Source organism: Tauraco erythrolophus, chromosome 9 (assembly GCF_009769465.1).
Source record: "Tauraco erythrolophus isolate bTauEry1 chromosome 9, bTauEry1.pri, whole genome shotgun sequence".
Classification (NCBI taxonomy): Eukaryota; Metazoa; Chordata; class Aves; order Musophagiformes; family Musophagidae; genus Tauraco; species Tauraco erythrolophus.
In genome coordinates, this window is record NC_141473.1 from 23,581,574 (window position 1) to 23,700,581 (window position 119,008).

The 119,008-nt window shown below is 39.4% G+C and overlaps 3 protein-coding genes across 6 annotated transcripts; 2 read left to right on the forward strand and 1 right to left on the reverse strand.

The window, feature by feature from the left end:
- The first annotated feature begins 33,877 nt into the window (after positions 1-33,877).
- EIF3F (eukaryotic translation initiation factor 3 subunit F) lies at positions 33,878-40,253 on the forward strand. The gene is made up of 8 exons (XM_086616336.1): positions 33,878-34,166; positions 34,264-34,334; positions 34,605-34,684; positions 35,804-35,941; positions 37,345-37,436; positions 37,630-37,766; positions 37,903-38,016; positions 38,770-40,253. Exons 1-8 carry the CDS (start codon positions 33,878-33,880, stop codon positions 38,845-38,847), a joined length of 999 nt encoding a protein of 332 aa, XP_086472462.1. The 3' UTR covers positions 38,848-40,253.
- A 6,054-nt stretch (positions 40,254-46,307) lies between these two features.
- On the forward strand, positions 46,308-60,574 carry ANXA7 (annexin A7). The gene is made up of 13 exons (XM_086616473.1): positions 46,308-46,361; positions 49,766-49,823; positions 51,596-51,812; positions 52,125-52,235; positions 53,359-53,402; positions 53,776-53,878; positions 54,166-54,260; positions 55,003-55,116; positions 56,338-56,508; positions 58,054-58,224; positions 58,333-58,408; positions 59,586-59,698; positions 60,222-60,574. The coding sequence occupies exons 2-13, from the start codon at positions 49,767-49,769 to the stop codon at positions 60,342-60,344; spliced, it is 1,395 nt and encodes a 464-aa protein (XP_086472599.1). The 5' UTR covers positions 46,308-46,361; position 49,766; the 3' UTR covers positions 60,345-60,574.
- Positions 60,575-65,475: 4,901 nt separating this feature from the next.
- PPP3CB (protein phosphatase 3 catalytic subunit beta) lies at positions 65,476-107,689 on the reverse strand. Of its 4 annotated transcripts, XM_086616470.1 has the most exons (15): positions 107,620-107,689; positions 95,036-95,236; positions 92,756-92,880; positions 89,482-89,593; positions 88,463-88,608; positions 83,071-83,210; positions 82,896-82,973; positions 82,691-82,785; positions 80,907-81,032; positions 78,790-78,867; positions 77,257-77,283; positions 74,178-74,262; positions 73,219-73,316; positions 67,650-67,679; positions 65,476-65,969 (listed from the first exon to the last, which is right to left on the reverse strand). In XM_086616470.1, the coding sequence occupies exons 1-15, from the start codon at positions 107,687-107,689 to the stop codon at positions 65,791-65,793; spliced, it is 1,590 nt and encodes a 529-aa protein (XP_086472596.1). In that variant the 3' UTR covers positions 65,476-65,790. The 4 variants fall into 4 exon arrangements, with proteins under 4 accessions (XP_086472596.1, XP_086472594.1, XP_086472595.1 ...); XM_086616468.1 differs by lacking the exon at positions 77,257-77,283; XM_086616469.1 differs by lacking the exons at positions 67,650-67,679; positions 77,257-77,283.
- Between the last annotated feature and the right edge of the window lie 11,319 nt (positions 107,690-119,008).

The window sequence follows — 119,008 nt, forward strand, 5'->3', positions numbered from 1 at the left end:
GTTATTCCTACCTCCCCCTGTCCTCCAGCCCCTTCTTTATTTTGGCACGCAGCCCAAGACTGTATGCACTAGTCATGTTTTTATAATGCTCTAGTCTCAGTTTCCAGTAAGAGGTAAGAACAGCCAAAATGCCCTTATAAATAGGTAAAATCTAAACAACAGTCCCAAAAGAAGAACAGATTGAAAATGGCAGCAAGAGATCTTACAACTTGTAAAAATGCTGAAAATGGAGGAATCAAACTTAGTTTGACTGAGGAATCAGGGTGCACCAGACAGTACAGTTTCAAATATGATTCTGCATTGATTAATAGCAATGAGTCCAGCTATGTATCATATTTTGGTCAAGCACAAAGCAGTGAGCACTTACAAATACGTGTTAAACAGCAGAATAAAGATTAAAGAGGGATTCAGTTAGCTATTACTACACAGAGAACTCCTCAATCCATGGATGCCTCACCCAGATGTCCAGGTATCCCAAGGCTTAAAGCGTAAGCAAACCAATAGGTCAACAATGTAGGCTTTTCTATTAATCTAATAGGGGCTTTAAAAGCTATCTGGATTAGCCAGGCCTGGCTGTCTAGTCATCATTTAAAGATTTTACTGTCCCTTTTCTTGCCAAGTCTCAGATTTCTCCAGGACAAAACTGCTGAAAATAACAACTTTGAACAAAGTTATGGCTAAGGATGTTTGTTGCTTGACTTCAAGCCCACTTAAAGAGTGGATCAAAACTTTCAGTTGAACAAGGATTTGACATTCTCTATTGCGGTAAGTCACTTCAAAGTCATTTTAGTTTTATATCCTAGCAGCTCAATGAGATCGCTATTTCAAGTGATGTTAGCACAAGAAGTACTGGACTAACAGCTCTCAAGACAAAAGACCCGGCTACAGACACCACACACCACAGCAAAGTATAGAGTAGCCTTTCATCCCCCTAACCATGATCCAGCTGGTGGATCATGAATTTGATATAAATGCAGACTTCAACTTCAGCAACATGTCTCTCTGCATACTATAATGGCAGTCTCTCTCAAAAGCTGTCTAATTTGCAGATGCACTGAGCTGAACAAACCCAGGGGTGAGAGCAATGAGAATACACCAAGATTTAAAACACTGTCCTAGAAACAGAAGGTCCATATTCTGCCATCAACCATTTGAATCAGCTAATTGTTACTGCATAGAGGGTCACTCTAGATCAGATTTAGGAGCCGAGTTGTGGAAGCTGGTGAATTCAGCTCCCTATAGCTTTTAAACAGTGAACAGTATATATAGGAGTATAACTGCTAGGTACATGTACATTCTTGAAGTTGGCCTGTGACTGCCAAAGCCATTTGGATGCAAATACTAAATACATAATTGCAGCCTATTATTCCCCATGTAATACCTGCAACATCAGGACTTGGAGTGATCACTTGTATGGAGTGATCCCTAGCAGCTAGAACAACCAGAGCAGCTGCAGAGTTAACCATAGACAACCCATTTCCAATGTTAATGGAAGTTTGGAGGACAAAAAAAGAAATCACATCACATAGCTATTGTTACAGCTAATATGACATATAAAGGCTTGAAGCTAACAAAATGTCATGGGCTGCGTTCTTCAGCAAGTGTCAGCTCCAATTTCAGAATAAGTCTCTATGGCAACTGAATTGTTAATCCACGTGGTTTGTATTCCAATTCATGCTACAGTTCACATTTGACAAACCTCATACGCTACCAATTTATGTCTAATTGATTCCTTGTTTGGGGATATAAAGTGTCATTTGCTGGGTTGCAGAGATTACATAGGGGTTTGTATTTTCACACACTGCTTCTTTTAATTTCGAAGATGAAAACTCAAATATTTTAAACAGAACTTTAGTAATACATTAAAATACAATTTAAAAGAAGCAAACAGGTTCAGTATTTGTGATACTGAGTGCCTAGAGCGTCCCTGCTGTTACTTTCCCTGCTCGTTTCTTCTTGTGTAGGCATCAGTGGACAGGACATGCCTGCACCTCACAACAACCTGCTGAAGCTCCAGCTAACTGCCACCAATGCCACGAGTTATAGTAGCATGTGACAGAGAATGGAACAGCAAAGGATGCACAGAGCTCACCGAGGCCTGGTTCCATACCAAGGTCAGTCACTAGCGGTTGTTCTAGTACGAGCATGTTTCTTTAAAAACAAAAGGTGCCACATCTCTTTTAAGGGATGTTTTACAGCAAATATACTCCCTTTAAGGAATTATGGTTATTTCTCCCCATTCAAATGTCTTTACTGCTTCCAACTGTGAATTATTTTAAAATATTAAAGCTCATCAGTTATAACATTCCAAAATATTGTAATCAATTTCATAAGACTGCTTAAATTAAAAGTGAAGTTAATTGGAAGCTGAATCTTGAAAAAACAATATTTAGCAGTTTTGAATACTTAACAGTCTTAAAATTAGAACTTGTCCCATTTTTCCAATAATTAGTATTTGTAGCATAATTATAGTTTGTCTGTCATTTTAGTAATCCTTAAAAAGCTTTGCTGCACATAGAGAGTCCTTATACAATGTACAAGAATGTTTCTAACCAGTGGAAAACATTCAAAAATCCCTTGAGCTACAGAGTTTAAGAGACTTCCCATGGGTGTGGGGGTAATGAGGCGATGAAGACAACACACGCACATCATTTCCAGATACTGAAAGCCTGCAAAATGAAGTATAATGTGAGATTGTCGGAGTGCAGATCCTTGAAGAGACTGCACGAAGAAAAACCCTGTGTAAATAAGGACTGGAGCTCTAAAGTTAGGCCTCAGGGGCAGAATGCCCTTGAAGTTAAGGATAAGAAAACTATGCAGCATGATAAGGGAGTAGTGTTTGCTTAGAGCAGAGCTTCGCTAGGCGGGTACCTGTTTGAAATAAGCTGTTAAATATGACAAGCATATGTATCATCCAATAATGGTGTAGAAAAGGTGTGGTCTTAGGATTATTGGCAAATACTGCCTATATAAGCAATAAGAACTGCGCAATAAACGAGACTTCCTGCAGCTAACTCATATTGAGTCGTCTCAGTACTTCTCCAAATCCCTTCTCCGCATTATGGCGCCCGAACAGGGACGGGAAAAAATGAGCTGGACTCATCGTTTCACTCGGGACATTTATTACTTGTTTTGAACGAGTGTTATTTTAGCGGAGAAGGGACGGCGACCTCAGGCGGCCCATCGGGGAAAGCCGGGCGGATCTACCCAGGCGGCCTATACAGGAAAGCCGACGATCCGCAGGATCCATTAAGGCGGCCCATCGGGGAAAGCCGTGCAGATCTACATACAGGCGGCCTATAGGGGAAAGCCGGAAGATCTGTAGGATCCACTGTCGCGGTAAGACGATGGAACGGGACGTTGCATTGTCGTTGTTGGGAAGCTTCTTAGAGAAGCGTGGATTAAAACTTGGAAAAAGATATTGGCCCCCCCTGATTGCAGGGGGGTATGCAAAAGATATTATCGGGAAACATGAAGAATTAGGAACCAAAGGAAAGAAGAAGTAAGCGACTGAAGAAAAAAAAAAAAAATAATAAGCGACAACTACCTCAACAGGAGGAGGTAAGCGACTGGGAACAATGGGAAGCATGGCTTTAACAGAACATAAGTCTGTAGTTAAAGTGCTGACAAAGTGCTAGAGAAACCAGCACTATTAACAGTTCTGACTTGATAAAACTCCCGGTACTCCTGGTTTGGGTATCAGCCCATGTACCGGAGGCAAGCTCTTCAAATATATACATGACAAGGACTTGGGACACTATAGACGTTAAACTTTGGCGTGCAGCCACCTGTGGGGATGCTGCTGGCCTGGAAAAGTCATCATCGAATCTTTTGATCCAGGGCCCCGAACGAAAGAGAGACTTATTTCTTTTCCCCTCTTCCAACGAAGTCGGTACACCGGCACCCCCGCGCCGCACCGCCCACCGCGCCCGGCGGCGCCCCGGGAACGCCGCTGCTGCTGCCGGCCGGGGCCGCGGGCGGCGTTTGCCTCGGCGCTGCCGCCCGTGCGCGGAGCGAGCCGCGGCTGGACGGGACGGAGACGCGCGGCGGGCCCCGCTGCGCCGGTTCGTTCGCAGCTGATGGTCCCTCGGCGGGAGGGGGCGGCGGCGGTTACGGAGCGCGAGCGGCCGGAGCTGCGACAACAACAACAACAACGACAACAAGGGGGGGCCGGCACAGGGCTGCTGGGTCGTCATCGCCACCCTGCCCCCCCGCCCGGCTGAGGCGAGGGAGGGCTGCCCCCCCCCCCCCCCCCCCCGCCCCCCCCCCCCCCCCCCCCCCCCCCCCCCGCCGCTGCTGCCCCCCACCTGCCGGCCGCGCCTGGCGAGCGGCCGCTTGGCCCCGCCCCCCCGCCCGGCTGAGGCCCGGGGCCCAGGTTATACCGAGAGACAGCGCATCGTAACTTGGATCATCTCGATCGGCATTGCGGGAAATAACTAATCCTTTTCTGTTCCAGCAATTTGAACAGTTAATATCAGTGTTGCAAAACCGTAAACGTGCATATTCCATTGTACATCTGCGAGCGCACACCACGCTGCCAGGGCCTATAGCAGAAGGGAACAGGCGAGCTGAGCCTCTCACGAGTGCAGCTCTGGTACCAAACTCGTTAATACAGGCAAAATCTTGCAGGACTTCTGCCATCAGGATGCTGACGCTATTAGGTGACAATTTGGTTTAACACAACAATAAGCCCGCTCAATCGTACAATTCTGTACTAGCTGTTAAAATATGATCATGCCACCAGTGAATGGTGTTAATCTTCGTGGTTTACGCTCGCAGGAAGGCATACACTTCTTATCAGACATATGTATTTTTGTCATCATAAAGTATTGAGCATGTTGCTGGTATTTCTTACAATCCTACTGGGCAACCGATCATAGAACACGCACATGGTACTTTGGAGAATATGCTTTTGAAACAAGAAAGAGGAATGATGGGGAAATCTCCCAATGAAACAATAGCTAAGGTGTTATAGGTGTTAAATCTCTTAAATCGAGAGCTAAACATTTTGGGATGAATAAAATGTCACTCATGTCAAAATTAGGCACAGGCAGGGTTACAGCAAGTGGCTTTCCAACAGCTGACTGAATTGGCTAAGAGAGCATTAAGACGTGTCCCTGATTTTGGGGACAGGGGAGGCTTCCTCTGCTTCCATTCGGCAGGGAGCACAGGAACCTTATGAGCATTTCTTTGATCAGCTACAAATGGCAGTTCAGAGATAAACAGAAAATCCGGCTACTGCAGATGTGTTGGTATTCCAGTTAGCCATTCAAAATGCTAACACAGACTGTCAACAAGCTCTTGATCTTATCAGAAATCGGGCAAAAACGATTGCAGATTTAGTAAAGGCGTGTCACAATGTGGGCTTGAAACACTATAAAGCAAAATTTTGGGAACCAGCTAAAATCATTGCAGCTTCAATATTTGCACCAGGAGTTGGAGTGGCACAGGTGTTAACTATACTGAATAAGTTGGGCTGTTGGCTTGCAAAACAAACTAATGCTACAGCTTCTGCTTTATCAATGCTCTTAATTGACAGGATGGTTAAAATCTTTAGTAAAGCAGGCATTATATTGCTAGTAGTTCTTCTATGCATAGTAATAATCACCCCCGCCTATTGTCACGCTCCCAGCGAATGGTACAGAGTACGGTTCATCAAGTAATGGTCATAGAAAAACAAAAAAGGGGAATTGTGGCATCATACACACAGCTACAGTTGGGGTTTGACCTTGATGATTTAAGCCTGTGCTCCTTTCTGAAGTTGGGAAACACCGATAACGAGGGTGAGAAAGAGAAGGGAGTGTGAACAGCTGGCACAGGGAGTGTGAGAAGTTGACATGGGGAGTTTGGGAAGTTGATATAGAGTGTATGAGAAAATGATGTTTAGTTTAGCAAGTAAAAAATAGCTCCTTTTTAGGCATAGCCAATAGTAAAGTTAAAATAGGTGCGTGCACTATTGTTTGTAATCAATCACAGCTGGGTAAGGGGCGCGTGGACACATCGTGGCTAGAGTAATAATCTATAAAAGCTGCCTGTATAACAACAATAAAGGCCACTCTGCTATCACAAAAGAATTTTGGACACAGACAGTCACAGCTGCACAGCCTCCTTTAACAGTAATCATTAATGGGAAGGCTTTTCTGGCCTAGTTGACACAGGAGCTGATGTATCTATAATGAAAAATCCTGACTGGCCGCCCTCTCGGCCTCTGATACAAGCCCTGGCAGCTGTGATCGGAGTAGGTGGAACACAGATCCCACAGCAGAGTGCACAGACCTTGTTAGTAATAGGCCCAGGTAACAAACAAGCTATTTTGAAACCATATGTTTTTGATGTCCCATATACATTATGAGGTCGGGTTTTGTTGAATCACTGGAATGTGAGGCTAACCTCAAATTTTTAGCACGTCACTGATGTCCAGCCCTGACTCAAGCTGGCAAGCCGGTCTGGGTCGATCAGTGGCCATTAAAAAGCGAGCGGCTGGAGTGAGCTCAAAAATTAGTCAACGAACAGCTCAAATTAGGACATATAATTCCCTCCACTAGCCCATAGAATACTCCTATATTTGTTATTCCAAAGAAATCAGGAAAATGGAGATTTATGTTAAAAGATTTAAGAGCTATTATGCAATCATTTCACCAATGGATGCATTACAACCGGGTGTATCAAATCCTACTATGATTCCAGAATGTTAGCATTTGATGGTGATTGATTTAAAAGATTGGGTTATTTCACCTTTTTACTTTTTATTTATTTACACCCTAACGATTGTCCTAGATTTGCCTTTTCAGTTCCAGTGCTTAACAATGAACGACCCACGCAACAATATCATTGAATTGTACTGCTTCAAGGAATGATGAATAATCCTACAGTTTGTCAATTGGTGGTAGGTGATGCTCTCTGTCAGGTCAGACAGCAGATCAGGCTCAGCAGATTGCAGGTGCCTGCCCTGACCGTCAACATATTGTGCCTTCAAATACTCCAGCAGGAGTAAATCCAACAGGTTTATGTGCCAATGAATTATGGCAATCTGATATTACTTATATTCCATCGTTTAATCGATCTAAATATGTGCATGTAACTGTTGAGATGTTCTCTGCCTTTGTTGTTGCTACTGCTCACACTGAAGAAAACCATGGGAGTACCAAAGAAAATCGGGACAGACAGTGATCCAGTATGGTGCCTTTTTACAGGATTGGGGAGTGACGCACACTACCAGTATCCCTCATTCACCTATGGGACAAGTGGTTATTGAATGAATTCATTTAACATTAAAACAAATAGCAAAAAAAAAAAAAAAAAAAAAAAAAAAAAAAAAAAAAAAAAAAAAAAAAAAAAAAAAAAAAAAGGGGCAGTCTTCCGTATATTTCCCCACAAGAGTTAAATTTATTAGGATCAAAATTTGTAGGTAGTGCCAGCAACAACCACGTTACACAAACGTGTTGTTTTAATCTAAGTGACCATGGTGAGTCCATCCACGAACAATTGCAATGGTTTGGAGAGCATTCGGGGAGAATTGTGGTAGAGGATTGTATATTGATATGTAAACTGTTTTCATGTTTTCTTATTGTTTGGTATATTACGTGTGTGAAAGTTGCTTGTATATATGCTTTGTGTCTTTTCTCCGATCGGAAGGTGTATGGATTCCACCTGTAGCTACTGGAAGGAAAAGCATTAACTGGTATCGAATTAATGACAAAGAATTACAAACTAGACTTAGTTGTGAGCACGTAACTTTGAAAAGAGAAGCTAGGAGGATTGTTATTGAACAACATGTTGCGATTTGCAAAATCCGCTGTTGGCCAGCAGAGCACATACTGGGCAGCCTTGTTGCACGCACTGGCCATGCATGCGGCAACGCTGTGTCAGTGCCTTTGTCATAGACTCTGCTGAGGGTGTAAAAGAGATGGCTCAGAGCGGAGCTGAGGGAGGCTGCAGAGCACACTGTGTGGATAAACAGGGGACGCCCTGAAGGTGCCGTGCCTGCCTCTCTTCTCTGCGATGACCCTGCCGACTGACACCCTCCTGCTCAGTGGAATCTTGGATATAGCGGGAATAGTAAAGCCCTCAGAAAGGGAAGTAGTGTGCTAGAAACTGCTTTTGCAAGGCTGTACCAAAACAATATGCTAGTAACTGGGGTGACAGTCTCATGCACGGGGTTTTCTTCGTGCAAGAAAAGAAAGGGGGATTTGTCGGAGTGCAGATCCTTGAAGAGACTGCACGAAGAAAAACCCTGTGTAAATAAGGACTGGAGCTCTAAAGTTAGGCCTCAGGGGCAGAATGCCCTTGAAGTTAAGGATAAGAAAACTATGCAGCATGATAAGGGAGTAGTGTTTGCTTAGAGCAGAGCTTCGCTAGGCGGGTACCTGTTTGAAATAAGCTGTTAAATATGACAAGCATATGTATCATCCAATAATGGTGTAGAAAAGGTGTGGTCTTAGGATTATTGGCAAATACTGCCTATATAAGCAATAAGAACTGCGCAATAAACGAGACTTCCTGCAGCTAACTCATATTGAGTCGTCTCAGTACTTCTCCAAATCCCTTCTCCGCATGAGATCATAGTCAAGTGCCTTCAGAAAGGCTCCGTCATTCAGAAGTTATTTGGGATGTTAAGCATTTGGTACTTCCATACATCCAAGACTTCTATATAGCCTGCTTCTCTGAACATCCTCAAAGTTTGACTCAGCTCAGCTCATTTTGGAGGAAGTAATTTCTATCACTTAACCCTGAAGCTTTTCCTGAGGCCACTTATTGTCAGCATCGCACCAATACTTATCAGTATTACATCCCTCAGAGGTAAAGTTTTCCTCTGTGATAGCCTCTAGACCCAGACAAGGATTTCCAGAAGGCCTCTACCTAGAAATTCTTGCCCAGTCAGATGAGTTATTGCAAAACCACGCCTCCAACAAGTCCTACTCTGGGCATACTATCAGTTGAAAGATTTGAGACACATCAGTGTCTACCTGCTGTACACATACTCATTAAAGAGCCTTTTCTGAAGTTTGTACACAGCATGCCATTTCTTTGTCTGGGTCACAAGTACAAAACATGTCATTACCCTGACCTGTAATTTCAACAAAAAAGCCTCAAATACATCCATGATTTATTACCCTCACACAATTTCTGCTATTTTAAGTGTAGTGTTCAGACAACATAGGAGTAGTGCTTGAACCTAGTATAGTTAGTTTTGTCAAGATCAAACATAGGCTTTCTGAGGTGGAAATCCACACTTAGAAGAGTGTTCAATAACTGTATTTCTTAGTGTTTTCCACAGAGTTCAAACTACTGAAGGCTAAGTCATTCATTTAGCATATGAATAAGAGATATTCCTTAAAATACAGGCCTTTTCATGCAGGCCAGCTTAAAGCTGTGGGGATCCATTGTGAAGTCTGTTCAGAACAGTAGTTAAGTTTCTGGGACAGCTCTGTTTTCATGGAATGGTAACTACATTAACAAATCCAAGGTTCAGTACTTTTGTTCCTTCCTAGTCTGCCATAGCTCTTTCAGTTCAGCCTCTCCAGTTTTCACTACACTATCCTTCCAAAAGCAACATTTCTGTGCTCAGATTTTTGCACGCAGCATCAGTCCTTTAAATACCAAAAACTAAGAACTTAAATCACACTGTAGAAATGGAAAAAATGTTTGGCAGAACTGGAGGGGGAGAGGGGGGCCGGGTGGGAAACAACAGTTATGCAATTTGCAAATCAATTTTGTTATGCCAAACACTAATTTGTTCTTTTACACTGTGCCAGCAAACTTAGCAAGACAATGCTTCACCACCTGATCAATTGCATTAGAAAAATAATGGCACTGATCATTCATTTAAAATGGACAGTAGATTACTTAGTCTTGGTATAATTTTGGATGTTTAATTAACGACAAATATTTTCAGCTGATATTCTCCCTCCTCTCCCCCTCAATTTCCTTCTCCACATACAACTACCCATTGAAGACAAGTATTTGATCCTTGAATGAATAAGAAAACAGGCAGTTTAGGGCTTTGTAGAGTCTCTCCTCATCTGTGAAAAATACTTGAGAGCCTAATAACAGTGGAAATCACTAAAATGAAGGTCTTCTCTGTTATAGGGGAGCCAGGCAATTTTATGCTCACCAGCAAGCCAGAATTCATGCTGCATGACAAATTTGGAGGTATCCTTTCTGAGAATGACAGGAGATTTTGAGTATCAGTAACTAGCTGTAGTAAGTGTTCTCGGTAGTCCCAGCTACTTTTTCCCCTTCTGAAAAGGGAAAGGTGGGGTATGAAAAATCCACAAATGCTATGAGTTTTTCTAATAGAATTCAACAGATTTCTGGAAAGTGTTAAATAGGAAGAAAACAAACTTGCAGGATCCTTGTAGCTCATAAGCAGAGTCACTACTCTACCTCAGTTTCCTTAAATTGCAGTACATCAATAATGTTATGTATTATGTTATGTAGGGTGTGACATAAAAAAGCCCTACAAAGAACACAGCACCCTCCCAAATTTCAGACTATGCTAAGCAAGCACAGATATCAGTAAGGCAACGCAATTCAGCATTCAATGCTCATCCTTTATTTCTGTTTCCTTCTCATTCTTTTCCAGCTGCCCTCTTGGAATAAGGTTGATGACAGGAAGCTTACTTCTATAATGTCTTTCACTCACATCGTGAACTTGGGCAACTCAAGATCTTTCTTAACTTGTGCCACTACCAACTACCCTAGATAACATTCTCCTTTGCATTGGGCATGCAGAAGGGCAGTCCAGACACACACTGCTACCAGTCTGGTTTCCAGCTCCTTTCAATCAGTACATGTAGATCACTGAAATAGTCTTCCAGGAAGACCCTAAAAAAAATCTGTTGATGACTTACTCAATGTGCAAACCCAGGATTTGCTGTGATACATCCTGAAGTCTTCTGTAAAGGCCTTTCTCCATTCAATTCCATAAAGAAAGCTCCCTCCAACACACACACTACTTCCTCCAAAATAAAAATCAGCTCACAAGAAACTGGAGTGTCTTAAAAATCCATGAAGAGCAGACATTTCTAGATTTCTCCATTTACATCTGGTAGGAATCCAGCGCACAGATTTTTTTTTTTTTTGACAAGCAGGTGAGTGCCCTTGCCATGATTTAATACTAACTACCAGCCATCAAGAGAAAGGATTTTTTTTTTTATCAGGCATAGTCTCCAGCCATGGGTCAAAACTCCCATTATGCAGTGGTTAATGGACAGTAGATTTACAAGAACATTAGGCTGTGAACTATGTATTCAGATTGGCATTTATGTCATGCTGCTCCCCACAACTGTGGGGCAAAAAAGACAGAGACAAGGACTAAACACATGCAGGAAATAGACAGAAATAGACTGAACTTGGCTAACAGGAGAGTTCTCTTATCTGTTGTCCTCTGATTTCTTCTACTGACAACAAAGCTTTCCTTGTTTTCTGAAAGTCATCCTGTACAAATCCTTTGAGCTAAAACGTAGTGGATGCTTTTAAAAGGCGAGTACAAAATGAAACCCATCTTCTTTTTGCTTGTATGTTACCTCATAGAAGTAGTCTGTGCACAGATCTTCCCTGTGGTAGGAAGCATCAAACTGTTGCCGATCTGGGTACATTGTTACCTTTTCTGCAAATGCAGCCTGCAAAACCTTATAACCTTCACCAGGAACAGAGAGATTGCCACCAAGTGGATCTCTGGCCCCACTGACTGTCAGTTATTTGAACAAATTTAACTCCTGGTCCTACTGTAAGCCAGTGTACCAAAATGCCATTCCATAATTATCAAATGTGCAAGATGTTCCCCATTGCCACTGCGTTGCATGTTTTAATCTTAACTGAGAAGGGAAAAAGAATTATTACAGAGTTGGGGAGTGTAAAGTAATCAGTTATATTTAGCATTTCCACAGTCATAGCTAGATAGGTTTAAGGCAAATAATGATAAAAATAAAACCTGAATACCTGTGGAAAGAAAAATGAAATGGTGATTGGGGAGGAAAGAAAAGGACAATTTATCAACTTAGCAATAAACTTCAGAACTCTAAAAAATGAAAATACTTTTAAAAGCATTCTTTCCAAGTCATTTTAATTTACAAGAGAATGACACCACTTCTTATGTGGAAAGAATCAGGAGTTGCATCTCAAGACAACTTAAAGCTGGATCCTTTAAATCTGAACACTTGCTAGGAATGGATTCACATCTCAGAGAGCTCTTGAGTTGAAACCTACTGGCTTATGCCTATTTTGGAAACTGCACTGCCAAAAGAGAAAGGTCAACCTCAAATACCACAAACTGCTTTACAGTATTGCATAATATGACCTCTCACTTGCCCATCACAAACCATCCCCTCTATCTTCCAGGTGACCTATATTTACTGATCAAATATTCAAGTAGTTTTGACAAATTCAGGACTCATGACTTAAACTGAACTTTACTGGTACTCACCCTAAGGGAAGATTAAACAAGAAATGAAGGGAAAGACTAGATACTAAGTTTATAGCCTTGTGTCTTCTACAGTACACTTATTTAGTAGTTTTCCATTCTATGGCTGTTGCTTTGATTTCCTGAAGAACTTTGTACTCAGCAGTACACACCTAGCTGTACAGTTCCTGTTAGCATGCCCAACCAGCTCTGCAGCAACTACTGGTATTTATACTGAAGATATTCCACATCCCACCAAAACCGACTCAGACCTCCTTCGGACAGGTATCATGAAAGAAAACACTTTCTCTCCAGGCAGTTGCTTTAGCACACAGGCAATTGCCCAGAAACTCATCTTTGGGGACACACAGGGGTCCAGTATAGAATCACTCATGTATATTCTCATTGTATAATATTCTACTAACATCAGATTATTTTCCAAAAATTATACTGAACAGATTCTTAGAAGAACTCCTGCCAACAAATTCTGAACCAGTAGACACAGGGAACCTACATGACAAATTTGCCCTTTTGATCATATGTTAAACTCAAAGAGGATTCAAAATTCCAAAGTAGTCTCCAACTTTGAAACGTAATTTGATCCAAAAGACACATATCCAAGCTTCCCAAGGGCTATGCAGTATAAAAGCTGTGGTTTTTTTCAGCTGGAGATAGCATTGAGCTACTTAAATTTCATCGGTTATCTTTTAGATAAATATATAATGCTAGATATATGCAAGGTCAAACCAGAACTATATATTCCATGTAATATTAATTTATTTTTTGGAAACCTGATAATTTATGCCAGTAGAAATTGCATTTCCAGAACAGTGCACTTGAGCTAGGTCAGATAGGCTCTTGTTTTTTGCTGGTGGGATGGTTTTTTTTTTTTCACTTGCTAATGCAAGAATATTCAATGAAGAAACACACAATACAGAAAACACACTTCCCACCTTTCAAAATAAGATTGGCTGCAAAAAAACCCAGCCCAAAACACCATAATAGTATTTAGCTGATGTCAACAATAGCAAGAAATAGTGCTTTGCTTTACACCAAGAGCTTATTTAGGATATGGTCCTTGCACGTGCTGACTCTGACCATGCTGCTTGGCTTGGACAACGAGCAGTGGCCAAGACTTAAGATCACTTTAATGGTGAGGGCATTGGTATGCTTAAAGGTCACAAGGGTCTTCTGAGCCTTATGAACTGAAAAGTCACTATCCTAAAGAGCTTATAATTTTATATATGATGGGAAGAATAAAGTATTTGTCACGTTTTATAGATAGGAAATAAAAACACACAGTTACAACACAATCACAAGAAGTTAGCGGTTAGGTCTAAATATTTAAATCAACACAATTATTCAAATTATTTTGCCAGACCCTTCCCTTCTCCAGTCTAACAGTACCTGATAACAGAGAAGACTGTCTAGAGAGATGATAAGACAAAGTCAGCAGTTAGGATACTGCAGTTAACTAGTAATAATCATCAGAACCAGCTTCTGTGACCAGGCTTTGAAGGAACGGGAAGACAATTCAACCTAACTTCAAGCTTCCAAACACTTTTTCTTATAAGTGTAAGATTAAGACTGAAGGAAATAAACAGCTCGTTTACAAGTCTGCAGGAAACCCAAGATAATTCTTCACAGAGCTGTAAACAGAATGCTTTCCTGCATACAGAAATGGTTTGACAGGGGCAGAATTTTCTGAGAAGCAGCAAAAATTCTAACAGAGAAGTTAAAAAAAATAGATACACTAAGACCAACTTCACATTTCTTGGCTATGTCAAGGATTCTTGCATACCTCCATCTTGTAGCTTTGTATGTTTCCTTCTTCACAGATTCATCTTCTTGCTGTTAAAAGATTCCCAACAGCCATGGAAACTGGATCTTGCTGTTCATCCAGAATCTGGCACAAGCAAACTTGTTTTCTCACTCTTTTGCTTTTTCCTCAGCACCCAGGTCTCCACTGAAACCAAGAAGAAAGCTTTATCACCAGATATATTCAGACCTTTCACAAACAAATGCCCAGAATGCTTCATTTTGATGTCTTAATACTAGCACTACCACTGCTACCTCCGTTATCTGTTAGACTGGACACGCTTTCTCCAATTCCTGGCTTGCTCCTAGCCCCTAGCTCTCCAGGAAACTCTTTTGTCCCTTCTCCATCCTAAGAAGAGCAATGGCCTACTAGGAAGCAAAATTACAGTATACATTGCAGCGGCTGAATGCACGGACTCCGTAGATGTGATACCAGAAACCTTTATTACAATTTACAAGCAGCTTCTATAGATCGTTTTTCCAGCCACGATGTGTCCACGCGCCCTTTGCTTAGTTATCATTGGTTACAACCAGTAGTGCACGCGCCTGTTTTAGCTTTGCTATTGGCTATGTCTAAAAAAGCATTATTTTCTATCTGCTAAGCTACATGTCAGCTTCTCACACTCCCCATGCCAGCTGCTCACACTGTCTTTTCCTTTTTATCAGCATTCTTCCTCTTTATCGGTGTTTCCCAACTTCATCAAGAACACAGGCTTAAATCACCAAGGTTAAACCCCAACTGTAACTGAGTGTATGATTCCACAATACATCTTCAAATCAATGGCATTGTGCATACAAAGTTGACAGACTGCAACATCCTACCTTCTGCTGTCATAGCTGTATTCTCTGCTATAAATGCCCTCATGTATTGATTTTTATTAGCATCAAATACCATCTCAACAAAACTGAGGCCCACTGAGCTGACTGTTGGTCTCAAACATTTGGTGACGCTTTGAAGTTCTGTCTAAATATTTCTAACAGTGCCTGACATAACCAAAAACAGGCCCCATGAAACGTGGATAAACAGCTTAGCCTTACACACATAAAGCACAACTTCCTAAGTTTCTTCCTATGCTGCAGATTGAACCTCTCAACACCTCTGGCTCATAATTACATTTGCCAGCTCTGGCTTGCCACTGTCTGCTGCAAGTATCCCTTCTGTGGGACCTCAATAGAGCCACACACTATGGTGTTCCACAGTGCTTTGCAGAAGATGTTAGAAGCCATGCCTATTGCCCTCCCTGACGTGTAAGGAAGGCAGCCAGAGTGCATTACATTGGAGGCAAAAAGTTTGGACTCTTTAGGGAGTTGAAAACATCAAGTTCACCTATGGGAAATGCTTTGAATGCCTGTGTGCTCGGGTTGCATAACAGATTGGGGAGTGTGCTCCTGGAATGGATTCCCTCCCTCTGAGTACAGAAGAACCACCCAGAGATGTTTGGATTGAGAGTGGATCTATCAATTATTCAGATGTTCATGGAGCCAGTCCTCAAGCTGCGTCCCTCAGTTTGAAAAGGCAACAGATGACATACAGAGGAACTTGTTATTTCCTATTAGTTTTCATACTTCAGAGATTTTTTTTTATTCCTTTGGGAAAACACCTTCTTGGTGCAGAGTATCTTCCTATCCCTTGCAATGGCCAAGAAGGAATTGCAAGTATGTGTTACTGGAGACAACGGTGCTGGCCTGTAAACCCAAACCAACCAAACATGGTAGTTCCTGTTCACTTGCTTGCTCTGCGTACAGTTGTCAGATGCAAGGAATCCCAACAAAGAAGCACACTTGCCCAAATAAAGTTCTCAAAATGATTATAATACTAAGATATCAACTTTCATCTAGTACAGTCATATGGAGAGATAGCTGGAGAGCTGATATATAATCCTCATTATTTTTTTGCTATGACTAAAAGTGACTTAAATTCCTACCACATGAGGCTATTCAGCCCCATAAAAGAAGGAGAACTCCGTAACTGATCACTGTAGGACAGAAAAAGCACTGAAGTCCATCAGCAAAACCGAAAACAGGAAATGTCAGCTAAAACAGAGGATGCAACAAAAACAATGCTATTTAAAAAAAAAAAAAAAAAAAAGACCAAAACCTCAATATAAGTTCCTCCTACGTAAGAAACAGCTTTTTTTATTCAACACAATGCTACCAGCTGACTTACCCTGATGTTGTATTCACATAACCAGGTGGAGGTATGATAGCTTTTCATGGAAACACACTTGCAATTTTACATAGAGAACACTTGTACACTTTTGACTAAGGCAATGCTCAAGAAACATGTTGAAGAACCTGAGGAATACTTCAGATGACTAAGCCCAGGCCTTCAAAAATCCTTATATTGGAACAGGATATGTCAGAAATATGGTTTTGGAGACTTCCAAATACAACTATTTTTTGTACAAGGGGCGTGTCTTAGATCATAGAATCAACCAAAGCAGTTGAAACTCTGTTGTTTGTTGTACCAAGATCAGTTGTAGAGCACTAAGGACTTCACTACCTTAAAACACATTGTCCTATTCACAACAAAATAGTTAACTTTATGTAGGTATCTTCCACTTAGAGACATAAATTGCATGAAGATAATAAAAAAAAAACGCTTATAGGCACGTTTGTTATTATCTTCTCTTAAATTAGAAAAAAAATGGTTTCATTTGTGTCATAATAGACTTTGTAAGCACACCCTGCCTTGCTATGAACTGCAATAGCAAAGCAACCCTTATATTTGTTTATGCATCAGTATCCTTACCCCCAGCCACACACCAAAAACAGATGGCAGAACAGGATCACAGATCCTCGATACAAGCATGCATCTCAAGTCCGGGGCATTGCTGTATTTAATTCTTCTCTAGTTGCCAGTGTGCTTGTCTGTGCTATATTTCAGTCCAATCTCAGGACCGAGAAACCCAAGCACTTCTTCGAGTAAAAACACATACAGGACAAAGAAAGCACCAGAAGAGCTGGAGTACAGATCTGATTTGAAAAATCTCTGGATCTGGCAGAGGAAAATAAAACACAGCAGCTTTTTGTTACCTTTTGGACAGCACAACACATCCTGTTAAAGTTCTACGTACACACGATACTTCTGTTTCCCCAGTTGCTAGAGGACCACACAGCAGGTAGGACCTCACTGGTAGATCTGGTCAAAAACTAAAAAGAAATTCATTCAAATTCATTCAAGCCCTATCTACTCTGATTTCTAGTCTAGTCTGACTAGTCTAGTAATCTAGTGCACTAACCAGGACTACAAACAGCAAGGGCTTTTAGGCTTCTTTTCCAAGGTAACCTAGAACCTAAAGAACTCAAGGCTAAACACAGACTTTCTGGACTTCCAGTATTCCTTCTCCCAAAGCAGAAGCTCTGGGCTGAAAACCTCAAAGCTTCCTGATTCTAATCAGCTGTTCTTCCTTGCCCAACACTTCATTGTGTAATAAGCAAACAGGTGATTTCTATCAGCAACTGCCATTTCCAAGGGGGTATGTAAAAATTTCTGATTTGCAGATTACTGCAAGCAGTGGTTTTATTCTGAGTCAGGATGAGCTTGAGCTAACGTTTCCTATGAGCCAGAAATACTGCCAGGTAATAATACTCAAGAATAAATACTGCTTGTAATTTGTTTTTGTAGCACAACAGTGAGTGTTTGGGGCATTGCAAATGGCTTCTTAAGAGTAGCACTCAAAAACCTCACAAACACACCAAGGAAGTTAACCTCAGCAATTTAGGTTTTGTTGAAGTATTTGACAATGTCAGAGATGAACAGGAGAGAATGTTACAGTTTCATTCACCTGAAGCCAATACCCCAGTTCTTCAGAGCAATTCACTAAAGCTTTTTTACAGGATAGAAAAAGCCTCTTCCAGCAGATCTCACAAGGTCTGGACCAGTGAGCAAATCAGCTCAGATGTCCCACGAAAGCAGCTCTAGCCAAGCCATACAAACCAAGCAGTTTGCAGTGCAATGATCTTGTTCAAGACATGGCCAAACTGACTCCTAGGAAATACTGGGAAAGAGATTATTCTGGCAGTGCTCTTTCCCAAGATGCACTCTTGGTAGCACAGTGCTGCCACATATTTAGTACACAGTCAGACATCTAGGGAGAGTCAGATGCTCTTAGTCAAGATGAGATTTTCAGTGGAGTTCCCCTGTGTCCTAACTTCCCAAGAGCTTTGCCTGCTACCACCATGCTCATAACATCTCATTACAGTAATATCAGGATAATAATTTACCAAGATTGTGACAAACCCAAGTTAGTGCTTTTGGAACTCCCTTTGTCCAATGAAAGATATTGAAATCAATGTGAGCCAACACCTTCCAAAGGTTATCTCCTGTTCATTATGATTACTTTTTGGTGACTAATGTTGTCTTAGTTTGTTATATACTTCTCAGAAAGCATATGCTGGCTATTTTAAGTGCAAATTACTTTTTTTCTTCTTTTTTTTTTTTTTTTTTTTTCCCCACTATCCTCCACTGTGATCCTGGATTTCAGATGTTAGGAGTTACAGTCACGGAATGAGATTACCTGTTCTTTGCATTCAGCCATGCCAGAGTCTATGCAAAGGAGCATCAGTCATATTGTGTTATTTCTGTGGGCACAGGCTTCGCAGGAACAGTTAAGGCAAAGCTCCTTCTGAATCATGCCTAGGGAAGAAACCCAGTGTCAACGCCAATCTAAATAAATAATGTCACATACACAAACAAACACCAGCTCCTTTGAAATTAGAGATACAGGGTTGGTATCCTTGTCACTTGCTCTCCTCTCCCCCTCAAGCTCTAGAAAATTTTAATTTCATAAGACACCCTGGTATTGATTACACCAGATAGAAGGCCTACTCCAGGCATTCATCAAAGTCAATGAGATAAGAATCTGTCCCAACCTTTACTGCAGCACAACCAGCATTTATTTAGCTTTTCCCTTGAGCACTGATTTTTGGTATTTCTTAACTTGAACAAAGCTATCTAGACTGACTGACTGTTTCCAGAAAAGCAGCAATTAGCTGCTTATATCCTGGTGATATCTGTGATTACAGACTGACTTAAGAACCCAGAATTTCAGTTCCAGTTATGGATCAGGTGTCTTGCACTCCAGGATAGCTGTTTAGCTTGTTTGTTCTCACCTCCTCTCACTGACAAGATCTGGAGAATGACCGTCCTGCTCTGTCGTTGCCTCAAAGTACCACATCCCTTCTTTGCATTAACAGAAAAGACACAAAGAAAGTTATTAACTTTCTCACCAGTTCTGAGAGCAAAGACATCACTATATGATGACAGATAAAGGCCACAACCAGTAAATGGGAAGGAAAGGAGCACTGTGTGGCCAATTAGATCAACCTCAGTCATCACAGGAGGACAGGTTTTCCAGTTCTCAAATCTCACTATCATCTGAAACTTTTTTTTGCAAGCTCAAGTATTAGATGCAGTATGGCAAGTGTGAATGGAAAGCCACAGCAGAGCCTCTTGATCCAAAGAGTTTTTGCTATTCAAGCTAAACAGAGTCCAGTAAGAAAGGACAAGACTAGACTCCTCAGCTATTAAGAACAGAAGAAGGTCTATTGTTGACATAGGAGCACCTCTCCTATGAAGACAGGCTGAGAGAGTTGGGGCTGTTCAGCCTGGAGAAGAAAAGGCTCCGGGGTGATCTTATTGCAGCTTTCCAGTACTTAAATGAGGCCTACAGGAAAGCTGGAGAGGGACTTTTTACAAGGGTGTGTAGTGATAGAACAAGGGGCAATGGATTCAAACTGAAAGAGGGCAGATTTAGATTAGATATAAGGAAGAAATTCTTCACTTTGAGAGTGGTAAGGTACTGGAACAGGTTGCCCAGAGAAGTTACAGATGCCCCATCCCTGGAAGTGTTCAAGGCCAGGTTGGATGAGGCTTTGAGCAACCTAGTGTAGTGGAGGGTGTCCCTGCCCATGGCAGGGGGGTTGGAACTAGATGATCTTTGAGGTCCCTTCCAACCCTAACCATTCTATGATTCTATGACTACAGCAGTTCTCACAGCAAGAAATGGATTAAGCCCCAGAAGCTGAAGTATGGTGGCAGACAGACGAGATAGGTCCTCTAGTTGGCAGAATGCTAGAACAGAAGGGATGCCCACACAGCAAGCCAGAAGCAGAACTAGCTAGCTGCCCTTCCCTTTTCCTGCATAGTCTTTCAACAATTTTAGCCATTCAGTCTAGTGCTTTCTAGGCTAAGCATCTGTTAGAGCTTATTTTGGCTCAGCTTCAGGTCTCAGTCTTGTTCTTGGGAAGGTATTTTGCCAAATGAAATAGCAACCTTTTGGCTCCAGTACTTGTGAGCAGATATTTAAAATACTGTTTTTGTCAAGGACAACTTCTTTTGATGGGCTGCAAAAGAGCCAAATTCAACTTAAGACATTATTACAATCCCTGGAAGCTCTGGTTTGCATTTGATTAAAGGGTAATGGAAACCAAAGATTTCATTTTAATGGAGCAGTCTTAAGCCTTTGCAAAAGTTCTATACAAAACCCAGAAGAACTTCTCCTGTGGTGACATAAACTGGACATACCACTTAAAACGATTAAGTACCATGTTCTCTTTGCATAGCATGAGTCCTGTAATTTCACTTCCTCTGACAAAACGAATGCATCTAGCAACAATTAAGATATACTAACATCAGTACTGTTACGAACCCATGGTCAGAATTATGTCTGAGGAAAGGCTTGCTATTACACAGGCTAATACAATTCTAGCTCCTATGCTGAACAAAGATGATAAAGGCTGAACACTACATTATGTAAGCCCTGGTAAATACTGGACTATGCTACAAGTCACTATCTATGCAGGCAGTCATATTTGCTTTGAGCACCTCAGTTGCAATAAAATATTGACTACAGATTTCAGTTGAAGGAACACTTTTCTAATGCTATTGACATGAAACAACAGCATAGAGAGCTTCCATGGGAAAGCAGACCGAAAAAAATCACACCAAAATAAAATATTTCAAGGCAAAGGATTAAAAAGCGAAACAAGAAGTGTTCCAGCCTAAAAAAAAGCTTCTGCAAAGCTCTGGCTAGTGTACAGTCCCATCACCTTTGGAGAGTTCTGGTACAGGATTCAGTCACTCAATGGTAACATGCACATCAAGGTGAAGCTTTGGTAACTTCTTGTAGCCAACAACCATCAGCAGCTCTGCAGTCTTAACCAACAACTTATATATTTCTGTGAGCCTTTGTATACCTGCAAAAAAGCACAAGGCTCCCACAGAAATTAGAAGTATGTTCCACATACTACCTTTTTCCCCATAGCCCTCGGACTTGCTGTAAATGATAACATGACTGATCATTTGACTACCATCTGTCCAACATCTGCTTTTTAGGGAAACCACCCTGCAAATATAATTAGCTGGCTATAGGCTACCATTATTCATAATGAATACCCTGTTGTATATTGAAGCTCTCACTAATGTTATTCCCTGAAAAAGATTTAGCATACTGACTCAGAGCCTGGGATGTCTGCTGGGGATGTTGTTTGTTCCCATTTGCTTGTCCCTCTGTGAAGTTATACGTCTGCATTACAAACATCATACGGTGATAGCTGCGGTACCCGCGCAAGTGAGCTTGAGTATGGGAAATAATGTAGCTGCCTGAGCACAGAAATTAAGTGGCCCCCCTGAGAAGGGTGTATTAGTCCAGAGAGACTGCTGTACTAACATGGCCGTAGGGCTTCTCATGCCTAAACTATTTTGAGTGCATCTGCATTGCAATGTACTTGCCATGTATTGTTCTAACATATATAACAAATATATGTGTGTTTGTGTTTTAATTGTTATTTTCTCTTGACAATGACGCTATATTGCCATCGGCTTTCACCATCCAAATGTCCTATAACAACCCTCAAAATTGTGAAAGTGGTTTTAAAATCTGAAGCAGTGGGTGAAACGAAAACAGTATTTGCTTTATACAGTATTCCTATAGTCATAATTTTCTTTTGTAACATTGACAATTAAAAACATAATATAAAACCCTAAAAGCTGATATTATCACTTACTTTAGGAATCCAGTAGCTTGTCTGAAAAAAAAAAAGAAACAAAACCCAAAAGACAAAACCAACAATTACTGCACGATGTGCAGAAAAACAATGTGTGTTTGGCACCACAATTCTGGTGGCAATACAGTAGCATGGCACCTTACACAAGAGAAAGAGTTCAGGGCTCAGAACAGCCATGTACAAAACTGCACATGCTTCAACCATTTTAATGCCCAGAGGTTGCTACAAACTACATTTAGGATTCCGCTTCTGTCCCCTAAAGGCATAAGTAAGCTCAGCCAAACCACTGACTATTCCTGGTTTCTGTCTGGACTGCAGACTCTTTAGAGCTATATATCCTTTTGTGTCTGTATAGCTCCATCTAAACAGAAATAATGATCTAGGCTGCCACAAATCCAGATCCCAGACTCAAGAAAGCTACCGAAACTTTTAAGGTACCACAACCCAAATTCTGCTTACAAAGTGAATTCCTTGCAAACTCCCTCTAGACTCATAAACATGGTTCTGTTTCCAATAATGTGTTTCTATTGAACATGTTTTCTGCATTTAAAACCATAATTCTTTGGTAACTTTGGGAATATTTGGAAGATATTAAAAAAAATATATTAAAAAACTCCAGAAAGTAGTTGGGCATCCCTGAAATTGGTTGTTTATATGAGTAAGTCAAAGAACAAATAAAAGGCCAGACTGACCACGGTTATAACTCCCAAGGCTGATTCAAAGAAATTAAAAGCAGGCCAGGAAGCTTAAATCTAAATGTGTTTTCAATTGATCTTTGTTCCTGACTGTGTTTAATGGTCAGCTGTTTGAGAAACCCTTTGGGGTTCTACTAGTTGATTTCAAACTGAGGAACAGCAAACAGTGCCACAGACAGTGAGATGCTTTTCTTTTCAAGAGAGTGAATTTAAACACTGCTGAAAGATTGCAGACTGCCAGTCTCAGAAATGTTTTACAGAAATACAGAGAAGCTTTTTCACTCCCTCTGTTTATCTACAGCACTCATACATCTCCCAGGACAGAATATCCAAGCTTCTGACAAACTAAAACAATTGTCTCCATAATTCTTCTGCAAAGCAAGGTGGTGTTATGATCCATAACTTACTCTGATGCAGAAAGCCTCTAGGCTATATTCAGATAACCGGAATTTCATCCATGCCTCTAAGTTCCATGCTTCCTGCAGGCTAGGTATCTTTGAAGGCCACATCAGTCAATAAAGGACTCAGTGCAGAGACTGAGGTAAAATTTGACTCAGTTCCAGTGGACGTAACGTATGTCTAACCTCTATGACTCTCAGAGCATATGTTTTTAAGTCCAAAGCTCTAGACTTTCATTTTTCTGGAGAGATGCTGTGCTGCTCCCAAAATTAGCCTTTAGCTTCTGTCCTGTTTCTAATCACTTCTTAAAATCTTAAAAATATTTTAAAAAATTTTAAAAATACAGAAACAAAAAAAACCCTTCACCAAAAATTAGATCCTTGATAGAGGTTGTTTTTGATCTTTTGCTACACAGACAAGAGATATTTGAAGCCACAGGGGCAGGCATGCTCAGAATGAGACAGGATGTATTAATGAACTGTAGCACAGTGATTCGAGTGCAGAAGCAAGAACAGAAAAGCAAGCTGCTAGTCCAGCCTCCCTTTCATTCCCAACTACTCAGAATTCAGCTACCCCACTCCTGGCCAGCGCTATCACAAGCTGATGCCACCTCAGTTCTTTGTTTCATGCTGTAATCTTGTTTTCATAGGTTAGGGCTTTGTTCAGATGATTTGCTTTAAGCAGGTAAATTAGATGCTTACATTAGACATCTAGGCTCTGTAGACTCTCCATACAATCAGTACTTAAAGTGACAGTTGCCTTAAGAAGGCAACTAAGAGCACCTGTATTAGACTTCAGCAAGGTGACTGAATTGCCTTCTAGAGGTACTTTTCTTACCATTGGCCACAGAGAGAACATCCAGTGTCCAGGCATAGGCAATTGCCCAAGACAGAAGACAGACTGTGGGACTACTACTACCCATGCTTATGTCCCTTGGCCAGAAGTTTTTAGAGAAGTACCACCCAGTAACTTTTAGGCTACCTAATTTTTAAGCCATCAAATGAGGTATAAGAGGAATGAAAACTGAATAGTACTCTTAAAGCAACATCTACACATTCTTATCTTTTAAAGCCATTGGGAGACTTCTTACTAGGAATTCGAAACAATGTCTTTTTCTCGGTAGGTTTCTCCTATCATTCAAAAATCTTTTCTTTCAGAAATGAAGAGGGATTTGCTTCTCATATTTGCTAAACTGAGATAAGACATAAAAATGCAAAAGGTTGTGACTTCCGCTGCTTTTAAGATTAGATGTACTTACTAAACCCGACCATTCTGTTAGTGGACTCTACAGAATTTCCCAAGGCATATACAGATGAAGTGTAAAATACTGGCACATTCAAAAATGAAGAAATTTATCCTATTGGTAATAAAAAATCCTAACAAAAGGATCTGGGAGAGAAGTTTTACAATACTTTCAGAGAGAAACAAATTCCACTGTAGACTTTGGAAGGCAGAGAATGAAAAAGATTTCTAGACAGAGACAGTGAAGGGAAGATGACTGGGCATGGTGAAGGATATGTCCCATAAATTCTGCCATTGGCAGAAAGTAGCCTTGCTGGCAGCTATGGAAACAAATGCTGGCAGCTATGGAAATGAATGCCATTGGCAGAAGGTAGCCTTGCTGGCAGCTATGGAAACAAATGACTGGGATGATATTTCAGTGATGGATCAGCTCTTATTATTTATTCCAGCGCAAAAAGAGAGATGCAAAGGAATGTCATTCAGAATAGTAAGTGACAAATCCCAAATGTTTGAGAGAATTAGAACAGAAAATCCCCAGAACATCTAAAAACAACTCTGGAAATTCTGAACTTTTCAGGTCAAATAACAATGAGTGAAAGAAATTAGCTGTGAAGTTGTAGCTGCAAACAGAAAATTGACTTTTCAGAAGGAAGCTCACCTGAACAGCCTAATTAATTGTGTTTGTGTACTCCTCTATCTGCCACAATAACTCAATTTGAGCAGAGCTATAAAAGCTTGTGATTTAGCTGGAGTACTGGACAGCTTGGAATCAATTCTCTATTTGTGGAGACCAGTCCAACCAGCTCTATGCACTTCACTCAGCCAATGCTGTACCATGCTTTCTGATGAAGAAAGACAAATTGGCAAACAGAATACAGAGGTGAATGCATATGTCAGCGCTTGGGGTATTTCAAATCTACAGATAGATTGGTTAGGACAGCATTTATCAAAAGCAGATGTTGCAAATACCATAGTACAGTCCAAGCTTTCATGATTAACAGATTTGATACAAAATGCAATCAAATTTTGCTGCTACATCTGAGGTTTCAGCAGCATGAACTCCCCTCAGCTAAACAATTATTTCCATTTATTATTGGAAAACAGTACAGAGAGAGTTACTGTTCTTCTTCTTAGGCTAGTTGAATGCTTTCTCCCTCTCTAAAGTGCACAGTCATTGGGTCAGGAAATGCACTCTTCAGCTTCCTCTCCAAGCTGTTTCCTCAAAGGGTAAGGTCTTTCCTGCCTTTCCTCAGTAGATTGTCTGTGCTTGTCCTATATACAAGCCTAGCCACTACAATATCATTAGTCATATTTTGCAGAAGTCGAAAACTGAGATCTAAATGTTAAATGCCTTCCCGAAGTCTGTGGCACAGATCAGAGGAGAATAATACTATCTAGTTGTTGTCAAACAGTTCACATTGGAAGAGTTAAAACACTACCCAAAGCTTGTCTCTGTCATTACTCCAGTTATATGGATGACTTGCCTTAACATGGCCCAAGATGCCAGTAACTGAAATGCAATGGGACCTCAGGTTTCCCAGGCTCCTACACAGAAACTGTCCCCTAGATTTTATTGCCGTTGTTCCTTTTCAGCTCCCACTTCTGTACATAAATTATTATCTTCTTACTTTCTCCCTCATCGTCCCCTTATTCATCCAACACATCATAATGCAGCTGTCTTATACTGGAAAAAAGGTGCAGAGCTGTGAAGGGACAGACAACACTGTCAGACTCTGGTGATGTAAAATTCATACAGTCCTTGGAGTTAACCAAACAACAACATTTTTGCCATTCTATCTCTCAGCAGGCTTCCCTGCACCATCAGATGAAATACATGTTTTCCAGTCTAATTACTTCACTTCTGCATGCAGATTCCATCTCAAGACATCAAAGCAAGTGTTTTGTGCTGAGTGACATAGCTAACGGCACCAGTCCCAAAGGTCCGTCTAGCTCAATGCTTCTGGGGACATATGCAATTTTGGTCTGGGCTCAAATGTATGGAAAGTGGTGACTTAGACTCATGCTGTAGAGGACACCAAGGATAAGACATGCTCACTCATAAGAGAAGTAAAGCTATAAAGTGATTTTATAAGAAAAAGGGACTGAGAGAAGAGGGTTTTTTTTCCCAACAAATAGCACAGTGATACATTAGCTGTTACTAGTGTTAGAAATTTTTAGTATTTGAATCTGCCTGCACAAGAACGTTCATACTTATCTGCTACCAGTGACGTTTTATTTGGATGTCAGTAGGTATTCAAAGACACAGCACTGTTACAAATGCTTTTAAGTCAAGCGCAGCAGCAGCAAGTTACCAAACAAAGGGACACTGTGTTAAAGGCTGCCTGTCAGAGATTACTTATTCAAGTTATTACACAGAAAGGACTACAGTGCTGCCACACTTCTGCCCCATACTCCCCAGGGAAAAAAAAAAAAAAAAGCCTGGAGTCATATCTAGGTTTTCTTCAGTTCTCACTGCATGGGGTAGACAGGAAGAATGCAATATAATATAATGACATAAGGTTTGATCTCGCAAGGTAGTGCACCTAACTGCTTTGCCAGATCAGTGCAAGCACATTCTATCTTAAAGTACGAGTAGTATTTAAAATGCCTCTCACTTGAAAGCTGACTCTGAACATGATTTGAGTCAAAAGAAGAAAATAATCACAATCAACAGATCGTTAAGAAACAGGATCGCCCTGAGAGGTTGAGAGGTTGTGCTTTTGTCAAAGACCCGAAATATCTTTCATTACCATAGATTTCAGTAAAATTTGGGGTTATACAGCACAATTTAGGATTGCACTGCCATAACATCCGTAAGTAAATCCCTCTGTGACATTCTTACGTGAAATAGCACAGAATGAAGGTAAAATGAATGGATTTCCTCTCATTGATTCTACCTTAATTTTATTAACCGAAGAAACTGGCAAGTCAAAAACATATAATAAATATCGGTGGAAAAAGTACTATGCACAAATTCCCACTTATGCTACTTACTTCAAACCAAGCAGAGTTAAATCACTAACTAATTAGCATTAAGTGATTACAAAGGATGTGGTTTGTATTCATGACTATCTAATTGCTTTAGTATCAGAGGAAAATAAAATTGCATCTCTTAGCAATAATCAGTAAATCAATTAAGCATGAAACTCATGTCAAGGCAAGGATTTCAGACCACGGGAAAGAGGGCTGGAACCAATTACCCGGTCCCCGGCAGCGCCGGTGCGCGGCTCAGCCCGCGCGCGCCTGCCGCCATCTCGCGGGGAGCCGCGCGCCGCAGCCGGCGGGGACCGGGCCGGGATCGGGCCCCGGGCCGGGATCGGGCCCCGCTGCCCAGCCGCGCCAGGGCCACGGCCTTCTGCCGAGAAGGCGTTCGGCGATGCTGGAAAGCCCAGCACAGCAGGCTCTCGGTCCGCAAACGCAGCTGGAAGCACGGAGCCGGGAAGAAACTCCCGCTGCCGGGCCTGGAGGGCCAGCACCGCCAGGTTTTTCACAAAGCACCTGGATGAATTCCTTTTCTTCTAGCTGGCAGGAGAAGCGGTACCTTTTATTGGATCAATTGACCTTGCTGGGAAAAAGAAAGCAGATTGCCTTTCAGGCACATAAACGCTTATTCCAGGTCTGTCTTCCAGGAGCTACCACAAGATCTGTCATTCACTGGCTGTAAATCTCACACGTCCAGCAGTTTCCTGTGTCCCAGACATTCCTAGTTCTACTTAGTTTTTTTTTCTCTCCATATCCCATATATATATTAGTTTTATTTCATCCTTTTATTTCCTTTCTTGCATTTTTTTTTTTTACATTTTCAAAACCAAAACCTGGACAGCAGTACATGTCAGGAAAGATTCTATTTCTCACATCTTTCTATCCGTGTATCTGAAGCATTCATGATGATCCGCACGGTGTAAGTGACTTCTTGTTAAACGCATAAAATGGCAAAAATGCCTCATACACAGTTGGTCCAAAAAGCAGGAGTCTGCTGTAGTAGCGCCGAGCAACATCTCTCTTTATGCAAACGTTTGCAATACGCGCTTGTAAGCTGGGGCATCGCTATTAAATATTTCCGATTTTCCTCAACAAATTGTGGTACGGAAGTTGCATTACGTGGCGACGCCTGCACAGGGATTATGCCTTGTAAGCTTTTCCCTTATCAATTGAGCTGCCTTAGTCCCTGCCATGGGTGTTTGAATATCCTGCGCCCAGTACAAAGAACTAGGTAACAGTGAATCCAGGACTAACTACCTTGTTATGCGCCTTGATTTAATAGTCAAAGAATTAGATGATCTTGACCTGGCCCTGGAAACAGCCAAAACAAACTTTTCCAAAAATAATCTAGCTAAGGGTGTATCCTCACAGTATAAATTTCATAAGGGCTTTTACAAGTTTCGACACTGTTTTCTATGAACAAATGTAATACAGATCTTCATCTTTTATACAGAATATTAGGGCTAGCATTTTCAGTCAAAGTCATCTGGAAAAATAGTGACCACACGATTGTACATACTTGTGTGGAGAGGCCTGGTAGGAGATAACAGAAGACCCTTTGGAACATCCTATCAGCATTTGCAATGAAAGCAGTCAGCCATTGATCTCAACAGTAAACACTGAATTACAGGGGAAAAAAAAAAAAAAAAGGCACCAAAACCCACCACCTCTTCAGTAAAACCCTGTTCCAAGTTATGACTGCTACATTCCCACTGAAGTCTGAGGGGTTAGGGTACTGCGACAACAGAAATCTGCCTTCTAGATCAAAATGCCTTTTACTGGGGCTTTCAAATGCATTCTCTATTTTTTGACAGATCTCTCACTGGTCATCAGAAGAAATGGAACTGGTACATACACGAATTGTGAAGAGCTAAATAAATTGTTTTGAGACATACTATGACAATTTAAAATTTTCAACACTTGTCTGAGCCAGTTAGTTTATACCATTTGGGGTTTGCTAGGGTTTGAGGGTATTTTTTTATTTCCACAGCCATCCTTTGTTCAGTACATTTCTCTATTTTCCCTTCATAAATGAATGTAGAACTCTGAGCATGAAAGGATCTGTTACCCTAAGTACGCCAGCCCGCGTACGTGTCTCTCCGTTAACTTTTCACTGCAAGTTATTATGTGAAGTTACTTTTACTTTAGATTGGAATTCTGTATTTCCACATAGTGATTGAAAAGCACATGACAGTCCCCAATGTGCCATTTTTGAATGTCTGATGATAACTTATATTGCCACTCTAACTTTAGAGAAGGTACATTATTCTATCAGTGTAGGATGTAACTAACAGTACACATCATTGTTTTTCAGTAGTAGTTGGATTTTCACTCTAGCATTACCTCACTAGTCCCATGTGTCAGTGTTATGTCTCTAATAATTAAGGTAGCTCCATAAAACATTATGCAAAAGCAGGGAAGGGCTTGAATTCCTCTTGCTAATATGAAGCTGAATCAGCTGACGCATTACACTGGGAATTGGCTGCTGACAGCAACCGTCTTTCATCTACTGGCAATCCCAAACGCGCAGGAAGCAGATGAGGAGCATCTAAGACATTCCATTAAAACTAAATGAGGGAACTATCACTTTATTTAATAGAAAAAAAAGCACCAAAAATAAACAAAAAAACCCAAACAAACCAAAAACTGAAAGCATTGCCTATGACTACATCATGTAAAGTCTTGGAGAGAAAGTAGAACATATGGATCCTGAAAAACAGAGATAACCAATAGACAAAAAAAAAGTGTTGGTAACTTGACTGTGAAAGAAGGTTAAGTGGGAGCTCTGTGAGCACAACGATGACTGGAGACATAGACTTGAAATTCCAGGCAAGGAAATGGACTTCTGTCCTTTGATCCCAAAATTATTCAGAAAATGAGACCTGATACTCAATTTTTCCTAAATAAACATGATTATATAAAATAAACACTAAGTTCAGTGACTGATCTTTCTCTTGGCAGAAATAACTGAAAGACTCTACTAACTTTTTAGACAGAATGCACAGTAGAAAATTATTCTTATAATAATGAAATAAAAATGTCAGATTCAATCCCATGAAATTACCAGATAAACTTACATCCTGAAATGATGAATCAAATAAATTGTACATATTTTACCTGTAATGCAATGTAAGAAATACTTTTTTTCTTAGAGCAAGAGACTATGTTGCTTCCAGTAATACAAGCACGATGAGAAGATAGCTACCGATAAAGAAATTATACATCATCTGTGAAAATGCAGCTGACATGACAGCAAATGCAATAATACTGACTCAGTCACACGTAAGGACTATAAAGAGAAATCATACAAGAGCAGAGCCAGGAGGTTAATTGTATTCACCACCAAAGTCAGATGCAGGGAAACCAAGTGAGAAAAATTGTAAAATCAGAAGGTCCTGAGTTACCACGCTGATCCATGCTCATGTACAGATGTGTCTTCTCTTTCTTTTCTAGACAGACAGCTTTTACTGTAATGGGGTAGTATCTAAACATAGAATCATAGAATGGTTAGGGTTGGAAGGGACCTCAAAGATCATCTAGTTCCAACCCCCCTGCCATAGGCAGGGACACCCTCCACTACACCAGGTTGCCCAAAGCCTCATCCAACCTGGCCTTGAACACTTCCAGGGATGGGGCATCTGTAACTTCTCTGGGCAATCTGTTCCAGTACCTCACCACCCTCACAGTGAAAAATTTCTTCCTTATATCCAATCTAAATCTGCCCTCTTTCAGTTTAAATCCATTGCCCCTTGTCCTATCTTAATCATCTCCCTAGATGGATGCTAAGTTTTCAAGGTACCATTAATATGTGTCACTGGTAACTATCGTCCGGTAAAAGTAAACTGATAATTTGTGAAACAATATTAATTATGAAGGTTTTTATTTTTATCTAGTCATTCAGCAAGGAAAAACACTTTTGTAGCTTGGACACATCTGCTCCAAGCACTTTCACATGATTGATTTTCTTATCATGACACAAAAAAATTCATACGATCTTCTTATTAAGTGGGCTTTGTGTGAGCCAATCCCTGATCTTTGACTTTGGAGATATAGGCTATCCATTTTCTCACTACAGACACTCAGCATGCCATCCAGCAGCTTGATGTCAACATATTAAAAGGTTATCACAGTTGACAGTTTTGAAGCACAACTGCAGCTCCATATTAAGCTGCCCAATTTTAAAGGTCACAATGTAAAGGCATAATAGGCAGGTCTTAAAGAGCCTTGCTTGCTTCAGCTGAATCTGCAGCTATGTCAATTTAAGCACCGACAGTAGTACGATGCAAACAAAAATGAGATCAGTCACTCTCTAACAACACCTCTGACATTAGACTTCTCCATGACACATCAAAGCTCCAGGAACAGAACCATTTTAAAGCTTTATGCAATTTGACCCAGGCACACCTACAAGAAATGAAGGCTGCATGGTGATAGCCTAAGGATTGGAGATCCAGGTTTTACTGGTACATAGACTAGAAAGTGCTTTTATGAAGAGATAAAATCGGTTCATATTCTCATGCATTAGGTCTCCTTTGTAGGTTTGACAGGTGTTCTCCACTTATGTAAAAGAAGCAAATTGCTAACACATGGGTAGAATGTATTATCTTTTTATTGAGCTGCTCTTTTCATAGTCGGGAGCCTGTCTTCAATAACTGAGTCAAAACTGCTAATCAACTGATGATGCCCTCAGCTAACAAAGCAGAGAAAACTCCAAAAGCTACCAGCCATGATAAAAATCAGTTTTTATGTTAAGATTACTTTAACTGGTAACCCAAATATGGGAAAGAGTGTGTCAGGAGCCCAAAGTGGATCTATAAAAGAGTAAAGATGATTGCACTCCAGGTAGTAACCCCCACTGAACTTTTCTCTCTGCTACCTCTGGGAAACAACTACCCGGAAACGTTCTCAATTGTTCACCTGATCAACAAAAGCAATGCCAGAGAACTGATGCAGTTTTTGACTGGCAGTTTCACTGGACTAAGCATTTTATCAGGAGGCAAGACTTCTGGATCTTTCAGTGTTTATACATGTGTATACATACACATGCAGCTTACTCACAGGAAAAGAACCCCTTGAGAGCAAAAAACCCCAAACATTTAAAAGATTCCTGAAACTATCCCTTAAAGTTTGTCAAACTAATATTAAAAACTGTGATAAAAGGTTTTGAACTAAAGACACTTAGAGGCAAATGTTACTATGGCATACAGCCAAGAAAGGGAAAAAGAAAGCTCCAAAAGAATCTAATCTCCTTACAAGTTATCAAAGGTATAAATGCTTCATTTTACAACCATATCTGCTCCACCCACACAGGTTTGTTGCTTGAGAGTGAACACGAGACATCACAAGTAATAGGTAAATTATATCCAAGAAGTCAATTTGTTGGGTAACTATTAAGCCTTGGACAGAGGTAACGAGCGTTTGCTCTCTACGTGGTACTTGGCAACCACTTAACTCTTCTGTGCGTCGCTGGCAACAAAGATCTGGAAAACACGGCTAACAGCACTTTCCTGCCTCATCGGGCAAATAACGTTAAGGGCTGCCTAACCTTCGCATACAGCACTACCGGATAACCTTCCTCACTGCAGCCCGCTGTGTTTACCACAGCGCCATACAGCTGCAGGGCAGCAGAAGGAGCACTGCTGCCTCTACTTTCGCTGCGGGCAGGCCAAGGCAGCAGCAGCGACCAGCCGCCGCGGCCAGGAGCGCGCCGCCGCCACCACCTCGGCAGCCGCCCTCACCGCGCAGCAACACAGGCCCGAAGCACGACCGGGAACGCGCCAGAGCGAGGCCGCCAGCTGAGGCGGCCCAAGGATGCAGCAACACCCCGGCGCCACTCAGGTGGCCACGGGAAGCTCCGGGACTCCCGGCCCGGCTCAGCCACTGCCAAGCGCCGGCAGCACTCCGCCCTGCACCGGGCCGCCCGGACAACCGCGGGGCGATGCACAAACACAAACCCCGCCTCCTTTTCCACAGCCTGCAGGGTGGCTAGCGGCGCCACAGCCAATAAATGGGCCTTCCCGCCTTGACAGACAGACAGTAAGAGTGGTGCCAGCCAATGAGAGAACAGAGAGGCACAGAGGCGGAGGATGCGAGAACCCAATCGGAAAACTTTCCGGCCCCGAGAGGAACAAGATCAAGTTTCAGTCCCAGACAGTGTGCTCTCTCTCCAATCAGAGCGTTTTCCCTCATCGCTCTCTCCAGATTGGTTAACAGAGGGCAGGCGGGCCTTAGCGTACCCGTTTCCCCAATGGGAAGGTAGCACTGCGTGACAGGCGTTCGGATCTGCCAATTATTGCCGGCGCGGACTCCCCCACCTCTCTCTTGCAAAATGGCGGCGACAGCTCCGGCTCCGGCTCCCGCTCCTCCTGCGGCCACCCCGGCGCAGAGCCCGACGGCGGCGCCCGCCACTCCGGCGGGAAACGCTCCCCCCAGCGCCGCGCCGCCCCAGCCCGCCACTCCGGCGCCGCCGCCGCCGGCCGCGCCGCTGTCGGCCGCGCTCTCAGGCCCCTTCCCCGGCGGCCGCGTGGTGCGGCTGCACCCGGTCGTGCTCGCCTCCATCGTGGACAGCTTCGAGCGGCGCAACGAGGGCGCAGCGCGGGTCATCGGGACGCTGCTGGGTAAGAGCTGCCGTCCCGCGCCCCGCCCGCCGCCAGCCTGGGGGCGAGCAGCCGGCCGCCCCCACGGCGCCCCCCTAACCGCGCTGCCCTCCTGCAGGGACTGTGGACAAGCACTCGGTGGAGGTCACCAACTGCTTCTCCGTCCCTCACAACGAGTCCGAGGATGAGGTACGGAGCGCGGGACCGCACGGCAACCCCCGGCGGCGGGTGGGCGGGTGGAGTGGGCCCGCCTCCCGGAGGACTCCGCGCCCGGTCCCGCCAAGCCCGCCCGGGCTGTGCCGCGGAGCGGGCGCCGGGTGTCGGCGGGGCGGCGACTGCCGAGGGGTGCGACCCCTGCGCTCCCTCGGATGGCTGCGTTAGGGCTTGTGCCTGTGTTGTCCTCCACTAAGGGTTAAGCATCCGTGTAACCAGCTGACATGGTCCTGTCCTGTTTCTCAGGTGGCAGTCGATATGGAATTTGCCAAAAACATGTATGAGTTGCACAAGAAGGTGTCTCCTAGTGAGATCATCTTGGGCTGGTAAGTTCTTCTTCCACAGGAACATGCAAGCAGTTGGGTTGGTCCCTTAGACTACTTAAAATATATAATTCTCCTTGTCACAGGTTGAGAAGCAGAAGCACAAGCACTAATGCTTGTGACAGTAAGATCTGGCAACTCTTGTTATATAGTCAGTTATAAAGGTCCTGCAGTTCCTAATAGGAAGAGACAGCATTGGAGACTGACAGGGTTTGGTTTTGATTGTATCTAGAACAGGTATCACAGAAAAGCGACGAGTTAGAGACTACTTGCACAGATTTGTTAGAACTACTCAGCCACCTGTAATACAACCTGCACCACGGAAGATAACTGCTTAGAAAGAAGGGAGAACACAAAAGAGTGTACTGTAGGCCTTCACAAGTACTGAAGGCCTCTGGAGGAATCGGTCATATCAGCTTGAGCATGCAGAAGTTCTCTGCTGAAAAAAGGTGGAAGTACTTTGTGTGGGATGCCAAGCAAGATCAGTAGGGTGTTACGGGAACAGAGTCAGTGTCTGAGTGTGTGGATAGATAGCATTATTAATCTTTTCATGCCTCTGATGCTACAAAATAGCCTAGTTATGTTCTTGTGAAGCAAACTTCCTCGACAACCTTTTAATGGCACAGCAAAGTGCAGTTCTAATGACAGGAGTTTTCCTCTGTGTGAGAAGCTAATTGCAGTGCAGCTAAAAGAGCTAGATTAACAAGTTCTACCTGGTGCAGAGAGATGTTTGATTTATGGAAGATCTACTTGGTTGGTCCACACTTGTTTGGCGTGCTTTGGCTTACACAGAAATAAAGAGTTGGTCCAGAGCACAGTGACAGATAACTGAATCTTGGGTGTCTGATGTCAACTCTACTGATGCTTTATGGCTGGTACTACAGCACTGGCCCTCTGCATGTTTCAGGCATATGTGGGCTCAGCCTGTGATTCTTAGAATTCTAGGACAGCTGGCCATAAACTACGAATTTCCTAGTTAAAACTCTAGTATTTAGCATGCTTCTGCAGCTCAGTGTTTGGAAATCAGTGTTTTAGGATACAAACCTGTTAAATACCAACAATACCAAACATTGGGCACTTGAATATTGGAAGAATGGCTCCTCAATGTCTGCTCTTTTGAAGGTATGCAACAGGTCATGACATCACTGAACACTCTGTCCTGATCCATGAGTATTACAGCCGGGAAGCGCACAATCCAATCCACCTCACTGTGGACACGAGTCTCCAGAATTCACGAATGAGCATCAAAGCCTACGTCAGGTAGTCGGGGGTGCTGTGTTTCTGGGAGGGGAGATATCTGAATTACTGAGAGAGACCACATCAGGGTGATGAGAAGGGTAGTGGGCTGCAGTGTCTCATTTCGCATAATATTGTGCAGTAGCTAAAACACAGGAATGGGCCAGGGATCATAGAATGAATCATAGAATCATAGAATGGTTAGAGTTGGAAGGCACCTCAAAGATCATCTAGTTGCAACCCCCCTGCCATGGGCAGGGACACCCTCCACTACACCAGGTTGCCCAAAGCCTCATCCAACCTGGCCTTGAACACTTCCAGGGATGGGGCATCTGTAACTTCTCTGGGCAACCTGTTCCACTGCCTCACCACCCTCTGAGTGAAAAATTTCTTCCTTATATCTAATCTAAATCTACCCTCTTTCAGTTTAAAGCCATTGCCCCTTGTCCTGTCACTACACGCCCTTGTAAAATCATGGCTTACTTCCCACTGGAATGTCTTGACCATCGTATGTAAGCTGAAAGACCTAACCTTTCATAAGCTGGTACCTCGTTGGGGTGGGGAGCTGTGGCTTAATTAACTTTAACAGCGTTCTGAACATCTTTGTGACATTCATAGGATTCATATAGCTAGCACTAATGTCACTAACTTCCATCACACTGAATGCCACACTGAATGCCAGCCTGTAGTCACTGGGCTTTATTGCTCAGCAGATTATTTATACAAGCTGGAGGATTAGTGTAGTTGAAACATGACTGAAACAGCATCTTCTTGATCAGTCTTTCTTCCCCTTAACCCCTTCCATTTTTATCAATTAATAACGGAGACTAAATGTTGAGAAATGAGACTATTCCACCGCACTGTTCTTCCCAGTACCGGCTAAAGAGCTCTCCTCTTTAAACGTTTCTTTGTAGAAGTCTACTGCTAAGAAGACTGTGCATCTTCAAAAAGGAAGCTGTTCCGTGACATCTTACTTAAAGCATAAACGAACCTCACATACTTTGAATAATAGAAATAATAAAGGTGTTGAGAGTGCTTTGTACTTCAATTTTTGTCATATTTATGTTTGCTCCTTAAGTGATTTCTCAAAGAGCATGGAGTATTTCAGGATAGAAGAATACCTGCTCTTTAAGCAAAAAGGAACTGTGGGTAAGAAGATAGTACTCGGCTCTTTATGCATTCAGGCTGAAAAACATCTGACTGGCTAGGAATATTCTTGGATGAAAATGAGCAATTAATAGTATGCCAGGACTGATTTCCTGTCCTCAGTTATCCTTGGTCTTAATATTGCTGATTTTGGTGAGAATGAGTAACCTACTCATGTTCACACTTCGGTGCTAAGAGAGATCATTGAGATGGAGATATATATTACTTCCTCCCTTAAATATGTCCGTGCTGAAAACATTTTGTTGTTCTTTTTTTTCTAGTGCCCCAATGGGAGTCCCTGGTAAAACTATGGGAGTGATGTTCACACCTCTAACAGTCAAATATGTTTATTATGATACAGAGCGGATAGGAGGTGAATGTTCTCTTCCTGTTTTGGTTATAACCATTGTGCTACTGTTTAAATGCTTTTTTACCCTGGTAAAATTGCCATTCTACTGGGAATTAGACTGTTGCTGAAGCGGTCATAAAAATCTTCAAAAAGTTAAGGATTTAAGCTGTGTTCTGTGGCAGTCAGTTTTTTATACTGATCCTGCTTTTGCTTTCAGTGGATCTTATCATGAAGACTTGTTTTAGCCCTAATCGAGTGATTGGCTTGTCCAGTGACTTACAGCAGGTGGGGTCAGCATCAGCCAGGATTCAAGATACCCTGACCATGGTGCTCCAGTATGCAGAGGATGTTTTGGTAAGGCCAGCTTTTTATGAGTCAGCAGACAAGTTTGATGTAAGATTGTGCATATTGTTCTTTTTATATATTCTCTTTCTGGGCTGTAAACTTACTAAGTTTTACTCACGTAGAAGTGTATGTTTCTTATGCCTAGTCTGGCAAAGTGGCTGCTGACAACACTGTCGGACGATTCCTGATGGATCTTATTAACCAGGTGCCAAAGATTTCACCAGAGGACTTTGAGACAATGTTGAACAGCAATATCAATGTAAGTTCATCATCTAATTTTTTCAGTGTATTGCCAGCAATTTTGAAAATTTGTCATACAAACACAAATTTGTCTGTGGTCAAAACAATCTATCTTTTCATACTAACATGTTAATAAAAAATACAGCCCTTTCTTGTCAGTAATTTCATGCTTTAAGAGCTAAAGGTAGTAAAGGAGCTCATCATAATAATCTTGCAAGCAACTGCAAATGAGAGAATAAGCTTTAAACACTTGGGAATTATGCAAGAAATCTGAAAGCCAGCACCAATTTTTCCTATTACCAAGCTTAAAGCCATATGGATTTCAAGGATAACTGGTGACTTGCCAGCTTCCTTTGCCTGAGCTGAAGTTCTGTCTCCTTATGTAACACTTAGGACATGAACAAGGTTTTAGTGTGCTACCTTATTTCTGTAACAGATTTTTAGAAAGCAAAAACTAGGTTTCTGAATGTGTTGTTCACTCACAGTCTGTAAGACCAGAACTAATTTTTAATTTTGCTTATACCCTTTGACTTGCCTGGTTAACATGGGTGAACTCAGAGTTAAAATTTCACAAGCAGTGTTTCATATTCAGGGAATACCAAAACCACCTTCCTGCAAGGGAAGCATTCCTCAAGGGTAGGACTTTCAGGACTAACGGTATTTCTAGTAGCTGATTATAAACTGCTTTACAGGTGTTAACAATTCAACTCTGTAATAGGCTACCACCTTTGTTAATATTTCTGATCACTGGTGGCTTTTTTCCCCCTCTCAGGACCTCCTGATGGTAACCTACTTGGCAAACCTCACTCAGTCACAGATTGCGCTCAACGAAAAACTTCTGAGTTTATAAAGAAACTTCTGCCACCCTACACTTCAAAGAGCCTGAAGAATGAGCAGATACACTTTTCTGTGGTGGTGTTACAAATTTCCTTGAACTGTAATTTAATTACCTATATGATTTGGTTTACATCTGTATTTCCATTGCCCTGAAAAATCCCTAACATGGTTTAGGAAATGAGTGGGAACAGCTGCAGTTCAGTTGCGCCCAATATTTTAAAATGGAATACGTGAATCTTTTGTCTCCTGGGTTTATCTACTTGTATAACAAAATACAGGTGTATTGTAAGAATGTGTTTGAAATAAAAGTTCCATTGCAAGGGCAAGAATGGCTTCTGTCCAGAAAAAACTGTTCTCATTTATTGTATAATGAATTCACTTTTGAAAGAAAGAGGGAATAACATGGCATCAGGAAAGAAAACTAGAGCAGATGCAAGTCAACTCACAATTCTGCAAACTTTTTTGCATTTTTTTTCTTCCAACTGTTAAAGCACACTGAAAGTGTGTTTTTTTGTGTTGCGCAAAACATGCTTTTCCATGGGGTGGTGGTGCTGTGTACATGCCCTTCTTCAGCTTGGTACTGACAAGAGTATGAGCAAATTCAGTTTACATTATGGTATGATTTCTGTGCATACCTGAGTCTCTGGGAAAGGAAATCAAGGTCAGTAGCATTAGCCCCTCATAAAGAGGGGGTTCATAAACTCAAACTAGCAACTGAGTTCATGGTTAAAGGGCTTGAAAAGCATTAGTGGCTGAACAAGTGTGGCTACTGGAGTTTCCGTCTTTGCAAAACAAGAAAAGCCAAGGAAAACTTCATGAAGTTTTGAGGTTAAAAGTTGGGTGTCATCAAATAGGAATTTTCTGGCTTATGACCTTGTACTGCAGCGAAAATTATGTGAACAGAAACTTCCCATTTTCTCCCCAAAACCTATTTCATGTTAAATGAATTCTAGCTGTAAACAAGCCAATACCCATCTGAGCTGTAACTTTTTACAGTTTCAGCTAATAACACGACCTTTAGAAGTCTGTTCAGGTGTACTGAAGATGTTTTGCCTAACAGTAAAAGTGTCCCTGTTCTACAACGTAACTGTTTCCACCTCATTACTAATGATGATTTCTGATGCCTCACATCTGTTTTGGTAAATGAATTTGAAATGTTAGAGAATTCTGCAAAGCCAGTGTTCCCCAAAACTATTTTTGTGCGAAGTTGCCAGGTAAATACAAGAGTGGGACTCAGGCTACAAATCTGTAGATCCTGTACTCATTCCAATCTGGAGAATTCCCCCAATGACTCAATGCTAAATTCTAATTGCAAGACAAGGTACATGAAAACTAAAGGTATAGCAAAGATTCTCATCTCTGAAAATATTATTCGTGAGCATTAAATAAGTGTTAAAACTCAGCTCTTGTTAGTCTAAATAAAAATGTTTTGTTTTCCCTTCTCTTATTTAAACTTAATATTCAAAACCTCAGCTGTTTAATTATTTCACAAATTTTCAGGTCAAGGTGGTTTCTAAAGTAAGCCTTGAAATAGGAAAAGAACAAGCAGCAAAGTCTCTCCATTACTACAAAAAAGTTGCAGGAGGGGAAAGTATAATATACTTTCCCTGATCTCTCCTCTGCAGTAAATTCTCACCATTCCCTGTTAGGAAAACTGATAAAATGCAAGAAGATTTGAAGGTGAATAGCTATGCTATTTAATAAGCTGCTGCACACAAAAATGCAAAGTTCTGAAAAGAAAGATCAATTTGTGATCATTGATACAGAAAAGGTATTGTGGAATTTGAGAGTCCTTGCAAGTACCTGAAGACTAATGATGATACATCGTAAGGGACTGAGGTTATGTCTTCCTAGGCAGAAGAGGTATCTGAAGAGGCCACAATCCATAGGTTCAGTTGTAAGCCAGACAGCACAGTGACAAATGCTTGGAAATGGAGTTGGAAACACTTTTAAAAACTCTGTATCTGATCCCATCCATTCTGTCCCATTTTACTGGGTGGCGGCACATTGTGAACCTTTGACTCTGGAATTGTGAATGCCTGACTTCAAATTTCAGTGGCCGCTCTTGCAAACGGCAACATTGCAAACACAAATGTTATGCATCGTTTTGCTTAATTGTAAAAGCCTGGGCTGTATTATTACCTAGGAGGCATTCCTTCTCTGGAGTTTGAAAAATATAGACAGGAATTCCTAAAGGTATTGTATTTTAATTGTTCCACTGTACATAAATCTATCTAAAAACTTTAAGTTCAATAGAAAATCTGGTGGGAAAAGCTTGAGAGTCAAGAAACATCAAGGATTTCAAGCTTTAACTTGCTATTGATTTGTAAACCACAGATTTCTTGGATTTATTAGGAGACTTTTTCCTTTTTGTTTGTTTGTTTAGGATGTGTTGCTCCAAATAACTTTGACAAAGTCAAGCTTTAAATAGTCAGGATAATTCTCTGGGTATGCCTTTGTATACATTATATGTTATATTTAGTCATATTAGTGCCCTCACTAATATAATAAAAAACTTTATCCTCTGTGACATGTTCAGCTTTTTTCTTTTCTTAGATGGATTCTCTGAAGGAGTACAGCTTTACTGGACATTACTGTATTACATGTTTATTTCTGGCAATGTGCGTTTTCCTGGTACGTTTTAGGCTTTAAATACCTTGCTTAAATGGCTGTTACCAGCTCCTAGCACTCAAGTATTTAATTGACCAGATAATGATCTTTTTGGTATCCTGGCTTAGTTGAGCTGATTTTGGGTTTTTACTTCATCATGAAGTTCTTTTCCACAGTATCCATAACAATATTCAGAACAGAGTTTACTGTTACAATTCTCTTGTTCTAAGTACACAGTATACATAGAACTGTTGTACTGTGTACTTAGAAAAGTTGGAGGAACATATAAAATCAGTCCACCTTGCTGCCATGGACCCTTCTCAGGCATGTAATCTCAATCAGCCTCAACAAAGGAACGGAGTTTCAGCAAAGCATCTCTTAGCAGAGACAATGGAACCTTGCGGTTTTTCAGTGAGCATGGTGACCTCTGACAACCTGCAATTTAATCAGCATGCTCGACACTTTGTTCTGACATCTTCCTCTGCTTGTTTGCATCTTTGAGCAAGTGCATGTAAAACCCATAAGCACACGAAAGTACCCTGTGTTACCTAGCGAAATCAATACTTGCAGGATGAACTATCTTTAACAGAAATGTCACCTTAAAACTGCAGGAGGGAGCTGGTAACGGTCCCATATTTTTTAACTGATGACAGTCTCAGCAGTAGGAAGGAGGTGGTGTACCACAATGGAAACTGGAGATACCTGATGGTAATTAGGTTCCCTGTGCTCTGTTGTGCTGCAAGGCCTGCACATGACTTTTAGGTGATTCTTCAAGAGATATTAGTGGATAGGCAGTACACAACAGTCAGATTTCCTATGACTGCTATCAGGTTCTTAGGATCAATGCTGCACAGAACAGTTCTGCTGGAGGTGGTGACTACGATTAGAGTAAGACCTAGAGGGAGTCCTTGCAGACTACTGTGTTACTGTTAGTTAGCTGCTCAAACTAAAAAACAACTGAAATTGATGTTCTAAATTTGTGTGACTGAAGAAAAGGGTTAATACCATGTGTTTCTATGGGTGGGGAAAAAGTTCGTGCTGCTGATTTGGTGTGTTTAACAGACACTTCATTGTTGCCATCTTCTCTAGTTCCCTGGGTCCACTAACTTTACCTTAGGTATCCTGAATCACAAATTCAGTACTTTCCTGTCTTGACCAACCATATCTTAAATTCTATTTTAAATATACCTAAATACAACTCCTTTCTCCTTACTAAAGTTCTTATTTTATGCTCTTCCTGGTATTTGTCCATAATCTGTTACAGGTAGCCATCATACTGTAGCCTTCATTTTACTAAACATATTAAGCTTTATATCCTTTCTTCTGACCTACTGTCTATGCTTTGATCACTTAGCTGCCCACTTTTAACTTAATTTCAGTCTTAAACTTGAGTTGGTAAAGACCATACCCATATCAGCGCACAGATCAATGAATTTAAGAATACATGAATACTTCACTGTTCTAAATTCCGTGTTTGCCTCTTGGTGTCTGTCACGTGGTGTGATGGAGCACCCCAATCTCTTGCCCCTCCTGTCATTTGCAGTTGAACTCCAATTTGCCAGGAAAATTATTAATTCAAATACATGACCTGGCATTATAACACTTTTTAATGAAAAAAAATCCAGATCCGCAATATTTCTGCGTGTTTGGGTTATTCTCAGTATTGGTGACACCTCACGGTTTTGTCAGCAAGTATCATTAGCTTAATCCTAACTTCTGTGCCCTACTCAGTTAAGAAAAAACTTGGAATTGATCCCAGACCAATTTATCAGAATTCTACAAATTCCCTTTTCAACACAGCCTTTGTTCTTTCTTAGAAGTTTTTTATCCTTGCTCATGCTAATTCCTGTCTTCTGAGGTTTAACTAATTATGGGTTCTTGTTAAGCCACCTGTGGACATCCAAGTGGTTTATACTGAATTCCTCATTTGGAATGTACATTGGTCAAACTGACCCAGTATTTCCAGTGACTGATCTTTGATAAACCATGTGCTTGGTTGTATGCCTTGGAAAGTGGAGATAAGACTAATTGTTCTATATTGTTGAGAATAACATACTTTTTATTTTGCTATCTGCAATTTGATAGTTAAAAAAAAATAAAATCCTTGCTGCCAGGATTACAATTTCATTTGCTGATTATTTCCGTGTACTAGGATGAAGGTCACTAAATTTGCCTTGTTGGTTGAGTCGTTTAAGTTTCTTGGCAGAATACTTAGGTCTGCTGCAAAGAGGAAGTCGTGTTTTGGTGTGTGATTTTGTGAACCTGTGGACATATGCCATCTATTAGTAACTAATCTGAAATGCATGGTTTTAATCCTAAAGACTAAAAAATTGATGGTGAAAAACGTTTGACTTTGCTGCTCTTTCAAGTAGTCTAGCAGAACAACCTGCTGTTCTCCTTCTGTGCTTTGAGGAAGGCTGAAGCTTCTATTTTTAGTGTGGTTCCACACAACAGAACTAGAGACCTTGGTGGCAGCTCAGTCCTAAGGTTTGTGTGAAATCTTGATGTTTGGACTACAGTGGGTGGAGCCCTAATATGACTCACTGGGTAGTGACTCTCACTTGAGCAGCTAACCAAACCCACGGCCGGCTCTTCCTGAACTTGCTCTGCTCCCTGTTCACATGGAAGGTTAACTCAACAGCTAATTTTGACTATCTGCATTTTAACTACTGCAGTCACAAGGCAGTGTACAGGAACAGTATTTTCAGTACATAATTTAGACTTGGATCACTGCTGTATCCTGTTGGTTTGTTATACTTTGACCTATGGTTCAAAGCTGACCAGATCTTGTTGCTTACGGCAAACTGTGGGAAAGTTTGGGGTTTTTATTTAACTGTATTGGCTGAAGTGGAACATCAAAAGTAATGCTTCATATTATTTAAGTGGGAAATAATGTTCCAACCAGGATACATAGCAAAGCGAAGCATCAATGCTTTAGTGACCTGTGTCACCAACAATAAAATACTTTGGGAAAAAAAAGTTTTGTTTCAGCTCTATTGATAGCACTCAGTTAGCATGACTCTGTAGTTGAGAGTCAAGTCCCTCCAGACCAGAATTCTGTCCAGTATCATGTCTTAGCAGAAGATGCAAGGATATTACAAAAGAGAGGAGCAAGAGTTTGTCTCCCAGCTTTACTAAAGTTGTATTTTCTAATAGTGAGAAGTTGCCTTGACTCTGCATGGGGTTTTAGAAGCTTTCCTAAATGTTCTCACTCTAGCTATAGTAAGAAGCCAAAGGATTTCCTTAAAGATATGGAGTGAAGTCAGATGACCAGAATGCTTTAAAAAAGTAATTCCAGGTATTCTTGTTAACATATAAGCACGCAACGCATTTAACTTAGATTCTTCAGACATACGCTGTTTTATTAGAATGTTTTCTCGTTTGTGAAAACAGATTGTTCCTCTCCTGAATAGCTCAAATCCAAACAGCCACTAAACAGAAGAGATAGAACTGTGTATTTTAGAAATGTACTTCGTTCCCATGGAAACAGGGATTTTAAATATATACCTGTCCTGAAAGAAAGCTGTTTAACAGAGGTGAAATAGAGTAGAAATACAGTAGGAGTGTCAGCTGAAGAATTCTGTGAGGATTAAGTTCTTAAGGCTGTTTCTGATGTGTTCTGGGCAAACAAGGAGAACAAGCCCTGTTTTGCTGAAGACAGGTCATTTATTAGACTCCTTATGTGGCTTTAGATGCTCTTCATTTGAAGGGGACAAGCATTGTAAATTATTACCCACCTATTTTCTGCTGCCTGCACTTAATGCTGTTTTACAGACAAATAGAGCATTGGCTGTTTCATGTAGAGCTCAAGTGCTGCACCAGGTTACAGGAAAAAATTGTTTGCATTTTAATGGTTTCTGAACTACTAACATGTTTATCATTAAAAAGTAGGCAGTTATTTTGAATAATCTCAAGTAACCAGTGCATAATATCATAGGTGGATCCTTCATAAATTGTATCTTGCTGGTCAGAATCTCTTATGAATAATTAACCACCAGATAAAGGAAGGATAATGTATATGTAGTGCCTGCTCTAAGTATAATCTAAATAAATATTCAATAGACAGAAACAAAACACTAAGCGCGCTTCCTGCAATTATATACAAATGACTAATTAAGCTTTCTTTCTAGAGAAAGGTATGTAGTAGTCAGGACAATCTTACCTTTATGCCCTCTTTGGGCCTAGATCTTGATCTTGAGTAACTCCATGAAATGGAGCAACCCCTCCAGCTCCACTTAGGTCTTTTACATATTTTGCCTGTTACACACTGTTCTGGTGGCCTGCGTGACTTGGCTGACTACCTGCCAGCTACTGAGTGACGACCTTGATCCAAAGACTCATGTTTTTGGACCCAGTCTGTTACTGGGTCTAACAGACCCAGTCTGTTACTGGGTAACAGACTCCATCAAGAGCTATGTGTGTTAGGGCTGAACTCCACTGCAGTAGTGCTGTAGGGAAACTGCAGCGCAGACTTCTCCCTTCCTCTCCTAGGCGGGTGGCTAAGGATTCCGGTGGGATGGCATCACCTGGCACTTCCCATGTCCAGTGCTTTCCCTGACACAGCTCCTCTGGCAAGTCGCATTGCGTTTCTGTGGCACTTGTGTCTTTGAACTTACCTCTCATGTGCTTTGAAGGAGAACTGGGCACACTGCAGCCTTCCTCCAGCAAGACGGGGCAAGCCTGCATAGATAGAAAAGGGGACCCGGGTTAGCGAGCACCACCGGGAGACACCGCCCGCCCGCCTCGGCCCTTCCGGGACGCGGGCGCGGCGCCCCTGCCCGCGGGGAGCGCGGCCCGTGGGCCGGGCCGGGGCGGGCTCGGTGCCGGGGGCGGGGCGGGTGCCGCCTGGCCCCACAGCCTCCATTTTGCGGTGCAGCTGCGGGAAAGAAGCCGGGGGCTCCGCAGGTTTCCGCTCAGGTGAGGCGCGGGGGCGGCAGGCGGCCGTGACTCGCGCGCGCCCATCGCCTCCGGCCCCGGCCCCGCTCCCGTCCTGCCTCCGGCGGGAGCTCGGCCCCCGCCTCGCTGCGCCCCGCGGCACCGGCGCGGTGTGGCCCGGGGCGACCCGAGCGGCTGCCCGGGACGCGGGCACGGCTCCCGGAGCCGCGGCCGCTCACCAGCTCGGGGCTCCGCAGGTGTCCGGCCGAGGGAGGCGCCGGCCCGCCCCAGAGCGCTGCATCGCCCTGGCCGGGGCCCTGCCTTCCCGGTGCGGAGCGGAGCGGGGACGAGGTCCCGGTCGCTTCAGGAGAAGGACAGTCATACCTGCCGCCGCCCGCAGGCGTGCCTCGCCGGAGGGCTCGCCGCGCCCACCCGGGGCTGGCGGCTGCGGGAGCAGGGAGAGACCAGGGCGGTACGCGACGGCGCTTCCCGCCCCAAAACCGAGGGAGAGGGCGGTGGCTCGCCCGGCGGGCAGGGTCGGCTGCGGTCGGGGTGAGGGGCGGTAGTAGCCCTGCCGGGGTCCTTTAAGGGCGTGGTGCTGGCGGGGGCGTCCTCGGCGGGGGGCGCGGGTGTGCGCGGGGCGGGGCGGCGCCTCCTCCGCCCCGGCGTGAGCGGGGCCGGGCCTGGGGGTCCCCCGGGGGCCGGGTCGGGCGGCGGCGGCCGCGGAGGGGCGACCGCTCTGGTTCTCCCTCCTGAGTTCTCGCCCAACGCGGCGAGTTTAGCGCGTCCCCTGATGTCCCTCCGCCAGAGCTACGTCTGCCCTCCAGAAAAAAGAGACCCGTCCCTCGGGCTGGGAGCTCGGCCCGCAGAGCAGGGCCGGCGGGTGCCGGCGGGGTGGCGGCCCGCGCCGCCGCTGACTCGCCCCCGGGCGGGCGGTGGAGCGTCCGGCCCGCGGCGTAGCTCGCCACCGGGCGGGGGAAAGGGAGTGGAAGTCAAAACGCGATGGGCACATCTGTGCCCCTTCTGGTTATAGAAGCGGTTGTGTCGGAGCCTCTGAGGATGCTTATGCCAAGTGAGGCCGTGCGCCGGGGCAGCATCAGGCCAGTGTCTGCTGTGTACTTGATACTGCGCAAGTGACTCAGTTTGTCTCCCGGAAAACATATCTACGTACTGAAAGCTGTTTCAGTAAATATTGCTGTCTGGTCATAGTAAGTTTTGAAGAGACTCCTGTAACTGGTGTCAGAGGCAAGTCTGAAATCCCAGTTTAGCATCATGTTCATCTGGTTACAAAAGACCTGAATTAATTGAAGCAACCGTCCTTCTTTGACCCTGTTATTTCTTTTCTTTTTTTTTTTTTAATAAAAAGAAAAAAAAAAAACAGCTAGATCAAGCAAATGCAAAGAAAACATTTTTATTTTGTTTTTGTAATTCAGAAGAATGACAAATAGGAATCAGGGTCCTGTTGAGAGGGAAATGATTAAATGAAATACAACAATTCCCAGTACCTAGCCCAAAAGAACTTTCATCACAAACTGAATCCTAGAAACTGACACAACAAAAGTAAGGAAAGCGTTAAACAATTTACCGGTGCATTGTAAGTCACAGGTTTACAGGGGTGGTTCATTTGCTAATCAAAAATATGACATAGCCTTGATGGCTTGTTTGCTTGAAAATGAGATGTTGGAAACTCATGCCTTAAAAAGCTTTTTGCCAGAATGTGTTTGCTAGTAAATCAGAGACATAACTGAAAACTTAATTTAATTCTAAACTAAGTATCTGACCAGTAAGTCTAAAACTTAGTATACTTTAAAATGGTTAAAAGATTGTTGAGTCCAATTTATTGTACAAATTAAACTTTTTACAGCTGTTGAAACCACTGAGATGCCATCACCAGCTTTTGATTTTGCATCATGAAAAACATCATAAGAGTACAGTGGAAATGATAACAGTGCACCTCAACGAGTTTTACCAGCTTTATAATCCTGTCTTCTTAACAGTGTACCTTTAGTTGAGTTATGTGAACCTGAAAAGCTGAAGAAGTTTTTGTTTGGTGGGTTGGTTTTTAATATTCAGTTTTGCTGACACAATATTTTCCTGTGAGCGGAAAGAGTGAAACTGAAGTCAGAAGGAAGTGTTGCTGGTCATCTTGTTCCTGAAAGGAGTTACAATTAGTGTTAAAGTCAGAAATACCAAAAGAAACGTGCTGTTGAAAGCCAAATGTAAAGTACATTCAAGCAGCTGTCAGTAGTAAATACTGTACAGGTACTGGTTTAAGGTGTTTCTTCTTAGGGAAATAAACAGCCATTGGCAGTGTTTATGATTAAAGCATAGATTTACAAATACACCTCATGTTGTTCTTCCCCCTTTATTTATTTGGAAATGATGATCCAAGTTTATCAGTGTGAGACTGCATAGCTGTGCTTCCCTGCAGGCTGGTTTTAGCTCTTAATTGAACTAACCTACTCAGAATTTTAATGTTTTCCACATTAAGTCTCAGACGTTTAATTCCATGACCACCTGTTGCCTTAATGGTCCGACGCAGTAAGGATTCTGCATTGAAATCAGTATGTTTTGGCCAATGAATACCTAGAAATGTGAATAATCATGCACCATATTGCATTCATTTGTAGATTTCCCATGTCCTTTGATTTGTGCAGCTAAGATGCGTACTGTCTTAGAAACATGCCGTAACTCCCAGAAATCTGGCTGGTTAGCATTAACATGATTTTTTTCCTGCCATTAAATGTTTCATAACCTGGCTAATGACCTCAAAACTCCCTGCTCAACTGGTTGGCAATGTGGGGGATGATCTCTGTCCCATTCTCTTCCTACTCCCCAAGCCTCTCTGTTAAAAATGGGACTAAAATAAACAGTCACAGGAGGGAAACAGAAATCTTCTGCACAAATGAAGTAATGCTGGGGAGTTATACATGTTTCTATCAAATTCTCATTTTATATGGAATAGATAGGGTACTGCTCTTCTCACAGGAACTACTCCTGTGAGTGGAGTAGTACAGGGTGATGGGAGACAGGTGCTTGGTGCAGTGCAGAACTGGGCCCTGCTCTAGCCTGATCCTTCTGTTTCTTCTTCTCTGGCAAAGGGCTTGGCCCCCTCCTGCTGGCACCTCGAAGTGTATCCTGTATTTCAGCATTCCTTTTGGAGATTCAAGCCTCTTACCACGCTTCAGTGTCTATCTGACCCTAAATAAGAGTGGTAGTTAATTACAAGGTTGAATATGCCTCCCTTCTGAATCCTGCTTGCTATGTTCATGTGTATGAAAAAAATGAAAGGTTTTGTGGGTTTAATAGCTGACAAATACTCATGAGTAATTATCAACCTACTAAACATACTGTTCAAGTGATCTAACAGGTGATTAGCAAGCAAATAACTACTACAAGCTCGTATGTAGTGCCTTGACAGTGAAAATATCCTTTTTTTCCCCCAGAATGTCATACCCTGGTTATCCCCCTTCTGGTGGCTACCCTGCTTTCCCTGGTTATCCGGTAAGTATGGCTCTTGAATGTGTGGCATTCCTGATCTATTTATACTCTGTTAAAACCCTTCTTATTATGCTCTGTGTGTGTAAATAGTAGCTGTCAGTTCATATACAGTATTCATTAGAGATTATGGTCTTTGTTTTCATCTATATAGCCCTGAGGGTGACTTTACAGTTGTCTCATAAGAATTCCAAGAAGGAAGTTTAAGCTATACTTTTTTAATGTTGCCTGTTGTTCCAGAAAGGCTTTTGATTGTTTGGTCTTGTTTATCTCTGTCTTGTGAGTTTGTTTGGGGTTTTTATATAGCTACCTCAGCAAATAATTGTTTTAAAGTATCAGTAGCTCTTATATAAATATGAAGGTCTTTACATACAAGGTCAGAGGTAATCTCTGAATCAGTCTACCAAAGGTTCTGCATACCCGTATCCCAGGATTTACAGAGATGCTGAACAAACTTCAGTGGCCATTACCCTCAGGAAGAACTTGGAATGCTTTACTCAAGTAGCCCAGACTTCATATGACAGCAAGTAAATATTTTTCTGAGGATAAAGGACACCGTATCTTGACTTTGACCCCCTATCCTTTAGCCACAGGACTTTGTTCCATCTTCATCTCATGACTGAACGGACTAAAAATTCCAATGAAACTTAATGGAAGCCTGGAATATATCAGTTGTGGCTGATACTGCAGTCTTTTGATATACCTGCATCATTTTTCAAAGCTAGATGCAACTGTGTGCTTTTATTAGTATGGCACCTATCCTACTGTAATTGTGGGCATTTTATATGGTCTGTGTTTTATGTAGTACAGAACTAGACTTAAGCATGGAGCTCAGACTGGATCTCATTAACATACTGAAAAGCTATAAATACATACAATAAATTCTCTTGATGATTTTGCTTTACAGTTTACCCGTACTCCCTCTGAAACTCCTGTAAAAACAGGAGGTGAGCTCCTAATGATTAATAGAGAGCAAGTCTATCTGAGCTCACCTCTTACTTAGGTGGGATAGAAGTAGCAGCTTTCCAGTAAAGGACTAGAGGTCTTGGGGGTTGACAAGTCCCCGGGGAGAAAAGCTAATGACATACCAGGCTTCAGCAAAAGCAAAGTCAGCAGGTCCAGGGAAACAATTATTCCTCTGTGCTCACAAGGCCACATCTGGAATACCGTGTCCAGTTGTGGCCTCCCAGTACAACAGACACATGGACAAACAGGAGCGTGTCCAGGGAGGGCTGCTCACCTGGAGAAGGCTAAGCTGAGATCTGTTCAGCCTTCTGCTCTTTAAGAAGGAGTGATAGAGACATTGGAGCCAGACTCTTCTCAGAGGTACAAAGGGAAAAGGCAGCTGGTAACAACCACAGGTTGTAACTGTAATTTGATTTGAGGAAAACATGTTTCACCATGAGAGTAGTCAAACACTGGAACAGGGGCCCAGAGGAGCTGTGCATTCATTGTTCCTTGGAGATACTGAAAACTTGACAAGGCCTTGCATGACCTCATCTAACTCTGAAGCTGTCACTCTTTGAAGGTAGATGGGATCAGAAGCCATCCAGAGGTGCCTTCCACACTGCAGCACTCTGATTCTGTGTCAACACGGGAGACACATCAGAAAACCCAACCAGGAGGCCCTCATCTGGGCTTCAGGAATTCTGCTGCTGCCACTTGAAGTGCTGAATCTAATTGTGTAATTCATGTTGTTATACACGTGCACATTTTGGTAGCTTGAGAGTTTTTACTCTAACATTAGCAGGCATAGACATCCCATTTTTCTGTTTCAGCCGACAGGACAAGAGTCAGCCTATCCACCAGCTGGTCAGTACTCCTATCCTGCCGTTCCTGGAGGATACCCTCCAGCAGGAGGAGGAACTTATCCTGCAGCACCACCGAGTGCTGGGTATCCAGGGGCGGCAGGATATCCTGCCCCAGGGGGCTACCCTGCCCCTGGGGGCTACCCTGGAGCTCCCCAGGCTGGAGGAATGCCACCTTATCCTGGAGGTAAGATCCTTTGTTAGAATACCCCTGGGGAGTGATTTCTGGTATAACCATGCCCTGTGCTTGGCAGAAGGAGTAAAGAAAAGCAGCTTTGTTCAGCGATCAATTCAGGCAGCAGCATGTAGGCAGCCAGACAGATTGCTATCTAGCAGTAAATACCTGCACGCTGATGGCAGGGCCTTGATGGTTTTGGGCTGCTGCACAGACACAGAGACATTAGTCTCTTGCATGGCTCTGCTCAGTAACCTGGCTTGTGTTGTGTCAGAAGTCGAGGACAAAACATTACACACGCTCAAGTCTTTGTTCTTCTCCTAGCTCCTACGGGAGGCCCTGGCTTTGGTGCACCTCCCCCTGGCCCTGGCTTTGGTGGCTATCCGCAACCTCCTGCCCAAAGCTATGCTGGAGGTGGACCAGCACAAATTCCAGGTATGTCATATACAAGGAACTTTAAGCATCCAAGATTAAACCAAGAGATCCCAGGATAGGTAGTAACAAATCGGGCCCTTACCTTTGTCACTTTTAGCTGTTGAGGTTTGTATGCTGTACACCTCCTACCACTTTTCTTGATGAGAGTTCTGAAGGGCTGATGAGAACCATCTCTATAGGTGCTACATCCAAAAGGGATGGCTGTCACTGATTAACGGTCATGATGTAGTGGTTTAGGTGCTTATCCTTCTTCAAACTGCAAGCATCTGATGAAAACTGTGAAATCCAAAGTCCACATTCAATGAGTATCTAGCTGTTCTGTTAATCTCGAAGACAAGGATGCATTTTTTCAGATCTGTATGCTCATGGTGGTCCCTGGCATAGCGGGGGAAGTGGAAAGGAAAAAGCGCACAATTGCTTAAAAACGGTGCAGTGTTTTTAATGCTTCGAGTGGTCGGTTACCATCAAGACGATTATTGTCCTGGAATGCGTCAGTTGCGTTAGCAAGAAATTCAGAGCAGCAAAACCTTTTTTTAATGATTAGTTTGTTAACTCTAGTAATAACTAAGCTGCTGTTTAAATGAAAACAGTTATACATATGTATTACGGATAAAAATAAAATTCCAGTACAAAAAAAATACGTAGTTGCAGCTTTTGTATTCACAGTGCTTTAAATCAGAAAGAGAGATTCCTTGAATTCTTTTTGCACCAATGAATCCTTAATGTTTGTCGTTTATATGCTAGACATTTTAAAGTGTGTAATATGACTTTAAAAAAGAGCACGGGACAGGCATTCTTCATTTGCATGGGCCATCTCGGCTTTTGTCAAAGGCAGCAATATTTAATAAGGAGAGATCCTTCCAGTTCTCACAGCACCAGTAAATTTAGCATTTTTAGAATTGCCTTGCTAGCTAAGTACCAGCATGCGACTGTTACTGCTTCTTCCCATCATTCCCAAGGGCAAGAAGTTCAGTTACTGATCACAATAGGTGTCATTGCTTAGGAAACAGGTTTTGTGCAGTGGTAGGTCTGTAAATGGCTTTATTTTCAGATTAGATAGCATTTACATAATAAGAGAAGACCCAATTAATTTGTTTCATCTTGTTCTTGAATTTGTTTTCAGTAGGATATCCTGGTGGACAAGCACCATCGCCAATGCCTGGTGCGGTATGTGCTGTACCCTCTTCTATAATGCATCTTACATGGCTTCTGTAGTTCTAATGTTTTTACAACTGGTTTCCAACACTTTACAGCATGTTCTGCATCAAGAGTTCCCTGCTACGCTCAGTACAACCTGAACAAAATCATAACCCTGTTTCTGTGTATAGGCACTCATCAAGCAGATCTTCATCTATACACCTGGGTAAAAGCATTGCTTTGGCATTGGTGGGCCAAAACTAAATCTTGCCCTGATTCTGTGTTAGAGAAAAAATGGGGCACTAATGGACAACTCCTTCTGAAGTACTGATTCCATAGTTGTGACTTTAATTTTAGTTTATATTGTGGAGGATAGCTAGTTGCATGTGACTCTTATTTTCAGCCTGCAGCAATGGTTCAGGGTACCCAGGGCACAGTTCAAGCTGCTCCAAACTTTGATGCTGGAAGGGATGCAGAAATTCTACGCAAAGCTATGAAGGGCTTTGGTAAGTAAGCAACGGAAGCTTGAATTTCTATCGAGCTAACTTCTTAATGCCATTTTGTCCTTCTCTTCAATTTTTATTTAACCATACATTTTTTTCTCCCCAAGCTTTTCAAAAGTCACACTTTCAAAATTACTTGGGCAATTTAGTAGATGGAAGTTACGTTGTAAATTTTACTGTAAATGGTAGTCATTTATTATGTAACTATGCCCAAATGCAAGATTATAAAATGCATAGGCCCAAAGACATTATTATGAGTTCTTACATGACATTGCCCTTCTGTTTCCAAGGAACTGATGAGCAGGCCATCATCGATGTTGTTGCGAACCGCTCCAATGATCAAAGGCAAAAAATCAAGGCAGCTTTCAAGACTATGTATGGCAAGGTACGTTCACTAGTTCTTTGAATCAGTAAGCAAAACCAAAGTTCCAGCTGCTGCTTTAGCTGCCTGATTGCATTTTAGTCCTGGGGAGTGGTTTGGGCATTTTATAAATGCACTTCTTTTGGTGATACTCCTTGTGTACCGGGGGACATCTGTTACTTAACACGGTGTTGTCTTGATACCTGGCAGAAGCAGAGGCGGGGGAAGGTTGGGGGCTGGCTCGTGTTCAGTCAGGGACAGATGCTTCTCTGCTTTTGTAATGCCTGATAGAAGGAAAATAATCAAGCTTAAACTCTCTTTGTATGAGTGTCTGAAACCACTGAATTTTTTAAGCACGAAAACCAGCACTGAAATCTGTTTTGTTAAGAAACAAACTGAGAAACTGGTTGAGGATTGGCTAGTCAATGAAAGGCTGAGATAATTTAATTTCTTCCCTCTGTCATTTTTGCAACTTAAAGTGGAATTTTATAGTTATGGCATTTTTCAAGACCTGGCTAGGTCCTAATTAGTGAGGAGATAATGGAGAAGAGCTGAGCTGTCAAAGTTTGGACAGAGGGAAGTTCTTTGTAAGAAATAACACACGGCTTTACAGGAAAAACAGCACAAAAGTAGAAATCAGTCACAAAAGGCATTTTTTTTTATATACTGATCTTTTTTCAGTATATATTTTGTGTATATTTATATATACAGTATATATACATTGCTAACTCTTTCCAAAGCCCTTTTTGTGTTTATAATTGAACAGGATTTAATAAAAGATCTGAAGTCTGAGTTAAGTGGAAATGTGGAAGAATTGATTCTAGCACTCTTCATGCCTAGCACCTACTACGATGCCTGGAGTTTACGTCATGCAATGAAGGTATGGTTTTCCTGTGAATGAAATAGTTTAAGATCATCTTAAAATGCTTGTCTAAGAAAAGAGAATACCTGATCCCTGCATTGTTGAAAAATCCTGTAGTGGCAAACAAATTTCATGACTGTAGGTCTTAAAATTCTTTTCTGCTGCGTCCCCTGGTGCCAGCCAGTTTCTGCAGGATTAGCCAGTTCACAGCAGCTGTCCATCCAGCAGAGGATGAAATGCTGCAGGAAAGAACTTTGTTCTCTGCCACTTGGTCATAATTTTTGCTAGAACCTAGCAACGGCCAGGGTGCCGTTTAAACTGTAACCACTGCCTAAACTGAAGATACGTACCTTGCCTTACTAGGAACAAACCATTGTTACTGAAAGGTGTTTTTGGACTATCTTTTTTTCCAAAAGGACAACAATGAAAAATATTTTCTTAAAGGTGAGATGATGCACGTATCTGTTCAAGTATTAAGACTGCATTAGAGATTAGGAGAGCTAGTTGGTTTAAACTTTTAACTCAACTAAACTAGTACATCTAGAATGTACCAGAATTTCTTGCTTGTTTGAGCTGCAGCAGCTAGCAGGTGGCTGATGCTGGAAACGAGTAACTTAACCCATGTATGAATGCAGACCTTCTGAAGAGCGTAGAGCTTAAATGAAGGTCTGGCTTTAGTCGAAATAGCTACTCTTGACCATTTAAAAAAAAATATAATATAACATTGCCTAGAAACTTCACATAGTCCTTTCTAATCCTTGCCTGAATAGAGATGACCATGCCAGTAAGATCTTGTTGTACACAGAACTCACAGTTCATTTTTATTCTGGGGAGCAGGAAATATCTGTGAAAAGTTCCTGCCGGTGCTCCATGTTAAGGAAGTAGCCACATTTAGAGTAGGGAACGCACTTGTACGCTGACCAAAACAGAATTTACATGTGTATCTTTGGCTTTAATGATTATCATAAGGCTCTACCTTCCTCCAATATGTTTCCAGATGTTTCCAGGGTGTGTAGTTCTGGGGTATTCTTTTGAACTAGTGCAGAATTGAAGGTTTGAGGAATTTTCATTCCGTTTTAAGTATACAGAAGACTTGGTGCTTTCACACTGCAAGGATACTGTTCTTACAATGCAGATTGTATTAAGTTTTGAAATAACAGATGACTAATTAATTTCACAGTTGAAGAAAACTGAATAGGTAGTACTTTGTAGTTATGCCCTCTTTTCCTCTGCCTACAGGGAGCAGGCACTCAGGAGAGAGTGCTGATTGAGATCCTTTGCACAAGGACAAACCAGGAAATACGAGAAATAGTGAAATGCTATAAATCAGAATTTGGAAGGGACATTGAACAAGACATCAGAGGAGACACTTCAGGACACTTTGAACGATTACTTATATCTATGTGCCAAGTGAGCTTTAATTTTTTTTTTTTTTGGTAAGATAACGGTGTACAGTCTGACTTCGATGCATGTAGTCATAATGGCTCCATAAATAGCCCGTTTATGCTTAGCAAGAGCCAGGTTTTTGAGAAATTAACCCTAGGCCATTAATTTATTCCCTAATGACAAGATACAACATTTCAGTCCCTCCTCAAGGAAGAGATACTTCCTATCTACAAATCTATGATGAATTATATGACTTAATTTAGCACTCTCTATTAATCTCAGAGAACTTTATGTGTAAATACTATTGCACAGATGTGATCAAGTGGTACTATAAAGCATTGCTCCACGTTGCTGTTAAAGCGAGACGGTTTTTATTTTTTGCATACATTAACAAAATAATTTGGGTGAATCTGATAGGATAACCTTTATGGTATGTAGAATACCTGTGAGAATCCCTACAAACAAACTAAGAGGAACCACAGGGCCAAACTTACCTCCCAAGTTACACCACTGCCTTCCTTCCCTTCCCATCATCAGAATTAGGGAGGTGTTACTATTGAACTCAGGTGAACACCGGAGCTTGCTTATCCCATATCCTTTAACAGGGCTCTTTTTGTGTTGAAGAATAGTAACTTGCAGTTATCCATTTTTAGGAAGAAATATGTACTACTGCAGCTTGTGCAATTCTCCGATCACTCTGCCTATTTGCTGTTAGAATTTCTATGACACCTCTCTATCTCATTTGCCTCTACCTTTGTGAGAATTCAGCTATGCACTACGTATTTGGATTAAAAAGTCAGAATCCACAAGGCGGCAAACCTTGAGAAGCTTCTGCTGCTAATTTTTATTTTGATAAATCCAGTAGTTTACAATAACTCACAACCATATCACTTAAATATTGTATTAACCACTAATAGATACAACAGTATTTGAGAGCCTGTGTTCAGCTTACTCAGGCAGTATATTTAGCAGTATCCATCCATGCACTGGGCAGCAAAAAAAAAAAACCACAAAGCACATAAAACGTCATAAGCATATAAAATGTCATAAGCCCTACTAACATATTACAACTATAGTAAGTGCTTTCTGGAGGCATTCTTCCTTGAAATTAGCAAATTCTAAATAAAACAGAAGACCTGAGATATGTCAGGTATGCATATTCAGTAAGGTAATTCCTTAGTTCGTTTGGGGAGATTCTTTGCAACTTGAAGCCTAGAAACAAACAAATTAAGAGGAAGCTTACATTATTAAATAAAATAGAGAATTAAGTACAGCACTTACTTAATTAGAACTATGAGATGGTATGTAGGCGTGAAATAGTATCTGAGTCAGTATATCTACAGTTTAAAGCATGCCTTACAGATAGGGTTCTGGGCCACTTCTGCATTTGTTACCTATAAGAAATATTGCACCAAAGAGTAGTTCTAAAGCCATGTAATGTTCTTCAAACTGGTATTACTCTTTCTGCTTCAAGCTTTGAAGATACATGCTTGGAGTTTACACTGCAAGCAGTTAAAGCATAGCCTTCTCTGTGTAATTTCATTTGACATCTGTTGTCCTTGCTTTTAGGGTAATCGGGATGAGAATCAAACTGTGGACTATCAAAAAGCTCAAGAAGATGCTCAGCGTCTGTACCAAGCAGGTGAAGGAAAACTTGGGACTGATGAATCTTGCTTTAATATGGTTCTGGCAAGCAGAAGTTTTCCCCAACTGAAAGCAACAGTTGAGGCATACTCCAGGGTAGGAGTTCTTCACTGATTTCAAATGAGCTTGGTCAGTGTATTTTACATTAAGGTTGCAGTTGTTACTGGCTTTCATTATCCACATATTAATCTCATTTATTTGTAGATTGCTAATCGTGATTTATTAAGCAGCATTGACCGAGAATTTTCTGGAAACGTGGAACGTGGTTTGAAGACTATTTGTAAGTGATATGTTCTTCCCTCCCCTTACCCCTTAATAATTAAACTTTCTAAACATAACTAAAGAAGAATCCAATTCAACACTGGCCATACAGCAAATAAACACACAAATCTGACACTCTGCTAGCACAAAAGTAACTTCAATTATTCAAATTATTCACTTTACACTTAACTGGAGAAAATGAGCATCCACCATGAAGAAGGCAGTTTGAAACAAGAAAAGGCTACAGGAACTACTTGTCACTTCTCAGGGAAGGCAGGCAACTACACAGAAACAGGGGTCACTGGTTAGTGCCTGTAGTTGTATTTTTTAGAGCTCTGCAAAATGATGTGAGTACCAGGGTGACAGAGCTGTGACTCTAGTTGTGTGGCACCTCAGCAGAGACCGCTGAGCCACCCCCACACATGACCTCAGAACCAACACGAACCTACTTTAGGCACAGTTCCCCTTCCACTCCTCTTCCCAACCACCACCTACTCGCAAAAAGCTCAGTTTTTGCTAAGGAAAACCAGCAAACTAGACGACCTGTTTTGAATTCACTTTTTCCTGCTGGCTTTAGCACAATTTGCTGACAGTGAGAATCAGTATGATTTACTAGTAAATCTGCAGACACCAGTCCTACCAATGCTTACTGAAATAACAGCATTTCTGTAGCCATAACGGACAAGCAAAAACTTCCCAGATTATATTCTGCTGAAGAGTTGCTGGGAAAAAAATTCAGCTCTGAGAATCATGTAAAAGAATAAAGGCTCATCTCTGAGAGTGAACAATCTAACTGTAACTACTAGAGTGAGAACTTTTTACAGTTGTACTTTTCTTAGTGAGACTGTAGCAATGGACCGTGTGTAAAATACTTTATATCCCGGTACCAGCTATTCAAGGAGAAGAACTGTTTTTAAATTACCTATTTGAGAATTAAGGTTTCCACCAGCTTTGAAAAGCACTTCCAGAGAAGTTAACTGCTAATAACTGTAAGTTTCCATGTGAAGGAGTTACTCAGTTGGTCAGCTTGACAATTAGCTTAGTTCTACAAAACAGTTCCTGTAATCCACAGTAACTGGATCTTCATCAATACCTACCTGTAGCTGTCTGCAGCAAAAATCCTGAATTGATCCTGCCAGGTATGACAGTACAGCATACAATACTGGAACTAATCCTAAAAATATACTTTATTACAGTGCAATGTGCTTTAAATCGCCCAGCCTTCTTTGCAGAAAGACTTTATTATTCTATGAAGGGAGCTGGCACAGATGATTCTACGCTCATCAGAATTATAGTCACTCGCAGTGAGGTAAGAAACTTTCTCCTCTGTAACTGTCACATGTAACAGAAAGCCATTTCCCCTAACCAGCTTTTCACTCCGTCCTTCTTCCAGGGTTGTGGAAATCATGTATTGCAATGAAGCTTTCATGGGGTTCAGCTTTAGAGGAACGTGTTAATTTGCTTCAAAGCCAGCTTTTATGTAGTAATTTAATTAGCTCTGGCTAGATAGTAATACTCCTCATCTTCCTTCTTAACTGTGGTTGCCTGTCGGTGTAGCAGATAAACACCTCAAGTTCAGAGGTTCCGCTGTTAGAGTTAGGATAGTACAGTCCTAACAAAGTGAGGAACAACTGCTAGACTCTGCTTTGGGAGCTGCTCCTCTGTCCTTGGAGGGACCAGCTGGCTTGTAAGATGTCCAGAGTTAATCAGTTGCGCGTTTCACCCTTGGCATCTGTTCTCTAGTCCATGAGGGAGGAGATGTGGGGTGACTGTCTAAGAGTTAAAGTCATACACTGTGTTTAAGTTTTGTACTTTTTTTTTTCTTTGCATAGATTGACCTTGTGCAAATTAAACAGATGTTCACACAAATGTATCAGAAGACTTTGGCTACAATGATAGCAAGCGATACCAGCGGTGATTACAGGCGTTTGCTGCTGGCAATTGTTGGTCAATAGAAGAGGATTATCTGGGTTTTTGTTTTCTTTTTTAAAACAAACTGAAGCACATGTAACAGGCTTTATGCAGAGATTGACTATCCTTGTGTGTAAAAGAGTAATTTTAAACTTTGTATAATCAAATACGCCTTCTTGATGATTCAATAAGCTTATTGCACTTAGAATTGCCTTAATTTACAGCACGTAATATTCTTTATTGTATAATAAAAGATATATCTTGTCTATTAGCCTCTAAGCCTTAGTGCTTTTGACCCAGACAAAACCACCTCCCCTCTGCCAGACTCTTGCAAGATTAAACTGTCTCAGCCAAATCTCCAGCACTCAACAAGTTTCTTGAAATACCTAAACTTAATTGCTGAGCTGACTGTGGATGACAAAAAAAGCCTGAGGCTGTGATGTAAAGCATTTTCTGCGCCCCCGCCCTTTAATGTCTTTCCATCCTCATGTTGAAAAACATACAAGTGCTCAGTTGAAGTCACATTACACTTACCGTTTAAGGACCTTGGCTCAATCTGATAACCTGCCTACTTAATTTCTTAAATTAGTTACTATTAGCGGTTAGTTAGCATTATGCTTAAGGCAGCAGTGGAAAGGAGAAACCATCTTGGATTTAATTCTGAAGTATCTCTTTGTAAATGAGTGGGTTATACAGCAACTGACTGAGCAATGAAAAATCCAGCATCTAAATGCTAATGCTACAGAACACGTGTAAATCCAAACTGAAAGCCATTGTGACCTAGACAATACAAATGACTATGTGGATGTTTTCAAAGGATTTAAAAAGAGCAGCTTTGAATCGCACATTTGCTTTTTTTAGCAAGCTACAGTGAATCTGTCCCCAGCCATAAATTTAACAGAAGCTTCAAGTCCAGCACCTAGCAATGTGATTCCTAACATTTCTAAGCAACGTTTTAACAAATAATGATTGTACTATGGGACACCCTCATACAAACAACAAAACCCTACTTCTATTATCCCTCAAACAAAAATAGCTAGGGCTTGTAGAGTTGATTCTAATATGGTAAACCTTTCACTCTTACACAGCAGGTACATAAAGGTTTTTGCAAAACAGTAACAGTAATCAAATTTACCAAAAAAGCTTAAATATTTCACTTACATCAATGTTCTGCAACCTAAATCTGACTTTCGACTTAAACTTTTTCTGATATTAAACTTAGAAATACAGTTCAGTTTAAAATTCCTGGGTCAGATTAAAACTAATTATTTCAAATACAAACAATAGATAGAAGTTGATTTGAGGAGACTAAAAGACATTCCACTCCGCATTACTTTGGTCATCCTTGGTGCAAGTATCTACCGATAAATACACATATATATATATACACACACATCTGGATCTATATCCATATCTCTGTCAATAGCTTTCCAAGCTTGACAAAGATTCTCATAAGCTTTGGTTCTTGTTTCTTTGCTCGAGCAAGCTTCCTTACAAATGAAGCAGGTTAGCATTTAATAATTAAAGCATATTAGTGCATCTGTATCTTTTTACATGACTAAAAAAAATCCCACCACTTCACTTCTCATTCAAAGCAGAGTACTGATTAAGTCTGGCTCATACTACTACTACTACTACAAGAAAATGAACAGATGAATTAAGGTTCTGTGTCCTAATGACAGTTCACCTGCTTTATGGCAAAGAGTTACTTTCATTACATACTAGTAACAAAGACTTTTTAAATGGATAACAAGAATTGAATGATTGATAATGAAACTGTAGCAAAAAACAGGCAAGAAAAAATGAACAGATACTGTCTATCCTGCCTCTGAAAAGCCCCCTTTTTTTTTCTCTGTAACAAACATAATGGTGTTTCAATGTTAGAAAAAAGAAAGCCATTTAAGACTGTTCCCCTCAAAAAGCGTTCAGACGCAAACCAGAAGAGACCTACCTCTTTCTAAGAGAAGAACAGCCACAACCCCAAACATCTGTCTTTCAGCGAGAGAGCCCAATCTTCACAATGCAATAGATATGACTACAGAAGTTTTTCCATTTCACTACTGGAATTTAATAAGCTTTGAAAGGAAAGCTGTTGTTTAACACTGTAAATACTTTTGGGTGGTGAAGTTGTGTGTTTGCCATTAAACTAAATACAGGCAGACTCTCTGAACTAGGCTGGTCTTCCCTGTTTGGCTCACCAGGTGGCAGCAAGTTTCTCGACAGTACAAGTCCCTGCTTTAAAAAAAGCCCCCAAAGACCTTATTCAAGCACGTTCTGTACTTCTGCTTCTCAGTTTGACTGAAAGGCATTTACACTTTCTTGGAACAGTCAGAACCCCGAGCCCACCGCTGAACATTCCTCCCCCCACCGGCGCCCTACATGTAAGAGCGCCGCAGATGATGGTTTGATTTAGCAGTTAGGGAAGAAGTGGCCTATTCCCTGGGACCCAGGCAGTGTCTGCTGAGCCCAGGGCAGGTCAGGAAAGCTCCAGCTCAAATCAGGAACCAACCACGCCTCTCACAGCTTTTGCCACCTCTGTCCTTTGGCTGACAGCTATTTTCAAGCATTCTCCCCTCCCTATCAAAGAACAGCCTAAGGACATAAAGACTTCCCCCTGCCACTCTTAAAACATTAAAAGCAGAAAACAAGCAATGCAAACTACTTACAGTTTTCTGGCAGGGAGGATATAGTTTCTTCTCCCCAACAATGCAAGAATTAGAGACGTCTCCAGATTCCACCTTTCAGAAACATAGGAATGAAAAATGAGTACCTACTTTCCGAATAAAGAAGAGCCACAGACATAACCCTGTTACCTCACTACTTGCTTAAAGGGTGACAGGAGACACACAGCATGAGAAATCAGGTCAACAACAACAGCCTAAGAAATTTTTTTACTGCACATCTGCCTTCATATCTGACAAAAACTACTACAGACAACAGATACTGCAAAGGAATCCTCAAGAAGCAAAATGGATATTGCAAGGGAATCCTCAAGGAATCTGCAAGCATCATTGCAGCCCGGGCACTTACTGACAAGCAAGTATCAGACCCAGTTCTCTCCAATTACAATAAAGTCTTTCCAGACAAATATTGAATCTGTGTTTTCTCCAAACAAACTCCAAACTCCAGCTAGTCAGAATACTAATCACAACTAAGATGTAGGTACCAAACAATGAAAAATACTGTCTGGTGAGGTTGAGAAATTTCCACTAGCACTTTCACAGAGGAAGGGACCATCGCAGTGTTCATCACGTGTTTGTTCTGCTCTAAAACATCATCATACACAGACTATACAGCTTGCTGCTATGGGGTGCTTGATTTAAAAAAAAAACAACCAAAACTAAACTTACCATTTTTTAACTTGATCTTCTGCACTCGAACTTGGAGAAGAGTTTCTAATTAGAATGCATCTGCAATACAGTAAAATCAAACATTAAAATTCTATTAGGAAGTGTGTTTATTATTTTTAGTGTGCTTATTTTTATCTTAATTCTCATCCTGTTCAGCAGCTTGTCCTTACTTTAAAAAAAATATAAGAGAAAGACTAAATCAGGTATCTGTATTGGTTGCCAAGTCAGTCCTTCCCCTCTGCCCAAAAAGCAGCCCCAATACACACTAGTGTCTGGACCTTTAGTTAAATCAGCACACAAAACGTAGCTGTACTTAACAGCCTCAACTAACCCTGCTCTTACAAGCTTGTACAAACCATCAATGGATGTCCACTTTAGTGGACAGAAAGTATTTTATTTGTGAGAGAGAACTTAAAAAAAAAAAAAAAAAGCAGCAGTAACAGTTAAATAGCATTTACATTAAACCACTTCTCTGCAAGTTAAATCTGACCTTTTAGGCTCTTTTTTTCAATAGCTTAAATTTTGAAGACTATTTCTAAACAATTGTTTAGGTCAGATTAGACCTATGTATGCCAAATAAAACCAATACACAATGATAGGAGCCGCAGCCCATGCACAAAATTTATTGTGTGCTACTCTTTATAAAATACTTGAATAGTTCAGAACATGCATAAAATTTCCAACTTAGGGGTATGTACAGATTGTACTTTATAGCAAACAAAAAAAAAAACAAAACAAAAAAAAAGGGAGAGATGAACTCTAGTGACAGAAGTTTCAAGTCGTGTTCCGGGGGATGAGAAGGACATGTAGCAAATGTCAAAATATAGAACAAAGTACAGTGGCAATCAGTACAGTCCATTATTTGTGAACAAATCAGCACAGGGCTTCAATTTTTATTTTAACCAAGCAGTCCTGTAGATACCAAAGTACATGCAGTCTCAAGTTTACACTTTCACTAATGCCTTAGCAGTTGAACAGAGCAATTGCTTATGCGCTGCTTTGCCTAAACAAAAAGTATGTCTGATACAGTTTCAGTTTCCTTTACAGATTTAAAAATAATAAAAAGCTTGCAGCTATTCAGCCCAGTGATTATTAGCTATTTATGCAACCGTAATACTCACAATAAACTAAAAGTACCCATAACATCTAGGTAGCCTACAGATGTACATCATAGGTCTATATATTAAATATTTGCAAAATGAAAACATGCATACACAAAATACAATGCCAAGCTTTACAGACTTGATATGAATCAAAATTTACTTAAACAATGTACAAAGTTCAATTAAAAGTACCTTAAAATGAACACTTCCATATTTTTCTTACTTTTAAAATTAGTATATATAATAATTATTTTTTTTTTTAAATTCAAGGTGGGGAAGAGTCTTGAAAAAGCTGGGCAAAAAAGTTTCTAAATTAAATATTTTTTTTTAAATCTGTGTTCAAGTAATAAACATTCCTACATAGAAATCTTCTCATAAGCTGTAACTAAAAAATACAGTGAATACAATATAGAATTAGCAACATCTAAGGAGTAAACCTGAGGTCAGCATTTTACAGAATGACCAACTGAGATTTTTTTTTTTTGGCATTTTTTCTGTCTATTTAAAATACAGTTTTTGCAGCCTCAGATATTTTAAGACCATTCTAATCTATCATTTTAAAGACATTTCATGAAACCGATGTCCATTAATAAATAGTTAGCTCTTAGGGTTGTATTTGAAAGTCTGATTTAAAAAACCAAACAAACGAACTACCTCTACTGAAAGAAAAATCCCATTTGTAAACTTAAAAGTGTTGACAACGATAAGCATAAGACGCTAGTCTAGATGTGCTTTAGTGATAACAGCCCGATTCTTTCCCCAGCTGTCTTCTGAAGCCTCGGCAGCCGGTGATGGACTTCGTGTAAATAGGTGAGGCACACTCCCAGGAGGTCGGGTCACCACGTAAAGAGAGGGGCTGTTGTCTCAAAAGCATGATGGTCTTTCTTCAGCGGGATCAAGTCAGACGGTGTTCCACCTCTTCTTTAGTAGTCACTTCAAGCGATGCCCCTGGCTATTTCATCTGTTGTCACATCAAAAAGCAGTAATCTAGGAATTCTCAGGCAAGACATGAGTGAGTAAACCAGAAGCCGACGTGGTCACTGTGCATTGTTGTTGCCAGTCCCATTGTTTCCATTGGCATTTGTTGTGTTTACAGTATTAATACCATCTTGTTGAAGAGCATCTTTTCTTGGTGGCATTCTCTCATTGATCCTATCCAAACCTTTTGCTTCTTCAAAACTGCAGATTTTATGTTGCGGAGAGAATCCTCGTATTGCTTAACAAAATGCAAATTTGATATGTCAGTAATGGAAAAAGAAGTTGAAAGCATATACTTTTTCTAACAAATGATGTTTAAAAACAGCTAAGAAATCAGCCAAAGAAACATGGCTCTGCATCTGTATTAGTGAAAGCTTCTCTAACCTGCTTTCCCGAAACGTTCAACGGCAATCATGATTTCAGTTTGTAACAAAAAGAACCAAGTATGGCAAATATTCTGCAAGTAGGAATCAAGGGGTTTAAGCCCACTTGATTGCTTCTGCGTGTCCCTGGCGTGGCCAGCTATCAACACCAGCTGCTTTTGCCGCCCAGTGCGTCAGGCTTATCTTAACATCCCCCCTTCTCTCTGGTGGAATGTCAGTAAGGTCTAAGCAGCGCAGCAAGTGCAGTGGAGGCAAAGCAGCAAAGGGTTACAAAAGTAATCGCAGATTTACATCCTGCACACACATCGATGGCCCGATCCCGCCGTTTTCATGCAGGCAAAACTGCGGGATGTGGTTCACATTCTGTGCTAATCATGTGGATGATGGAAATGGACACAACCACAATCACTGAGTTAGCACTGTGGTTAAACAATGGTATCATTTAAATACAAATGTATTTAAAGCAAGTATAGAAAATAGGTATTACTTTGTTACTGTTTATTTTAATGAATGAGGTCTGTAGTTGAATTTAGACCTGAAAATGGCTGACCACATAATAAGACTGAAGTCTTTGGGATGAAATAATTCTTTGGAGATTTAAGTACAGCTTTCCACTCACAACAACAGGACCTCTTGCACGTGTGTGTGAGAACAGAATATGGCACTTGTTTATATTTTTGGAGATGTGACTTCCTTAATTAAAAAACAAAGAATACAGTCATTAAACGGTGCTTTGCGACCAAATCGGAAAAAACCCCAAAGGTATCTCTCTCAACTGCTAACACTGCTTGTCATTCGTTACATTGAATATTGAGCAAGAGGAAATTAAAGTATCTCTGAAGACAACAATCTGATGTTGAATACTCTGAACACCAAATAATTTGATGGCATTTTGCCCAATACCACTAGCAAAGGATGAATATACAACTTATTTAGCACAGAAGCACTGACAATCCATGGAATTTAATATGCCTCACACTGGCAGGCTGGTGTATATACTGAAAATAAATTTAGTCAATAAATTATGTTCAAAATCTATAGAAAAAACATTACATTCATACTATCAGATGTGTTACGGAAAGTTTTAAAAAAATACGTTCAAAGCCATTAAAATAGATTTTATGAGAAAAGGCATGCATAAACAACCCTCCTTCCACATATAAACCCCACACAATCAAACAAAACCTTGCAGTTGAATGTAGAAAAAAAAATACTAAACACTACCATTTTTAAGGACTTCAAGACAACACCATGTATCACAACATGCTATTATACAAAAACCTACTGCATATTTTGTAAAAATAAACAAAAAAAGACCAAAAAATCCCAAGAATTTCCCTATAATATTAAAGATATCCTAATGATATCATCATCCTAAAGCCAGAAATGAATGTTACATGTAAAAGGGATGAATCAATACAGTTGATTCATCTCTGCTTGTGCAAGTTGAAAGTAAAACACACCCACACAGAGTACTTTTGAATTCCCTCCCAGACACCACAGATCTCTGCCAATGGCAAAGACTCTGATCATACCTTTTTCAGCCTCAATTGCCTCTACAGTGGCTGTACAGAAGTGAGCAGATGCATGCAAAATGAATGAGAAAGATGAAGAGTGTAATATCGCATAGCAGAAAAGGCAATGATCAATTTAATATAGTATGCTACGCCAGATTAGATTACAATTAGTTAAAATGATAATTAAGGTTTTGGGGGGTTGTTTTAAAGTTTAAGTGAAACTTCTAAATTTTAACTACTACAATTTATCAAAGTACATCAAAGCATCACTAATTAACTGATGTTATTAACTGCACATTTCTAGAAGTTTTGTTGTTTTGGTTTTTAAAAACAGCAACAGAAAATTTCAACTGATGTTAAAGTTGTGGTATGGTTTAAAAACAATTAATAAAAATCTATTTGAGACTACCATTTCTGAAGATTAAAATGCAGTAATGAACTTCATTAAATTACCAGGAAGGACGCTATAAAAATAACACTATCAGTGCTCTAATAATAGTAAAAAATTATTTTTCTCTTTATGTTTAGGTCTCTGAAGTTTAACTTCAATTTCTCACCGTATTTTAAGCTGACACAGGTATCTCTGAGAACTGAGCTGTGAAGTGTACACCACAAACGACAAATCTAGCAAGTCATATTTACAAAGTCTCGTAAATTGTTTAACTGAATCGACAACAAATTCTAGAGCAGGAAGAGGTCTGGTCACCATAGTCTTGGTGGGTGAATTAATGTGAATATGAAAAAAATCTAGCTTACTAGTTGTTTTTCAAAGTAAATAACCATGACATCTGCTGTAATTTCTTAGGTGTAATATCCTTCTCAATTGTTCTAGCTCTAGAAGTCAAAGCTTTAACATAAGGTTATTAGGACATCAAAATAACTTTGTTAGGATAGACTTGCTGAAGAAACTACTTTGTAACTACGACCTAAACTGTACCTAAGTTTCAAGAAGTTTACCTCCCCTACTATGTGCCATGCCTCTAATACCATAATTTCAGAAATATTAACAAAAAATAGCATATATAGTGGTGAACCTACTTGCATAACGCTTGATACATACTGCTAACAACATAAAATTGTAACAGCAGTATCCAAGCAAATGTTGCGGAAAATAGCTACGTAAGAAAATATGGCATTAGATCAGAATAGAATTCTTTAAAGCGAATTAAGTTTATTACTTCTCATTTCCTATCCAAAAGAAATCAGACACATTTCTATTGCCAACACTATGCCTTAACCTCACTGTTGCATAAAATTGTAATTTCCACTGAGATACTCTAAAAAAACCCAAACAAAATTAGATACTTGCATTAAATGCTACTAAAATAATGTGGAATACTTAAGGGTAATGCAGCATTTTAACTTTTACATACTGCACATTCCATGGTACTAAAATAAACAAATATTTTCCTGCACTTAAATCTACAGAGACAAGGGCAATCCCAGAATTAAATCAAAAAGCCACTTGAGTGGATGGTTATTTATGTTTACGTTAAGGGAAAGAAACGTTCTCAAATTGTAAAAATCAATTAGTTTAAGAATTACTTTAGAAAGTCACCAAATACATACTTTCATACTATAATCAATTTGCCATACAAATACAAAACTATAAAAAGAAACCACCTCTTTCCACCATTTCCTGTTACCTGTGAAGTCTTTGTTTTCAATCTTTTCCTGAAAAGATCACGAATACTGATTTATCTCTGTAAATTATGTAGCTTCATCATAAATACAAATTTCAAAATTTACTCCTAGTTCATTCTACTCGCAGTACTAGTATTCCAACGAGATCTTGGAATACACATGACAGTTAAGAAAAAGGTAATTTTCAAGTTGACATAAAAGAACAAACTGACTGGAAAATGCAAGCACTTAAAAAAACCACACTGTAAAGACTCAATTTGGAAAATAATTTTGTTGGATTCTTTTGCAGGTACATCTAAATTAAAACTACATTCTTTGTAAACCCTGATAAATCTCAGATAAATACTGTATCACACTAATGTAAAAGGTAATCCTGAAGTCTTTGCTCAGAAAATTCTCAAGAGCAAATTTTAAGCAACAGGGTTCAATGGCATTTCCATCCTCAATTCCAGCTCTCCCCATGCTTGTCTTAGGGGACAGATCTGATACAAAATGCTTGCCAACTTTCAACATAAAACCAAAAAACAATCTTACTGCCCCTCTGACTAACAGCAAGGGCAGCAATGAAAGATTAGAAGTATTTGGATAGTTCAATTGATTTCCATGGAAGTACTTATAATTTTTAATTTAGGCTTGTGTTTAGTTATATTGCTGAATAAGGCTTCAGGTGTGTTTTTTTTTTTTTTTAATAGATGTGACTCAATTTGGAAAATAGTTTTGTTGGATTCAGTTCACAGAATAAGTCACTAGGAAACACTACTTTAAAGAACAGTACTTAATATGGTCTTTAATATTTCAGCTACTACAATGCATGCAACATAAACAATAAAACCCATAAATCTACATTTAAAAATAACCACTTGGAAACATACAAAGGCCACGATTTCCCAAAGTCTGTTTTTATCCTAGTACAATTAAAGCTGTCTAAAAATAACCTATGATTCATTTTTAAAATTAATATCTATATATTTGTGGGGAAAAAAAAAAATCATATATTGACTTCTTCCATGGGACGCAGTTTTGCACTTTTTCCCAAAATTATCTTTTTAAACTCACTTGTCTTTGTTTAACCCTTTCACTACAGTTAGAATTTGTATTTTACCCTCAGACTTCTGCTTTGCAGTAAGAATCTGTTCAAGCATTGCCCATAAAGCAGTTTTATTAGACTGACTAATGCGTTCGGTGCCCTACTCCGCATTATGTCAATGCCAATAAGCTTCTCTCCTCTGAGAATGGCCAATATCTCACAAAAGATAGCCGGCGTGGCTGAACAAATTCCTGAAACAGTAATGGTATTTGTGAAGATCTAGTATAGACTATGTTACTGACATTAAGAATTATAATAGGCATATATGCAAAAATCGCATGTGCATTGCCTTAATGGTGACTTACTTATATGTCTATATCTATATATTTGCCCCAATAAAAAAATTTCAGCCCAGCTCTCTAGAGAAATGTAGATACACACTCCAATTTCTTACAGCTTTCAAAGCTTATTATAGATTTAATAGCAACCAGCACAAGTAGACCTTTTCTCAGTGTGCCATTGAAAAATGAGCACTGGTAAGGCTGAAACCTTGGAAACCCAAGACATATTGGTAAATTTTGTGAATTTTCAAGCAAACAAAAGAACAGAATAAAAAAATACTAAAATTATTATGTTCTTCTATTTTCTTATATCTAGACTAGTTTAAATCATTGACAGTATATTGATCAACATAGTACAATATACTTCAAAAAATAATTAAATACTTGTAAAAAATCCTACTATACTATCAGTGTAGTATACTACCATATTTTTGCCAAGAATATGAATTCACTGATCTCACAATGGTTTAGGAAAGTGTCAGTTAGTAAATTTTATTTAATTTTTGGTTTACTTCTAGCTTTGCAGTTCAGCATAATAATTTGAAAACTGCTGTTTGAAGACTGAAACAGTAAAATTCTTATCAGTAAAAAGAAGTTACTGCAATGTAAGAAGAACTAACAGTTGGCATGAGTTATTTTGAACAAACAACATGACTGAAACGAATGAGGTATATTAATGTAGTGCATCAAGGAATATTGCCATCAAAAGTTCTAGTCAAGAACGAAACACACCCACAAAAATCCAAAACGCATTTTGCATACTTTCCAAATGTCCAACATTTTCATAGAAAGTCATATGTTTTATGTTAAAAAAATTTTCTAGTCAGTTTGATCCTCTCTGATATTTGTAATGCACCATGGATAAAAATCTGTCAAATGAGTGAGAGGAATGCAGACTCATTTTTTTAAGCATAATAAAGTATCCTATTAAACAATGAAGATTAAAACTAGAACATATGCTTTTGGAATAGTTGGATGGATTAGGAAACATACACCATTTCTTGTTATAGACATTCACAAAACAATCACATACATACACTGGACATATAAACTCCCTTGTAGACATTATATGTCCACCAAAAAATGATTTAAAATGTGACATTCATGTTTCAAAGCTATTAAAAAACCAGCTTTGATAGTTTAATAGAAAATGTAGTGAAAGGCTTTAAAAAAACTACATAGAAAATTTAAAAAATTCAAATAAACAGCCTAAATCAGAAAATGAGAAAAGCAGCTACTCTTGGAAAACAGATTGTGTAAATAGTGGTATTCACATACCACGATCTTTCAACAGTTATAAAATTCAGTGGTCCCACACAACAGTTTTATACTTTCTATTAAAGCCTGAAGATAGCAAATAAAAACTCTTTGGATAATTTATGTTCAGAGTGCTGCTGATACGAAGTCCAGTTTCAGACTGGTATATTTTAGTTATCCACCATTGTGAACAGAAACCTGGACTTCATTCTTTTAACATATTTGGTACGATCTCATAGCATTCTCCCTGAGCCTAGCTAATCACTTATGGGCCTTGTGAAAAATACTATCCAATGATTCAACAAACTAAAAAAAGAAGAAAAACCTTTTACAAAATATTCAATGAGCCAGATTACAGGTATATTTTGTATAGAGTTCTTTTTATTTTCATGCAAAAAAAATATGCACACTTAATAACACCCTTTTATTCTGATTTATTTACAAGTTTTAATTTCAATCCCTTTATTCTCAACTGATTTAATAACAATTACTGAATATTTTTCAAGTACATTGTTGTTCAAAATGCACAGATAATGTGCAGCAGCAAATGCAGCAAACCTCAAAAACAAGGTGCTACAACATTGCTTCTACATCAAGAGACAGACAAGTGTCTGGGATAGTGGTTTAATTTTAACACTTATACAGACATACATCTATACCTAGAGAGAGACAGACAGATCTAAGAAAGCAGCTACATCTGCAGAGGAAGGAAACAGCATGTTACAAGGACAATTCAGGGAGGTCAATTATACATAGAACATTTGACAAACAACATAGAGAACAAACTTTGGCATTAATTACCAGGGTACAAAACATAGTACATTTTAATCTATCAATGGAGTGTGATATGGAACTCTACAGTCTGCAGCTGTTGGTTAATATCAACAAGTATTTGACATTGTCAATGAAAATACTAATACATCTATAATAATACCATTTTAATGGATAGCAGACAAGTAATGATGCAAAATTACACTGCCATTTTAGTATCTGTAATGATCAAATGACTCAATATCAGATCTATAAGGTCACCCCACTTCAGGCATCTGCACCACCTGAAAAACTGTAAGCTAAGGAAGCTCAAAGTCTGAAAAATGTGACCTGACACCGCTGAGCTCATTTGCTTTCAGTTTTATACCCTGGTTAAGTATCCATTTCACATTGCCTGATTAACACATAACACTATGCTTGTATCAGCCGCTAAGACAAGAACTGAAAAGCATAAGAAATTCCCTGCATGCATTATGTGTAGTGTTAGCAAAAGAGTGAGAAGTGCCCCAGTCCATCTGAGGCACAGCAAGTTGCATAACATCATTACCACTTTGTAGGGTCTGTCGTCCTCCGGCCAACACTCCACTAGGTAACATTCCAGTGGGAGTCAAACCCTTGAGTGTCAGCACACTTTCGCTCTCCTCCCTGGTGTGAGAAAAAACAGTAACAAACCCCTAAATATTTGCTCACAAAAACTTGTATTAAAGTAAAATAAGGGATGGGGAGAGGAAGCACCTATTTTTGCTCTTCTTTATGCATGTCAAGACTGAACGTGAATTCAAATTCAAAGGGGAAAATATTTCTATTCCATACCAGTCTCTCCTCTGCTTAGGAGTTACAAACACTGAGTACTTCTGAACCAAATTCTGAATAATTATTCACATGCAGGCTCATTAGCTTTGAAATTAGCACTGAATGCCTCATGAGGTACTGAACATATCTCAGTGCCATAAAACAATCCACAACTTTGTTCAAAGTGTCTGTGCTTCAGGAAACATCAATTTTAAAAAATTAGCCCTATTTGAACAATTATGGTCTGTGGAAAACTATACATTCTGGGTAAATGCGATCATGAAATCTCTACATCTAGACAGGTACAAGAAAACGGTATTTTTTTTAAAAGCTGAAAACAAACAAACAAAAACTCAAAACAAAAAAACATAGTCCTCAATTTTCAGGCATGACAAAAATTTTCTGAGTCAGTCCTAAGCTCTTCCATTACATGTTTGATTTCAGTATCTCTACTTTGCTATTGTCTTTCCAACACTTGTAGATAATGGCTGGACAAATAACTTGTAAACTAAAGATTATTTCCTGAAACATGTCTCAAAAATATTTTTTAACCAAAATACCAACATCAATGGGATGCATCAATATGCCAAACATGATCCTGATGCACAATGGTCTCCCTGAAAAATATTTGGCATCATTATCCTAGAACAGGGATCTGTTTTCCTAATATACCTAACAGGAGGGGGTTTAGGAATACAGAAGTCATGCAAGTACCTGAGAACAGAGAAGACTCTTGCCATCTTGCCAATTGCACGAATTTTGTTTCTGATTATTTCTTTCCGTGCGGCAGCTGTACCTACTTTCAATGGAATAAGAGAGAGTCTCAAGCTCGTAAGTATTTACAGGGCGATCATTTTAAAGTGCATCAAATTCAACACAACTGTTTAAGTTCAGTACTCTTCACAGGAGGCCAGTACCCAAACACTTAAGGGCACAAAGTTATAAAATCATGGCTTCAGAATGCCATCAAAACCATCATCACCTTTGTGTCCACAAAACACACACAAAACAGTTCAGGATGCTCATCGTGATTTGCTAAAGCTAGCAAGCATCTAAATTACTGTCACTACAGTATAGTAACTATCATAATTCATTTGCCTGAATTTTACACTTGAAATTCTTCACTGACATCTGTGTATATCAAGATTTAGGCATGCAGCCCAATACAGAAGCCAAAGAGATATTAAAGCCACAAAAAATACAGATTTGTTGCTAATTCTTACACAGCTGTCCAAGAGAAAACAGTATTTTGTTTGCTTGGTTTTATGTCAGCTCTGCAAAACACACACCCACAAAAAAAAACCCACAAAATAAAACGCCAGAGAATTGCAGTGTTACCTCCTTTACCACTTAATTCTACGTTCTATATCACCTTAGGTTTGCATCATTTGCAGAAATTAGAAATACCAAAAATCTGGAGTAAATACTGCATATTCCACAGAGCAGAGAGATACCATTTGTTGCAGATAAAAGTGAAGACGAAACTCTGAAAGGAGGCTTGCGATTGGGAAGGAGAATCACCTTTGCCTGCCTTGACATTACAGAAATGGAAGCTCCTTTCTCCAACACTAGATATTGCTGGTTTGTTTCAATGCATAAAACTAATCCTTCCTCTTGTCCTCCTTTCCCTTTTGCTGCCTCCTCATTTCCACTAAACCAGTAAAGGCAGATGAGGAGATATCAAAACTAAAATCCTTACTTCTCCTCAATCATTGGGAAAGGAGTATTAATCACAGCAAGGTAAAGAGTAACTCAGTCATACTTTGAATTTAACCACAGGGGACCAAAAGAGAACAAACTCAAGACAGCTCTGTTAGGTATTCCAGATATTCCATGTATCATTGTTCTTCAATCCTGGGAGAAATGTACTCATTAAAAAATTGCCAAACTAATTTGCAAGAATGTAGAAGAGAGGATCACAGAAGTGGGCAAAGGAAAGCTGCATATCCACAGATTTGTCTACCTGCATTCAAAAAAGGCAGCTGTGGAAGAAGCCTTATTTCATCTCTGCTCACTAGTATTTAGCTTCCCCACGGGAGTACGTACACTCTAGCACAACAGTCACCCTTTCCAGACCACATCTGCAAGAACACAAGGCTTTCTGTTGCACAAGTGTGGGTAGACTTCCCACTCTGAACACCAAACCCAATAAAATACAAAAGAAAAGGCATATAGGGGCAAACAACAACAACAAAATCACACAAGACGGAAAACATATAGTAACAACAAAGAAAACGGGAGCAAGAGACAACCTTCTTATGAAAAACACGAGAGATAACCTCTTCTATGTAAAGCTTTCTTAGACAAAGGAACAACTTTAATTAACTGCGGACACCAAATTAAAAAAAAAAAAAACAACAAATAACAAAGCAAACAAACCCCTAAAACATAAGGTTCAGGAAAAACTTCAAATAGGATAGGCTGAAACATTCCATTTTTACTGACAATAACTTATTTTAGATTTTAATTTTCAAAGTTCTAGAAGTTCTTACTTTCTGTCTTTGAACACTATTAAATAACAGCTTGAGGATCTGGAATGAGGAGAAGACTCTTTCAGAGTTTTTGAAAAAGCTAGGGCTAAACGAGGGACCATCTCTTTCCCTACAAGTCCCTCAATTTTCCTCCTGCCTACACCTACTTGATGGCTACACTGCAGAGCTGTAGCATGCAGGCTGAAAAGATTTCATTCAGTGCTAGTGCCTGTATCTCAACTCTGGAAGGTCCCTGTGCCTTAAAAGGAGAAAGGCTCTTTTGGAGTACTTTTGATGTTTGTTTGGTGGTTTGAGTTTTTTGGGGGGAGGTTGTTGCTTTTTTTTTTTTTTTTTTTAACATCATCTTTCATTGCCCCAGCCCTCCAGAAGCAACGCAGCCAAGCCAAAAGGCCAAACATATTACTCCAGGCTGCAGCACTGCACTAATGTGGCCACTGAATCCTGGTTAGTTCAGAGAAGAGACGGCAAGGTAGCATCTGCTTGCAGAAGAATGTCTTGATTACGCTCAAAATTAGAGGAGATACGACAAAGAACTCTCCCATTCTCCATTCCCAATGCCTGCATAAGGAACAAATTCTGAAATGCTCATACTACTATCGTCCAAAGAATTCACATAACCTTTGGAAACTTCTCTATAATCTAATGCATTCCCAAGTATTAGAAATATTCTCTGGAAGTGATGAATGTATACAGAGAGCAAATTGATTATTAGGGTAAGTAATGGTCAGAAGAATTTTTCTGCACAGAATTATCTACCCTGGAATTTCTGAAGAACAAATGATAGACCATGAATTTAAGTTAGTAGGCTTCTTTTTACATCTTGTATCTAGCCATTTTCAAAACTGCACATACAATCAAAAGTATCTTTTTGACCTATCAGTTGAAGGAAACTAGAAGTACTATACAAGCCAAGTTTTGGAACATTATGTATAAACACATTCCATGCACAATCTTAAAAAAGCTCACGATAAAATTATTAAAGAGCAAGACAGACAACTGAACGCTCCCTACACATGCAGGACCAAAGATAAAATTTTAGAAATAGGAAAAGAATGAAATTCCACAAAAAAAGGAATGGAAGAAAGGAGGAAAAAAAATCATGCACAGAAAGACAGATGTCTTGGAATATGACTTCTGATAACAAAATACACAAATCTTTGTAAACATCCCATTAAAATGGGTAATAATAAAAAAATGCTATGTATGTCTCTCAACAGAAAGGTATTTTCTGCATTAATACTTATACTGCCAGGTTCCATGAAGTCATATTTCAAAACACTCCTACTCTGTCTGGTCTGTACCTTTTTTACTGCCATATATGAGTCGCTCTTCAGATGGAGAGTCCAGAAAAAAAGGAAGTGAACGATGCAGAAAAAGGTGAGTGAGACAAATAAAATAAAGCTATTTAACTTGGCAGTGGTAATAACGAAGGAATGGAGAAGAAATGTGAAAAATAAAATGGAAAATTGCAACACTTAAAAATGCATTCATCGAACAAGAAGTGGAATTGTTGAGTGTATTTTAAAATTTGACAATAAACAAGTGAAAGCATGAAAGTCAACAGTTAAAAAAAACCCATTCACATAGAAAGATAAAGCGTAGACAGTACCTAGGTGGCATTAAGAGATGCATCAAGCAAAGAAATTGTTAAAGGAGATGGAAGAATAAAATAATTCAAATTAGGAAACTGCAACTGTTATACTAAAGACAGAGCATATGCAATCAACTGATGACTGCACTTATGCTGGACAACCTAAATCCTAACGTTTCAGAATGTTACCCAACCCCACCCTGCAAATGCTTGGTGCAATTGCTTTATGCCCAAGATTGCCTGAATGGAAAACACAAATTAACTGTTTGCAGGATCACCATTTGACACTATTTCTAAGTTTCCACATTTCTGGCAACAATCTACATGGCAGCAAAGTTCAAGCGGTTCATAACCAATGCATTCCAATCTAAACCACACAGCTGCTTACAACAACGCTATTCTACTACTGAATTTGAACACAGTAGTTATCAAACATTAAGAACTGGGTCATGTCTCTGATATATTTATAAATGATCTTTAGTGTTCCTCAAAGGCTGCTGAAACTTTCCTTCCTCCTCCCCCATAACCAAACAATCCACCAAATCAGATATGCTATTGGATAAAACACAGCAAGTCTGAGAAACTTTTAGGTGTGACATTAAGCACTACTGTAAAAAAACAACAAAACAAAGTGTGATATGCTAGGTCTTCATGTTAATGTTGCTTCTTAATCATCATGTTACAAACATCTTTTTAACAATCTACTATATCATAGTTTGCGAGACAGAAAGATGTTATAATTCATTACATAAATACATTATACAATGTACATATAAAAGTTCTTCTATTTTTACGCTTTAAACTCAAACACCAAGACTTAAACTAGTATTTCATACTTTCTGTATAGTACTTTGCCATAAGAAATATTATATCTGACTTTCACCTATATAAACTCTTTATTGAAGAGCAATCATTAAGAAATCTAAGATCTTATAACAAATTTATTCTAAATACTAGCAAAGTTTAGTATGTTTCAAATTTAAAGTGCCATGAAATTCTGAGAATTTTCCACCAAAAGTTTCAGTTTCAAATAGAAATCAGATGTGAGTATTTGCAAAGGATACCATTACCGCTTCTTGATCACAAACACAAAACCACAATTCCCTTCTCTGCCCCCCAAAGTGTCATTATCTAAAGAAAAATTTGAAGTCAATTTTCTTCAAATTCCGGGTAATATTACCCCAGTCTAAGTCCACTACTGTTTACAATTAAGAAGATTTATATATCTTAAAGTTACCCCTACCGTCAAATTGATCTTCTCCCTCTGTCATCAGTTCATCATCAGAGCAAATGCTCAAAACATTCACCAACATTTCTGTTACTGTATAGGAAAAAATAAATCTTAATTCACTCCCTATAGAATTTTAAATATTTCCAAGCACACAAGATATAAGTAATCACCAGCAACCATAGTGAATGAACTTCCCACATCATAGCCATTGCTCAGTAATCTGGTTCCAAAAATAAGTGGCATTCTTGATGTGCACTGTCACAGAATTAAAAAAGCTCAGAAAAGTAAGTAGCTAAAAATTGTACCACCTAACAACCAAAGAACACAGAAGAGCTTTATCTCCTATCTTACAAGGATTTCTTTTAGATAAGAATTCTCTTCTATATACTATTATTTTTACTTTAGGACAAGTATTTGAACCAGTTTTTATGCAAAAGTTACTTAAATATGAGAACATTTCGACTACTCAAATTTAAGTTTAAAACGAGAAAGCTATTCCATTCCTGGCACCTGCAGGCATGTAGCAGAAGCACTGAAGCAGAAAAATATTATAATATAGATATGGTGCAAACTACATGCCTTTTCAAACTCCCCTTAAAAATACTGACATAGTGGATAAACAATCTTGTCTCAAAACGCTTTTATTTTCTTTCTCCAGGAATCTCCCTATACTGCTACTCAATCTTTCCCACGTATATCAGATTCTTTCTTAAGAAAAACAGTCAAACTTCTCCTAGAGTGTTCAGAAACCTCTTCCAGAAGTTCAGTCAGACAGTTGAAAACCCTGTGAATTGCTGTCTACATTTATTCATGACTAATTCATACAATCCCTATATTATCTGCTATGATATTCTTCTTCATTCTTGGGAAAAGAGTTAATCTCTATTGAAAAAACACAAACAAATTACTCTAATTTTGACCTGTTCAACGCAGACCACACAACATTGACACTGTATCCTTCATCAAAAGTGGAAGCATGTATTTGTCCAAAGGTAACACAAACTACAAGGGCCATGGTTCCCGTAGTCTTAAGCATACAGCGGGTCAATGAGCAACTTATTTAATGGTACTTGGTGTCTCATTACCAGAATCATAACAAAAGTAAAAAACACTATTAACATTTTCAACAGCAAAGGGTTATCTACTGCATTGTCAGGTAAGAGAGATATAAACAAAAATCTCAGGTCCCTCCGTTTAAAAATTATAAAAAAATAAAATGTTGAGTGGGTTAACCCCACTAAAAAGCGTACAAATTATTTGCTTTTCACTGCTCACTAAAGACAATATAAACAAATACAGAATCCTAGGCTTATATGATTCTAAATATATCATCTCAAGAATACTTTTCAAAGAAACGTAGAGAGCCTTCCAGATCTCTTTTACAAAAAGAGCAGATCCTGTCATGGAAGGATTTTAAACAGACCCAAATTGTCTCTAACCTCATTGCTTTTTAACGGAAGACTACTTGGAGCCCCAGTGTCCTAGATTCAGAGTTATCAACTCGGGGAGGCAGGGAGGAAGTATCTGTGCTAAATTATCTTTTTTACAAGAAAAATCGTAACTGAAAAAGTTAACCTTATAATGAAGGTCGATCTATTGTAACTATATCGAAAAGTTAAAATTTTACATGAACGTCTCAAGATAGTTTATACCTATAATGATACAAGATTAATAATGTATATAACCCTAGCATTTTGAGGAGTATGAACAATTTTTATGTTGACTTCAAATGCGGTTCAAAGGTACTACTTAACAATGCAGGTATATACCCTCCATGGGAATTATATTCTGTTAACATCTCTGCTTTATTAGATGCAGTTTTAACTATCTTGGCTGAAACAGGTGAAGAAAGTAACCAAACCCTGTAGAACAAGTTGTATTTCAGTCTATCCTCTCTCAGAAGTGGCATTTTCAAATGCCAAAAAAACCCTCCCAAATGAGTTTAACAACTTTACCAACTCTTCTTTCTAATTAAGCATCCAAGAAGTCTACCTGATAAAGACAGACACCAATTTTCATAAAAATTAAACGATTAATCTCTCATTGGTAAATATATTTTTAAAAAATCTTCCCATCATTGATCTGGGAGAAACAGCAAAAAAATAAATTGATGTGTAACTTTTGCCTACCTTTTTCTCCAACAAATGGCAAAGACCATGTGAAAACATCCATAAAATTTGGTAGCCAGTAAGGATGAGGAGAACAATTGAACTGACGAATATTCATCACATTGTTTTCATATTTTAATACAGCAGCTAAAATAAAATTAAGACATTTTGGAAAGACAGTTCAAAACTTGTGAGTACCACAAATGTAAAGTGACAGGGTTGGTTTAGCTCTATTTTATACTATAGACAAAATAAACCCAGAGATACTCCATTCTTTCTTTCACAGTATCTACAGGACAGATTTCTAATGGAGAACTTTGGATTTTATTTTACTGAAAATGTTGCTGTTTAAGGTACCATTACATGCAAGTATAGTTCTGTACTATTCTAATACAGGTCTATAATGAACAAAGATTTTAAAAGGTCTTGAAAAGGTATAATTTCAGCAACTTTAACAGAATCCTAACTCAAACCAGCAGCATATTCAAATCAGGTTTTATTCTTCATATGTGTCTTCCCACATTGTAAGCCTGGAGTAAAACCATAGAAACCTACAAGATCAGGGAGAAGGGGAAGCACAGAGACACAAAGCAGTAAAACAGAAGCATTCTAAAGCTAAATAAGCATTGATTGCATTTTTCCATACTTAAGCTTGCACTACACTGGGAATAGCTGATGTTAAAAAGGATTCTAAAACCCCAATATCCACGGAGATGGTGAAAAATGTAAAAAGCCAGTTGAAACTATTTTTATTTCTCCTTTGCTTTACAATCAGTGCAAGTAACAACAGCTCATCTTTTCCTCTATACAGTTAATCACCCTGCGTAAGTGGTATGGGTTGGGGGGTTGGTTCTTTGAAGGTGAGTGGGAGAAAATGCAATGTATTCAATAGAAAAGAGGTCTTCGTTTCAAAAGAACAATATTTGAACATTTGGAGATCATTCATTTATCACATACTTGAAATGTCATCCTTTAATGTCATACATGAATTTCAGTAGGCTTCATTTTTAATGATTTCTGTTGTTGAACATTGTTCTCATCTATGAACAACATTAATTCACAGTTAAGCTCTTCTATGTAATTCTGACTTGCAGATCTTTCTCCACACTGTTAAGTAACTTTACCTTAAGCAGAGGATGGACAAAAAGTAATGCCTTTGTTTTACACCTCCCTAATAACATTTCCCATGGTGTTCAGTATTTAAGATCAGTACTTGCTCTTTCTGGATTTCCCAGACACGGCCACTATGGCCCTGTATCATCACTAAACACACACCTTCCTGGTCTAATTTTCTTCCCAGTGACCATTTATTTATAAGACAGTGGGTTTTCTTCTTCTTCACCAAGGTACCTACCACAATTCACATTCCTGGAGTTCATTCACATGTAACTTCTGTCCGAGTTAGACTCTCAGATGCCGTGATACACAACACAAACTACCTTACGCATAGGCTGCCGATCAATGCTTCCTCCCTTCCCTACTTAGTTCACAAACTAAAGACAATCAGAAGAGTGAAAACTCAGCACAGGAAAGCCTCGCCTGACTGGAAAATACTAGTTGATACATTCATAAGTACTAAATAGCAATAATTTTTACAAAGGAAATGTTTGCCCACGCTTGTGCTTCAAGGTACTCTTATAAGAGATAGTCATTTATGTCATGTGCTCATAATACAACTTTTATTAAAGGATTTTTTTTTTGTCATTTAATTTCTTACCTGGCAAAAATTGCTGATATTAGATGACTTACCTAGTAAGACATTTTTATTTTATTATTACATACAGTTATTAATAACAAGTTCTTACCTTTATTATTGTAGACATCCAGGTAATTAGGTGCTGAAAAAATTGTTATTAATGATGGGAACCCTGTAGTTTGACTTTTCCTGTACATTCTATAACTGCAAAACCAAACAGATTATTTTACATCTTCGAGCAATAAGCAATTAATTTTGCAATTAATTTTTATTTTACACTGTGAATAATTTCTTGAAGGACACTGAGTACTTACCCTGCATCTTGTGCTTCATGTGCTCTAATGATCGACAACAAATTATTATTTTGCAAAAATTCACAAACTGCTGGATAGCTGTGAAATGAAAACAACTATGAGTAAAAGAAATTATCCCAAAACATGTAGCAAGAGTCAGCATTAAAACATCAAACAGATCATAGCATAATCTCACCTATAAAAGTACGAGCATCCTCTGACTGTATTGTGACTGAAATGCTCTTGTGAATTTTCATTTCCAAAATCTTCTGAAGGATCTGACCACAATAAGTCACACATTGGTCCAAATGCTGGAGGCTCTTTGAATCTATCTAACTGTTTGAGAAAAGACAACAGCAAAAAGACTTTTTGAATATTAAATCAGTAAATTTTACACATTTGTTAAATTACATATCCATCAATACCGAGCGTTTTTAGAATAAATCCCAACCACATCAAAGAGAAGCAGTTTCTGTACATTTTTTCCTCTCCTCCTCATGAAATAAGGCAGAGGCATGCCAAAAGAACCAAACCTGTTGAGAGCAATAAGATTTATTAGTCGTAAAAAGAAGGGAGATAAATTCCAGACTGATGGATATGTGTAATACAAGGTCAAGTTACAGATAAGGAACAAAATGGTCCTTTTTCATGCACATGCCATATCTACCAATCTGGAGACACTACCAGGAATTAGGAAAGAGAAACAGTACAGAAAATAGGAATGATAAAAGAAAAGCATAAATAATTAGGACAGACTAGAAGAGACTAAATATATCATTAAAAAAACCCAACCAAACCCCCGATCAGAAAACTCCCTGAAACACCCATCTCCATAAGGGATTGTTTAACAATGTAACAGAAAGGCGACTAGCTTAGCTGTCTTAGACTTCTTTCATGCAGTCTCTATTTCTCAGCTACAGCCCTAGTGTAATGGGCCATAAGTATTTTGGGACACGTCTTTGTCTGTTTCTTTTCTCTACCTGCTTCTTTACACACTCCCACTTGGAAACACCTGCTTTAGCAGCCTGCAACTTTCCTAGTAACCGCAGTGAAAAGCGGCAGAGGTTAAGGAGGACAGCACATTTGTTAACATAAAAGGAAAATACCCTGCTTAAGTAAGTAACAATCAATCAATCTCTGATGTCCCAGAAATGAAATCAGAGATCCCAGACTCAACGTAAAGTTTATCTGATCTTTATGTAGCTGGAGTTTGTTCACAAGATGATTTTATCCAAGAAATGTAGGAACACTTCTTTGATGGACAGCGCATGTATCTCACTTTACCTCCCATACCAAAGAAGATGACTTTGATGGCACTAGAGAACACTTAACTCTTCACGACAGGTTCGAAGGGAGGTTTGGTGAGCACCTGGTGAATTTGAGTCTAACGGTCCATAGGAATCCATTCAAATATGGAATCAGCAGTAGTGCCAAGCTCTCTCATGCCCTGGAAAATCAGAGCTCCCGAGGCTGCCACCTGTAACATAAGTGGAGAGGTCCAGATCTTTACAAATTCCTGCCAGATAATGGCAAGGCAGGTATTAACCAAAGTTGCTGTTGGAATTTATTCAATATTAAAAATTCAGTGGTTTTAACATTTCACACACTGGATGATAAACCCAGTATGGAGTATTTCTTCCAGATTGAAGAAGTCAGTCCATCAACTTCTGCAAGTACCTGAATTTCTGTAGATTAAACCATCAAGTTTCTAAACCTCCAGCAATAAATTTGGGTCCAGAAGCTAACAGAAGCATTCACACAAGGAAGATTCAATTGTTTGCTGATTGATGTTTCCTGCAACACAGAAAGCTGAAAGTCTAGAAAGCATTTCTAATAAATTTTCCTGAGTTAGTCTTCAAGGATTTCCTTTATGACTTTGGCCAAATAGATAGAGACGTTATAAATAAAAGTTTTGGTTGCTGCAATCAACACACCTCTCTCCCAGATTACTTTCTCATAGAATTGGAATAATAACGTAGCCATTTCTTGAAGTAAGGTGGTCAGTTTGTAAAAAATATACTTACATACACACCAAATCAGTATCTCCTTCACTAGACAGTCTATCAACTGGCATGGTTCTCAAGACATCTCAATATATAAGGAAATGTCACTGCAAGCTACTCAACCCAGATTGCATATATCAAATCATTGACCAACTTAAGGGTTTCTCTACGTTGGGACAGCAAGAAAGTTAACAAAGGACACGAGTCAATTTAAAACACTTGTTACTGATTAACTATTTCTGAGTATGTTGTGACTACGGCAAAACAGAATCTCAATACAAATTAGCTTAACTTATTTCTAAATACGATTAAGGTAACTGAGAAAGACAATTTTATTCAAGAATAAGAATCACTACACTACAAGATATTTAAATCTAAATGAATTTCTAAGTATTATGCAGTCAGAGATACTAAACTGAAGTGCATCATACGTCCACATGGATGTTCAAATTCATGAGTAGCAAAACCTTGGAGATACATTAAGGTACTGCAAATTAAAACTACCTTACTTTTGAGGCAAAAGACCTTCACGTAACTTTCACATCCTTGAAGATACTAACACTAGTTTTAATTAATCTGTCCTAATTTTCCTGAGAACTATCACGTAGTAAAGCCCTACAAACATTGTGAAGGCCAGTGAAGAGTGGCAGTTATTTTATATATTACTAAAGAAAAGGAAATTACAGCAGACCACAGAAGGGAAGCAAGGTATTATATAAAGACAGATTTCCAGTAGTGCCTCCATATATTTCAAGGCACTTTGTATATTTCAAGTCTTGGTATCTCCACGAACTAAACAAAAGAATGGCTATCTGTTGTAAATGATGAAGAAAATTCTGTCTCTCTTCTCTAAATTAAGAGACCTCATAATCTTATCTGGACAGTTCTCTCCTTATAAATAACTAGGCTTAAAATCACAATTCCTGAGATCTTGTTTCAGAAGTCGTAGCAGTGTAAATGAAATCAACTAAACAGCATCTCTAAGTTGATGCACGTGTGTCTGAAAGAGACAGTCTAAAGAGTGATTGCACCCAACATAATCTGAACATTCATGTAAATGAAGTTCAGAGAATAAAAATCAGATTACTGCAAGTTTCACAAACTTCCATTTTCCCAGAAATAAAAGCACTTGCAGCAATCTTTCTGGTTAAGCTTCACCATCATAGCTACGATGAAACCTGTCCTCTACTAGAAATAAGATTATGCCAGCAAAAATAATCATTTAATTTGTGTAGTTTAATTACCTTCCTGAATGTCAATAATACTGACAAAAGACTTCATCCAGAAGAAATTGCATCTGCACAGAATTTTTCTTTTTTTTCTTAGGTGACTCCTATACTGTTTATAGAGCTGTGATTTCTCTTCTTATGCCAGATGATTATGCCTACACGTTTGCAGAGAAGACTTCTCCTTAATAAGAACTTCTGCTAATAAACCAGAAGGCTTGTAATATTATACAATTGTCTCGACTGTTTACAGAAGTCATTTCACACACCACACTTGTACCACAAGTATATGATATTTTCCTAGATTAAAAAGAACATTACATAACACCCATTTAATTTAAATACATTTACAGTATCAGTGCATGCCAAGCTCTAATGCAGCTATTCAAGCTGCTGCCAACCCACGAATAGTGCCTTTTCCAAGTTACCAGACGACTCTTTAAAAAATAAAAAGGTCCAATGAACAGTTCTAATAACACTGCCTTACATTTATAAACGTGGTTTTCATCAGAAGCAATATACAATGCAGATTTTCACATATAAACATACAAGCTTATATTTCATCCTAATGTAGCCCGGAGTGTTACAGAACACATATGAAAGTATAAGCCAAGATGACAGAATTACCTTTTAATTAAATTTACTTGACACTTGGAAATCTTATTAGCTGCAAGACCAAGACTAAAAGAAAAAATGAATCACAATCCCACTATGCCAGTGGCTTTCTAATGTGTTTTTCCAGATTATGTTTCCTTTACACTACTTTCCAAAAAGCTTTGACCGTGTTTCTTTTCATCTGTAATGTGAGAAGTGTTAAGGCCCTGTCAGAATGGCACTGTTTACTCGTTTTGCTTTCTTACTTCTCTTTCTCTGCACAATGCATATAGATTTCTGTATGCATTAGTATTTACTCTAAATACGCAACGTGCCTCTACATTTTTCCACTAACACCACTGAGCTTGTAAAAATGCTTCCTCTCTGTTTCTACCATTTTCTTCCCCTCTCACATCATTCTGCTTGGCAGTGTTATATCTGTAAGTGAAATAAGTCAACATTCCAGTCTCTGAAATGGTCCAGTCAGTACAAAAAAAATCTGATGAATTCAGAAATGAGATTCAACTGGACAGCACCCTGTAAATCCGAGGAGAGAGAGAGGTAAAAAAAAAAAATGGAGCACAAGTAAAGGAGAAAATGCTAAGAAAATGAGAAACACAATAAATGAAGATAAAAGACAAAACGGTCTATGGATATTTATATATTGTAAAACCAAATTAGGAACATACTTTTTCCTTCTCTCTGATATTTAGATCTTCTTTGAAATAGGCCCCCACATACCTACTTCCATATGTGGATAAATAGCTTTTTTCTTCCATCCTTACCTATAATCCCAAAGCTTTCTTAGAACCACCTATGTATGACCTATTATTTACTTGAAATCAATTACACTTTATCTGTTACTAATCATAAGAGGAATGGTTTTGATTTCCAAAAGCAGCAGTCAAGATATCAGCTAAGTTAACTAAAATAAGTCAAAAAAGACTATGCAAAAAGGAAAGCAACCGAGTTCGAAAATTCCCATCTGATACAATCTTCACCTGACATCAGCAGTCCATACAAGTTGAAATGAAGTCATTAGAAAGATATCTCATGTCATCACAAGCTTCTTCCCTTTAAATTGCACACTATTCAGTGTATAATTTTTAAATTGTATAATTTTTAAAACTTTTTTTCGTTCTTCTTACCAATATACTTAGCACATTTACCACAGTCAGAAGCACTCCACAGATGTTACTCAGGGGCCTACCAAATTTGCTGTTTTAAATAGCAGTCTGGATTTCTACTAAATACTGCAATTTCACACTCTTTCAAAACCAAAATCCACATGATCAATAGAGTAAAAAAAAAAGTTTTCAAAGAAATATAAGAATAACTGAAATGTGATGTTTGACATACCAAACAATTTTAAGACTACAATTAACTTCTACAAGTTTTGTCCTGAAAGTCATGAGAACGCTAGCTCTTACCTAGAAAGAAATACAAAGCACTTTTTGATTGAATATAAAGCTCTTTACATGTACTACCTGTCTTGGGAAACTGTGTGAAGTTTTTGAGGGTTTTTTAATGTGTATTTTGTAACAGTCCCAGCTGTCCCAATGAGACCTACTAACGAAAAACGCACTAGATAATCCAAGAGTTTTTAATTATGATACTGCTTAGTCTACATTTCAGTTCCTGATTTATACTTCCAAAAGAGACACGAACAGAAAACCATATACTGACAATTTCACAAACATGACTTTGTACAGCATCATATAAATATCTGCATTTCCATTTATTTTCAAATACACAAAATACTCACTCTCCTAATGTCATCTAGTGTATTAATTTCTGGTGAAAGTCCACCATGAACACAAAGAAACTGTTGATTTAAAAGAGCAGCAAGAGGGAGACAATCAAAAGCTTCCATGCAAGCATCATAGACTCTTTCCGAGTACTTAATTTTACCTGTAGGAAAGAAAATATGAAACATTAATTAATTCATACTGGATGGAAGAAGTAATCTAGTGGATCACAATTATAAGAACAAATCTCAAAGTGAACGCTTAAAAAAACCCAAAGCAATGAATGTTTTTTAGTTTAAATGAGCATTTCCAAACACCACAACAGGAAGCACATTTCTTCTCTTCCAGAACAATAAACTTTTTTCATTTCTTCTTTTGTTATCTCAAGTGTGGAGAAACTATTTTTGTTTTTTAAAAAAAATCACGGAATTATTTTGCTTTATACAATTATATAGCATACTTCAGTGTAAAATACTACTGAGAAGTCTGTGATTTCTCATTTACAGTGAAAAGCTAAGAACTGCTTTTAGATTACATCACTTTTACCTACATCAAAGAGAGTTTTACCAGGGCAAATGATCCATTTATCACTGGATCAATGCTTGTACAAGCCTCCAAATGGAGGAGCAGCTTAAGAGTTATCTTATTAGTATAGTTGAAATCAATTCCCCAAATGGAAAAATGACTCGGCAGTAGGGTTTTCTTGCTAGCTTCACAGTGCTGTTCAGCAAGTTACTTTGCACTCCCAGTTATAGCCAGATAGCAAAATAACCTTCCTCTCTCCTGGATTTTAAAATCAGGATTGATACATCAACATTTACTCCATAATGTATCTTTACAGACAGCAGTCTTCCTTACAACTTGCACTCCCAATGCCACATTTTAACTGTAAGCAATTCTACAGAAGTCAATGGGGCCTCCAAATGTTTGCAAGATGTCAATTAAACTCACAGACAAACATCTCTCAAGTAAAATGAAAGACCATAGATCAGTGGGTTGGAAGTAGGCTAATTTTACATACTTAGACAGTACTTACATTCTTGCTTAAAGGTAAAATACTCTGTTAGGTGTCTGCATTCATGGTTGCCTCTCAAAAGAAATAATGTGCTTGGGTAAAGAATTTTCAGGACCCATAAGTACAGCACACACTGTTGAAAAACAAAGATACCCAGTAAAATACACTATTTAAGAACTTCAAAAATTATTACTGAGAAACATTGAGTAAGAATGTTAACAGCTTCAAAAGCAAGTACAGCTTAATGTACCATTTTAAAATACAGTACTACTCCTCGAGTTCAGTTCTGGACATGAGTTATGCAAATTGCTTACTATTTTTCTTAGGAACAGCCGCAAAGAATGCTGAAAAAAATTTTTTTTACTGAACACTCAGTAATAAAATAAACTCAGTAGAATTACACGGCAGAACACTTTCATCTGGACAAATAATGTATGTGTTTACGCGTAAAATCTGATTTTATAATATGATTCCAAACACTGGCATAAGAAGGAAAGCAGACATTTATCAACAGAGATTGAAGAAAAAAGCTCCACAAAACTATCTACATTAAAGTCAGCTATATCATTTGGAGATTGTTTTTAAACTAAGAATGGACAATGTAAACCTTTTTTTTTTTTCAAAAAAAAATGGGAAAGCTGGTTGGTTATTCAATGTTCAAGCAGCAAATTCAAAGAACTACACTAAGTTTCTATGTATCATTATTACTGCAACATCAGCAGCAAACAGAGTTAAGGACAGAGCTACAGAACACACACAATTTTTTCAGCTTAGAGTCTGTTACCACCCAGCAGTCTTGAATGCCCAAAATGTATTTCTTAAATTTCAAATTTGTTTCCTGTATTTAACTGAGCACAGAAATCTCAAAACTCCAGAAGTTTTGGGCTACACTGAAGTCACCTGCAAATTGTTATTATTATTATTGTTCTTAATCAACACAAGTACCCTGAAGCTATCATTCTTCAAAGTTATTTTGCATAGAATAGTAAGTACATGAAGGAAAAAAGAAAACAAAGGAACACTTCAAAAAAAACAGCGAACATGGAGAAATACATCAAAGACCTCTATTGTGAAGTTTAGCTAAACTAATTACTGAATTTTTCTTACCTTCTTAGTAAAAATATGCAAAATAGTTATTTTTCTAATGATACCACTTGCTTTCTAAAGTTTCTGTAACTCTAAAATATCCTGATATATTGCAAAGTCCCCAGATTCAATTGTGAACTGTTTTAGTTAAGTTAGTTTGTATGAAAAATTTATAAAAGCCGTCAACCTTGAAAATATTTAATAGAAAAGTGGCAAAATACTGCCTTCCCTTCAATTAATGAATACTACATTTAATTAAATTGCTGATTGACACATTCTCAAGCATGTAACCTGTAAAGTACAAAAAGAAATTTTTTTTTTATGTTTCCCGCACTGGCATATTTTTTTCTTATCATCAAATATAGACAGACTAATGTCAGAGTTCTCTACGTCCTGTTACTTCTGGAACAGAAAAGAAGAATTTGCACACACTTATGTGAAGGACTCCATCTTGATTCCAGCAGTTTGTTATACACAATCACAGCAGCCTGTAATTACCTTTCCTATTAGAAGTGATGACATTTTTAAATTGGAAATGGGCTACTACTAAAATATCAACACAATTAAAGATGTTTCAGGAGAGACTGATCAAGAATTTACTAGTGAAAAATCAAATTTCAATGTTTGTACGTTTTTAGAAAATTTCACCTCCATTTTTCTGTGAAAATTCAAACATTTTACCAAAAGTATATTACACTTCCAATCACTAAGAAAGATTTTAAACTAACCATATACAAAAATTCCTGGACGTCAACTTAAACTTCCTAAATGTTAATTAGCGTTAAAACTTAAGTAGGAAAATTTCTTTTAAGGTTACAATGAAGAACAAACGGATGACTTTTACCTCCTACTTCTTTTCTTTCACAACAGGACCATAAAGCATAGCCCTGCCTTCATGCACTTGCAGCAATTCAACTTCATTCAGATAATCTGCCATATGCTTCACTGATGTTCCCACAGCCACTCAGAGCAGAAGCGAGCAGATTATCTCAATGAAGAAAGACAAGCCTTTTAAGAACCCTGTAGTGGTTTTCAAGAGTATATTTAGCAGATCTTTCTATATTCTGCAAGTATATTCAGCATGCCAGATGTTATAATAAAAAAAATAATTAAAATCATGAGGAAAAAATTTGAGCCTATTCTTATTAATATATTCAGTAACATCCATTGATCAAAAGTTTTTTGTAAGTGTAACAGTTGAAAAGCTTTCATGCCATGTTTTGATATATTAACATATAGTGCTGCTATGTAATGTCCTTTTCGAGGACAGTAAGAACAGTCTAAGGTCATTGAATTAATAAATAGGGAATGTCTGTTGAAATTTTTCCTTATAAATGACTTCGAGGCAATCACTCTTGCTGCATCTCCTTTTTGTCTACCATCCCTAACAACTCCAAAAGGTGTTGTGCATGTCCTTAACAGTAAATACCCACACATGTTATTAGAATAGCATAATTTTAATGCAGAAATGAAGTATCATACACCATGACTTGCAAAATACTATTTCAAATGGTATGTCACTCTATTAGACTTGGTATCTATGAAGAGACTCCAAGCTGAGGCACGTTCCAAGCTGGCTCCAGAAGAATAGTTAATTTTAAAATCACAGCTCTGAAATTAACTGATATGAATAAATGAATATTTCTGGAATGTAGTATACTTAATAAATATGCTGAAAATTAAAAAATTATTTGAATTCAAAATACCTGAAAAATTAATGGCAGAAACACAGGTCATCCTTAGGGAATATCTGTAAATGCCCTCAGAATTTTAGTAAGGAAAAATATTCATAATTATTAAAAAACATTTGATTACATAAGCAAAACGAATCTACTTTATACAGATAAACACCTATAATAAATTAAAATATCTTGCAGTCATAACTCACCTGTTCTCCAAAAACATACAAATACACCTTCCTGCATATTACCAGAGAAGCAGGATTATGTACAATAATGCCATAGAATTCAACTTTTTAAAAACTAACTAAAGAAAGAAGAGGAAAAATGAGGAAGTCTAGTGATTCCAACAGGACAGTCTGAATGACTGGTCAATATTCTCCTTTAAACAGGCTTCTGTCATGGGAGAAAGCACAGCAAGGAAGAACACATTGACAAGTTAAAGCAGACCTAAAATTTCATTTGAAAACCTCTGTGACAGTGTGCTTACAGAAAAATTTAGGACAAAACAGATTAATATATTCAGTTACCTCTATACTAAAATAACCTCTGTCTACATAGTCACCGAGGAAGAGGTATCTTGTGTTAGCAGGTGATCCTCCCACTTCAAACAGCTTCATTAGATCAAAGAACTGGCCATGAATATCACCACACACTGCAAGCAAAAATTTTGTTCAAATTAATTAAAAAAAAAATCTAACAGAAAAGTTACTAAGTTATAGTTAAGTAAACAGCCACAAAGTACTTCTAATTAAGAGGAAAGGCAGGTATAAAGCAGGAATAACAGAATTTTTTGAAGCTTCCACCTTTGTTTTTCATTAAGATGCTGTCCTCACTACCTGTGACAACGCTGGTGACAGCCCTGCTTGAGTCTAGCAGATTGTGGAATATTTTTCAAACACAGTTAATGCACTGAACATTGAGGTCTTGAAAGTTGTCAGCAGTTGTCTTTACTGTCCTCCCCAGTCCCTTAGGTACCTTTGCAAATTCTCCTTGGTATGCATATTTGGAAATGCCTGCTGCTTTGCAACAATTTGCTGTGTCTGTGTGGGACTGAAAAAAGTAGGGAGCACGCTTTTGCTTCTGAGTCAGGCTAACATATCTTTTAATATCATATCTTCTCTTTCTCAGTTATTTTTATCCTTCAAATAACCATGTTCACTATTTCAACAGTGGCTTTCTCTTGTGTTTTTAGAATAAGAGACAGGACAAGACTAATGGTCAGCAACCTAAGGCAGAAGTGTTGAAGATTGCAGATGGGAAGACTTTGAGGAGCATACAGTTAAGGCCACATCATCTCACAATTAAAAAACAAATAAATTAAAAAATGTATGGAAGAGACAACTCCTCATTCCCACAGGAGTTCCCGGCTCAGTGGAAGTCAGAAACTGCCTTCTTGTTTCTGCATGAGGTATTGCTGATGATAATTAACTGGAATTTGATGGACTATGCCTTCTGTTGATGCAAAATGTCACTGATCAACTGATGAATAGCATCTTCTGACTTCTCAGAGTTTCAGTATATTTTTTTGGGGAAAAAAAGTTGTTCTAGTTTTAGAAAGAAATACTGGATATGGCACACCATACTTTAAAGGTTGTTATTCCCTTGGAGCAGACCATTTGTCATCATGACCTACAAAATATTACACTAAATAGAATATGTCCTCTTTTATGTCACTTTTCTTAAGATTTCTACTCAAACACTGCAAGAAATTTCCTTCTTTTTCAGCTGACAATATACTAGTAGCTCTGGATAACTACCTGAATAAACTGAAATATAAAAATTCTAAACATATGGACAACACTGTAGTTTTGAGCTTTATCTGTAGCTTCAAAAGACTCAAGAGTCCAGATAGTCACTCAGTGGTTTCCACCATTTCAATCATTCATTTTTTAAAAAGACATCAATAGTAACGATGTAGTGTTTAAAGCTTCCATTTATCCGATACTAACAAATTAAAGCAAGCTGATGCCCTAAAAGAAGCTTTTCAGACATTAATGTTATACAGGTCCTTTTAGAAGAAAACACATTAAAACGAAAGAAAATCTGATCTGAACACAAAAAATCAAATCTACTTTCATTATCATAAATAACAGATATGCAATGCAAACTATTTCCTATGAGTCTGGATTGTTTGTAAATAAAAGTACTAAAGGACACCACTTCCATCTGTCACCAGGCCAAACAGAAATAGAAATAGTCAAATCATGAAGATACTCCAAGACCCCCTAAGAATCAGTTTTGTATCGCGGTGGATATGGTCCTAGTGCATTTAAGATGCTAAAACAACCCTTCAACACTTTCCAGTACTATTGCCCTCATAAGAACATGGTTTTACATGAAATTGTCAGTCTCATCTACAGAGGAACTATAAAGGTGTATTTTTCACTCAGAATTCCAGTTCACAGCATGAGCTTCAACCACAGCAATTAGCTTCTCTTCACGTGTTTGGATTTCAGGATAATTCTGAGTTCATTTTTCTATTCCACATAGAGGTATTTATTCCCACTTATAACACTGCAGGAAATAGAATTCTGTAATTCATCAGCCTTTAACTACTTTCTACTTTGTCATTTTAATACCAATCCCACTATTTTTTCCAATAGGTTTAATGCCTTCATTTTGCAAAGTAATGTGCAGCCTATTTTGTCAGACCATTTCAGTACTGTTAAACAAATACAGTTGTGAGGGATAATTCAACAACATTATACAGAAATTTTATTTTAGCAATTTTTAAGACAAAATCCACTACTGAAAAAATCTGGCTTCTTTCAAATTTAATTATGAGTGAAATTATCTAGAAATATTACCTGTAATTGGAGCTTCAACTTCTATCATAGTTTTTTCCCTCCGTAATATTGCAGCACCCTCATTGATGATTCTAAGTGCAATTTCTTCATCCACTCGACCTTCTTTTATCAAGTGGTTCTTCAAAATATCAACCCTTGGTCTACCATCTGTGTCAAACACTTCTTCAGACGTCAAGCGATGCGTTGGTGGAAAAGGGACAGCTAAAATTTTAAAAGAAGAAACAGTAGTTGCAACAATGCTATTTTAAAAACACACTCCATCTAGGATTGGTTCTATCATGGAACAGCTGCTATCCAAAGTAGCAAATTTGTCTTTCAATCAATCAGCTTGATGACATCATTAAAAGCTCGATGGAATAGTGCTATCTGTACGTATTAAAAAAATTAACATCTATAATGTGTGCAAGTTTGTAGAAACTATAAAAAGAGTTACAAGGCACAATACTATGTACCACATTTGGAAGAGTCAAAACTGCCTTTGTAAAGAGACATCATCTCTCTCCAATATACTGCCATTCTCTGAAGGACTCAAAAAGTATTGGGGATGCAGGAGATCCATCCATTAAACATTCACTCAGACTTGCAAAAGGCATTTTAAAACAAGCCCATCATCAAAGCCTCAAGAAAAACAAACAAAACAAAACAAACAAAAAAAACCCAAACAAACAAAAAAGAAACAAAAACCCACAACAAATCCAAATGTAGCAAGAAAAGAATGCAGTACTTTTTGAAGGACTAGAAATAAAAGAAGGTAGTAGCCAGCACCTGGAAAAGAAGGTGGTCACCCGAGGAGGCCCACTAGAATCTGTGCTATTTAATAAATTCATTAATTACACTGAAAAGAAGGTAACTCATGGAGCAATGCAGCCTTCAGGTGACAGTACGTATTACAGACAATGAAGAGTAGAGCAGGCTATGAAGAGCTACAGAAGTAGCTCTGAGTGGCTCAGCAGAATATGATGCATGAAATATTAATAAATGCAAATTAATGAAGGAAATAAATTCTAACTACATATAAAAATCACAGGTTATAAAATTACTACTACTATTTAGAAGCAAGGTCCTTCCTATAGTTCTAGGAAAATATTCGATTCTGACAAGTCAAAGAAACCTAGAAAACTGAACGTTAAAAATTATTTGCAAATAGAAAACAAAGATGCAATTACGCCATTAATAAATCCAGTATACAACTCTGGTTTGCCCACCGTATAAAAAACAAAGAATAATTAAAAAAGGATTCAAGGAACAATACTGGAAATCAAAAAGCTATAATGATTTCTGCTACAGGAATAACTAAGTAGACTAGGATTCTTCAGCCTAAACCCATGAAAACTAAGGGGGACTCTAACAGAGGTCTATGACTGCATTAATGGAGAAGGTAAAGCAAGGGCAGCACTCACAGCTCTTCGCCCCTGAACGGCAGAAAGGGGCAGGATGGACTCCGCCAGTCTGAAGTTCTGTCCATCCACTCAGAACAAGTTCACACAATCAGAAAAAAATGTAATTTGCGGAGCCTACAATTGTAGGTTGAAATTCCTTCTTTGAGCTTGTTTTCCTTATTTTCCTGTTGTACTGTCTCGAAAAAGATTAAACTAAGAGTAGAGGCTGCCCATGTACTAGACACAAGCTTAGAAATTACTGCAAGTATCAGAAGTCCTTGGATCCTGGCTTGCGGGTCAAAAGCAGCTATATGCGATCCATGTCTCAAAAAAGTGGAGCAGATGAGAGGTCTGAGGCTGATGACCAAACCAGCCTCAGCAACTGCCCAGACAGCACACCTGACGGCCATCAGCTTACATGAATTCAAACAATGCCAGTTCAGTTACTGCACAAATGAAACATGGATGTGGGACACGGAAGAAAAGGATACATCAAAATTGCCACTAAGCAATCCATCAGAATATCACCACGCTCATGCAGGATTACAGGAAAAAAAACTAATTTGGAAAAAAAAAGAAACACCCCCAAAAAAAGCATACCACTATTGAAAGAATTAAATAAAAGAGAAAAGGAGCAAAACCATCCACTTTCTCTCCATTTAAATATTATTTCAAATATGCTTAAAAAGAAAAACTGGAGAAACACATCTATACAAAGATAAGAACAACTAGTGGTATGAATACACTTGGAGATAGATTATTCATACTTTATTTTCTTACTCTCCAAAGTTAAAATTTACATTCCAAAAATCAATGCTTAAATACTAAAACATTCACTGACTTCATTTAAATTGACTTCTAGATTTCTAGCAACACATTGCTACCATTCTGTTTCATGCAATGATAAAAATCTATCAATAAAACAACTGATGCATAACTCACATGTATATATTCACTGAAATTAAACTATACTAGAAAATAATTTGTCTGGAGAATTGTCTATTCTTCCTCTTATAAAAGTTTCTAAGCAGGAAAAAGCTGAAAAATGTGCCTTGACACTACCCAGTGTAGAACACATTTGGCACTTTATTTTTGGACTTAAAGCATTTTATTAACAGAAAAGAAACGGCATGCCTTTCCTTCCAGCCTCCTTTAGTAATGATTTGAGTTTCATTTAGAAGTGTTAAAACTCCATATAGTCCAAATGTTAATAAACTTAACATATTTAAGAAATCAAAAGACAACAACCACTTCTGTTCCATGTACAGCAATTGTCTAAAAACCTAAATCTGTCTCTGAAAAGAGAAATCCATTGTTCCAACAAGGTAACTTGAACTTATTTTTTTAGAAGCACTTAATTACAACCACACAAGCATCAATTCTAAAATTCACTGTTTTTTTAAACTTGACTTTCTAACTTCCATATTCTCTTAATGTTATTTTTGCATTATTTGGAAGTTTATATTAATCTGTACATAAATTAGATTTAGGCCATTTCTTCCCCCACGTTTTTTAACACATTATTTGTGGGATCACAACTGCCTTCAGTAACACTTTGAGCTCATCCTTTTATGAGAGACCAGACAATCCACAAAGTAGATTTCTCCTGCTTTAATTGTTGCAAAAGCGTTAGAGATCATACCTTCCCAGAACCAAAGTCAATCACCTCCAAGACACAGTTTTGTAGGAACCATGCTTCATTAGACCTAGTATTATTCCTAGATAACCATTTACTTAAGTGAAAGATGACTTTTTTTCTTTTTGGAGTATTTTTGGTTAGACGTAGGGTGTGGTAGAGAATGGTTTGTTGAGGCGACCAGTTGTTCTTCGTTCTCTTATGTGCAAATCATTACTGACCCATTATGACTACCAATGGCTGCAGAATTCAGAAAGATGGTGTCGACCTCTTCCTTATAACAGTTCAGAAATATTTCAGGGGTTCTAAGCACATAGCAGATTAAATTTTATTCTCTTAATATAGTTCTTATGTCCACATAATATATTTCAGATCAAATTTGCACAAAAATTAATTATGTCTATTTTAATGAACTACAGTTTTGAGTTCCTCTAGAAAGTTACATTTTCTAATGATTATAAAGGTTTCATAAGAGGTTATAAAAACAGATGTTTCTGTCCAATGTCTTGAAAGAACTGTTTCAAATAATTTGAATTAATATATGTATTCAAATTAAAACCTCTGTATATCCAGGGGTTATCCATAATGTCAAAAAATCATGAGTGTTAACATCAGTACTAGTTAAGCATGTCTAAAGTTGTATTTGCCTCACGAAAAAATGAAGTCTTAAAACTAGTTTTTCAGAGTTTAACAAAATCCTTTTCACAAAATACATGTATTTTCCTATTGCTCAAAAAGGATTACATTCTTTTTAGAATAATCTTCAGAGAAGGCAGAATAACACATGGCCAAAGATTTTATCTGCATCACTCAGTTGAATAAAACAGTAACACTTACCATAAAAACTGTTTATTTCTATTTTATACTTTAATTTTTGTCTTAACAATATTCAACATTATATTAGAGCTCATACCTTTGACAAATACTACAAATAACATCTTTTAAAAGGTTAAGGATGATAATTTTTGAAGCACATAGACAATTTCTGCAAACTAATGGGTTTTATTGAACCTCTGATGAAGTAGTAATAGAATGTTATAGCCTGAGGAAAAAGAGTTGCAGCATGATGTGTTCCAAGACAGAAATATAATCCATGTTGCAAAGTCTTTGTGCATAACCTGCACTCTGGGGAAGTAACGAAATGGTAATTAAGAGCAATTACCCTAAGGAAATAACATGGTGTTAGTCATTAAGGGATTCCCTTCTTGCACTCCCAGCAAAGCTAAGCAATAGAAAAGCATTTAGAGATGAATCTCTAAAGCAATACACACTGCAGTACAAAATCACGGACTGTATCCTATTAGTAAAAGTATATATGTTACTAACAAAGATAACACATCATGATTTACAACAACATACAAGATTTTCTAAAACAAACCATTGCTTACTCGTCAAAATTAATCACTTTGTAAATATGTATCTATGACATAATTTTAATTACATTGATTCAAGATTTTAAGCAGTAATGCAGGGGAGAAAAACAGTAACTAGCTTTTGGGATTTGTTAACAAAAAGGTTTTGATAGTTTTTATTAGTATTTGTACATGCATTTACAAACAGGAAAAAAAATCACTTTTTCTTTGTACTGCAGTACTACTTGAAACGGAGATATCAAAAGTAAAACCTCTAAACCTAGTTCTGCACTGACTTTCTACAAGCCTCAGGGTACATTTATACCTTACAATAAAGCGTGCTACAGAGATCCAAAAGTTAGCACCAATCTGAACGGATAAATTCACAGTATATCATGAAGAGGTTCAAAAGTAGAAAAACTACATTAGCATGGCACTTTACCCAATATAATAATCCCTTCTGAGAGCTGCAGTATGGCAACGAACACAAACACGCTACTTCCAGACCCAAAGCAGACCTCACATTGCCTAGTAACTGAGTACAACAGTAGCTGCTAATGAAATCTTACATGTAGACACTGTAAATTTAAACCACACTGATATATATGTCCATTTCAATAACCTTGGTTAAATCTGGATTGTGTCAGAGACACCCTGTCGGAACAAGCTCATGAAACAAGATGAGTTCAAAGCCTCTAGACTAATGGTAGGAAAAAGTATCAGGGATCAACTAGGTACCATAGTTCACAAGTGAATTATTTTCTGCTCTTAAGCAGAACATCAATAATTCTTTTTCCCGGACAATGAAAGAAAATTAGCCATTTTTCCTCTATAATCAGGAGCCTATGACGTATTCCATGAACTCAGCTTTGGCTGTATAAGCATGTTCAACGTTCCAGATCTGATTTTCTGTTAGAGTGGTTTTGATTTCATAGATAAAGTCTCAACTCACATTACTAAGGTTACTAAACACAGACATTGCGTTTGTACAGAATTTGTTGCTTTGGTGGCAGTACACACAAAGCAGTATACAATGTTTGTCTCCACTAAGTGACATCATACATCAATACAATCCTGGTGTCTAGTGAAAAGATAGGCCAGTATTCTTCCTTTTGTCAGCAGGTTTATTACCACAATAGCATAGTTGTCTGCGGTTTTTCTGTCGTTTTGTCAGGTTTTGTGGGCTTTTGGTTTTATAAATGCATTGCTGTCTATGCATTGTCACTCAGAAGAATCACAAAGCCTAACACCTAGATCATCTTTCAGTCTGTCCCTGGAGTTCTCATGCCTCTGCTAACATGTATAAAGAAGAGAGAGATGTAGCACCATGACTGCTATGAGGACAGAAAATATCCAATTATCCTTCTGCGTTTGGCAGAAGAGACTCGAAAAGAAATAGCATAAAGACATCACAGATGGTCTATGGACCAGCAACCTTGAAAATATTAGTTAAGCACAAATACACAGCAGCGTCTACTTGAATCAGAAAGCTAGAATCAATAGTTGTCAAAAGATACGAGTTACCCTATTCATCCCAAACAAGAAAGCACAGATTCAGCAAAGTCAGTTTCTTGCAAATTATGGTATTTTTCCTAAATGCCACAAAAACTACCCCTTTACTCAAGTTTCTTTGAATGCATGCCACCTGCTATATTAACAAGCATTCTAGAAGCAAGAAAAAATGACCCTGTAAACCTTGAAACCCCACAAAAGCACTGCAGGCACTATTTATTTTATCCTTACTTACCATGTACTTGCAGTCTTGAAAGTTTCGTAGAATTTTAAATCTCAAATGAAACTGCTGGTATACCTAGCACGCCATGGCACATTCACCTTTTATACTGTCTGTGTAATTTTTCAATTAACTTGGTTGATGCTTTCGGAAGTTTCTCTCAGAAAAAAAAAGAATTATTTGTTTTAGAAGTATTTAAAGATGCTCCTCCCGTTAAAATGGCCCTAGTGCGTTAGGTCAAAAGATTATTTAGTGCTTAAATGTGCTTCTGGCAATGATGGGCTCATAGGACCTTCCCTCCCCATATTCTGTTTTCCAAACAGGGTGGTTTAAGGTTTTCCTCTAGAGTTTCATACAGACCATCATGTTTATGATCACCAATAGAACTATTTTTCACTATTTTGTCCAGACCCTGAATAGACGCTTTTATAGTTTTTGCCTCCACTGCACCTTATTGGTATGAATTCCACAATTTTAGTTACACATTATATGAAAAAGTATTTCACCTTTCCTTTACATTCATTTCTGGAAAACATTGTCTAGTACTGCATTTCTCCTCTTCACAGGGAGACAAGAATTACAGTTGTCTCCTATTCAACTTTTCCATTAAATACCATTCATGATGTAAGCAACATCTAACTCTATCTCCTACTCAGCTATCCCTTTTCCAAGTCACAGATTTCTCATCTTTGTTGCTCCACCTTGCATGAAAGCCACTCTGTGCCTCCGAACACATCTTCAGATAAAGAAGAAAATCAGGAAGGGGGACCAAAATTACATGCTGCTGTTCAAGATGCACACATAACACAAGATGCATATAATGGCATGATGGTGCATTCTCCTTTTTCTAAACTGATCTTCTAATAATCCCTAAATTCCTATCAGCCTGTTTAACTGTCACTCCACTAACATTTTCAGAACATTATCCATACAGATCCTAATATTTCTTTCGAGAGTTCATTGCCCTCTACATTTAAGCAAGAATTGTTTTTCCCCTGTAGAGTCTACTCTGCCTTTACCAGAACAGTGTCTCCTGTAATTTCTTTGCCCAGGCACTCAGTCTAACAAGAGCTTTCTGAAACATCTCTGGAAGTTCACTATCCTGAATAAGTGTTATTATTTGCCATTCACTCTGGTTTCTAAATAACATATGAATACATTTAAAGAGCACAGATGACAGATGTTAACCTCCCTCAACCATGGAAGTCTATTACCTATTAGCATCCTTTCTTTCCTAAGTAATTTTGATCCAAAAGAGGATATTTCCTCTTCTGCATACTTTAAAGGCTCTGATGAAGGAACTTGATGAATATTTTTGCCTGGATCAACCAGCTCACTGGCTCCTCCAAAATATGCTAACAATTTCTCTTGATTTCCATCTATGAAAACTGTACCAACTCCTCTTTAATACTGTATTTCCCCAGGGACACAGTTAGTCTGTTCTTTTTTACAAGTGCTATGAGTCTGCTTAAATTAAACTTAGTGATCTACAGCTCTCCAGTTCAACCTAGAGCTTTTTAAAAAATGCTGCTGTGCTCTATTTCTCAGACTCAGAAGACAAGCTGTGCCACAGGCTATGGAAAATAAATCTGCAATTTTGCACCCAAAAACCCCAAAGAATTCCTTTAGATCCACTAGATAAGTATCTTCTGGTCCTGGCATATTTCTTTTTTAACATTTGTTCTGTTGATATGTTCTGAAACCACTTACGTTTCTATGAGACAATCCTTTGGTCTCACTCAGCAATAAGAATTGACTCACATGTGAAAGAGTCCTTAGTTCCCTACACAATAAACACTCATATAAGTAGCTGACAGATTTTTCTTCTGTGACTTTACCTTCCCAAGATTCAACTGTCAATTGGCCCTACTGAAATTAAAGCCGGCTTCCATTTTTTTTTGGGTGGGTTTTTTTGGGTTTTGTTGTTGTTATTTTTAAGATTCATCCACAGTAATCATCCTCTCTAAAAAAAAAAAAAAAAAAATACAAACAACAAAAAAAATACAACAAAAAAACCACCACTAACTAACTTATCAGAATTCAGTTCCACTCCATTGTCTCTCCCAAAACAAAACTGTGGTTTTTTTTTTTTTTTTAAGTATGACCTTTTAATGCTCTCCTTACTCTGCTGCTTTTCTGGATCATTTTATAATCATTTCTGACCAACGGCACAAAGGCATTCTAAGTGCCTTATAGTATTTTCAAAATAGCCTTCATGTTGCCTGTAAGCATTTATCTTTTTACTTGTTTTTTTTTTTTAACCAGACTGAATTTTGAAGTTAAATACTGCAATGATTTCTTTTCCTCCTAAGTGGAAATCATTGTTAAAAAGTAGCTATTAGTGTTTTAATTTAGGACCCTGCTCAAGGCTATGAGTTACTTCTCTTTGTGCTTCTCTGAAGAGGTGTTTCAATGAGCTACCATTTAATAACCAAAATGACTGTCTGCCAATCAGACAGCATCGTGAATTTTACCTAAAACAAAGTAATACTGAAGCCTCCCATTTCCTCAAGATTGGACATCATATCCAAATTTAGCAAAAAATATCCACTGGCTCAGCACAACAAGGTCCGTTGACTGCTTCCCAAAGCCTAGTGACATTCAACAGTGGGCAAAGCACAATGCCAGGGAGAACAGACTACACCCAAGTACAATTTTGTAGTGCAGCTACTCACAGGTCGGTCAGAGAAGCCCTGGTGCTTTTCCCTCTAAGGAAAGCCCACGAAGAATCCTCTCTGCCATGCTCAGGACTACTCTATCAAACTGTCTGAGCTTACAAGAACGTCTTCCTCCCTATCAGAGAGAAACACTTTACAAGGTAGTGAAACAGTTGTTTAAGCAGAAAAGATATAATGACAAATTTGAAGTATGAAAGTCACATGCACTGAAATGTCAAGTGCGCTGACTGCAATCAGTCAATAACCATCAAAAAAAAAAAAAGGTAAACCCAAAAGAAGCAGATACTGCAGTTAAACATCAATGGCAGCTTAAAGAATTTTTTTTTTTTTTGGCCCTGTGATTTTGAAAAAATGTAACAGAGGAAAATGCTATCTTCCACAAGACAGTGGAAGAGATGTGAAGCGTGCCTCAAAGATGAAGAGGCAGCCTTAGAAAACACTGAATCAAGACAACAGGTACATTTTCTCATCTCTCTTAAAAAAGCAGTAACAAAAGCCTTGCCACATGATACCTTTTGGGAACCAAATGCCCCAAACTGACTTCAGACATTTCAATTCCATAGCTAACCATTAATTTATAGGAAACTCTGTAAGTACAAATTACTTAGACAATTCAACTAAGCCATGAAAAGAGAAAATTTAAGCTTTTTATGTACTTTAAAAGTAACAAATGATCTTTGATGACATAATTCATACTTGGGAAGGTATGCCAGACCAACAAAGCTAGACTGTATAGACTGCATATTTAAAGGCATTATTATGTTTATTATATATGCGTCAAAGATAACCATTATACCTGATAACCTTTCACGTATTTTCCTAGATAAATGCACTTCCTACTAGTTGCTAAACACACAGGTCAAAATATAAAAGGGGATATATCTTAATTACCATCTTACCTTATTAGAAAAGATTAGTTACTTTTAATGCAACCACTTTTTCTTGGGTAAGCATCTCTTGCCCGCTTCTGACAACATATATTACTCGTAGTAAAGGATTTAATTTCTCACGGCCTCTGAAATTTAACGGTTTCTGGGTTTTTTTCCTCCTCTTCCAGTAATACAGAGGAAGAAAATAAAACTAAAATAAAAGCGAGAGATGCAACCATGCAAATATCAGCAAGCAGTAAATAATGAACTTCCATTTCCTCCCAAAAAGACCTAGTATATGGAGAGCATGGAAGCTGAAAAATGGCCCAATACACAGATACACCAGAAAACATTACTACATTTTTCTCTGTGGCTGTTCTCAAGATCTGAGACATTATAAATGAATTGTCTCAGCAAGCAGAAACAGAAAACCTGGGTGCAGGTTTACAAAATAAACACGAAAATTATTGCCTTAAAAAGAATCCCCAAAACTTATTCCAGGAAGAAAATTCACCAATAATTATCAATAAATAAGTTGATGCTTTTGAAAAAAGAGGCAATTTTTGCAATGATTCATAAGCATTACAGAAGCTGAAAGCAGAAGCCATTATGTAACCATTTGAACTGTTGTCTTAACAGTTTCACCAGCACACCTGGTCCACACATTTCTAGTATGAAAAAATAACATTTTTAGGTCCCCTGGTACGCAGTGCTTGCCAAAAGCAGACGGCCCACCTTAAGAGAGTATTACCACATCTGTAATCTATTCATCGTACAATAGGTAAGAGCATGGTGAACGTTTCTTGGTATGAGAGAGGCAACACATCTGTTTCTGAACAGGGATGTGACACAGTTGTCACGTTTTAACATAGTTTCAACAAACGTATTTAGGTAGCATAGATACTCCCACTTAGCACTAACGTTACCTGCAATCTTGCACCCCTGGGGTCACTGTCTAAAAAAAAAAAAAAATATTTTCAACTGCACTGCACCTAACAGGGGAGGGAGGAACCAAACCACCCTGTCTTTCATACCAAGAACATGGACAGCTTGGCACAGCTGTCTAGCCTTTCTCCAGAAGCCAGTGATTCAGCATGACAGTTATGGACGGGACAGGTCAACAGAAAGAATATAAAAACACTGCTATATGAACTTTCAACTGGGTGTAATTATGTTAGATGAAGCTATCGATGCCTGATTACCTTTACAACAGTTCTGTATCCTACACACCCAGGTTCAAAGAAACACCGTAACCCAAGGCTGTAATCCTGTTAGAACAAAGCGAGTCTTAACCATGATTTTAAACAACCAGAAGCATAGGTCACATTTAACAAGCTGAATTATTACGTGATTGGCAATCAGCAGGTTTTCCAGCACACTCAGAAGTATCTAATCACTTACCATTAGTTCTCCTGCATTGTCTGAAGAACTTAGTTTGTTACAACAAATTGTGGTAAAGGTAAGAAATTCAGCGAGTCTAAACACTATACATTAAAGTAGCACTAATGAGTACAAGTTTCCAATAGATTAGTTTTAACATTTGCTACTTTTACTCTTGCAATTTGTTCAAACAAATCAACAGGTTAAGCAATCCAAAATGACTAACAACTAACTGTGAGTAAAGCTTTCCAGCTTACTGGAAAACACACTGATTTCCAAGACATCCTATGGGATTCCAAGGCTTTAATTAAGACCTGCTGCATACAAAGACATCTTTTTCATTTCTCAAGACCCCCTATTATACAAAAAGTTAAATGAACAGATCTCCGCCCCTTTGAAATCAGGCAGATGCTGTGTTCCTAGGAACGTCAATTTCAAAAGCAGACTGCTTTGAGTACAGCCATGAATTCCAATAGCCTAGGTCTGCTATCAAAAACGTCCACACTGCCATAGCCAAGCTCAGTTCAACATCAAAACCTTCCAGATCAAAATAATATTATCTGGAATTAAACAAAATATAGAAATTCTTTGAAGCGTTACCCATGCTATCCTCTCAAACGACAATTTACATCTAATGAATAAATTTTAGGATGCTTTAGTTATGAATGCTTGTCCTCCCCATAAATACTAAAATGACACACTTGATGCGCTCTGGAGCAAGCACCTTGATGTTTTACAAGCATTTTGGCTGCTAGACTATCTTAGTTTTACACAGACGTAGCTACTTTAAAACGTTTCAGTTCTTCTTCTGTGAAGTATAACGTTCGACTTTTAAAGGTTCCCCATGAGACCGTGCTACCAAGAAAGGCCACGAAGAAATAGATCAAGGTGAATTTTTTCCAACACAACTGGGAACCCGAGACCAGCAGCCAATAGAAAGGGCGGCAGCACCTTCCCACTCCCTCTTCCTCAGCGCTGTCAGCTCCTGCAATTACAAGGATCTCCTCTGCGCAGAGCGAGGCAAGCCCCCGCAGAGAACGAGCCGCGGAGGGGCCAAAGGTGCCCCCGGCCGGCAGAGCCCACGCACGCCCGTGCCGCGCCGCCGGGCGGGACGTGCCACGGCCGCGGGCCTCGGGCGCCGCTGCCACCCGCGGAGCGCAGAGCCTCGGCCCGCGGGCGGCTCCAGCAGACGGCCGGCCCCGAGGCTCGCCGCGGGCAGGGCCGCCCCCGCCGTCTCCTCTGGCAGCGTTCGCGCCCAGCTCGGCCCCCCTCGCCCGCGAACCGAGCCCACCCCGACACCTCCCCGCCCGCGCAGGCACCCCGCGCCGAGCCGGGCAGCCTCCCGCGGGCACGCCGCTCCCATCCCCACCCGCGGGCAGCGCGGCACGAGTCAGATGCCCGCACACGGGTGCCAGGGCACCTCTCCCCACGCGCGGACAGGCCGCCCCGCCGAGCCCGGGCGCCCCCCGAGAGTCGGGCGGCCTCGACCCCCGCCGCGCCGGGCAGCCATGTTCCCCGCACCCCCGCCGGGCTCTGGCGGGTCGGGGGGGACGCTCACCCTTGACGGCGCGCTCGCTGGTGGCGTGGGGCGGCAGCAGCAGCACCTTGCTCCCCTCCTTGGCGGACATCGCTGGGTGCTGCCGGGCTCCGGCGGCGGCTGCTGGGCGCGGCGGCGCCTTCGTCCGCCTCCTCCGCCGGCGGGCTGGCGGGGAGAGGGGCGTGCGGCGGCCGGCGGCGAGGCGCGGCGGGGGCGGCTAGAGGCCCCGGGCGCCGGCGGCCCAGCGGAACATGGCGGCAGGCGCGGCTCCCAGCTCCTCGCGCAGCGAAGGGACAGTCCGCCTCGGGCCCGGCATGCACCGCGCCGCCACCCCACGAGGGGACTACGGGAGCGTGGCGAAACTCCCGGCTCCGCCGCGCCGTGAGCGCGGCCGTTAGGGAGCGTGGCGAAACTCCGCTCTCCCCGGGGCGGCGCCTCCGCCACGGAGCGCGGGGAGGGGCGGAGGCTGCAACCCGGCGCCGCCGGGCTCTTCCCCGCCCGGCCGGGGAAGGCGGGCGAGGAGCCAGGAGCGTCCCGCCGCGCCGCGCCTCCGGGGCGAGCGGGCGTCGGGCCGAGCCTCTGGGGCGGCAACGAGGCCGCGCGGCGGGAAGCGGGGCGGTGCCGCGGGCGGTGCGGCCCGGCCCGGCCCCCAGCGGCCCGTCAGCGGGCCAGGGCCGGCGGCCACCTTGGAGAGCTCCGCTGGGCCGCCCCGGCCACCCCCGGCGGCGACGGCTTGGGGCGCGGAGCGGCCGCCTTCCCCGGCCGGGCCGAAGGAGGGGCCCCAGTCCTCCCCGGGCGCCACCTCAGAGCGAGAGGCTGTGCCCGTTCCCGCACCGGGCGGCCTTCTGCCTACACCACCCTTGGAAGAGGGCCCACAGCTCACCTCCCGGGCAGGGAGGTGCGGGCGAGCCCAGGACGGGAGATGGAGAAGGAGGAAAAAGAAGTTCCCCCAAGAAAAAGCTTGGGCTCAGCTTACTGCAAGCTTCTACCACCAGATAATTCAACCAAACGCGCCCTTGGAGCTGAACAACAGTGGGCAAAGGAGGCAGCCGGGAGCGCTGATGGCCTCGGGTGTCACAGGCACTACCTGCCCCCTCCCAGTCCCTGCCACCCCTCAGAGCTTCACGGGGAGGTGACTGCACAGCGCCCCTTGCCTGATCTGTGCACATACAGCAGGCCACAGCCCTTCCGTTATGTACGAACCAGGCAAATTTTGTGTAGAACAACAGGTCCGACCACATGCAAGGCATAAAACAGCTTTACCTTGGCACGAAGGTTGGTACAACTGTACTAAATCTAAGCTAATCTCGTCATTCTTTATGACTATTCCATATACATTAACTGATTTAAAAAAGAAAATAGTTCCTGCCCTGCAGCTGTAAATTTCATCCTCTTTCCTCTAGTTTAGTGTATCCTCAGTTGTACTAGTGCAGGTTGGCTGTAGGACTGCCCTATAGTTGAGATCACAGAAATTAGCTAGGTTTAAAAACCAAAACCAAACAAGAAACACCTCCAAAACAAAAATCTCTGAATTTGGCATCACTTAAATATCTACCAACAAACCCAGTCAGATCTAGCAAACATATATATACATATAACCATATTTAATCAAATGCAGTATGTCCAAAGAGCTGTTGCTTTGCTTCTCAGCTAATAATACAGCTCTTGTGCCTTACTTCTACTGAAATTAAAAAAAAAAAAATACACTCAACCACACAATAAATCAAGAATTTAAGAAAGAAAAGCCATTTAGAGATAACAGCTTCCAGCAAGATCTTGGTTCTTGCCTCACTCAGGTCCAAGGGAAAAGAATGACATCTGAAGTGACTGCCTGCCATCTTGAGCACGAAAAGCTGTTAAGCAAAAATATGTTAAAATTGATGGGTTACGCAAGAGCTTGGTTTGAGCTTGCTTTTTTATTACATGGCCAAGACAGTCCAAGCAGAAACTTTGAATGAAATATCACTGTAAAGACATTCAAGGAAGCAAGTGAAAATTTTAAGGGAACTGGAATTATAAACCCTTGGGTTATTTCTTAACGACACTTGTAAGACTCCAAAGTTTTAGAAAAACAGAATCCTAATTTCATTTCCATAAGTAAAAATGTGTGCATGCATGCAAAAACAGAGCTGAGATACATTAGAGCATCATGGAAGAAATCCTGGATGACTGTTTTGGATTTATCACTAAGCTTTCCAGTAGCAGAAATTACTTATTTATACCACGTTCTGCAAATGTCTGTCATTGTACAACCAATTTAAAGGGCCTATTTTTTAAACAGAAGTAATTTAAATGAAGTTCATTTGGTTCAATAGCATGCACGTGTATCCATTCAGAATATGCAGTGAGAGCATGGGATAAGAAAGGCAGTAAATAAATGTTGCTCCTATTGACTTAGCATTAGCTCAAAGTAGATCTGCCGGAATAAGGAGCAGGGGGAATGAATTCAGTCTCTTACTTAGAATCAAGAGAAGCTCAGTAATAAATGCAGTCTCAATGTTCGACAGTGTGAAACAGCAGAGAGATTCTCCTATTACGAAGAAATTCATTTGTCCATACATTTCCAAACACACAGGGAGCCTGAGACCTTGCTGAGTGTTGTCAGGAATCGCCTCTTCACCTCACCTGAAGTGCAGCTGCAAAAGAGATGCCTTTTAAGATTTTCCGGTTTTGACTTCTGTCACGAGCCCGCAGCCAACATGCATCTTTTCTACTGGGGTATGAAGTAAAAGAGGCTGATGCAGATGGAACTCTGGTTGAGGAAAAAGCATAGCATAATTTTATTTTGTTACGATGCTGTGCCTGAAGGAGATATTTTCAGCTTCTAGGCAGCATACCTAGAGCCCTGCATGCTGAAACACTTCCAGTCATATTCAGGCATCACCTGAAGAAAAGGCTCATACAGATGAAATCCAGCCGGTTCCTCCATCCTCATAAATACATCAGGTTAATGTGATAAATGGTGTTCTATCTCCCTGCAAACCACACCACCTTAAAACATTAAAAATAATAATTTGAATGACAATTTTTTTTTTTTTAATAACAGCAGCCGGAAAGAGAAGTTAGCTAGTGCAGTTACCTTGGGGTTTTATTGTTGTCATTTTTCTAACATGCTCCATTTTGCCTCATTAAAATACAGAGCAAGTGCCTTCGTCATTAGGACAATACCAAAACCCGTCTTAGGGAGAAGGAGAACTACAGAACTCAGTACCTAAGCCCTTTAGCTCATCATTGAAGCTTTTTCATGTAGTATGGTCTCTAAATCTGCTAGAGACTCTGAAAGAGGCATTTACATTGCCCCAACTTACCTCATGGTAACAGCAAAGCTGATTGATTCAGTACATCTTGTGTTCAAGGAATCAAGCCATTTCTACTAGCGCCACAAGTAAGGTTACGATTGTAGGGACCTGGGAAAACAATTACAAACAGAAAGGCGGCCTTGCAGGTACAAGTCGGTGTGCCTTTGTAATCCTGACAGCTTCCCACAAATGCCAGACAAATGAAAGTATTTCTGAAAAGCAGTCACATTTCATTTACATCCTGTTCAGCTTTGCCACCAAGCGGCCATTCCATTCCACACATTTTAATATCTAATTTAAAAAAAAAAAAAAAAAAGGAAAAAAGCTCAATTTCTATTCTGAGTTTTCCAAACTACTAGCTAGCACTGGACTGCTTTCTGAACAACTGCTTTCGTAACAGAGAAACAATTCAGCAAGAGAAGCACATGGAATAATCAAGCCAATCCATCTTATTCTGTACCATGGGGAAGGGAGACATTTGGGATGCAGATGATCCCTGTCTTCCTCCCGCTCCACCTCAAAGCAGTACACACTGAAGCTGCATGCAAGAGATGTTTAAATAAAAAGGTGTTATGTTAAAACCTGGACTTTTCTGACACCTCCACTGAACGAGTGCTGCAAGGCATAGTAGCAACTACATTTTAGTAAATCATCACCTCAGTCAACAAGCGCTGTTTATTGAAGTGCAGAAAGCAGTTAGACATAAAAACAACTGAGTGAAATTCTGTAACCATCTCATGCAGGAGGTCAGATGATCAGAACGGTCCCTTCTGACTCCAACGACGACAGATCTTTAAAACTAGCACAATGCAATGTCCCAGAATCATCTAATTACCCAACAAGGACTTTTTGAAAACTCTAAGAAGGAAATTGAATCACAGGAGAGAAAGATATATTCCAGATCCCAAGAGAAAGATGCATAGAGCAAATCTTGCAGAGATAAACCAGGTCTAGAGAGGGGAAGACACGCTATAAGCAGGAAAATAAAATGAGAAAGATAAAACTTTTAAGAGGTTGCTCCATTTCATTGACTCTCACTAGTGACTGCTTGAAACTGTCCTCTCTGAATTGCCAGAAATGGTACTGCAGTTGGTATAAACTGAGACTGCCTCAGAACAAGCCACATTTTAATTTTAATATCTTTTGACATAACTGCAGTACTGAGTTTCAATAGGAACACTTAAAAGCTTTCTTATAAGAGAACAAGATTTCCCTGCTGTTCCAAGACATTTTTTTTTTTATGGCAAAACACAAGAGCATCATTCAGAAAGGTTGAAAGCATAGTCTTAAGCCATTTTCTCCAGCATCACGAAATCATTATCACTGCAATACTCCAGCTGTCAATGTCATCCAGTATTGAGAAGCTGCACTGACTTAAAAAGAAAAAAAATCAAAACTAAATTATCAGATAGTTGCCAGTATAAATTACAAGTTACTTGACTGTTACAGTTCTATCCTGTTACACTCCCTTCCTGCATGCATTTCCTTCATTCCCCAATAACCTCTACAAACAGGCTGTGGAAGTACAGACTACATTAAAAAAGCTAGTCAAGGCCACAGTCATTCCTTGCACCACAGAATTTTAGGTTTTAGAATTATAGACTATAGAATTTTAGGTAACTTTTTCCATCTCACACCTCTGGAGTGATGGTACCTCAAACTGTTCCTCAGGTTCCTCAAAACACTGCTCATTTGCTCTGCTTAAAGCATTCCTTCCCCCACCCTTATTATCTAGTTCAAACTTCTCCTTCCTTAGCCTTAAGCAATTGCTCTTTCTCCTATCATCTGAGACCAAGCAATTCCCTCTCTTCATTTATCTACTACCTTGATGATATTAATAACTATGATCCAGTCACCTCTACTCACTCTAAAAATTGAGTTCACTCTGCTTTTTGCTGCCCTCCTTTGTGTTCTCTCTAGTTTCCTCAGTCTCCACAAGAGACTTAAGTGACAAACGTATCCAAGGTAAGCAGGTCTGCATATAGGACCTTATTTAAAAACAACAATCTTGTTGCTCTGTAACAGGAACTATGATGTAAAACTGTGTGGTTGTTTTTTTTTTTTAAGCTTTGATGAAGCATGTTGATCCATGAACACAATATCCTATGGATCAGAGAAATCCCATTAAGCAATTTCAAAGAAAACTGGGGGGAGAACAAACCCACAGCGGGCAGGCATATGGCAACTCAGTTGCTGAAGAGTACACGGACTCTTTTCTCACAAACACATCTGGCCATTGTTACCGGATGGCCGAAGTGCAACTATGCCTCCAATCTACTCCTCTGCATCCTTTTACCAAGCTACTGAGACCTAACATCATTAAGTATTAATAAAAATTAACTGTTCCATTGGGACCGGATAGCTTAAGAAGAGGTTCAACAAAAAACCACCCTCATAACTGGGCAAACCTAAGGTCTTGACTAATGTTACATGAGTGCAGAAAAGGCTATCTCAAAATAATCCCACATAAGGATTTAAAAGCTTTTCTACTACGTATTTTATCCTAGTAACTTTATATGCAACTAGAAAATTGTAAAACCACTGGAGAGATGCCGGCTTCCTCCCCACCATAAACTGAGATGATGTTATAAATTTATTTTCTGGTCTGTACTATCTCAGCTCTTCATACGAATTACATCCCCGTGTTCAAATCAGTAGCTTATGTGAAAAATCAGTTGGGACTCCCACAGATATACCTTCCTCTCCCTCTTCAGATGAGTAAGGTGCCATAAACACCTGACTGTAATTTCTGCTATATTAAATAGCTTCTTTTAAGCCTCTAAGTGCAGTCAACCAAAACCAGTCTACAGCACTGAAATGGTTCTTCAACATCAACTGAGTTTTTTTTCATCTATCTGGAGAAATTAACTGAACTACAAAGCAAATGGAAAATTTATTTATGCATTATTTCATCCAATGAGGAACAACTAATACATAGGGTCATGAACAATCAGTTATTTCTTCTTAAATGTACTGAAAAATACATACCTGATTCCTAAAAACTTGTAGCTAACTTAATGGTATAAGGTTAACTTGCATTTGATTGATATATTTTTATGTACAAAAAAAGACAGTCTGAACCTTTAAAAAAATCTGAAGTCTAGCATGCTGTATCGGAACTACAGGAATTTGAAAGCAAATTATTTTCAAGAAATAAAACATGTAGCTCCACAGCAAACAGGATGTGGAGAGTTTTCAAAGAGCGTATAAGCTATGATAGTAGGTTATACAATTATATATTTATCTGTGTCTCTATACATCTCTCCATAGATCTCACAATCAACACCTTGTCAGACAAGAGAAGTAGAAATACGCCTTCATTAGTTAAATTAGCCTTATGTGAAGCATTCCAGCCAAGTAATTCAAGGTTAGTAAGTCAAGATTTGTAAATCAAAGCAAGCTACTTGTGTTCAGCTACCGTTCGCTCTTCACACAGACATTGCATGTTAACATGCTCATACTTTAACGTGCTTTAAGCTACTTAAGACAATCTTAAATAGTTTGGGTTTTTTTTTGTGATTAGCAAGAGTTCCATGCTTGGAACTCCCTCAATTGACAGTCACATAATAATTAACTGGAATAAATTTTGAGTAAAAAGCCTGAAATGACAGATAACCCTAGACTGTCATCAAAATCACTTTGCCTGAATAGTAAAAAAGTTAAGCTAAAATTTAACAATGTGAAATGATTCTCAAATTTGATTTATTACTAAAGCGCAGCTTCATGGTACTCACTTTTGTCATGTATTCATATTTAAAATTATTTTGATTAGTGATACAGACGCACACAAAGCTTCTCAAGCTGGTGAATCATCCACTTCACTGGTGAATCATCTGGAACTGGGCCATCCCAAACTCAAGATAATCCTTCTTCAATAAACCTAATGTAACTTAGTTTACAAATAGACACTTGATCTTCTTACTCCTTAGTATATTCAGTGCTTACTCACTCAATGAACACTAAAACAATTCTATTGATGCCAATAAGGAAGTTCAGGTTTCTTCAGCTGAACTCATCCATTTGCATCTGCTTCCATAAATATGCTAACAAACATATTCAGTGTTCTAAAGTGACTGTATAGCTGGTCTTTGTTGGTATTTTTCCATTAATCAAATAGCAATCAAACACATCTCTAAGTTGTGGGGTGTTTTGTTTTGTTTTAAAGGATAAAAAAATCCTTCAATGAACTAGAATGATGCAGACAGAAAATAATATCAGCATAGTGCAAGAGGAAAAAAATAATTAGTCTAACATGCTTTTTCTAAAACATTTGCTGAAACTTTAAAGGAAGCTCCATCAGTGATAATTAGTAATGATGGAAGAACTAGCACAAAAGGAGCCTTACAGATATCTAACTAGGCTTGAAAAGATTCTGGACTATGCAGTGATAAAGTACTAGAGGAAACAACAAAAATCTCATACTTTTGCTTTTTGACACCCGTAGTGCTAAACAAGACAGGACAGTAGGAGACTCCAGAAAGCATCTTACTTCAGTGAGGTATTTGTAAAACCCAAGCACGTTTTTATCTTTGCCCCAGCTGGCATAAACACTAACTTAACGCACACTGTTTGCCCAATGTCTGTCTATTTATACATATAGCAGTGGCATGGAAGTGTTTCTGCACAGTTTCAACTACTATGGCATGAACTCTACATCAGTCAATCTTCTCTTCTCAAAAGCTTTGGCGGCAGACTGGTGCTGAGGACCCTCTCTGCATAGGAATCTATCCATTAAAAGAAGGAAAGAAAATTCAGACAAATTACTGTGTGTTCTTTGGAAAGATGGACACGTTTGACTGAAGAGATGTAATGCACAAGTTTTCTTTCAGTTTGTCTTCACTTATCTGTCTGTTCCTTTATTCCAATCCACCCTCTCACCCTTGTCTTTTGGTTTCCTCCTTCTCCTCTCCCCACATCCCGACCTTGGCCCTCTCCCCAAATGACTTTAGATGTGAATCCTGCTTACACTTTATACATCCTACCCCAGCCATCACTGGTAAGACAATTTCAGCAATGTTAGCAATCATGGAAAACATCAGTAAGATTATTCCTTCCCTCTTCCCAAATTCCCTGCATTTTAACTTAGGTGCAGCAGCCTTTGTTTAGGAAAGTCCAGGCACTTACCTTGCACTTTTGTAGCTCACTTCCCTAAAGTAGAGTGTGTTTTGGTTAATTCACTAGTGTTGTATACTCCAGCACACACTTCATTTGAACAAATTTGCTACTCAGCAAGTCTGACTACAATTTCCATTAACAGTGTGCACAAGCTGTTGCCTTCAAGAGAAGGAACTGTGCTACGTAGTTCCTTTTCCATATACAAAAGGATTATATTAACACAAATTTCCTACTGCTAGAACACCAAGTTGCTCTTCATTTTACTCTTGCTCTTTTTTACTCCCTACACAGCCAGGTCTAAACAAGTATTACAAATACAATGAGAGATCATACACATATAGGGAATAAGAATTTTATTTTTAGGACAATTGAAATTAAATTATTTTAAAATGTAAATTTGAGTATGAAGAGGGTTTCATTTCACTTAATTCCATCCATTAACCTACTCTGCAGCCAGTGATAGACAATTTTACGAAGAAAGCCCTGGTTATGTTGCATCAAAGCTTACCGACTTTATAAACTTCAAGAAGAAAGACTGTTCCAAAACAGCTGCTGAATTTCTTGTGGAAGCTCCCCTTCTGATAGGCAACAGTGAACTTTAATGAGCTATTAACCTAAATTATTTTTCTAGGGTTTAAATAGCCAATAAATATCACTGAAGAGACAAGTTAGTAGTTAGTCAAGTGAATTACAAGGTAAAGATTAATTTACTCATCTCACTAAGACTTGCAGGCACAAGCTACAGATGAAATAAAGGTATTTTCCAGCTTCATGTTTTCTCCCATGTTAAATACATTGCTGAATCTATTTAAGTTTGTTTCTATTCTGATATACTAACATACCCCTTCGGTATGAAGATATTTCGGAGGTTATGTCCCAACTTTTCCTTTTCAGGCCTCTGGTTGAGTTAATTTTGTAGCAAGTAACTGATACACACAGGACATTTACAAGTCGGTTTTGAAATGTGGTAGCTAGATCTATGATGATGGAATAAATACAACAGTTCCCTTCATAAGGAAAAGCTAGACACCATCAATGATTAAAATGAGTTGCATCAACTCAGGATTATTCTGCAGAGCTTCATGGAAGTGTACTTCCTCCTTCCCAGTAGCTAGGATTAAAATAAACAAATAATTCTAAGCATGCATATTTTCTTTATACTCCATACAGATTCCTGAAGAGGTGACTTTGTACTTTATTTTGACAGGTTTGTTTTTTTTTTATGTAATTGAATTCAAGCCTACTTAAGATTCACTCTGCAGTCTGAATTTTTAGAGCTGTAGTCAAGCAAAGTGTCAAATACTCATTCACATCCTCATTTGCATCCTGGGGTTAGTGTAACTTTCTCCAACTGCTGAAAGGTAACAAAAAGCTGAAAACAAACGGGCTGCTTCTGCCCAGATTTCCTTTACTCCAATAGTATTGTTCTACCAACAAAAGAGAGAGAACTGCAACAGGAATGTTTCTACCCAAATATCCACCTCTGTATTGCAGTCACTTCCTAAAATTGTAATTTCTATGGCTAGAAAACTAGCAGTTGGCTACAGTGTGTCCATATGCAGCCAGAAAGACTAACAATTCTATATCTGTTGGGAAACCTTAAATAATACCCCATTGTTTCATATTTAGAAAATCAGTAAAAAAATCAGTACTGTTGAAAGTTTCATGTTATTAAATTGGAAAAACTATAATGTGAAAAAGTCAAAAAAACGGTAGGGCTTTTTTGGAATAGAGAGGTGGAAGAAGAGTGCGCTTTGTTCTGGTAACCACAGCTAGTGGGGGCAGCTAAGTACAAAGAAGCGTGCAACATCATCCCAAATGTAAAACACAATCTAGCATGATGGAGTTACATGAGACTGTAAGAGTAACAGACATAACAGCAATTATTTAGAAACAACAAACTGAGAAATGACATTTATTAAAATGAGAGTCAATCTCAGACTCAACAGCAAAAACTGATGAAATTACATCAAGCACTGAGGTGTAAAACATGAAATTAAAATAAAGACTCTCACCAAGAGCAATGGTGAGAACAGATTACAAGGAGCACCATGCACTAGAAGGTGGTCTAGACCTTCCACCAGCCGTCTGGGCTAGAACCACCACAGCTGCAGTCCCACTCTCAACATGACGATGTAACAGAACCCTCCACATTTTTAAACAACTCGTAAACACTACACCTGAAAGTATTTGCAAGAGCAGGAAAGCAACTCTTATTAAAATGACACTTCGCACTACATCAATCATTTCTAATGACTTCTTTGTCTGAGTCCTGTCTGCATACACTACCATCTTGCATGGATTCTGTATCTTTCCCTCTAACAAAGAAGTCTCAAAATACTTTCCAAAGGACACTGTTAATTACTGTCCATTATGAGGGGAAGTTAAGCACAGAGTAGTGATGAAACGCATCAAATCCAGGGGCAAAATTAGACATGTCCTCCAATCTAACTAAATATTTATTACATAAACTTTGTTAATGAACTAGAATAAACAATTTACTCATGTTTGTTAGCGTGTAAGAAAATCAGCAGTTTCAGGCTAACTGATAAGTAAAGCCAAAGAGTAAAGAAAGCTCATATACAGACAGGTAAATAGAACTATTTTCATAGATTTATTTGAAAAATACTTACAAAAGCAAGTATGTTTGACACTAAAATAATTAAACTTATTCTGTGTTTACATTGGTGTAATTAAGCGTGCAGCATTAACAGTCTTTTCTGTTTGAAGCATTGTTAGTTTGCCTTAAGGAAGTGGGGAAAATTCTGGTTTACTGATGAACAGTGTCTCCCTGTCACTTCCTCAGCAGCAACTACAGCTGGGATCTCTGCCCAAGATCTCAGCTCACTGAGAACTGAGTTTGCTTTACTGCCAGCCTGCCAAGTGCAGATTTACTGGAACCTGGAAGGTGGGTCAGTTTTTTTCCCCCATAGGAAGGAACGGCAGAGAGGAAGGAGAGGAAAACAAAAGGATTGTTTTTTATGTGAAGAATTTAC

Coding starts and splice junctions, on each gene's coding strand:
- EIF3F (XM_086616336.1), top strand. CDS start 33,878: ATGGCGGCGACAGCTCCGGCTCCGGCTCCCGCTCCTCCTGCGGCCACC. Junction 34,167..34,263: donor GGTCATCGGGACGCTGCTGG/GTAAGAGCTGCC, acceptor GCCCTCCTGCAG/GGACTGTGGACAAGCACTCG. Junction 34,335..34,604: donor ACAACGAGTCCGAGGATGAG/GTACGGAGCGCG, acceptor CCTGTTTCTCAG/GTGGCAGTCGATATGGAATT.
- ANXA7 (XM_086616473.1), top strand. CDS start 49,767: ATGTCATACCCTGGTTATCCCCCTTCTGGTGGCTACCCTGCTTTCCCT. Junction 58,225..58,332: donor CAGTTGAGGCATACTCCAGG/GTAGGAGTTCTT, acceptor ATTTATTTGTAG/ATTGCTAATCGTGATTTATT. Junction 58,409..59,585: donor ACGTGGTTTGAAGACTATTT/GTAAGTGATATG, acceptor ACTTTATTACAG/TGCAATGTGCTTTAAATCGC.
- PPP3CB (XM_086616470.1), bottom strand. CDS start 107,689: ATGTCCGCCAAGGAGGGGAGCAAGGTGCTGCTGCTGCCGCCCCACGCC. Junction 82,974..83,070: donor GGATGCTCGTACTTTTATAG/GTGAGATTATGC, acceptor TTCATTTCACAG/CTATCCAGCAGTTTGTGAAT. Junction 82,786..82,895: donor CATGAAGCACAAGATGCAGG/GTAAGTACTCAG, acceptor TTGGTTTTGCAG/TTATAGAATGTACAGGAAAA.